General features: G+C 41.0%; 6 protein-coding genes across 8 annotated transcripts in view; 5 read left to right on the forward strand and 1 right to left on the reverse strand.

Moving 5' to 3' along the window:
- The first annotated feature begins 7,308 nt into the window (after positions 1–7,308).
- LOC141013239 (neuronal acetylcholine receptor subunit alpha-7-like) lies at positions 7,309–46,603 on the forward strand. The gene is made up of 9 exons (XM_073486886.1): positions 7,309–7,378; positions 24,928–25,067; positions 29,444–29,488; positions 30,474–30,583; positions 39,926–40,173; positions 41,563–41,757; positions 42,353–42,439; positions 45,278–45,387; positions 45,983–46,603. Exons 1-9 carry the CDS (start codon positions 7,309–7,311, stop codon positions 46,601–46,603), a joined length of 1,626 nt encoding a protein of 541 aa, XP_073342987.1.
- Positions 46,604–59,559: 12,956 nt separating this feature from the next.
- Positions 59,560–64,581, reverse strand: LOC141013313 (uncharacterized). The gene is made up of 5 exons (XM_073486989.1): positions 64,350–64,581; positions 64,086–64,259; positions 63,343–63,442; positions 60,829–60,959; positions 59,560–60,549 (listed from the first exon to the last, which is right to left on the reverse strand). The coding sequence occupies exons 1-5, from the start codon at positions 64,401–64,403 to the stop codon at positions 60,259–60,261; spliced, it is 750 nt and encodes a 249-aa protein (XP_073343090.1). The 5' UTR covers positions 64,404–64,581; the 3' UTR covers positions 59,560–60,258.
- A 339-nt stretch (positions 64,582–64,920) lies between these two features.
- On the forward strand, positions 64,921–68,251 carry polr2g (RNA polymerase II subunit G). The gene is made up of 8 exons (XM_073486990.1): positions 64,921–65,049; positions 65,321–65,430; positions 65,845–66,004; positions 66,425–66,475; positions 66,581–66,646; positions 66,998–67,069; positions 67,225–67,258; positions 67,866–68,251. Exons 1-8 carry the CDS (start codon positions 65,038–65,040, stop codon positions 67,877–67,879), a joined length of 519 nt encoding a protein of 172 aa, XP_073343091.1. The 5' UTR covers positions 64,921–65,037; the 3' UTR covers positions 67,880–68,251.
- Positions 68,252–68,465: 214 nt separating this feature from the next.
- Positions 68,466–76,207, forward strand: eef1g (eukaryotic translation elongation factor 1 gamma). 2 transcript variants are annotated; one of them, XM_073486390.1, is made up of 10 exons: positions 68,466–68,492; positions 69,401–69,559; positions 69,741–69,804; positions 70,720–70,862; positions 71,054–71,197; positions 71,341–71,470; positions 72,008–72,212; positions 73,162–73,334; positions 75,124–75,248; positions 75,836–76,207. In XM_073486390.1, the coding sequence occupies exons 1-10, from the start codon at positions 68,481–68,483 to the stop codon at positions 75,992–75,994; spliced, it is 1,314 nt and encodes a 437-aa protein (XP_073342491.1). In that variant the 5' UTR covers positions 68,466–68,480; the 3' UTR covers positions 75,995–76,207. The 2 variants fall into 2 exon arrangements, with proteins under 2 accessions (XP_073342491.1, XP_073342492.1); XM_073486391.1 differs by lacking the exon at positions 68,466–68,492 and adding an exon at positions 69,063–69,080.
- Positions 76,208–89,720: 13,513 nt separating this feature from the next.
- ahnak (AHNAK nucleoprotein) lies at positions 89,721–123,799 on the forward strand. The gene is made up of 6 exons (XM_073487651.1): positions 89,721–89,805; positions 97,199–97,250; positions 102,017–102,076; positions 102,190–102,346; positions 102,473–102,690; positions 102,806–123,799. Exons 4-6 carry the CDS (start codon positions 102,190–102,192, stop codon positions 122,843–122,845), a joined length of 20,415 nt encoding a protein of 6,804 aa, XP_073343752.1. The 5' UTR covers positions 89,721–89,805; positions 97,199–97,250; positions 102,017–102,076; the 3' UTR covers positions 122,846–123,799.
- A 4,544-nt stretch (positions 123,800–128,343) lies between these two features.
- klhl4 (kelch-like family member 4) overlaps positions 128,344–144,179 on the forward strand; it is a 33,440-nt gene continuing 17,604 nt past the window's right edge. Inside the window, exons 1-2 of one of the 2 annotated variants that reach the window (XM_073487693.1) lie at positions 128,521–128,576; positions 134,965–135,431. In XM_073487693.1, the coding sequence (XP_073343794.1) occupies positions 134,971–135,431 (461 nt within the window). In that variant the 5' untranslated portion in view covers positions 128,521–128,576; positions 134,965–134,970. Of the gene's footprint in view, positions 128,577–134,964; positions 135,432–144,179 lie in introns of both variants that reach the window. The other variant, XM_073487695.1, reaches the window with a different exon arrangement.

Here is a 144,179-nt window from a genome sequence, read left to right on the forward strand (position 1 = left end):
TAAATTAATGAAAATGTCTTGGCTTTTCGTGTTCACTGGCTGTGAATCAGGTTCACACCACAGTGCAGTTTTACCTGTTCCTGAATGGTGTAGCCCCACTGGTTCTGGGAGTGGTGTGGGTCCCAGTATCCTGACTGTCTCTTCAGTCGGATGAATCTCTTTGCCTCCTCTTCCTCCACGAAGGGGGCGGCAAAAACCCCTGAAAATAGAAAAGTATTTTAAAGACAAAACATTTTCAGTGTTTTTTAAAAATTTTTATCAGTGATAAAGCACGGCTTAAAAGAAAAAAAAACAAACATAAAACAGTTACAATGACATGTGATGGAGTAGAAATCATAAGAGATTAGATGGTGTTAGTATGCATGGTTGGATGTTTAGGTGAGAGATAGTGATTACAACCAAAGAAAAAAGGGACATAGTGTTATATGTTAGTTATTATCAATATGATGTAACAGTAATAATATTAAAATATTGATACAGGTAACAGAGTTTTCATTTCAAATAATCAAGTCATGTAAATTTCCTCAAATGAAAAAGTGTTTTTAGAAAAGATTTTTTATCTTTAATGGTTCATAATGTTTGTAAATAATGTAAATACAGGCTTAATCCACCTTTATTTAAGATAAACAAATTACATTGCTTAGTTGGAGAATTCAAGTTGATTCCCACAGCCTTAACTCTAAAATAGAGCTGCACAATTAATCGAAATATCAGAGTTGAAGTGTGACAAAGCAACATCATGATGAATTAATGCTGCAGAGATGCCCTAGCTGACAAATCTTGTTTTGTCTGTTTGGTACAGACCCCCCAAAAATGTCCCATCATCATGGTTTTAATAGTTTGAGTTATAATGAAAATCGCGATGCTAAAATTTAATGAATCATACCACATTCATAATATCTGTGATGATAATTGTGAAGCTCTAGTCAAAAAGCATCAACACATTTTAATTAAGCACAAGTAGATTCAAAAACATGTAGTCATTAATGAAGTTGTCTGACTTACCACACAAAAGAGCAAACAAGATCAAAAACCTCATGTCTATAAGAAGTCAAACAAATAATGTAAGTTTGAAGTTCTAATAAGAAAAGTCATGAATTATAAACATGCAACACAGAAATACACACACACATGCATGGGATTAAGTAAATGAAATAGCCTCTGCAGCCCTTTGCCACTTGTGTAAATCTTAACTGAATAAATAAGTATTGTCAATAGCCATAGAAAAGTTAGATGTACCTGCAGTGTGAGCAGTGAGCTGCTGATGAGCTGAACGTCTGAGTGTCTCTGACCTCAGAATCTCTCGACTCAACGTGAAAGTGAACAAGAGTTTCTTTCACAGACTGTTTTTTTTTCAAAAGAGGAATATGAATGGAGGCCAGCATCGGGCTCAAGGTAACCACTTCTCTCTGCGCTGGAGGTCTGACACACACACACACACACACACAAACACAGGAACAAGTCAACCTCTCAGAGTCGACATAAAGACGGGCCTGTCTGGACTTAAAGTCTGTCAGTAAGTAAATATATTGCAGAGCTCGAGGTTTAAGCATAATTCTCGTGTTAGTGGAGTTTAAGTCTTGACAGCAATAGATTATACTTAAAATTAATGCACAAAATGTTTACACAAATGCATATTTTTTAGAAGAATTATAATGCGTTTTAATACTTTATGTGCAATCATTTTGTGTACAGCAACATTTCTGCCACTGGATGGGGTCCTAACCACAGTTTTAGCTGGTAGACAGTTCATGTGTTTTTACTTCAGACATTTAAAGTGTGACATTAATGTGGAAAATCAGTTTTTGTCAGTATGAATGTATTGGAAGCTGTCAATGAATTAAAAAAAAAAAAAACACAGGGAGGAAGCAGGGCTGCTCAGAAATAGACTTTTACAAGTAAAGAAAATAATGTGAGCAGATCACGGTGCAGTAAATTGTGGACATTAAATCTGAAATAACGACAAAAACTAAACATATTAACTAAAACTGTGTTGTATTATTGTATTTATGTGATGCATCTAACTGGAGGAGACAATATAACTCAGGTAGGAGAATCTAAAGCCTGGTTTTTGAGTCAAAAAAGGCTCGCTAAGACCTCAAAAATTTCAAAGCAGCTCCCAGGAGTATTAATTTAGGTTTTTTAACTTCTCAAGGTGCTGCATTAAAAGCTCACATCCTTTATGAGCAGGAGGCTCCCTGCCTGTGAACTTCTTTGTGTGATGTAATATTTACACTCTCGCTCTCACACGAAGATGACCACCTAAAAGCTGAAATGAGGATGAGAGTTGATGCACCGACCGAGCCAATAACTAAAAGTCCAACTGAACGAAAATCATTAATGATTCAAACTCCTTCTATTTATGAACATAAGCACATTTAAGTATGTGTATATAAATGTGAGTATTCCTTCCTCTGCATGCATGAACTCGTCTTTGAGGATGTTAACCTTTCTGTGATCACGCACTGCTGTCCACCCACACGACTCTGTTTATCTGTTTTTTTGTTTGTGTTTTTCAGACTGTTTGACTCTCTCTGCCTCTCCCTTACCCCCGTGTGCACTGCTGACCTTTTCCACAATACACTCCTAAGTGTGTGTGAGAGGTCTGACCTTTCTCTGACATCCGATAATAAAGGGAGTCGCCACCTGTACGGTGTCGCAGAGACAAATGGCAGGAGGACAACAGCGGAGGAGCCGTTTCAAGGGGACCAGGATGCACTTCAGTCGCTGCTTTTCTAATTTCTCCCAACAAAATTGGCTAAAAACTTGTCACATGGGCACATATTTCTGAAAAGACCCCAAATGACAAGCACGAATGTGCACTTGTAGACACAGACAAGAAATTCAGATTCATAAATGCGTCCGCCCACATCGACACACACCTTTGGGTAGCTGTGGGACCCTTGTGCTCTCTGCCACGGCAAAGGCTTTGCGTCTTCCACACATCAAAGCTAGCGAGTGAGACAAAACTAAAACTCCTCTGACCCCATTCTATCACACACACACACATGCACACACATGCACCCTGCTGGGACAGGCGAATATTTCAAATATTTAATTTAGAAACAGGGAAAAGGGAGCGAGGGGGATGTTTAACAAAATACAGGCTTGAAAATTTCGCACAGACTTTTGTCATCGATGGAGATGAGAAGACAGCGCTTATCATCACTGTTTTAGCTTTTCGTTTCTTGTTGTGTTTCTGTCTGTTGTCTGCAATTATGTGTTCACTTGTTTGTTTTTTTTAAGTAGTAAAAGATGACAGGGGGGATGTGGAGGGAAAAGAGAGAAGAAGGAAAGAAGCAATAGTGACTCCACAGCATTTAAGTCCATTAGCTGAACACTTCTCATTTATAAAAGATAGAGAATTAACAGCTCCCTCTGGTCTTCCCACTCTTCTCTATGCTTAGTCCGTCACAGCAGACATAAACATGAGGCACAGGTGGAAGTTATGACATTAAAAATGGCTGCATTCCATTAAGGTGAGCTACTTCTAGAGCTCTGTTATTGTGCACGCTGACTCACTGACATGGCTTACAGGGTTGCTTAATAGAATGGAGCCATCTTTAACATTAAAGGTCACACTTGGTCTTTTCCTGCTTTGACAAGTCAAGATGTTTTCAGTGAAAAGGGTTTATTAGGAGAGGGGTTGAGAGGGAGAAAATCTTTGACAAAAATCTTCAAGTTTTCTACTTTCTCTCTGATCGTTGGTGTTTTAACAAGTATAGTTTGAAGTCAAACATCTGTGGTGCCTCTGAGAAGTGTTTGTCCTTTGTTGTTTAATCTGATGATTGAACGAATATGTGTTAAAAAGAAGTGAAGGCTCATATTAACGTCAGTGTTCCTGTCTGAAGTTTAGCCTGTGTCTCGGCAGTGAACAGTTTGCTGTTCTGCACTTTTTTGTGTGAGTTTGTGTGTTGTTTTCTCTCGTGTTTAACAGCGTGTGTTATCAAGCGTTTGCAACGGCCCCCCCCCCTCCCCAAAGGGGCAAAACAATGCTGATATCACAACACATGGAGAGAAAATGTATATTTATGGTGAAACAGATTCAGAGACACGCAGCGTGAACAAACAACAAAGATGTTTGCATACTGCATGCAGATGTAAATACTAATGGGGTTATAATACAACAAACCAGTGAATGTGATCCTTTTTCAGACAATTGTTGCAGCTCTTCATGTTTCATCCTGTCAACACAGCCTTTTTTACTGTCTCGAAACTGATCTGACAGTATTGTCTTGTTACATGCGATATTTTGTCATACATGGCAAAACAAATCTGACACTTCAAGCCTGACTTCATTGTTAACAAACAATAAGCTGATTTTTGACATGTATTGATGTGTGATTTCCATGTCAGTTTAAACTTCTGCAAGCAGCATTTTGCGTGTCCTCTGCTTGGATATATTAAGCTCTAAAGCAAATAAAAAGAATAAGTTTGGATCTGTTCACATTATTTCTCTTGTTTGATATTTTATTATATTTATATTATAATACATTTTCACATTAAGAGGATATCTATTATCCAAATATTTACTGGCCTGCCGCTTTAACTTCTGGGAACACCTGAGATGATACGCCAGTGAGTGAGGAAGGAAGTCGGGGAACATGACTAAATATGAAGTGACCAGATCTCTAAAAAATGAAATTTGAATTTCTGCCTGAGTCACGTAAGATAGATTTTCATTGGCAGTGGTGATTCTTTAATAATGAAGACAACAACTCCCACGAGCCCACACTACTCCACAACGTCATCAAACTACGTCGTTGTTGCTATTGTTATCTTTTACCATCCACTCCGACCTCCTCCCCGTGACGCCAGCGTGGTTCATAAATATAGTGTTTCATTCAGTCTAAGAAAAGGCGGTGCATGGTGACCAGGTACACCAATCCTGTAGATTGTATTTCATGACAGATTCATGAACTGATGTGACACTATGTTGCATATTGTACATTTAAATCTGTGACGTCGCTGGTGGTGATATCAGCACCTCGGACAGCTCTTTAGCTCAGCAAAAGTTGGTGCTCTCAACAAAACTTTTTTAGCTTTTAGTCCGCAGTTGGCTCAATATGGTTTCCTTGGTAAAAAAAGGGGATTAGTTTAATGTCACCGCCTCCTCACTGACTAGACGTGTGCCCAGTGAGAGCAAGTACGAGGATGAACTAGTTGGGATCAGAGGTTTCACTGAGCCCACTGTGGCTGTCGGCCCACCTACAGAAAAGACAGATATGGGATTCTGTACCAAATCACATCTAACAGCATAAATCTTCTCTGATGGAGCTCCAGACTTAGGAGACGCAGACATGTGGGGTATAAGAAGTAGCAGGAACTGGTCTAATACCACTGGCAGAGGACTGCTTCTTAGATGATACGGCCCTGTTCCGTTGAGAGGAAGAGAGGGAGAAAAATGGAGCCAGGCGGTGAGAACATTTGCAGAAATGTGCAGTGTTCCCTATCGGATCCTATTTGGGATTATTTATGGACTGGAATAAATAGGTCATTTGATTATGAGCCAGGCTTTGCACAAAAAGGTGACAAATACAACAAAATGCAGCTGATGAACCTCTTTGGAACATCGGGAAGTGGGAAATTGCAGCGTGACATACATCACTCTCATAAATGATGATGCACAGCTGTGGGAGAAGGAGGGTTGAGATCTGTGTCTGCTTCAGACATCAGGCCTGGTCAAGTCCAGCACTGAGAAGAAACAGTGAGATGAATTGTGTCTTTTTTCTTTGTAGCTATGACCCCATGACCTGTCTTTGATTTAAACCTGCATTAATAGATTTCTGGCCCTTCAGAAAGTTGACATTACAAATGTTTTAGCAAAACATTGCTTATTTACACAGCACATGAAAATTCATTTGGAGATGCGTCTCTGTCCACATGATGAATGTCCAATATATTCTCTCCTCTTGGTCTGTTTTTGTGTCACTACCTTTATCTGCCTCTTTGTGCTGAGCAGAACACACAGTAGGTTTTTAGAACTTTTGAGCTGATAACAAATCCCTGGACTTGAGGGAAGTCGTGCAGAGTCGGGTGACGATTCCCTGTGGTTTCATCACGAGAAAACCTTTTTACATCACAGGGTGGCTGTGGCTGAGGAGGCAGAGCAGCGGTCCACCAATCAGACTGTCATCGGTTCAACCCCCAGACCCTTGAGTCTACATGTTGAAGTGTCCTATTGTATTGTAAAGCACATTTTTTGCAACAATCCCTCAAATGTGATAATCAAAGACTTGATAAAATGGCAGAAATATGCAATGAAGGGAGGATATTTTAGCGCATAACAATACATTTTATTGTCTTAAATGACATCTATGCACTGAAACAGTAAACTTCAATATGAATTACCCTTAGCATCTTTTTCTGCATTACAATCTCTGAAAAAAAGTTTCTATATCGGCTCATATCAGACAACACATGCACCGATACAGATATGTGATGCCAGTAATATCGGCCAAGGCTCTAATAGACTGTCAATAAAAGATACAGTGTTGTTTGAGAACACCTAAACAAAGTTACAAACTCTCTCTCTCTCTCTCTCTCTCTCTCTCTCTCTCTCTCTCTCTCTCTCTCTCTCTCACACACACACACACACACACACTCACACACACACACACACACACACACACTCTCTGTTACGTCACACATATTATTAATGTAGGTGAACACAGCTTGGGAACAGGTGAGCGCAGGAGACAAACAACTCACTTTAAAGGGTTAGTAGAGCTTAATTAGGTTCAAAAGTCACCTGTTAAGGCATATAGAAGCCTAGGCTACAACTAAAAAGCTTTTAAAAATCGATTTAAACGGAAGTGTTGACAGGTTCAGGATTTAAATAGGCTGCCACATCAATATTAAGCTATGCGCAATCAGGGAGGGAATAAAAACGGTCTTAATACCGTCAATACAATGCTCCAGGGTGACACCGAAGTGACAGTCTCTAACGTTACATAAACTTTCCTGTAGTTCATGTCATCATAGACCAGCTGTGAAGCCATTTTTCAGCCCTCTCCAGCTCGCAGGCGCGTCCCCGTGCTGCTCCGTGTGCGGGAATGTGTCCATGACGCAGCGTGAACGCGCCAGTCTCAACTCCACACTCATTCTGGTCCGTCACTAGTTTTTTTTTATTTTTTTTATTATCTCACACACTCTTGTCTCCCTCCTCCTCCTCCTCCTCCTCCTGCTCCTGCTCGTCTCTCTCCAGTCTCATGTTCACACCACCGCCGAGCCGGAGCAGATTCCCTGTCTAGCCGACACAGAGAGCCCGCTGCCGGGGGCCGGCGGAGTCCACTGAGCGGTGCCAGGATGCGGTGCCACAAGTTTTGGGGACCGTGTTCGGTTGGATTTTATATTTGTGCCGCCATGCTTTTCAGAGGTAGGAAAGTCGCTCTTGAGGTCTGCGCTTACTTAAGTTTTTAGGCACTTTGTTTAGTGACTGAATGAGTCTGTTGAGACAAATTAAGACAATGAGAAATGGATGATTTTGACTGAAACACCCTTTAAATTTTTTAACAAAGGTCAAGCATGTGCTTTAGATAACCTAGACTAGAATCTAGATTCTCAAAGGGACTAATGAGCTTAGAAAAAAATAAAAATTAAAGGCCAGAAATTAACCTGAATTTGCTATCTGCTAGTAAAATTGTCTTTATAGATTCACCAGATGTTTAATTGAATAACACTGGCTCCTGAATCTTTCAATGAAGTCATGTGAATTTAAAGAAAATCCTCCTTTCTTCTGCACCCTTGACTGTACTTCTCAACAGTTTGGATACACGGATTATGTACCTTTGTTAAAGGGTGATTTATGACACTAAGAGTTATTTTTAATCACTGTGTGCGTGCATGCATGCATGCATTTGTGTGTGTGTGTGTGTATGTGTGTGTGTTAATGTTCGCTCAGTCGTGTGCAATAGGATGTACATACATGACTCTAATTCTCTCCTAAGCCCCATCCCATCTCCATCACCATCAGCATCATCATCTGTAACATCTGGGTTGTTGACTTACCCTTTTGTGACACAGCGGCTTTGCTTAAGATACGCTTTTGTTTATGTGTTTGCATACAATGTGTGTGTGTGTGTGTGTGTCCCATGTGTGAACATCAACCTTCCACCTTCAGCTGCTCTCACCTCTCCGGGTCCAGTCAGAGATCATCTCGTTGGGGAGTCGGGGCGAGGAATTACTTTAAAGACTGAAACAGAGATTGAAGGGAGGGATAAAGAGGTCGATTAAACGCTAACCCGTGACAGGGGACACGGACACTGTTGCTCTCTGTGAAGACACTGCAGAAGACACATATAGAGCTACACAAGTCATGTCATTTAGTGCTGAGTCTCATTGGTTTCTTCTTGTTGTCTTTTTAAAGGATAAGTACACCCTAAAATGAAAATTCAGTCATTATCTACTCATCCGTATCCCGGTGAAAAGTCAGGTGAAGATTCACAGTCTACAAAACATTTCTGGAGCTTCACAGCAAAACTGTGTTGTAGCATTCTCCTTAACCACTGAAGTTGATGGGGGCCTGTTTTGTAATGTTAAAAAACAAACAGAAAACAGCTCCTTACAGTAATCCAAGTCTCTGGAAGCCCCGAGATCCCAAATTGATTTGAAAAAAACGTTAGTGCATGGATTTGACCACGTTTCGAGGGTGTAAATAACATCTTTTCAAATCAGTTTGGGATCTCTGGCTTTCTGGAGACTTGAATTACGTCAGACCTTCTTTCTTTTGGGGGGGGGGGATGTTTTTTAAAACAAGTCCCCATCTACTTCAGTTATTTAGGCGAATGCTGCCACGCTGTTTTGCTGTGAAGGGTGAATCATGACAGAATTTTCATTTTTGGGTGAACTTATCCTTCAGTTTAATTCTTTTTAAGTTAATTTCCTTTTGAAGAATTTGCCGCCAAAAACTATAGATAGATAGATAGTTAGATGTTTTCTATGGATCTCTTCATAATTTAGTGTCATAGTGAGTCACGTTTGGCTCATGACTCTTTGGGCATGGGGATTAAAGACCCAGCTAGCCGTTTGTAGGCCTAGTATGTTCACATTCACTATAGCGTTGATAAGCGGCTTTGGTCTGTCAAGGGAAACACAAGACAATGGTCAAAACAGGCGAGCTAGGACAATTTAGTTTCCTTGAAATAGCTTGATTTTGTGTCAACTTGGGCTCTACAAAGCTCTGAAACTAGACAATGGAGTGAATTAGACTTACATAAAATACATGTACCCTTCAATAAATTTATTTTCCCGACCCCGACTCAGACGATCACAGACTGGTAAGAGTGAAGTTTCCTGGCACAGATGCTGTAATAATATCTGCATGATTTCAGTGCAACGCCTCATCTCCTCCAATATCTTCCTCTGTCTCTTTCATTTAGTCTCTTTCTCTCTCGCAGACTCTTCCAGTCTGCCTGCCTCTTATTTTTTCCATGCTCAGCAATACTTCCCACTTTGCCAGACTCTACGCTGTTTGATCATGAAGTTTATGTAAAATGGTCTTTCTTATGCCCTTGTTCAGCATTGCAGTCATGTGTTACGCTGGTGTATGTGCTGCTGTTCCTTCACTGACAATGCTAGAATGGTTACCTCAAAAGTTTAAACCTGTGGGACTGTAAACCAACATGTCAGACACTTCCTGCCAATGGTGCTTTCTTTAGTGTAAATTGTAGAAAGAAGACATGGTAGATTGTGTTCAGCATGGTGTAGAAGTATGGATGCTCTAGCCAAGCACTCAGTATTGCACCATGGCGAAGGTCTTAGCCCCAGGATTAGGATTAAACGTCCAGTGGTTTTAGGGCTCTGAGCCCTCGACCATAGATTATAAATCTCTCCTATATGAATCCATCCATCCATTAACACACAACACCATACGCTCTGATCCCTTCTCACCACTGTAGGTTGTCACATGATGCTGGAAATGATGTGTTAATGGATGGGTCCACGGCTCATCAATTGCTTTAAGCATGACACACATGCGGTGGTAATGAGCATGTGTACATGCACATTTAAACCCACATACTTACAGAGAAGTGCACAAAGCAGCGCAGTGGTCGAAAGAAGTGAAAAATATTACTCGACAGCTACAGGAAGTGAAGAGGGATGAAATCACTTATGTAGAAGTGATCTTATTACTTTTATCCCTGTGGTCTCCTTTACTGTTCCCCATCCCATCTGTCTCTGTTCCCTCTCCCTCCTGTCTGCTTGACGTCCCCTTTCCTCCTCATCATTACTGATTTTATATATCAAGGACACGCTGCCCTTTTCATGCCTTTTTGTCAATTTTACTGATTGCTCTCTTCTGCCCTTTTTATACCAATGATATTGCCAACTAGAGTTGGATTAAAGTCAAAGCAGCACAGAAAGAACAGCCAAAATTTAACTCTCGTTATATTAAAGGGCACAGAATCATTAAATAATGTGTTTAATGTTATGCTCTTGTGTTCTTACTTAACTTGTGCCTAAAATGTTACCAAGAACAAAGCGTAATTAGAAAGCTGTGTAACATAATTAAAGCTTTGTAGGCAGCATTTCCTCAGCATCCTTAGGCAGTAATTCCATTATAACCTTTCAGCATACAGTAATTCAAACTTGTCTGGGAGAAAATTAGACTTAAGTACCTACTCTACTCTGAGACTTTGGTCAATAAAAGGTCATTTCAGAGAGAAAAAACTCCTGTTGGCTGTAGGAGCACGGGTTGCTAAGGTTAATATCAGGCTATGGTGCACTGCTAATGCTTGTGGGCAGGTAGTTAAGCAGTGACTTGACTGATAGTGTGTAGTTGTGAACAAATTGCAAGCTTTGATGCTTTTCTATCTCCATCATATAAATAGCCAATGGCATTGTGATAATACCAATCACCACAGCACATTGGAAATGTCTGGTATGAGGGTTGTCCCTTTCCATATGGGGAGATTTCAACCACATCCCCTTGTAACTTCAATTTGAAATGAGATTGGACTCAAAACTAGTGCGTAGAGGCATGAGCCGTGCAGCTTTCACTTGTGTAAAGCTGAGAATGTTCGATTTCCTTTTCCGTGTTTTTCGAGGTCGGTGTGACAGTCTAATAATACGGTGCCCTCCTAGTGGAGAAATCAGGTCCTCTGCTGTCCCTTGCCCCTCGCTGCAGAAGCAGAGTGTTGCTGGGGCAGTCAAAAAGGATATCTGGACCATCCTCTCATCTTGCTGTTAGACACTGTCCCAGCCCCTGCTGAATCCTGGGGCACTCAGCCCCTGGGCATGAAGTACTGGAGGGGTGTCTTTGAGAAGACAAGTCGCGGCGAGAGGGACTGGGTTCTTGGCAGGGCTCACAGAGTGCGGAGTGGCTCCCATGAGGCATGATGTTTCACTGGGCAACTTCTTCTGTATGTGGGCCAGATCAAGGCCACGAAGATCTTTGCTATCTGGGCGTCGATAATTCTGCTCTCAGATTTATTGTTGGTGGTAGCTACGGTACTCAATATTGTGTATTGTACAAAAGGTCTTCGCTGGCAGAGAGGCATAATAATCGTCGGTATTTATTTATCTATAAAGCCCTCATTGGAAAGTTCCCACCATTCCTATCAATGATGCTGATTGGAGCTCACACAGGTGACTGGCTTATGTTTAAAGCCAGCTGAGTACGGTCTGAGTTTGGACAACCTGTGGACAATTTAAAACCCTAGTTACAAACCTCCCTTCAACATCCTCGTAAATGAGGGCAACCTAAATGGTTCTTCAAGTTTAAATAAAGGTTTGAAATGTAATGTCCTCTTACTCCTGTTTCCAAACTCCACATAACCCCATTTAATAGTGGATCCATGCTACGAGAACAAACCATAGTGTTGTAGCCATCTATTTGGCTATGCTGACTGGAAGAATTACTTCACATGGCTTTTCCTTGGGTGACGTATTGTAAATAATGCAACGTGAGTTATAGCTTGCGGCATGGCAGATAAGGAGCTTGTGCTGAAAAGGACTATCTTTAATGCATTATTGTGTTTTAATGGTGCTAATGGAGAAATTCAAAGGCAGTTTCAAGTCTAGCTATAGTCTCCTCTCTGCTCTTCCTTCACATTTACATTAATTTTTCTATCTCGTTTTTATGCCTCCTCTTATCACCTCCCCCTTTTTCTCTGACTCCCTCCCTTCTCTGTCTCTCTCTGTCTGGGTTTTTAAACAGGTTAGGCAATAAGCCACCTGGGTTAACATGTATGCTTAAAGCTGCTGAACATCTGGATACTTCACTGCTGACCTCCCCTGACTCAATCCCCAACCAAATGATTAATAGTGAAATAATGAGGTGCTAGACCATGACTGAAGAAGTGTCCTTAAATCAAATAAGTGCACACTTGGTTAGTTTTAGAGGCAGAGTGGTGTCTAAGCTACGCAAATGTGTGAATGCATACACATGCACAGTGACAGTGGAGCCAAAATAAGAATCCTCACAGGTTTCATGTCTTTTGAAGGATGATTGTTTGTCATGTGTATGTGTGAGTACAAGACAATGGATGACACACACTGGACACACACTTTGTTGCAGATGCTATAACGTGTGGGTCCCATTATTTCTTCGCCTTGGGGTGTTAAATGACAGTTTTCAAGGTCTTGGCCTTAATCTAAAGGGGAGATGGATTTCCTCTGTTAGCGTGGACACCGATTTACAGTCTTGAGAAAAGAGGTGTCACAATATACATTTGACAGCAGCTCATTGGCACACTAATGTGAGGTCGTCTACTTTATTCTAGAGCGGCTGCTGCTGGACTACCATCTGTATCAAACTTGAAGTGAAATTTTATCTGCTGCTTTTTTGGTGAAACATCCTGTGGAATGATGACCAGCGGAAATTGACAACTTTTTAACTTTCCCCTCCTCCTAGTGTTTCCCTGTGGTAAGAATGTTGGCTACCACTAGCAGCTTGGCTACTGTCCAAAAAACAAATGTAAGAATCCCAATTTGACCTAGAAAGTGGGCAGGTTTTGATACTTATTGATCAAGTAGAAAGGATGCCTGGTGAGGGGAAATTCATATCAAAGGGGGAACAGATTTTGATGCAACACTTGGAGCGCTCGCCAAGGTTTGAATGAGTTCTTAGCCTCCTCCACCAGCGGACTTCTTTTTCTTTGGCAGTGTAGAGTTTCCAGTTTTTCCAGTTCTTCCACCGTTATCTGGGGATAGAGACCGGGGAGGACACAAATCTATACACGGACAGCAAGCTAGCTTAGATAGTTCATTTGATTGCATAATATGAGGCAATATTGCACGACATGATTTAAAGGTGACAAGCTGTTTATTGTTTAGAAGCATATGTGGAGATTTTTATTCACAGGTCAACCCTTTTATGATACCATTCATTGTGAGTCATTTCTACAACTTAAAAGACTCAACCTGAGCACTCACACAACAGCAACAATATCAAGTTTGGATGCTACAATCACATGACACTTTGCTTTGCGTCAGTTTCTTTTACAGCTCTGAGCCCCATCTCTGTGTCTAGCAGAGGCAGGCCTACCGAATAGTAAATAGTAGTAAAGTAGTTTATGATGATGTGGTTATTTAGACGTACTACAAGGTTCTTTTAACTGGTTATGAAGCAGTCTCAGTTTAATACTCAATCCTAATTATGACCGACATAAGCAAAGACCATCAGCGAGAGGTTCTGCTATTTCTGCATATTTATTGTAGTTATTCTTAATGCCAGCCACCGGGTCAGATTCTGACTTATTCAGGTTGGAGATGTCATAAAAATAAAACTTTTTCTTTATGGCGGAGTGCTCAGGAAGAATTGAGGTGTCTCACAGCCTGAGGAAAGATTAGAGTACAGCACTAAAACAAATTTGTTTCACAATCATCATATTTTATCCAAAGGGGCAGCAAGAATCAACAAAAAACAGGAAGTTCCTTGTAGTAGCCTTAATTTGGCCTAGCTTTAGCAGTTATAGGCAACTTGTATTTATGCAGCGACAACAGATAAAAGCTATTATTTTTTCCCTCCAGAGGGGAAGCTCGAGGAAAGAAGGCAAATGAGCTGTTGCTTGGGCATCTTTGGCCTGCCTTTGTGCACATCCTTGTTGTGTATATGCACTCCTGTTACCCTTTCCATACAAACTGACACACAGAGTAACACAAGATATTTGAATCAGAATGGCTGTGGATGTGTAGCATTTGTCTTGGTGTCGACTGTCCAGGCCCTCAGGGAGCGGCGGTCTGTCAGCAGTTTCTTTGTGAAGCCCTTTCCCCCCTCCAGGTTCAGGACTCTGCTCCTTCCGTCCCAGAGATTTCTGGGATCAGAGCCCTGTTATGTTCCAGACCGGATAATAGACTTGGCTCTTTACATCCATTTTTGAGATTTAGCAAGCATGTTTACCACCGTATGAAAGAAGATTACTCCAAATAATGAGTTTTGGTTTTTCTTCACAATAGTGTGACTTCCATGTTGGCATTTTATGTATTTTTTCCTGGGTAAGCCTCAAAAGAAAGAACTGACTGTCAGCATGTAAATTAATGCTGAGCTTATCTGAATTGAAATAAAAATGAATGGCATGTCTTCTTTAAACCCTTTTTCTTTCATTCTTATCTTCCCGACTCTTCCATCAACACAGCTTTGTAGTCTTCTCGCTGATTATTCATCGGGAGTCATGTTACGTTATAGGGAACCTCAGGGGCCCCAGCTAACCTAGAGGCCCCATGTTCAGCTTTTGTGGAACGGAAAAAATACATTTTACATAGACTGAGGATTATGGATTTTGTCCTCTATTTTTAAAAGTGGATCCCTTCATGGCTGGTAAGGAAAAGTAATGATTAAAGTGACAAAGAACTCTTTTAACTTCCATATGGACATGTGATAGTTGTACCGGGTCAAAACCTTAGTATACGGCTGGACCGTCTCTGGTCAATGTGGCCAAAGTGTTACTGGGGTAGTCAGTGGTAGAGTTTACGATTTGAATTCCTGGATATTAATTACTCGTGCCAAAAATTGGTTGAATATCATCAGTGCACGACAAGTTAGGAATGAGTTGGGTTATAGTCACAGATTTCTTTTTTTTATTTTACTCATTTTCATGACTGCTGTAGCCTAAAACATATCTGCTGCTGAGATCTATTGATTAATTACCCTTGACTTAACTGATAATTGAGTTTAAGCTGAACTATTCCCCATCTTGAGTTTCACAATTTTGAGCATTTCCATTTCAGCTTTTGCATTTTAAATTTTTCCTTTCTTTCATTAACTAACCTTCGCCTACATTTTCAGATTATCATTGAACATTTTAAGTTTGCTTTAGAATTTACTTTTTCTTTCCAAGTTTATTTGAGACCTGATTATTCCCAGTTTTGTAGTAAAATAATAATCTTATTTATTTTACTTGTAATTTTCTATTTGGACTTTTAGTTTTAAGTATGGTCCAAAATACCTTCCATACAGAGGATGCTCTGAGCGCTTTGAAACTGGAACAGTGAATTTCTGAACTACTGTTTCTGACTGAATGTATGAACGCTAATTCTGTAACACACTCAAGTTGGATGAAGATGAGATATACTCTGAGCTCGACAGTCTCGATGCTAGATTTGCCAGATCTTGGGAAAGTTTGACGAGACTGTTGAAGATCATAGCAGGTCTCTGCCTGTGTCTGTGTCACTCACACAGCGCGCAGATGACAGCCTCGTCAGAAAGGACAAACAGACACGAACAAACACGTTTGTAGGGCTGGCCCCGCTGTTGCGCTTCAGCCAAAAGTGTGAACTTTTCCACCGGCCCGTTGGCGCAGTGGTTAGCACCGTTGCCTCACACAAGAAGGTCCTGGGTTCACATCACAGCTGGGGCAGGGCCTTTCTGTGTTTGCTTGTGCTCCCTGTTTTTGTGTGGGTTTCCCGGGGGGTACTCTGTGTTTTTGACCATCAAAAACATGCATATGAGGTCAATTCTCAGTCAGTGCCCTTGACCAAGGCACTGACTGAGAATCTGGAATTGTTCCCCGGGCGCTGTTGGCTGAATACTGCTCCCTTAAACACAGAGAATCAGTTTCACTACATTGTACAATGTATGTAATAAATAAAGACTCTTCTTCTAAAGCACATCCACATTAGACTCAACATTCAGCCGTTGTCTCTGCAGCTTTTCAGTACATGTTTAACTTTTCTTTACATGCTTTACTTTCAGCACATGTTTAACTTTTCTTTACATGCTTTACTTTCAGTACATGTTTAACTTTTCTTTACCATATTCAGTATGTTTTCAACATATCACTCCGAGCACATGTTGAACATCGAAATTGCCATCGATTCAATTTCCCTTCCAGTTTCCGTAATTCAGTGTTATTATTAGTTATTAGACGTTTGATGACATCATTTCTAGGTTTCCCAAAAGCTTAATAGTGATGAAATCTTGTTTAACATGGTAATTGATTACCTGATCTGCATAAGTATGGCAGAGGAGAGTAAGGAACAAAGCCATGATCATTCCTCTGCATGCTTTCATCCTACCACCTGAAAGCATGCGTGTGTGGCTCAGTCTGGATGGGTTTAGCTGGGCTCATCAGGGGCACTAAAACACCCTGATGTAAGAGGTGGTCATTTAGTGCTTTGCCTAAAAATAGCAATCCTGTTTGGTTTCCGTGTGTGTGTGTGTGTGTGTGTGTGTGAAAGCAAGAGGGAGAATGGGTCCCTCAGGCCATCTGTGTTTGGATAGCCTGTGTCTGATGAGCGTGTTTGGAAGCCTCATCTGAACGCATTGACCCAGTAAAAAATATTCTGATGGGACAGAATCGCCTAGCTGAATTTCTCGGTATATGTTAATGTGTGTGTGTGTGTGTGAGTGTGTGAATATGTGACAGAGAGAGAGACAGAATAATAATGTGCTTGAGTGTATTTGCACCCTGAACAGAAACCAACATTTTTGGCTTCACAGTTCACACACATCAGTAAACAACATAAAACAAAGTTCACCTTCTGCTTGTTTGTCTGGCCTCACCTGCCCTCCACCTTAAGGGACTTCCCGTGAAACCATTTGTTTGTAGCTGATGCTAACTAACTGGTGGCAGTGCTGATCGTGACCGTGTTTTTTTCCGGCTTTCTGTTTATTTTCCTCACGACGTAATCGGCTCTAGAATGTGCTCATTCGTTGCAAATAAGAAGTAGAAAAAAAGGAAAACAAGTGAATTCAGGACACGGCAGAAGAGACTGAAAAGGAGGAATAGAGGTAACAAGAGACAAGCATATATAGACAGACGGATCAAAAGAGGGGATCTCACAAGATTTGGAGAGGCTTGTAAAGGGATAAAGCCACTGACAGAGGTGCAGTCAAAACGGAGAAGAATGAACTGTATAATGGCACAGGAAGGGGGTTCTTCCCAAAATTGGAATGGCTTTTACACGAGAAGGAAAGAAGGTGTGAAGAATGGAGATTAGAGGGAAGCTTCAGAGGGAGTCAGGGAGGAAGGATGGGAAGAATGCGCTTCTGATTTTCTCATGTATAGCTTTTTGCATATTTGAAACTGTGTTGAATTCCACCATCTCACTGCATTTTGTATGTACGAATATATGCAAGACATACATCCTTCCATTCATTCATCATCTACCAATGTACAAAATCATGACATACTGTATCAGAAGACATTCAGCTCTATTATAATGAAAACAAGCTAGAAAATGTATAAAGCATTAGATCAGAAGTCAGAAGTCTTTGTTTCCCACAGGATTTCGTGAGACAATGGTGCGAGGACCTCAGACCTTCGAGGATGGTCCAGGGGTTAGCTCCCCTAAAAGAAAATCTTGCACATTTTTAAGTTAAATGCATCAATCTGGTGCATTCTGAGAGCAAAATTAAGAGGCTATATGATAAACAACATGAACATGAATAACTAATCGTAGAAAATAATAAGATATAACACTAAGATTTGGCCACAAGACCACACGTTTATCCGATAGCTGTTCTTGCAAGTCTTTCTCATGGTGTTTTTTTCTTTTCATGACCAGAAGGATAGTTCAGTCTCAATGGAGTTGAAAACATTGTCACCTGCTTTAATATGAGCGAGAGACGGGTTCATTTGTGAGGTCTTGGACCGGAGTATTCGTGTGTGAGAGAGAGCACGTGTGCATACAGCAAGGGATGGGGTAACTTGACTGACTGGGAGTGAACGATGACGGATGAAGTGAAACATTAGAGATCTTTATTGCAGTTATGAGAAGTAAAAAATGATTTTGGTTTGGTTATGAAACTGTGGCAGGACAAATTAGACCCTGACGGGTCACCACAGTCTAGGTGATTAATGGGAAACACTGGAATTATAACTTAAAGGATTTTAGAAGCTAAATACATATAAATACAATAAAAGATCTTGGCCTGTTAATTTAGGTTAATATCACAAAGTTTGTACATTTATGTTATAGCTATTGTTTTGTAAGCTGTACATTGTACATGTAGTTTTTACTGGATTAAGAATAAGAGACTTGATAAAGACTGAGATTTCAGTGGAGAGCTCTGGAAAAAGCTAGAACATTGACCTGGAGTTGATTGAAAATAAATTGAATTAACTTACATGCTGCCATGTGTCTGAAATTTGATTTTCGTCTTGCCGTGCACACACTATGGAAATGTTTGCTGATACTAAGCAAAATTATCAGATCCATGCCTGCAGCTGTCCCATGTTGACTTAGTATAGCAGTTGTTGACAATATCAATTTTTCAAACCATCCCTCTTTCCTGATGTTGTCAATTCTTAATTTGCTCCTTCTCATCCGATCCAAAATAGTGGCTGCCATTCCAAAAATAGAGAGCATAATTTATGTCCTTAGTATTTGAATGGCTCTGAGACGTTACATCAGGGGCTGGAGCCTCTCCTGGTACTCACTGATTGAAAGGCAGTATGACACATTGTTGGACAGGTTGTCTCACCACACAAAGCATGATGTGTAGACCAAATACAGACCAGATTTAAATCTCTTCGTCGCTCGCATTTTTCATTTCCTCTAGATCCTCTTTCACATGAATCTAGTTCTCTTTAGTTTGCTCTCTAGTCCAATATTCTTCCAATAAATGGAAAGTAATGTCGAGGAAAGACACACAAAGAGAAAATTGGCTTGGTCTCAGAGGAGACTTTGTGAATGCGAAAAATGTATTCATATTTTGTGGGGTTCTGCTGAGCTGAAATAAAAGGTCCCCCTGGGTGTCGATGCCCTGGGGGTCCCTGATGTGCCCAGAAGCAGTCTGGCTTATTAAAGTAGAACTATTTCTATTTGCAGACATCCTGGAGCCCCGGGGCGACCTCAGTGTGCTAGATCAGTGAGTTTAGGTTAGCATGTACATATAGCAGTGTATAGGGTTGAACACACGCAGAACAACGTGTTACCTGTTTCTGTGGGACGATTGATTCATTGGTGTCTGTGTGTGTGTGAATCCTGTGACACGTTGTGACCCTACCTGACCTTGTGACCTTATGAAATTAGGAGGCTTATCCTGCAATCAGAGTGGTTTTGAGTTATTGCGATTACCTACCTTAGCTTTTAAATTAAATTGAATTAAACTCTTGAAAGACATAACAAACACAAATTCCATTGAAAAACATAGACTTCATGTTACTCTTTATAGTTTATAACATTTGCAAAAGTATAGCAGCTGTGTCTGGTTCAGAAATGACTTTGTATCCAGCCCTTAAAGAAACATCTACATCATATAAATACAAAAATAAGATTTAATGTCACTTCTACTAAACTCTGACATGTTTTTCGTTGTTCAACATTTGCTTGTGTCTGGTTCTGATCCAAGAGCAAATACATTTGTTAAAGGGACATTTCAATCAAAAATAAAGTTAATCCACTGGGTCTGTCGATGTTGGTTCCTTCCTTTTTTTTATTCCTTCCACATGTTTGTGTTACTGAAGATGCCGTTAGCAAGGAAAACAGTAGTTACTGGATGTAACATTAGTTTTTTGAGTATGTGTCCAGCCCTTTAACTCCATGTAAATGCAGCCACAGTAAAGCACATTATTTTTAACACACGATATTGCACGTGGTCCCTGATAAATATGGTACCTGATGAACAAGTGTGAGATGACAAAATTTCTACCCAAACAAAAGAAATATAAAAAATATATAGTTTGATATTTATTTTGTTTGGCGAGTGGAATTCACTTTATAAACATTAGCAAAAAATGTTAATAAAATTCCTTAATGTAATTTTTTTTAAATTTTTGACGATAACTGTAAACTGTCAATGGCTTTAATATATATTGAATGTGACCTTCTCGCAGACCTGAGCAAGAGACCCCTGGCATTTCCTGTAATGACCACCATGGTTTTAGACTATTGATCTACTGTAGTTGCTTATCATTAGCGTGTTGTACCTTAACACACGCATGTACACACACACATACACAACAACAACAAAGGTTAATAGCGGCAAAGTTTGGTTGTGTTTGGATGTGTGGCAGACTCCAAAAGGTCAAACCAACTGCAGTTAAGTAGCATCTAATGAAGACTAAAGAGAGTGCTTTGGTTTTTGTTTAAAAAAGGTCACCAGGTTAAATATTTAATGCGTCATTAAATGCTCTTTTTACACTGCTGTAAAAAAGACCCAGACATTATGTCAGCTGCTTTTTTACACTAAACCAAACAACGCAGACATTATGCCACCCCAGTGTGTGGATTTGGATAGCATCCCGACTTTCTGGAAGCAAAAGAGGCATAATGTGTAACACAACAGCATCGCTGTGTAGCACGACATATAATTACGTATTATTATTATCAGTTATAACTACCTTTAAGATATAACCACAGAAGGGTTTTTCCGGTTGAACAAATGCTTTATTATAATTTAGCAACATATAAACTTGGAAGATGTTTTTAATAACACTAATACAGTTTAATTCAATACTGTAGATTAGCAAATATACATGGTATGGATATATAATACAAGGCATAACTTAAAACCAGTATATCGCTAACACTATTCAGGCAGCAACACTGCTGTTTAAACCATAACAATGACAAGTGCTGTGCTTTTGTGCACATTCTGCAAAAGCAAGCAAACAAAGTTGTGGTGCATCACATACAGACAGACAGGCGAGGTGGAAAACTATGTAACATTCTCACCTACAACACATTGTGTACAAGGGGCTTCGAGTTATTCCTTGGTAGTCATTTTTAAATCTTACATATCATGTAATTCTCTTTATCCTATGTTCATTCAAGACATTCTCACATGTCGTGGATCATATACACTTTATGTATGTGTTTAAACAAAAGAAAAAAGAATATGGCACATTGCTATGTTACTGGCCTAAATCATCTGAAACCACAGAAATATTTGACTAACAAAATAACATTAGAATAAATAAGGCTTCTTGACAGTTCCTGAGGAAAACCGCTCCAGAAGGTTCTCCATCATGCTCTTTGAATGAAAGGACAAAGGTGGAGGACGTGGAGCCGGAGAAAGAGTGATGAACAAACGATCCTCCAGCTTCTCTTGCTCCCTCCACCCCCACCTCTCAATTCCTCCCTCTGCTGGAGTTTGTTTGATGAGGCCTCTTGCTGTGTTAGGAAAATTATGTCTTCTTGCCAGCTTCTCATATCAGCTTCATTAGTGAGATAGTTAGAAAAAAAAAACTAATAGATGTAACCCATCATCCCTGGCGTGCGCTGCGCACGTTTGTTTGCGAATTAAAGTTGGCACAGTGGTTCATTTTATTAGATTATTTTAATTCCTTCCAAACACGGCTTTATGAGACGAGCAGCAACAGAGACTGAGCTTTCAATTCTTCTTCGCTGACTTTATTAGTTTGGTTATGTTTGTTTGGACCTCAGTTCACGATTCGCAGTAATAAAACACAGGAGAGACACAGGAGGGAGGTTGGCAGGATAGCAGCCGCAGACGAGGCTGTAGTTGAATTTGAACACACGTGTTTATGCAAATGACACTGCAGAGATGGATAGATTTATGACTTTGTCGTGCTGTGTATTGATTTATGAGATTGTTTCCAGAAGCCATGTGCCCAACAGCCTTTAGAGAGCTTACCAGGTTGTCCATTCGAGCATGTTTACATACAGATAGGCAGAAACACAACATTCAAAATGTGTCTGTATCCGTGTCTGTGGCTGTGACTGTGTTCATCCATCAATCCAACTTCCACATATGGTACAGGAAGTTGGATTAAAGGATAGACAGGATACAGTCTGATGTGATACAGTCTGTGTGGCTCCCTAGCAGCATTTAAAGGGATTCTGCAGTGCTGAGCAGCTTCTCGTAGCTCCTTCGTCTCTGACCTCAGGCTCAGTCCTGCCATAACGCTCCTCATTACAGCCTTAATGGGCCAATCAGCGCCGTGCGGGGCCAGAGGCACACTCCTCTAGTTTTCACAGCTTTACAGGGCTGTAGAGCTCGCTCCCCTCCTTCTCTGTAATCCTCTCACCTTATTCCTCAGCCCTGCATGTCTGTCTCTTATATTCTTTTCCTCTTTCTGTCACCTTCTAGCCACCATTTCCCAGCAGATTCTCCACTATATGCTCCTATGAGGGAGTCATTGTAATGTCTGAGTATGGGGGTGACTTCTTTGCACAGTGACAGTTTGTGGATGTGCTCTGTGATGGAGAGTGAATGATCTTTTCTTGTTTGTTATGTGCGTGCCTGTTCTCAGCTTGTATTATGTCCATGTGTCACAGTATGTGAGCATGGAAAGTGTAACAATGCATGATCTGTATGCTGTTGTGTAAGTGTGTGTATTCCTGGTTCATATTCATGCCATCTTTTAATTTCAGATTTGACATTAAACATTTTCCAACCTGTTGGCTACACGAAAACTCTTGGATGGTGTTAAAAAATATGTTGCCACTGAGCTCAGAAGAAGGCCTTTTTTCTCAATTTATGACAGTTTCTTTACCCCACAGGGAGGGTATGTATATGTAATAAACCGTTAACAGACTACATTCACAGTGTCGGCCTTAAACACTCAGTTCTACATCTGTTTACTTCTAAAATGTTATGTTTTTTTTATTGTGACCATTATCCAATACCAGTCTAAAAGCATATTCTCCGGTAGCTGCCTCTGGTCCCCTCACATTCAGACAGATTTCTATCCAATCTGGTCCATTACGGGCCAATCAGAACTGTTTGTAATACAAGGCAGATTTGAAGTGATAGCTACCTTTCTGGTAGTAGTAAAGCTCTTCTTCAATTCAGAAATATTGATACCTCCGATCTCAGACATTTCTCAGTAAAAACTTCTGGGGTTCATGTGTGGTTTATCACAGTAGAAAGTAACTACACTATAATGAGGATCTGGTTTAAATAATAAACGGTTTATCGGAACTACTTCTCCTTCAGCCGGTCATAGTCATATGAGAACTACAGCTCTATAAATACATAAGGCGCCACAGACAAGGAGTAGCTATGTCTGATGGCTCATGTGTAACAGTAACAACTCTGTATGTGATGCATGTGTGAGGACTGTGATGTACTGTTGCAACACCCCAAACAAGTTTTCAGAAACACAATTTAGAGTACTGTTAAGCTGTAATTTGACAAGGTTGTGACCGGGCTGCTATTTTTTTTCTTTTCTCTTTGAAAGCAGACAAAACACTGCCCGAACTTGCAGGCATCACTCTGTGCTACATCACGTTTCATTGCTCTGCTCTATCTAATTGCATCCAGAGGCCTTTTTGGTCTGCGCCCGGTGATAACGCAAATGAATTGAGAGAGAGCAGATTAATAAGCATTTACCATTCGGTGTTGCGATGCCGGGCTACTCCATGTGCATACACATGGGGTACTTGAGAGGTCCACAAAAAGAAATGGAGGTCGAGTCATTGTGCATGGTGTCATTACAGAGTCACTCTCCCAATCACTAAAAACAGATGTGTCACACACGGAGGGAATAAAACTATTAGCTTGATTTTACCTGCAGTGTGAAATCATTATGAGGAGTACAAACCAGTGAGCCCACAAGTATGTAAGGTTGAGACTACAACAAATGACTTGTTGATATGAATATGATTGTTTTATTGAGTTTTATGGTGAGACCAATGACTCCAACGGCCGTTAACAATGTGTGTGTGTGTGTGTGTGTGTGTGTGTGTGCATGGGGGTGTTTCTGTCTCCCTTTATTTTGGGACAAACGGATAGTGGTAAATATGTGTGGAAGGAGAGGTTGAGAGGATCAATAATGGTGATGAGAGTCGGGCCAACAAACACATCATTTTAATCACACTGGACCTGAGGACTACACCGACTCACAGTCCTGCCACTCTGAGTGTGTGTGTGTGTGTTACAGTCTGCGGATGTATATGCCGATGTCAGCACATGTGTTTATTTATACATTATTCATCAAAACTTTCAGCTGAACAGCAGACTTTCTCTCTTATACATTGTTCATACCAAAGGCACGTTCACAGGATGTACTGTCGGAGTAAAACAGGAACAGTTTGGAACAAACTGTGCCGACTCAATAGTTGCAGTATACGGCAGCGTGTTTGAAACTCCACCAGGTAAATAATAATCTGGCTGCCGGCTGGTGCCAGCTAAGGAAGGGCAAAAGGTTAGGGAGGCTATTAAAGCAACTTTTTGGATTAGAAATTCAGCCTCAGTACACAAGAATATGTTCCAAAGTACAATTTGCAGTAAAGGGATCGCCCACGCCAAAACACTGAGAGCAATTTCTTTTAAATCCTGCCCTGGAACATCATTCACCCAGCGCTAGATTTATGGTTAAAAATGCAGACAGAGAGACTGTGTCTATAAATCAAGGCGTGACCTTCAGAGACAATCTGTTGTGGCTGAAGGGTGGTACAATACCTTTAACTTTGAAATATGTGTTAACTGCTGCTGGTTATGTGTGACAGAATAATCTAAAAGAACCACTTCCCAGCTTTTTCTGAGTCAGGACCCTTTTTTAATTTGATTTTTAAAGCAGAGGATGCTTTGTATTACAAATAATCATCAAACAAACCATGTTTCCCCCACAGGTTCCCTGCAGGGAGAACACCAGAGGAGGCTGTACAAGGAGCTGCTGGCTAACTACAACCGACTGGAGAGACCTGTGGTCAATGACTCAGCCGCCATCCTGGTGGAGCTGGGCCTCACACTGCTGCAGATCATAGACGTGGTGAGGGAGACACTTCTGACACTTTTTGACCTTTATGTTTGTGTTTGGGAAGTGAAGGATGTAGGAAGTCTGGTATTTATCTGAGCACCACATTCAATTTTGTGTGTGGCTACTTTTGTATTATATTGTCCACTGATGGTGTGTGAAGTGTGTTTTCTGTGAGTGTGTTTCCGTCTGAGGTGTGCATGTTTGAAGCTGTGGGTATCCGTGGAATAAGCAGCATTACTAGGCTGCAGCTTTGTGTTTATGGCACATTGTTAAATGTTGGTGGAAGCAATGCACTTCTGCTGTTTGACTTTTATCACATAAAGACCCTCTGGACTGGGACACACAATTACAGCTGAGGACACGCTTGAAAGTGAACTGGCTGTGACCTCACCTTAACTCACGCACTCCTTTAACGCTGATGTTCCTTTCATTTGAATCTGTATTCATCGAGGGAAAGCTGGCTGAGCGTGCTTGTTTATTTGCAGAGATACGCCGTCATCTTGCTGCTCCACTGAAGCAGAGTGTTGGCTGCATTCAGACCCTCAGTGGACCCGCAAGAAATAACGTGGGGGGGTTGCCTGGCAAAAAAAAAGTTGAATCAAGCTCAACTTCTGCTGCAGATAAACAAATACATGCAAGCACTCATTCCTTGTCGTTTGAACGCCATATTTATACTGTTAAACTCGCAATCGTGACGAAAAGTAATTACTGCCATGATTCTAAAGTTGTAAAACTCGGTCTGTGTGTAGTGTGACCTGTTGTGTAGTGTTTTGGTGTCTAATAAACATTTGAACACATTAATATGTTACTCCAAAAGGACATGTTTCATGTCTCACAATATCTTTGCAGCCTCTTGCATCATTCAGTCTGTCTAAATGTCTTGCTCCTTTAAAGTTGTCGCTTAGGGATGGGTTTACATTGCCTGTTTATTTTCCTTATCCGTATTTTTTTGTAGATAAGAGGAGTCAAAACTTTTTTTTGTTTTACCATGCCTTCCTCTGTCCTCTTTCTCAGCCAGTGACCCAGAAATCAATCCAGGTCTACTATCTTTAATGACTCTTCAAATTGTAAAAATTCCTCAGCGTCTCATTAACCACCAGAGAGCCGAGAAAAACCCGTGAGACGGTTTGCATTCATCAGTCAGCCCGTCCACAGAGACGAGACAGTTTACAGAAATGTTAGTGTGTTAAATGCCTTGAAAAAAATGAGTTTCATACCAGCCAGATGTCTGCCCTCATTTGTCAGAACACACAGATATACCAGTGTTTTGTTCTTCCCACAGGGCCTCTTGCTTTTCAGTGGGGCAGTTTTAGGGTTGTTTGTCCTTGTTTTCTGGGAGTACTCATCCGTCTGAGAGAATGAGGAGAGGGATGAATGTTTGGGTCAGATTCTCTCGAGCTTCTAACAGAAACAAGTCAAATGGACAAGAAACCTAATTTACAAACTGTGGTTATGAGGCCAGTTTACTGTACGAGGAGAATCCAATGATTGGTTGGGAAAATGTTGTACAACTTATGTAACTTATGTAGCATTAGTTGATGTCTAGAGGCCCAAAGGGGTGCTTGTTTACTGTAAGTTCACTGCCATGAAGACACAGATGGTCATTCTCCTCATTTATTCATCAGCAAACAGCGTTGACTGACTGATGCTTGCATGTTTCTAGGTCAGGTTCCAGGTGTCTCTCGGTAAGCACACACAAACACGTTCATGTTGGAACAGAAGATCAAAGTTTAGAAAGTTTAGTGTTTGCTTTAATCGGAAGGAACAAAAGATGAAGAGTGGTCCAGCGAGACTGAGTGTTCGCCTGACAGCGCCATCAGCAGCCCCGCAGGAGAGACAATCTGTGTTGCACTAGGATTTTATAGCTCAGTTATGACCTGGAGGCACACGTTTACTTACTCAAGATGTGGAAATCTGATGTTTTCACAGTTTTCGCAGATGACAAACAAAGGCATTGAAACGTGAGACTAATGTAGGCAGATATAGAGGTGTAGAAATGTGAAATGCTGCTCTGCAATGGTGAAAGTAGTTAGATTATTAGTATAAGTACCATAACTTCAGCATAGAAACACTCTTTCAAGTAGAATTTATTTAAGTAGAATTACAAAAATGTACTTTAAGTATATGTAAAAGTAGGTAGAAATTATGCAGAAAATGGTTCCTGTCACTGTTTTACTGTGATGATTTTGGATTAATATTACTGTTGCAAACATGTGTATGAAGCATTTTACCGCACTTAACATTTACCAGTAACTTAACCCTTCAGTTCATCAGACCAAGTCAAGCAAGGAATACAGGAAGGTTAAAATTTATATTTCTCATAATTTAAGTTATATTGAAGAAAATATATCAGTAAAATCAACCCAATCATATAACCGTCACACATAAATGCATATGTAACTGTTACTGTTTAGTAGAAAGTTGTACTGGACCCAATAAAGGAGCAAGACAGGTAGAAGATATAAGGTAGTTTATTTAGCAACATGTAGTTGACAGTGAAGGAGGCACAGGCTCCGGCAGGCAGCTCCGCATGTGAGGTGGGGGAGACTCACACAGTGTTGCAGGCCGAGGGCTCAGGTGAATGTGACACAGAGGATCCACAGTGAGGTGTTGGCTGGTGACAGAGGTGCTGGAGGCTGGGTGGTAGAGTGGCAGTGGAGCTGGTCGCGGGGGTGGTCCGATCACTGAAGAAGTCGAGGAGAGTCGGAGTTAGACGAAACGCAGGAGTGATGCACAACTGACAAAAGTCAATCTCTAGAGACTGTCGAGAGACCATATATCTTCATCAGACGACAAAATCACCTGGCAGCGAGTGGAGTGAAGACCAGAGTACTTGAGCTGGCGCTGATTGAACAAATGCGCTGCAGGTGTGTGAAGGGAAGCAGCTCCAGCCCACAGAGAAAAACACACCCAGCCTCTGCAGAGCACCTCTGTAACACACAACAACCAACAAAACACAAAAAAAGGCCACAGAAAGTCCAAATCATGACAGTAACTGTGTTTTTCATACTATAGTGTTAATTTTCTTAACAGAGATGTTATCTCAGGACTACAGACAGGGACTGTCCCTGTCAAAAAAATACAAACAGTTGAATAAATAAATACAAATATAAAGATAAATAACTTTGTGTCCGAAGAAAATGTATGAACCAATGAACCACGAGCACAGTCTCAGTCAGTGTGTACAGTATATTTAATGTATGCTCAATAACCACTTTAGCTGCAGGCATTCTGGTTTTCTGACCTTGATAAAGGTGACTGAAGTTAATATTTTCAGGTTATGAGATTTATGCGACCCACAATTCTATTTTCATCATTCAAATAAATCACACACATTCTCTCTCACACACACACACACACACACACACACACACACACACACACACACACACACACACACACACACACACACACACACACACCACTGGGGGATCAGAAATGTCTGAAGAGACACACATTACAGTTATTACTTTCAGCTGTGACTTTTGCTCGCTTGCTCGATCATCTGGGTCATCTGCATTCACAAATGACATTACAGAAGGGTTTGCAATATCTGCAACAAAGTTTTTCAACACCAAGCTCAGAAAGAGGACAAAAAGAGAGCGAGAAAAACAGATAAATGGATTCAGTGCATTGAAAACAGGGAACCTCTTTGATCCTATTGAGCCTTCCCCTCCTCTGTGCGAGCGTCCCTGTTCTGACTTTTTCACTTGGAGCAGAAAGTCTGATGCTCACAGAAATGCTAATTTCACCTTGCAGCCAGAATATGAGAGACATCATTTCCCAAATGCTATATGGGCACTTTGAAAACACTTCTGAAGTTCATTCTTGGTAAAGACATAGGCTTCAATCTGCAAAATCTGTAGATTTATTATCTTTTTTTGAACAATCATAAATTATTTATACAAAGACATTTACAGTTATTGCTTTAAAACACATTTAAGTGAAATAAATAAACAGCCACACATAAACCTGTTAGGAATCTGTTCATTGTGCATTGGTGAGTGAAGATAAAAACACTCCGTAGAGCATCCTTTCCTATGAATATGGTTTGATTTGGCTCGTTGTGTTTTGTAAAGGAGCCAACATGACATTTTATAGTTCATCGCCATTGTTTAAATCCACCTGGGCATACAGTATTTTAGCTGTTTTAAATGGGTCGTGTGATTTGTTAGATGGCTCCACTGTGAGAACGTTCAACAGACGTATATTTGGTGACATAAAACACTTCTACACTTTTAAACACCGCCTGGTGTGATGTGGAGATGGAAAATAAATGCAGAGTTGCAGGTGACGGAGACAATTTTTTAAATATTTTAAATAAAGATCTACACTGCTGTTCTCTCTTATGCAAAACAAAGACTTACTTTTCCTTTTTTTGTTCTCAGGATGAGAAGAACCAAGTGCTGATGACGAACGCCTGGCTGCAGCTGGTGAGTCAGAGTTTGAGAAGGGCACGTTATTATCAACTTAATGTGCTTTAATTATATTTTGGATTTTATTACTCAATTATCCTTCATTATGACTGTGTTTCTCAAATTACTAGCGTCACTACATTAAGTGCTTGATGATGACACTGAATCTTAACTGTGCACATCCAGAGTTACAAGTTATTTCCCAGATTTGCTCATTTAAGCTATCTGCAATTAATTTATTTATTTTTTCTCACAGTTAAGTTCCATATTAAAACTCTCAAAACTGGACCTCAGCCAGTAGTTGTTGCTGACCGAGTGAGAGACACTGCTTGTGTGCGCTGCTATGTTCGATGCTGGCATCAGCACACTCAGGAAAACATCACTTCAGGCAGATTGTCAAGCAGAAAGTGCGACAAATGGGAGGAGGAGGAAGAGGGAGGAAGAGTGCAGCGTATTTAAGTGGCAGTCAACTTGATTGTTAATGGACTTAATGCCAACAGGAGAAAACAATCCACAGATGGATCCACAGCCTAGAGCCAAATTAGTCTGCGCAACATTTATAGTTACAGGGCATTATGCCTGTTGCTGGTTTTAAATTAAAACTCTATCTGTGCATTGGATCCACAGCCGCTGTGGCTTTATTATACTGAATGTAACTAGTTGGCTCAAAATCATTATAGACTGCTTAAAGCCATCGGGTATGCCTGCACAGTTAGAAATATGTTGACAGTAATAATCTATATCTTTCTTACTGGATAACCTTATTTCTGTTAGATTTTGAAAACAGCAATAGTGTGAGGATCATTTTATCCCTCCAATTTTTTTAAATTTCTTTCCTGGCAAGATATAGCCCATATCTTTTCCATCAAATGTGCCATTTTCTTTTAAAAGTCCAATTAGATTAGTTCAACTAGACATAGCAGAGCATGAGTTATTGAACCCTTTTTAAAAAATGTCAAAAAAAAAAAAGTCTAGTAAAAAAAACTCTCTTTCTCTGTCTCAGTACTGGACAGACATCTACCTGAGCTGGAATCCAGACAACTACCCTGGTGTCCAGAACCTGCGATTCCCTTCAGACCAGGTGTGGACCCCTGACATCCTCCTTTACAACAGGTAAGAGCTGCTTTTTCTACTCAATACTTTCTTGAAAGTGGCTGTAACTGATATTTTACACTAAGGATAAAGTGAAAATGTTGAGTTACAAGAAACCTATTATGCTTTTTTTCCCTCCTGTCCGTCAGTCTTTTATATAGGTTCTTGTGCATATAAAAGATATTGAAAGTTAAAAAGGACAACAGAAGCTCCTTTCTCCCACAGAAAACACTGCTCCTGAAACGCCTCGTCAATAGTCCCGCCTTTAATTCCGTGACTTTGTGACATCACACTACGTCACCATGTCACACATTTGCATAATGTTTACCTAGCGGCTAGTTTGGCACGTAAGAATTGATTCAGCACAGCTGCTCTGTTATTGTTAGCGGTGCTGGGTCAGGCATGTGTGAGCTGACCAATCAGAGGAGACTGGGGGGCCTTAAAGAGACAGGAGCTAATAAAGACTGTGTCTGTTTCAGACAGAGAGGGAATACAGAGCTGCAGCACTGGACAGTATGAGAAAACTGATGCATTTTTGAGCACTTAAGCATCTAAACCTATTGTAGTGGTAACCCAAAATGAAATTATAAACCTGAAAATTAGCACATTATGTCTCCTTTAAAGGAATCACTCACATATTTCCATCAGGACTTGGTAGAGACCAAAAACAGAGCTGTATGAGGAGTAAATAATGGACTAACATTCATCAAGTGGCTAAATTGAGACTCCAAATGTTGCTTAAGTTGCTCCGTAACAACTGGATGTATAAATATGCATCTTTTTGCTAACAATTTTGCAAGATCAACTCAAAATGTGATGATATGTTAATACTGTGCTCACAACTTCTGCTTTGCCCAAGGGATAAGAAAAGTTATAATAGGATAATCCTTTATCCATCTCCCAGAGGTCAAATTAAGATGTTACAGCAACACAAAGACAGAAAAAGTGTCCAAAAAAGTTCTATGTATAAGTTTGAGAAGTTGTTCTATATAAAAGTTGTCCTGTTTTTTTTTGTTGTTGTTGTTTAGTATAATTATTTTTTTTCTTGCTGCCAAAACGGTGTTATAATCCACCATTGTCACTTTTCTACAGCAGATAAACACAACTGTCAGAGACTGGATGTTTTTTTACAATTTTTTTTTTGGGAAGTGAGTTGGAGTGATTGACATATCAGTCTAATCCTCGAGATACACCGCTATTTTATTAAAGTCTCTCTTTAATCTACACAAACCAATACAGTGTGAGAGTTACTGTAAGCCTATGTGATGAACAATCACATCCAATCAAACACAAAACGCCAGTGACACCGGTACGGAAAGTAAAAAGTGAGTCATTCAAAAGACGTATACAGTAATTCTGCTTCATTTACTTACTGTAATTTCTCCACTGATGGAAAGAAGAGTTGCACTGAACTGACTTTACGCTCCCCAACTGCTTCAATCTAAAATCAGTCAGTCAGTGTTTTTATAATTCATTGTAGTGGCTGACAAAGGCTGCGGATGTCCTTGGTGAATTGATTTGGACTTGCCTGTTAACAGTAAAGGTGCTAATGTGATAAAATGCTAAATAGCTACAGCAAAAATGTGTTTTAAATATTATGGAGATAAAAGGGCTGAGGTCAAAGAAATGAATAAAAGATACGGTTGAGCGAGCTCTTTGCATTTTTTTGATTCAGGTCAGGCTGGTGCTGTTTGCTTATCCACTGTTCTTCACACTTCTCTGCGAGGCTTTCTCGAGTCAGTTAGAAATGTAGGCCAGTTCTTCTTCTCCAAAACAACTAATTGCGTTGTGGCTGCATGCCTGAGTGAGGGACGGATGGCCGGGTCTGAGACTGAGGGGAGAGGAAGATGAAGAGATGGATAGAGTCAGTCACAAAGAGGAAGAAAATGACACAGATACAATGTGTGAAGGACAGAAGATTTTGGTAGTTGGACAGCTGGTCTTCACTGATGTTCGCTGATGGAGATGTTTCTCCTCGTGCCCATATTTCTCCCCCGATTCACACACTGAAACAAGCACATGGCACATCGCGGGAACACAGGGACAAAACAAAGGTTTGGGGGTATTAACCCAAATTTTAAAAGCTCAGCTTTTAGACATGCCTGGATTACCCACCCTAATCTCCCTGCTCTCACCCCGTCTCTGCCATTTACCCTCTGCCTCCACTCCTCCCTCACTCCCTCCATCATCCACCCCGCCTTACCGTCTCTCTCCTCATCTCATTCTATTTGTGTCTCCCTCCATCTCTGTTTCATAACTCACTGTCTCACTATAATTCACTCTATTCAATCAACTCTTTCTCTCCATATTTTATCGTTCCCAGCCTTCACTGACTCCTCTTGATAAATCATCCCATCTACCTGTCTCTGTCTGTCAAGGTGTCAGCATGTTACTCTCCCCCCTCTTGTCACAGTCTGTTTATGTCTCGCTAGCTGCTCAGCCGACCTTATCTGGTGCTGTATGTTACTCTGCTACCTGCTCAAATCTGTTCACACATGAAAACGACTCGGTTTTAACAAAAAATAATTTTAGATATTACTGAATTGCTTTTCCAAATATGTATTGGAGCTAAAATAAATCCTGTCTGGATTATGTTTACTTGCAGTGTTTTATCTAATCCAGGAAAAATATGCTGCACTGGAGTCAAAGGAGGACAAAACACTGGACCTGAGACACGGGTTTGTGTCCAGTGTCTCACATGTTGTCATTGGCTTAGAAAGAAAAAAAACATTTTGTGCCAATCTATCGAGCAGATTCTGAGATATTTCACAGGATAAAGGGCCGTCCACACCAAGAACTATAATAATAATAATGTGAGCATCCACACTGATAAATAATCAAGTTTGGTAAACAGTCACGCATGACTGAACAAACAAAACCAACCACAAGGAAATTGAGAGGGGTTAGGAGAATTCAGTACTCTGCTATGAGAGTTGTTGTTTTTTGAAAACCAATTTAATTCATACTTTTGAATGCGATCAATTAGCTGACATAAAAGCGATAGGCTACAGTTATAAATATGGAAAAATGTCCCATTTGAAAACAAATCAAATGTAAATGAACATAATTTTTAAAAAAAACACGTATTCATCGTAAACTGTTGAGAGCAGCCATACATGTCTGATACAGTTGGGGAAATTGAAAACAACATTGCTGATGTTGCTGTTTTTCAGTCTAAGACTCTTGCTTACCTTGTTGAAGTTGGACACGATGAACGGTAAAGTGAAGCCAAGGGGCAAGATTCAGTTTGCAGCTGAGCCACAGGGTTTACATGTCCCCTGAGGAGACATTCAAATTTACAGTTTTCAGCAATAATATGGATCACTGCTGGAAACACACACACATGCGCGCACACACACACACACACACACACACACACACATGCACCTGACTAATTACACCACGCACCTCTAAGCTTTCGTCTCACTAACACACAGTAAATATCTGTGCACGCAGATGCACATATGTTACAAACAAATACACTCCTAAACACCAGCCCACCACACATACACACATCCCCTCTGTCACACAATTACAGACAGTAATGGCACAACATGCGCCATTACACAGTGGGCCATCAGTGTGCAGCCAATAACACGCTGGTGTTGAATAGCAGTCAGGCTTATTAGCATGCTGCTCAGACGGGAGCTCGTCGTAAATCCATTCACTCATTTCTGTTGTTTTAATACGAAGTTAATGACGTTAAGGAGAGCCGAGGTCAGATGCTAGTTCAGCATTTAATGTGTTCAAAGAAGAGTCTGTGATGAGTCACTCAGCTCGTATTATCTCAGTGCGAAACCTCTCGTATCTTTTGCATATTGCTTTTCTTACTTGTTCAGATCATTGTGCAAAATATTTTGTTATTCAACATATTTAAAAATGTTTTGTGCCGTGATTGACAGCTGACATCCTTCAATTCAAATTAAAGTTATTTGGCAGTTGTTTTTTTTAGGGAAATTTTGTTTCATGTAGCTTAATCTGGAGCTACAAACGGTTGATACTACTTTTTTCACATACAGTATAGCATTCTCCAAGAAAAACACACTTTAATGTGTAAAATTGTTGGTTACCCTTTCATTTAGAGAAATGTAATACTCTATTATGCAAAAGAAAAATATGACAAAAGGACAAAAGCACTTTTCCTCCATTAAAAGACAGAGATTCATGATTTCAATGAAGCTCTCTCTCTTCATGGATGAGAAACAGCTGTAAACCTTGTGTCGGCTCCTTCCTGTCTGCCTGTGACAGCCTGTGTGTGCGCGTCTGGCTGTTTTGAATGTGTGTGCCAGGCGAGCACGAACTGCTGTGATTGTGTTTGTATAAAGAATATCCAGATCTGAAACAGCTACGCGAGCCGTTGACCTCCTCTCTCATTAGAGGGAAAAGTCAATGGTCTCACTTGACTGGGGATCGATGAGGCACATGAAGGACGTCCAACTCAGGTAAACCACAGACAGAATCCTGATTCTGCCAGGAGGGAAGGGAGACGCACAACACAGACAGAGCATTGTGACAGGCCGTAAAGATGAAAGGGGAATTAATCGAACAAATGGATAGTTGGAGGGATGTTTTTTATTTTTTCTAGACGGATGGACGGTTGAATGAATGGACAGATGGGCAGATTTGATGACTTTTCTCTGATCACTTAAATGAAATGTAAAAATAAAGAAAATATACACAGTCTTTAGGACTGATGTACTCGTTTTGAAATGGTTGATGATGGTTTGTAATGAAGAAGATGTGACAGTTAAAAAAAAAGGTCATGTTCTACCTTTACTTAACTTTGTTATTGCTATTTTTATGCAAATGAAATGGCCTGAATTGGAAACAAATTAGGGAGCTGATAAAATTAGCAAGTGCCGGCACCATCTGTGTGTTTTTGTAAGGTGTACTATTATACTACTATGTGCAGTTTGAGGATATCAAGTACTGTCGGTACAGTCAGTACTGTCCTTTTGGTATTGTTGTCACTTGCGAAGGTGAGCACCCAGGAGCCGAAAAACAATCGAGTGCCTGATGACATCGAAAAGCCCATAAAAAAAACAGCACAAAAGCACACAATGACGCTCACATGGTGCTTTACTTCGCGACATAACCTCAATTTAAATGCTGAGGTGGTTCACAGATAAAAGGATAAGGATGTAAGAGTATTTACACTTCCAGCAAGTATATGTAACCCAACATAATGCTTACAAGCCTTCTGTTCCCTCTTGAAGATGACGATGAAGATGTTTATAAGAAATCCATCCATAGTTGGTGATGTATGTATATGCACTCTGCCTCTATAGGAAAAAAACATCCCACTGTAAACCGGGAAAAAAACTGTACATCATGCCTGCAGCTTCCTTCAACAACCACAAAGCCTTAAGGCTGTCAAACATACTGAGGCCCTGAGGCTGTTTAGCTGAATGCTATATTTCTGGGATCTGACTCAAAGTACATGGATGGATAGGCCTTTGCTTAATGCAGTCCTGTTAGGCACTTAGTGTGTGTATCTGTCATCTGTGCGTGGCTGAAGGGAAGGTGTTAGTTTCACAAACTCATTACCTCTCTTTTACTCTGATGTTTTTGATTTGACAAATAATTGGGAAAAAAATAATTGCTGTCCTTTAAAGATGCATCATGTTGTCATGCTTTCTACATATTTTTATCAGTACGTGACAATTTATTTCACCCTGCGTGGCTCTCTTTCTGCCTCCCTCTTTACTTGGCTTTCTTCTTTTCGGTCATTGGTGTGTGTGTGTGTGTGTGTGTGTGTGTGTGTGAGGACAGCAGCAGGTGTTGAATGAGTGAGAGGAAAGCTTGGTGACTCATGTCCCATGGTGCAGGAACCTGTCACTGCCGCCATTGTCATTGTCCATCAGTTTCTGTTTTCCACCTTGCCCCACTCTCACTTGTCTAAAGTACTCCAATGTGTGTGTGTGTGTGTGTGTGTGTGTGTGAGTATGCATTGTACAAACACAGCCACTTCCTGTTCTCCCAGGGCTATCACTTGTCCAGTTGTAAGCATATTTATTAATTAAAATGTGTACATTGAAAAAGGTCCATTATTCTAAAGTTTCAAAATCGTAACAGAATTTGTCTTAGCTTGATGAAAAATAAAACTTCAGATAAATATCAGTTCATTTTTTTCTTTTGAATACTTTGGAAAATAGTTTTTCTCACTCAACGTTAACATTTCAAAATAGTTTGTCTTTATGTGCTTAATCTAATCTCTCTTTTATAGCGAGGTGTGTTATATTTTTTTCTGCACATGCATAACTCGTACACTCTGTACTCTCCAATACACACACACACACACACACACACACACACACACACACACACACACACACACACACACACACACACACACACACACACACACACACACACTCCGGGGCATACCCTGCTGTGATGTATGTAAGCGCTGATTGCAGGAAAGCGCGCACCTTCAGATAAAGCGAGGGCAAAACTTGAATAATTCATCGAATAGCTCCGCCTTGGCCAACCCACACATCTCTGCCCCAGCACCCATAGCTACAGCTGATAGCAACACACACAAGCATACACACACACACACACACACACACACACACACACACACACACACACACACAGAAGAGAAAAAGTTACAACACTTAACCCCCCGAAAAAAAGGTAAAAAAAACCCCCAAAAAACAGGTCTGTCTACAAATTCTGTTAAGATGCGCGCCACGTTCCTTTGTCGGGGCTGACTGAGGCTCCGGGAGGTTTCAGACACACTGATGTTATCTCTCTTGCTGGGAATTGCATTGTGTGTGTGTTGATTTGTGTGTGTATGTATAGATGTATTGTGAATGCCTGTCTACTGTAAATGTATGTAGAGTTCAGTGTGTGGGTTGTGTGGATTGCAAAGTGAAAAGGACTGTCAGCTCTACAGTGGGCTTTTATGTGGCCTAAAATGCAGGACTGTGTGTGTGTGTGTGTGTTTGTGACAATTCATGTAATGAATAAAAACTCAGCCCTACTTTACATAAATATTTAAATATTTATTATCCTCTGTGACTGCTGAAAACTTTTTCTTCTTTTTGTAGCGTTTTCAAGCATATCAGTGGTTTCTTTTTGTCTTTACTGTTTGTGTGGAGCTGGCATTTTGATCTAGTGCAACATCTGATCTAGTACATATTGCACCTTTAATACCTGTGTAGCGTTGGGTTGAAAATCTGACAGTACATCTTTTCTTTAAAGCTTCGGTATCTTTGAAACTATCGAATGTGTAACTAAGAGAGATTGTATCATTTCAAACATGTGGCATTGAAAAGAGTATTGAAGTATACGATACTTTTGACAGCCGTACTATAGGTGATGTTTTGCAAACTTTAAGCTTTTTGCTTTTATTGCTTTTTGGTGAATCAAAAAGTAGGTTCTTGTTTAATTCAGAAAACTGAAAATAAGTGAAGATTTTATAAATGCTTGTGTTCCCTAAATGTTACAGAATTGTTTTTCTGACTCTCCTCTGGACGTTTTTATTCAGTTACATTCACGAAGGCTGTCAACAAGTGAGAAAAAAATACAATATGAGTAAAAATGTCAAATCTGAGTGAAACAACTGAGAGATATTTTTTTTTAAAAACTTACCATCTGGCTGATGATGAAAACAGATAAAGAGAAACCTGTTATGTAACTGTAAATGGAGCTACGTGAATTTTAACTAAGACACTCAAACAACATTAGTGTCTCGGTCAAAGGAAAAAGGATAATCCCAAATAAATATAGCACAATGACAAATCGTGTTGACTTACAATTTTTCATAGTTTCATAATACACACTGGCCTCAATACAGAACTTAAATTCCCTTCAGCTGTCGTATGTTATAATAAAAAGTAACAATGAAGAGGAGGAGAGACGATGTTTCCATCCAGTTGCTACAGATCATATTCAGTTTTTTAAGAGAACAGAATTCTGGCCACTTACTATACAAGGAGAAGAGAAGTGCTTAAATTCACTAAAAGTTCACACTTTGCCCTGAGCGCTTAATTTAACAGTTCACACTCTAAACGACACCAGAGGAGCTGCTCGTTAATACTTAATTAGAGTTCAACTGGAGGCTAGAGCTGAAGTGGATCTAGGGTTCGGTGGTCGAGGCAAGTATCTGTTCCCAAAGGTAGTGTTTGTTTCTTGAAGAGGGGATACAAACTCTACGGTTTCATTGACTTTTGTGGGATTTAAGATTCCGAGTGAAGCCAAATCCATCACAAAACTTTAAACATTTGAAACTTAACTTACACTAAACCTTTCCACGGCTGCCCTTATATCGTCTCAGCACCCTGTGAGTTGCAGAGCCTCGAAGGAGGCATCTGTGGTGTTTTCTCAAGTCACTGATTTTGGTTCCTGTTACTGCATATTTGGCATAGCAATGAAGGTGAATATTTAATTTCAACGCACCCTGGGATTCACCTCGTTTTTTAACTGTGCATGTGTGGGGGGGAAAAAAGACTGGAGCAGCAAGATGTCGCTCTACAGATGGCTCGGTATATGAATATCACTTCACTGCTTACTGCTGCGGCAGGCTGAGAGAGAAAAGCAACTGGCACACTTAAAAAACTGGCATATAAATATACACAAACACTAGAAACAGTGAAGATATGGCCTTATCTAACAGGCTGATTAATTCACTTTTTTCATTTTGGAAACAAAAATAAATGAGCATAAAGTGACTATAATACAATATTTTAGCAACAATGTCACTTCAGCTATACAGAGCTTTTATACTTTTCAGCTCATTGTTTAGCTGTCCACAACTTTACTGTTTTTGTTCACTTTCACTGCTCTCATTATGAGTTTTGGCCCACAGTAGGCTCTAAAAAAACGTGCACACAATCTTTTGTGTGCATAGTAGTGTCTTATAATTGCTGGATGTGTAAACAACATACTGATTGCCAACAAGTTTGCTGTACCACCTTAAAAGGTGATGATAATTGTTTCCGCTGCTCCCAAGTGGCCGAGAAAATCACTTACTGCAGGTTTCAACATGCAAATCGGTTGCTGTTCTTCAAATTAATGTCCTCTCCCTCTAACTAAATACTTTTTTTTATGCCCTAATTTGTCTTGTTGATTGGAGCAAACAAGCAAAGATAACAAAATTACCCTCCTGTGACTTCTTTCATCACAGTTTACATTCATTCACAAGGTTTATTATATTACGAGTCTTCATCTCTCTGTGATGGTACAAATTGACAAAACCCATTTCGAAGTAATTGCCAGCTTGTGGTTTCAGAGCATGATGTCAAAAACAATTAAAAAGGCAATTAAGAGATTTTAGCTTGCCAGAGCTTTGTCTCACAGCAAGAGGATGAAATGTTGTGAACACACAAACATGGCTCTCTGTTATTCTCTCCTCAGTGCGGACGAGCGGTTCGACGCCACCTTCCACACCAACGTTCTGGTGAATGCTTCAGGTTACTGCCAGTACATCCCCCCTGGCATCTTGAAGAGCACCTGCTACATCGACGTGCGCTGGTTCCCCTTCGACGTGCAAAAGTGTGACCTGAAGTTTGGCTCCTGGACGCACAACGGCTGGCTGCTGGACCTCCAGATGCTGGATGTGGACACATCCACCTACATACCCAACGGGGAGTGGGACCTTGTCGGTAAGCGAGACGCACTTTTATTCAGTGCAGAATCTACTGTAGTTGGATAATTCACTGAGTATATTCTAACATGAAACCAGTTTCTCTATTTGTCCCCTAAAATATCTCTATCTTAGTCCTGAGACTAAATGAAAACAAACTCGGCCAACAATATCTGTATCTGGATGCTCAATAAATAGATTCCTAAAGTCACAATTATCTGAGATTTTAAAATAGATGACAAAGCTGAAATATTCAGATGTAACTGAAGAAGATTCTACATTTGTGCTTCCCCCAAATGGATCAGGCCTTGCCAACTTCCTGTGTCCAAAATGGAGTCAAATATACATAACTTTTATATAAATGATTTCACAACATCATTTGGATGGTTGTAGCTTAATGAACTGGAAAGGGGAAGAATTTTTGGAAGACCTCCCAAGCGGCTTGCTTCCAGCTGGGACAGAGTAGCAGTGCCTGTGCCCCTGAGGTGACAGTTAGCTGGAAATGGGTGTCAGACAGCACCAGATGGCATGCAAGAGGAATGTCTGACACACTGGCAGGTGTGTAGCCAGGCCATATGTGAGAGAAGCACACCACATCCCCAGAGTTGGAGTTTAAGGTGGGACAGTTCAGCTATCAGAAATACTAAATGATTCTGCTGAGTTTTCCTTCTTTGCCAGCTTGCTAAACATTTTTACTTGTAATGCGAATATAACAATAAAGGCAGAGCAAGGTTCCCACTTTTCTAAATATTCGTACTATTCTAACTTTTTTCTATTCATTCAAATCTGATGAGTGTTTTAAACTTTTAAATCCCATTCATACAAATTAAACCCTTTACCCACTCTTAAAACTCTCCATACTCTTTCAGCTGCTTCTCCATACAAATTCAAGCCAGCTATGCAGTTAAGCTCCCTAAATTTCCCTAAAAAAAGGGATTGATAAAATATTTAATCTTCTTCTTCTCCTTCTTTTTCTTCTTCCCAGCCATCAGTTAAGCAATGCAGTTCAAGGCAATTAGAAAAGCAATGTGGTTTAGCTCCCAGCTTGTAATGTAGATCCATCAACCGCTTCCTACTTTTCCAGCTATTTATACTCCTTTAGCTGCTACTTTAAAAAAATTAAAGCCAGCAATTCAGTTTAGCTTCAGCAAACTTCAACAAACCTTTAAATATTCCACATCTTTTATAGGTGATGGGTAATTTTCGACTTATATAGCCAGCGATGCAGTTTAGCGTCAGCTTTTCAACATCCAGCATTCACAACGCAATTTCTTCAGGAATTGCCTCTCTAGTTAGTCTGGTGGTTTTCTTAGTTTACATGCATTGTTAATTATATTTAAATCATCAACTTGAATAATTCTTTTGTCTACAATTCCACCCGACCTGTATGTGTTTGCGTCTTTCTCAGGTGTGCCAGCCAAGCGCAATGAGCTGTATTATGACTGCTGTAAGGAGCCGTATCCTGACGTGACATTCACAGTCACCATGCGACGCAGGACGTTATATTATGGCCTCAATTTGCTCATTCCCTGTGTGCTGATCTCTGGCTTGGCCCTGCTGGTCTTCTTGTTACCTGCGGACTCTGGGGAAAAGATTTCTCTGGGTGAGGAGGGCTTAAACACACATCAACACACATATTGCTCTACAAAACATTAAAAAATTGTGTAGATTTCTGCACAGTTTTTAAGGAAAAGATAAGTAAAATAATCAAAACTATCAGGAATGGCAAATATTAGTTTGAAGGTGTTCAAGCTTACACTAATACATAAACACGTCAAAGCATATTTACATGTGTGTGCCTGCATATTTGTCTACAAACATGTCCTTATGAATCATACAGTGAGCCATGAATACATGCATGTCAAATCACCTTGGAAAAATTTAATTTCAAAATAAGAGTCTTGCCATGAATTCCATTTTGGAGCTCTATCAGTGCCGGTGAGTTTTGATGAATAGCCGTCTGTGGATGAGCAGTCACCAGTTACATAGTCAGAGAGTTTGAGGGATTTCTGGAGCTGTAACCTACCTTGGACACGTCAGAGGAGCCAGCAGCTGATAAATGGTTGCAGTCATGAGAACATAACTGATTACATACATAAGTAATTACTGGACTGATTTCATACACCAGTGACCCTGATCACATCATTATGTATAAGCTCATGTTCTCTCTCTCTCTCTCTCTCTCTCTCTGTCTCAAGGCATCACTGTGCTCCTTTCGCTAACTGTCTTCATGCTCCTGGTAGCAGAGATCATGCCTGCCACGTCCGACTCTGTTCCTCTCATCGGTGGGTTACACTCATGCGTGTTTGTGTTGACGTGTTATTTTAAATGTGCACGAGTGTAGAAGCGCCAGGACGGACACGTTTTTTTTTAACGGAAGCAACTTATCTCACCGCACAATCTGATATCGACCATTTGGTGTTGTTCCTTCAACACCAAAATTAAATGTTGCTCCAGGACGATCATTGTAACACGGTGATATCAGATAAGCCATAACGCCAGGAGCTTTATCTGATACTGTACTTTCCTCTTGTGCAAAGGAGAAGAGGTTCCTTATAAAACTAAGGTGACGATCGATTCCATCTATCAGCATTACTGACCACTCCACAGTTACAGCTTAACTGTCCCTCTGAGTATTTCTTGCACTTCCAGTAAACACCAGTAATGTAAAACAGGCATTACTTATTGAGCGTTTTTAGTGTAGGAACTGCTTGACCTCTCTATTTACTGTACAGTCTCCTGAAAAAATAATAAATAAATAAAAACCCACATCGCTGTGTGGCTGGACTTTGGCTTGAGTAGCCTGAGGGCGTCTATACATCATTCACGGTGCTCCTGGAGTAAATTTGGTGGCCAGAACTAAAGCTGTCAGCACCATTAATAGGCTGTGAAATGTCTGATTCTCCGCTGGGGAGGCGAGAAAGGAAAGGAGGATAGAAGAAGAAATAATGGATGAGGGGAGGGAGAGGCCAAGGGCTAAAGTTGTCAGAGAGAAAGACTTCAAAGGTTTTCTGGAGCAAGTGAAGAGGCGGACTTGTTAACAGGGTTAACACTTGTAATTCATCACTGAGAGCTCGCCAGGCCAAGAAGATATATGTCCTGTAAGTGTGTATTTGTGTGTTTACATGCTCTGAATTATAACTGCAATCCTGTGTGTACTGTGTGATATCAGTTTCACTCGCTCAAAGTGAAATATATTGTACATATCAGCCATACGTTACCTGTGTGTATCGATGTAAGTAATGTTTGGTCATCCTGAACGTGGCTGCCACTACATCAGTGCAATGATAACTGCCCTCGCGGAGAAAAGCTTGATAAATGCTTCATCAGTAGCATGATTAAACTGTTATTTTTTATTTCCCTTGACCTCAACACAAGGCCAACCGGGACACATTTAGTAGCCTTGTTAAAATGACTCATGTCCCTTTACAACACAGTGGCCGAATGCTGATATGAGTTATTGTAGCTGCTTGAACTCGACTGTAAATATATAAAACAAGGCCTGCCAGAATCAGGCCATATGTCTTTTATCATCAGCCCTTTATCACCAAATGAGAACTGCTCATTTCATTTGAGTTAATTTAGTTAGGCCTTTCTTATCTGGTTCGAGACCATTTGGCTCGGTTCATTTTAATTTTAATTCATTTTTAAATTAGTTCAGCCCTGATCATCAATGTGGTTCATGACTGAATGTCCCAGCATTATGTTTTGACATACTACGCATCAAATCTTTAGGCAGTTTTCTTGTGAAGAAGTTAGCAATGACCAACCATAAAGCAGTCAGGACTCTCTCAGTAACACATCCTTTGACACCATTTTCTGTTTCTTACCTCATCTCTCTCCTCAACTCTACATTTTATTATTTTCTGCTTCACCTCTCTTCTGATCCATCTCCTCTTGCATAAAGGATAAGTTCACCCAAAATGAAAATTCAATCATTAATATCTTCTCACCCCCAGGCCAGTGGAAAGTCAGGTGAAGTTTTGTACAGTAGTCCACAAAATATTTCATTGCTTTTCTTCACAGCAAAGCAGCACTCTCCTAGACAACTGAAGCAGACGAGGACCTGTTTTAAATGTAAAAGCGTAACGTCTTTTCAAATCAGTTTGGCATCTCAGGGCTTCCAGACATTTGGATTACGCCAGATGGGCAGTATGGAGCCATTTCATGTTTCTTTTCGGTTATTTTTTGATGTTTTAAAAAAAGTCCCCATCTACTTACGTTGTTCAGGAGAATGCTGTTTTGTTGTGAAGCTCCAAAAATGTTTTATGTGCTGTGAAACTTCACCTGACTTTCGGATGAACTGTTCCCTTAAACACATCCTTGAACACCATTTTCTGTTCTTATTTCTCACCTCATCTCTCTCCTCAACTCTACATTTTTATCATTTTCTGCTTCACCTCTTTTCTGATCCATCTCCTCTTGCTTAAGCACTCCCTCCCCATTTCCCTCCATCTTTTCTTTTATGATCCCAACAAATAAGGTTAGAACACCTGAATTCATGAGGTCACAAGAAGTTTGACTTTGCTGGCACTGCAGTAGCTGTAGTTGAGTTTAGCTTTTCTTTGTTCAAAGTCACTCGGAAGAAAGAGAAAGGAGGGCAGGCCCTCAGTTATACTTTATATATGCGTGTGTGTGTGTGTGTGTGTGTGTGTGTGTGTGTGTGTGTGTGTGTGTGAGTGTTTGAATAGTGTTCAGTTAATGCTCCCCTCCTCTCTTTACTGTTCCCCCTTGTGGGTGAAAACATCCCTCCTGAACCAGCACTAATCTCTCTCTCTCTATCCCCCACTGTTTTTTAGTTTGTTTACCCCTATTCTCTGTTTTATCACAATTTTTGCACAGATTTTATTTCTCCTGTTAGAGTGCAAGTGTACATCTTCTCCCCTTGGCAATTTAACCTCTTGCACAGACTGATCAGACTCGCTTTCCTTTCATGTTAGGGTGTGAAATCAACCCATTTTGGGTATTAATTTAAGCTGAATGTTTTTCACCTGTAAGTAGATGTTTATTAAATGCGACAATGGGGTAGTTAAAGAGGGGTTCAAAAGGTAAAAACATTCCAACAAGTCATAAAATGCAAAAAACTAAAAGCATGTTAACATTGTTTGTTGTGTTCTCTGCAGCCCAGTACTTCGCCAGCACCATGATGATTGTGGGAATGTCTGTGGTGGTGACAGTTATAGTCCTGCAGTTTCACCATCATGACCCTCATGGAGGCAAGATGCCCAAGTGGGTAAGTGACTGATTTAAGTTGATATGTTATGATAACATTTCCTTCCTGATAACAATTTTAGTACTTGTACATCAAGTATCAGCACATCAAAGACAACAGCGCTGCCAGCCTGGACCCTCACCAGTATGCATTCGCCATGAGCCAACAGATCTACAGATGATGCCATATCCACTGCCCTCCACTCAGTCTTCACACACCTTGAGAATAAGAACAGCGTTACCAGAATGCTGTTTGTTGACTACAGCTCAGCAACACAACACAATCTCACCAATGAAACTGATTGGAAAACTTAACAGTCTGGGCTCGAGTACCACACTCTTCAGACACTTTTTACAGAGCCAAATTCTGGTAAACTTTTACAGAAGGGCAATAGAAAGCATCTGGTGAAGTGAGATGTTTGCACAGAGCCCAAAGGAAACTAAAATACAGCACCCATCCCCAGCCACAGTCTGTTCACCCTGCTGCCATCTGGCAAAAGATATATAAGTATCTGCTGCCATGTGTCGCCATACATAACATTTAGCACAAATGCCTATGTTTGTATGAATGTGTTTTTGTGTGTGCTGCTCCACTGACACTACTTCTCTCCATTCAGGTTCGTGTGGTTCTGTTGAACTGGTGTGCCTGGTTTCTCCGTATGAAACAACCTGGCGATGACCGCAAGCGGCCCGGTTACAAGTACCGTCACACCACCCAGCACCACTCAAGCACCAGCTCCATAGAGATGGGCAACCTGCCAAGCCTCAGTGTTCCCCTCTCTCAGACTTCCTGTCCACCCTGCCCCACAGGCACCTCCAACGGTTCCATGAGCCTCTACTTCGGCAACTACCACCCCATAGAGAGCTCACACTGTCCACCTTCTAGCGACTCCGGGGTAGCACTAGGGGGACGTGCCCGCGGCTCCCTCAGTGATGAGGCTGAGCCTCCTGGAGGAGTTGGCAGTGTTGGAGGCCTGGGGATGGGAGTTGGAGGGGGTATGGGCATCAGCGTCCCCCCACCAGAGATCCAGCGCATCTTGGAGGAGGTGTCATACATAGCCCAGCGGTTCCGGGACCAGGACGAGGCTGAGGCCATCTGCAGCGAGTGGAAGTTTGCAGCAGCGGTCGTGGACCGGCTGTGCCTGGTGGCCTTCTCTCTCTTCTCCATCATTTGCACCTTCACCATCCTCATGTCAGCACCCAATTTCATAGAGGCTGTTTCAAAGGACTTCACATAGCTGGTTACAGCAGCAGGAGGGAGATTAGGGATAAAGAAGAGAAAGTGGATGGGGGGAAGGAAACAGTTAAGAGGGCAGTATGTGGTCCCCAACCTACAGTTTGGGCAACCTATTGGAAAGGAGGTGAGCCACTTAGTGTTTTATGAGACACATTGTAAATAAAGCCCTGCAGCTCTCCCAAGCTGTTGAATCATGTAGTCAATCATGAAACACAGTACTCATGGAAAAAAAAAAGTAATTTGAAAGACGCATCATTATGTTACATTAGAACATTCAAAATAAAACATACATTCATGTCCTGCTGTGTCTTGTCGTAAGACTGCAGACTGGGGAGAGAAAGGTTGGGACTCACTGGGGCAATAAAGAGAGCACTGCATAGGTTTTCTTTTTACATATCGAATAAGATATCAATAACAGGGAAATAATGTGGCTGCAAATGTCTCTTTACCCTGAAACAGTGTAAATATCATTGTATTATCTGCACTTTTCATTAAAAAACCAGCACCACGGTCCACCTCACTGCTTCTGTAGTTCATTTTAATCATCCTAACTATTGTTGTCCTGTAATGTATGTACAAACAAGTCAGTCTGGGCTCATACACCAACTGTTCACGTTCTGAACCGTTGATAAGGAAGTAAAATATTTTTTCTGATGATGTACCATCACTGTAATGATGTTTGGTTAGTGACTAGAATGAGATGTTTCACTGTGAATTCTATCATTTTTGCTTTTGTTTTAGATCAACAGAGCAATTGACACAAGTTTAGGATCACTTTTCACTTTGTCTTGACTGTTTCATTTTAGCTGAATCTGTAACATAAGTTTGGGACAGTGTAAATATGAAACATCAAGGATATTGTTTCAAAAAGCTCCGTGTTGACTTGTTTGTACTGGCGTCGGCCAGTTACAGAAAATGCACAGATGTTGTTGTAAGGTACAGTTAAACGCTGTATTTTGAAGTGTACAGTGTGTTGATTTAACTGTTGGAAATGTAAAAATCCAAATATTCATGTACCCCCCAAAAAATAGCAGGGATTTGTACTTGTTGGACTTCACTGTACATATGTGGTCACTGAAGAAAGATGAGGAGGGATGTGACTTTTGAACCTCTGACACCACAGACTTTGGTGGCTCGAGGCTCGACAGCAAGAGGAAAACTTCACAACCCCACCCCGCCCCCATATCACTGGAGAATATACTGTAGACTAATAAAAGGCCCCAGTGTCAGTACGTTTTGTCTGTGTTTTGTAGAAGGAGCCAAGTGACTGATTCACACGACAAAGTTGTTTAGTGTTGAGTTCCACTTCCACCTCCCAGCCACCTCTCTGTTATAGCTACAGTCATTGGTCTCTTTATCTGTTATTCCAAGTGTGAGTTTTTCGCTCTCTATGTCAATAAAAGTTTATTTATTCTCTGTATAACAGGCTCTGATACATCTGTGGGGAGAGAATGTGGAGGGAGGGAGCTACTTGAGTACAATAACGACTAAGCTTTGTGGGTGCACTCTGATGAATAGATTAAAAATAAAGTATGCTCTGTTGTGGTATTCACAGTATTATGCCAAATACAAAAAAGCTGCTACCTCTTCTTCGAATGTTCTCTGTGCAGCTGCAGGGTTTAAACAAATCAAGACTTTTACGTAACTTACCGGGCAAAACACCAACAAGTCTGTTAAACTCTGCAAGTTGCAAGTTCAGTCAGAGTTTATGCTGCTCTATGACAAAGATGCCAAATTGAAAAAAAAAAAAAATCTGCCAGTTGTCCTGAAGTGAAAAATTATAAGGATCACATGAAAGAAAATAGGATTAAATCATCTAACTGGTTGCGAAACAGTTGCAATAATAGCATGAATGTCAGCATCAGTGTCCTCGCCAATTATTAGGAGACTAATGAGACAATAAAGTGTCTGGTGTTTGTGTCACAGAGGACTCGAAATATCCAGCGTCGATCACAGTGATATATTCACAATGCCATCATGTTAATGAGACAGGATGCATTAACCTTGATAGGAAGACAAAAAAAGTCAAAATCAAGTAGAAGTCATCTGCCTGAGTTTCATTTCGGACAGGTCAAACAATGCAAGAATCTGGTCAGGTTGACACATATGATGCAGAAATTCCCCTCATTTCAGTAAAGTTCTAATTTTCTTAGATAGCGGTGGAAAAATGTCTTTGGTCTCAGATAAGGAAGGGCAATAAAATATTGAATGGGGAGAGGAAATCAAATAGAAATCTGAGCCGCAATATGCCAAAAATGCTTGCACGATGAAGAATGTGGGGCATGTTTTCCTTCTGTGGTCTCGGAAATATGCTCTGGTTTCTTTTTTTTTTTTTTGTGTGGCCAACAAAGGCTTTCTCTCAACTTCCTATTGTTTGATGTTTTGTGGATGAACTCCAACCAACAAGAGAGGGCCCACATTTGAGTGGTTGCTGCAATTATTCTTTTAAGAGACTTCGAGTTTTATTTCAATAAGACTGAAGAATCGAGGACAATCAAAAGCCTCCAAGCATCGGCTTTGTCATTGTGTATGCCTCTGAACTCAATTACTCAACATTTTACTGAAAACTACCAGCGGAATTAAACCATGACTTTGGCGTCATCTTGTGTCCCATAGTTACAGTAATTTGCACAGTTAAATGATAGTTAATGTCCGGTATCCAGGTTTGAGCGAGAAATGTGTAAGCAAATATCTCAGATACAATTAGACCGAGCAAGGACAACAGCTTTACTTTGCAATGGTGGAATTTATTTATAATCGACAAATACTAAATTAACATTCTGGTTAACATGCAAAGACTGAAAATACCAGCCAGACATCATAATACAATGATGACAATGATGTGATGATTCTGTTATATTATTTCAGATGAACATTGTGAAATCAGTCATTTTGAAACATTACTTGTGTATGGTCATACTGGTCTGTTTAAATCATAAGAGAGAGAGATGGACTGGATTTAATGGTAGCAACCAGTCAGTAGGCTATACGTAAAGGATGTTACATAACTGAGGATAAACAGAGAATCCCAGCTACAAGGATAGATTGTATGTTAATGACAGAAATGGGAAGTTCATGATGAAGACTGAGCCTTGCTGGTCCATATGTTCATGTATTTGTGTGTGCGTGTGTGTGTGTGTGTGTGGGTATACCTAGTGCCCAAAGGCTCTCAAGGCATTTTGGCTAAAAGACAAACAGCCTCTCTCTTTACACTGTGTTAAAGGTTAATCCCTCTCTCTCTGTGTTTCTGCAAGACAGCTCCTCCTCTGTTTTTTTTCTGCTTAACTTAGCTACACCCTTGAGGTTTTGGAGTGTGTGTGAGCATGTGTGTGTGTGTGTGTGTGCAGAACAACAGTAAGTGTAAGTGTCTATGCACTGAAGATTATATACTGGAGTAAAAAATGAGGGCTTTGTAAAAGGATGGACCGTACGAAACTTAAAAGAAGTTGAACGGTGAGATATGGACAAGCAGAATGCCATCAAATTTTGCAGGATTACCCAAAGTACAGATGTAAATTTGTTTTGTTGTAACTGCACTGTGTGTTCAGGATTTAAGGAAATGTGTTTCAAATAATGCATACACACAAGTATTTGGCAATAGTACAGTGCAGCTAAACATAAAGCATTTTCCAAATTACTGAGGCAGTACAGGCACCCAAAACTAATAACTCCATGAAACTTTATTAAAACATCCTTACTGAAAGAAATTACCTGTTCATAACAATAAATTAAGCTCAAAATGTTCATTACTTCTAAGACAGTTGCCTTCATTATTGTTGTTGGAACAAAACAAAGTGGAAGGACGTCAGCGTTGTCTCGGTACACGTAAAAAAATAACCATCACTGCAGGCAGGAGGAGTCATGGATGCCTAAAATGCCCAGCAGCCACAACCTAAAAGGAGCAGGAAGCACACCCAAACACAGTCAAACTCAACTCCCACTGGCAAAATCCTGACCTTGTGAACTGCTCCAACCTTTAACTCTCTTTAGACTGAATCATTGTGTATAACTGCACAAAGTCTGACCAAACTGGACGGACAATCATGTTTCATATCTGGATGTTTTCCAAAGACACTACATGCAGTCTTGTTCTTGTGACTGACCCAAAGGTTAGTGATACTTTACAGGCCTCAGAATTATGAAATGTTAAGCTGTAGTTGATACATTAAAAATGTGCTATGTCTGCACAGACATTGACAGTTTGTCTGGACCAGGACCTTGGATCACAGGGCGGTCACCATGGGCCTTAACTGGATTTGGCAGCCTGTCCTGAGAGTGAACATGGCTGGACCCTAAACTGGGACTGAACACAGCGTCCAAGATCGACAGAGGTCAGTTTGACAACAGAGGATATGGTGCAGAGGTGATTTACAGCAGCTCTGACAATGACTATGACTTTGGGGATGACAAGACATGGCAGGCGGGGATATTTTCACATCGTACTCACATTGATTTATTTAAACCAAACCAGAGGTGATGCAGAAAGACAAACCAAGACTTTTGGTGAGTTTTTATTCAGTTTATGTCGAATTTCAGGTCTGATTACTCAACAATATGCTGCGGCAACTGCTAGATTGTGTTTTTTTTTTTAAATGTAAAATCATGTATAACATTGACTCTGCATGACTGCAGCAAACCTGAACACAACAGTGTTTGTCACGGGGGAAAAGTCAAATATATTTAACCTTGTAATTATTGAGTAATGTGGGGAATACACAGTAGACACTCACCACATTATACACAGTTTAATTAGATACCTTTTCGTCCTTATTTTCCTCTGAGACATATGTGTGAATTTCATCAGGGATCAGAGCACAACAGTGGTGAGAAGGTAGAGGCTCAGTGACCACAGCACTAAAACGTAACATACATAGTCAAATACACACCACATGACACAAACATCACATCAATCTCCACATCATATGCAGTTTTATAAAATGGTAAAAGGTATTTTTATATTAATTATACAGTGCAGGACTTGGAAGGTACGGGTAAAATAATGAAACAAAGTACAGAACAATGCAGAAAATGATCTATCTTTGCTGTAAACAAATACAAGTAGATTCTTTTTCTCCAGAAAGGGTTTTCCCCTGGTCTTCAGAATTTGGGGACTTTTTGCCCTCCCCCACGTGCCACATGTCTTATATTATGTCTCACATTATGAAAATTAGATAACAGTCTTGGGGAAAACAAACCATCGGAACAGATGCGTGTACCCAAATCTCATCAACACCGCCTGGTATACATCCCAACCCCCCTGTGAGGAAGCACAGCTCAGCTGCCAGACTTGTGCTTGAAATATTCAGCCAGACCTCCCCAGTCAAGAAGCTCCTGAGATGACAACATGTAAACAAGTTTTGTTGTGGTTGCTGTTGTGTTTGTTATGTTGTTGTTGTTTTATGTCAGGCCAGCAACAGGAGGCTCTGATGTGTGGATTTGATGGCCTAGATCCAAAAAAAAGTCAATACAGATAGGTACCAACTGACTCCAAATGGCCTAAACACTTTCTGGAGGAACAATTTTGGCCCGACACTTTGTCAAATTTCACCATTGATCCATCCCATTCACTTTGCAAGCCTGCCTCTAACCTAACCCTAGCCCTAGAGCCTCCACGACTGAGAGTCTGAATATCTCACATACACACATGCAACATTGCAGCCGCACATAAACACAAATATGCCTGTACATAGCCAACATAACACACTCACACACACGGTGCACGGCGGGGGCCTGAGCGAGAGCAGATTGCATGTTCAGAGAGTGTCAAACGGTCGGACTGCTGAGCTCAGCGTGCAGCTGATGTATACTTCACAGGGAATCAAAAAGTTATGAACCAAAACAAAGATGCTTTCCTTTTCTTCCGGGAAAACGGATTACAATCTAATCTGTGAAGGTAAATTATTTTGAAATCCAAATCACAAACCGGTCAAGGGAGCTATAGGGTGAAGTGAGGAAAGGGAAAGTAATGAAATCTATGAAAAAGTTATGGGTTGAGGCTCAATCTTATTACCATCCAATATGCCACTGACCTCTGCCTGCTGAACTGCTGGCCCAGCATTATTAGTTAAAAGAAAAATGAAGCTCTCGCAGTGCGTTTATACGGGTGGCGGGAGGATTGTGGGTGTTTCGGTAGTCACGTGCTATTCCTTCTTTAACACAAACAGACACACGTCAGCTCCGCAGCAGAGAAACTTGATGTCACCCCAGAGCCTTTCCCTCCTCTCTTGCTTTCACTTCACGTCTTCTCATTCCAGTCCCCATTAATTCACCCCTCCCACAATCCCCTGGGGGTCGGAGTTGAGAAACAACCCTGCTGGACGCTGCTGCCACACCAGATGATCATCTTCCTGCTCCTTGCCCTCCAAGTTGCCCAGCCACCTGTCTGGTCCTCAGGTCCAAACAGTCTCTCACCTTCACACACTCCCACTCCAAACAGTGTCTTGGTTAGATCACTTCCTGTTCTTTTCTATTCTGTTGCTCATTTGCATGCTTTACTTTTTAGCCATGCTAGTGGCGTGGCTCTAGGGATGGCACTATCAGCCTGCCTCTTTGGTTCAGACTGAAATACTCAACTATTAGAGTAATTGGTGTGAAAATTGTACAGATTAAAAATCCAAAGAAAAACTCCAAGACACTCTTTGAAACTATTAAAAAGCCTTTATCGCACTACATGATGTTGACGCACCTGTTTCTGCATCATACCTTTGTCAGGGTCTATTGACGAAGGCTTGATGCCGGGACGCATTTCAAAGAGTTTAAAAGAGAGTTCGTCTTGTGATTTTTACGTCTATATCTTGCCCTATACAAAGAGCACGTCACACTTACATTATTTGATCCCCTGACTTTTAATCAAGCGCATCCATGACTTAAACTTTGTTGTTTTAGGTGAAGTATCTTGCCATGACGTTTGGTACACCCATGTCACAAACTGTCTTCCACAAAAAAGTTTGGCTTTGAGTTTGAGGCCCCCAAAACGACGTATGCTTATTTTAGAGCAATGCAGCCCTCTAGTGGCCATTGTGACTCATCCACCTGGCGCAAAGGAGGTAGTCAGGTGACGTTATTGATGATAGGTGATTGTACTGTATAACCATAAGTACATATTCATTGTAACCCTGACAACAAAGATCTTCTAATCTTAAAATTTAATTATTGTTTCGACCCAAGCCATGATATTTCCTAACCACAGTGGTGGACTCAGGATGTTTGAGGGGCAGGTGTGCAAAGTGCGCCAGCATGCAGAAAGTCATGATACATTTATAGTAAAGAGAGGGCACTTGTTGTAAGGGCATCCTAGAGGACAATTTATTATGTTTTATCTACCATAAGGGCATCCAATTTTTTTGAACATCCACCAGTGCATAACCAACTGAAGACTTTTGATCTTTAATTAACGCTCCAATCAGAAAATGTTTCTACGTGTCTTTCTAAATAGTAGTCACAAACAACTTTGTTGTTTCATTTGGACGACCTGTTGTCATGAGGATAAAATGTAATTATTTTGGTGATCCAATAAGTTTTCATCTACTGCTACCACTAAGTAAAAAAAGGGCTTATCCAATACAATACTAAGACAAAGACAAAGCTAACAGGTTGTTAGCATTGTCACTGTGAATATACTAGCAAGCTGATCTAAGTACTTAATTTTCTGTCTGGCTGTATTATCTTATCTGTCTCTATTTTCTTGTTCTTTTTTCCTGTCTTTGCTGTGCTATTCCGCTTCAGTAATTCATTAGGCCATTATTTAATCAGTTTTATCGTGACACTTTCATTACTGTAATAAGCTGTGATTCATTTCTGTGGGTGTGAAAAAAGGGACAGCCTGAATGCTAATGTGACGCATCGCCGAATGAGAGAGCAGCAGCAGCAGCAGCAGGGATGGCTGGACAGGGAGTCCTGTCATCCATCAGTCTCGTCCTCACTCACACCGTATAGAATTCCTGACAGAGCAGAGCTCCTCTCTTTGCGCCAGAGTTCTGGATAACTGTTTACTTGGCTCCGTCTACAGGCTTGAACCAAAACATTAGTTTTATATGTGAGACGTGTAAATCCCCCCCGAAGAGATATGGCGGCAATTAAGTGAGTCAAATCATATTCATATTCATGGCACAGACAAACAAATGAGCCCAGCATTTGCAAATACGCACAATAGAGTGCCAAGTGTTGTTCTTGCCAAGTTTCAAGGGCAACCACAGAGAAAGCAGACTCCTGAAATAGTTACGAGTATAACAACCTAGATTCAAGCATAATCCGAAACCTAAACATTGTGAAAACCTGGAAAAACAGAGCAAAATTAATCCTTTGAACTTTAGACAGGGAATGATGCCAAAACCAATCAGATCACAGCGATTAAACAACCTTCTATATTGTAGTTATTAGTTCCAGTGTGCTCAGGAGCTCAGGGGACAGGCTGCGGGTCGCGCTGTTTAATGGCCTGACAGGACAGGAACTGAAGTGCTTTTTGATGGTGAAATATAATATTCTTTAAAAAAGAAAGAAAAAACTGCAGGGAACATAATTCATCTTACAGACAGCCATAAATGCTGAAGCAAACATGACACACATATACTGCACAAATACCTACGAGAACACAAGGACACATAAACAAATGAAAACAGTACAAGCATGAATCTCTCTTTCAGCAGCAAAAATGAGATGATGCATGACCCATAATCCGCAGGCATGAAGTAATCTGAGTGAATGTGCATTTGGATTATCAGTCTGGAACAGTCTAATCTGAAACACTTCTCAAACTGGTTGATTGGGGGCTCATGAGAGAGCTTCAGCCATGTAGCCTCAGTGTTGTCGGGATGGTGAGCAGCAGAAGATGTCACTGAGCTGTGAGGGCCAGCTGGCAGGTGCGGGCGACTAGTTGCACAGATTCAGAAAGATATTTTTCGCTGTAGCTTTTAAGTTAACTTGGTGGGTTCTCAACCTGAGTTAACCTCTACTTTTGGCAGATATCAGCCATGAAACTTGTTCCTCTTCTCATTGGCTGCTATTTAGAGATCCTTTGAGCTTCCTCTGCGAGTCAGCGTCGCTGTTATCACCATGATGCACTGTGTGACAGCTGCTATGGCGGGTCTACCAGCACCCTGATCAGATTTAGGATGTGCAAATTGACTTTTCTGTTGTACCCTTGTACAGTATGTTTCCTCGTGTTGCATCATCAACTGCACTAAAACATATATTAGTATATATCAGTGAAATTATCATGGTTATCTAGGTGATGACATCTGTTTAGGGGTGGCAATATTGGTCTGTCTGTAGTTAAGACTGAAAATATTCAAGATACAGTAAGTACTGAAAAGATTGCCATGAAATGTAGTCGGTCAGTACATCTACAAACATCTAGTCTCATCGTACCAAATGGATTGGCACACAATTTTGTACAGACATAAATGGCTCCAAGGCAATGAATCCTAATTACCTCATATTTGATCCCCTGACCTTTTCTCTAGTGCCACCATGAGGCTGATATTTGTGTTTTTGAGTTAAATGCTTCAATAAGCATGAGAAAGATTGCTATGAACTTTGGAACTAACAGTCATGGTACCCTCAGAGTGGATTGTGATAAATTTGGTGATCCATTAAATTTTCATCTTACATCAGGTCGACATATGATCTTTAGATTATAGCCAGAGCTACTGCCATTCTTACCTTGGCTGCACTTTGTGTTCAGTCCTAATTAGTTAGACATTATACCTGCTTAGCATTGGCTTGTTAGCATTGCCATTGTGAACACCGAGCATGCCAATGTCAGCATTAACTCAAAACACTCTGATGTTATATACTTGATGTCATGTGGCATCTGCAACGTTTCTTCTTCATGCATTTTCATCAAAAATCGGTGAACTGTTTTCTAATGACGACCTATTTTCAGAGCTGTGTTGATTTTTGCCCCTTGTGCTCTCTGTGTCACAGCTGTGTGACTGACTGCATGTTCTGTCTCCGATGCTGAGTCTGTTGGGATTAGACTCCCAGGACAAGTAGCCGCTCTGTTACATGTGAAATTTCATCAAACTAAATGAACGCAAATGACCTCAGCTGCAAATGCTCACAGAGCATATTCAGTAGACACACACACACGCAGACTGTGACCGACTACACACATTATCATAACAGTATGTGCATATGCAGACTTGCACACGCGCATGCTCACTCACATTCTGAACAGGAGAAGATAATGGTCCCTTCCTTGTGTCTGTCCATTTGCTAATGTCCCATATGCGCTTGCTTGCTTTGAATTCAGCCCTCGTGTCTGTCTGCATTCTCTTCAATGAGCCACAAAGTGCGAGAGCATCCCTTGTGTGTAAATAGAGCGTCTCAGTTGAAGGAAAAAGCCATCCTAGAATAGAATTCCTCATATAATCAGTTTGTAACAGCCACTACACTTGACTTTATTTCTTAAGTCAGTGATTTTATTTCCCAGAATACATTTTCAGCTTCGGCTCGATGATCATGGTAGTTTCGTGACCTTTTTGTGATTTAAGAAAGAAGCCCTAAATCTTCCTTTTTTAGGGCTTCATGTTTACTGTTCATTGTTGCATCAGTTGTGCCTGTACTGAAAATACAAGTGTAACAAAAAGGGATCGTGACACAGTGTCTGAATTCATCTTCATGATATCAAAATTTTCCCAGATTCTGAAAGAACAGTAGCACCTTGTATAAAATCAACATCACTGCTTCTAATCTAGTCAAATACTCCTATAATCTGTTCCCTCTGCTTGCCATTCAGGTGCCTTCCTCGCCAACACACCTGGAATTCAAACTGTCAAAGTTGTCGCGTCTTATCTTGATTCCTCGATATCGCATCTCTGCTTACACCACACCATCAGTTTCGCACATTTTTCCCATTTAGCTCCCCTCCTCTGCGAGTGTGCAAGAATGGGAGATTTGTCTGACAACTTTCAAGGTTGTGTTGAATTAAAGTGGACAAGTTTGCCTGAACACCCGGCGGAGGCATAAAAGATGCATCTCTCCACGCTTCTTATATCTCTATGTGGCTTGCACTAGTTCTAACTGCGGGAAGTCTGGTGACTGTGCACAGACATAAAGATAAAATCAAGTGAGTGCTTAGCCAATTCCAGGAATAATGTCAAATTTCTGTCAAACTGGTCAATTTATGTGACGGCTGCTCAAGTCTGAAACCTGTTGCTGAGAGCCCAGATTCACACGGCGGCCATTTTCCCAGCTTGAATGTTGGGATAATGTAACGCCGCTGTGTTCCAGGTTGCTTACATTTAGTGTATCGATGTGTACTGATATTTCCGAATGAATTTAGGCTTTCCCATCGTATCTTGTTACACAATAGACATTACCGTTAGCTAGGATAGTGGCTGAATGCTAACGTTAGATGTCAACGTAAGCTAATGGGCTTCAACAAGTATGTTATTTTACTTTAAATACGACACGATGTCCCTCCAGATTTGCTCTATCTATTGTCTTTTCATTTGTTGATAAATCAGGAAGCAGCGAAATGATAGCAATTAGTCAGATTCCCTTTGTTTACAGGACTTGCACCAGGAACAAAGCAGTACCACATTTGAGCTTCCCACCCTGAACATGATGTTGGAGGAAAATGGCCGCTGTCAGTCCAATGTTTTTTCCACTTGACCTGTCACCTTACCTTTCTCATGTGTGCGTCATGACTTGTTTATCTGCCTCAGGAGAATGAAGACGTGAGCACCGAACCTCCCCAGAGTCCTCTTCCAGTTGTCAACAGGGATAAAATCTGATTGATTTGTCCATCATCGTACCGACAGACTACAATAAGAAACGGGTGAGAGCGTCCACCTGAATGCTGTTAACCTTATTTCATGTGATCTACAACCACAAGCAGAAGATGTCGAGAAATATTCAAGTTTATTTTATTCTGTTCTGTTCTATCCTTTGCCTGAAGAGTTACAAGATGAGTGACAGGGGCAGCCACAGACCATAAATTAGCCCTGTCTGGAGCCTGTGGTTACCTGTTAATACTAATAGGAGACATGGGGGTCAGAAGGTCTGGTGCTTAATGAGGAGCTGTAATACTACATGTGCAGGGCGCTGAGACATATGACCCTTCATCAGGGCGATGAGGACAGGACTGAACAGGACAAGCCCTGGGAGGAAATGACCTTTACTGATGTCAATAGATTCACTTTCAAATGATTAAATATTGCATCTCGAGCTCTGTCAGAGGAATTTCATGTGTGTGTGTGTGTGTGTGTGTGTCTGTCTGAGGAGTCCACTGAAGTAAATATCCAGTCCGGATGACTTTCAGACTCTGGCTGACTTTCACATTGTCACACATCGTGTTTAATTTGTGATTCTTTGGAATGAATTCAGTCATTCACATGGATCTCTGTTCACAGTCAAACAAGTTTTCTCAAGTGTGAAATTCTGCTAAATATTCATGCGAGCCAGGTAGTTTTTCGATGCACACGAGAAAGACAATTTGCATACGCGCTCTCGTTGCAACTCTAACATCAATCACACATGCAGAGCAAAGTAAATATTCTGGTGACGCCTGCAGTCATGTTTGACTTGTATCACTTTAGATAAAAGACAGTACGGGGACGTCAGCAGGAGAAAAAAAAAGTAGGTTGCCAGAAAAATAAACTTTGGGAGAAAATGTTGTGCAGCACACAGAGAATTCAGATCAGGAACAGTGATTCATCACATCTCCAGTCAAAGAAACTAGAAAATTATGACTATGATTTTTTTTTTTCCATGTATGACTCTAGTCATGTTGGTGGAGCTGTGCTAATTTCTATCACAAGTGCAGCTCTTATCACATTAATTTTTTACCTGCAGTCTAACATTAATTACGTCTAAGCCATTCCAATATGTGTATGTATGTGGTGCCATCTGGTGGTGATACACAGTATTTCACAATAATTATGTGGTTTCCTAAAGGGTAACTCCACCAATTTTACCTGGCACTTTAATCTGTAAAATTGAATAAGTAAAATATAAGTAAAATATTTATTTATTTAGAAGACGAATGGAAGGTTTAGAGAGACATATTTAAGAAACACATTAAACCATAACGCAATGGTGAGCAAAGAAATAACAAACCTTATTTACAGAAGTTTGAAGACAGCTGTGAAATTGTGACTACCACCTGAATATTCAAAATGTGAAGGTAAGACAGGCAGACAGAGTGACTGCAGTTAGACACAGTTGTAAATTAATTAGATTAGCTCATCAGTTAAAACCATATCTGGGCCAACAACAAACACACAGGAAGGCCTCGCAGGCTCAGATCTTCTCTCACACACTTATTCTGCATTTAAATGAACACATACACTGTACTGTACATATACAGACAAGGATTACAAAGGAAACATCAAAATCCTCAATTTTATGGTCAATGTTCAAACTGTAGAGTTTCAATTTCAAAGAACATCTCATTTTTAAATGCCTGTCATCTCCAGTACACAACCTCAGTTATAATCTCAGGACACTTGAACTAATTGCAGTGTTTATGTTTACATTTAATTGCTGTCAGTTTGTAAACCTGTAGATCTGATATTGCACCTCATTTCAATATTAAATTAGAAAACATCTGATTGTTCACATGATAAAGAGAAAAAAAACAAACAAAACCAACACACTCTCAGCTGCAGTGTTACACATGGCCTTTGACCTCTGATTATCTTGTCTGTAACCTTACTCCTTTTTCCCTTTCCCCCCATCCTTGCTCTTGTCCCGTGGTACACGTCCCATATTATAAAATTCTAAGTTTGGCCTCATGTCTGTGAGGTGGGCGAGCCGGTTGGACATGGCAAAGAAAGCAGCAATAGCAGCGATGTCCCAGGCATCCTCACGGTCAAAGCCCACTTCCTCCAAAGACTGGAAATGCTGTTCTGTGATGGTGTCGCTGCGACACACAGCCATCGCAAAGTCCAGCATGGCACGCTCCCGAGGCAACAGCTCTGCATTCTCATAGTTAACAACGACCTGGGTGAAAGAAGGGAGGGGAATTTCTGTGATTTAATATATCATTTTATCAAACAAAATTTGTTTTGCTCTGATTGTTTTTTAGTACTTCAGAAAGGAAGTAAATTCAACATTAAAAGCATGTTTAAAGAGTGCTTTTGGCAAGAAGCAACTTCCTGTCCACTCTCATCGCATACTGTTATTTACATGATTTCTGATAACTTAACCACATTTATGTTGTGACTACAGTTATTGTGTATTATAATCAGCAAAGTAGTGAAAATCAATTAATGCCGGTACCTGATCGGAAAGAGTGGGTTTCTTGGAGTAAATGCGGTGCAGTGCGCTGTGGGATACCACACAGTAGAGACACTTGTTGTGGATACTGGTAGCCACTACGATCAGCTCGCGATCTGCCTTGGTTAATCCACCTGGAAGACATTAGATACTCATTTAAAAATCGGTTAAAAAAAAAAAACACATTCACAACAACATCAATAATAAAATAAAAATTACATTGCATCAGAGGTGGGTGCGGCCAAAACACACACTGAAAGAAATCATGTGAGTTTCAATCCACGTTCCAGATTTTAGTTGGTTCTGGTCAAAGTTTTTATTTAACAACATTATACAGATAAACGAGTAAAGCTGCTTCTTAAAAACAGGCCCCTGATATTTAATCTCATGTCAAAAGAAGCTGATAATGTTGAGTGTCCTATAGATGATGTATTGTGGCAGTAAAATGCTTATAGGCCAGCCCGACCTACATAAAAATATAAACAAAAAACATGAAAATCTAAGGGAGAAAGCCCAATTTCTGCTACTTGGACAATAAATGACTCTTCCTGGTCTAATAAACAAATGTGCTCCTACAAGCCCCAGGGAAATAAAATGTCTAACTGAAGGTGTAAAGGGGTTCCCAAATAAACCCAGTTTCCTCACTAGAATGATGTGGGCAGCCAAGAAAACAGAAAAGGGCCTAAACAGACCAGAGTTTCTGGCTGGCAATCTAAGGGGAAAGAGGTTCTCAAAGGGTCAGGGACAGATTCCTGTGTGCCATTCCCCACCTCTTTTAAGCCTTCACAAACAGGGTGTCATCACACCATAATTGGCTGGGAGGGAAATGCCCCAAGCTGCTTCCACTCCTCAATCAGGAGTCAGTCTCCCCACCCTGTGCACAGGTGATCTGAATCACCTGCAATTATGCTTGAGGGATTTTGGAAAATCAGCCCAAAACAAAGAAAGACAGCAAGTCTCAAACAATGGGACTGCTACAGTATGAAAGGGTTTAATTTAATTCTATGAGAAGAAGTTGAACTGAATGTTCAGAGGTGGAATGACTAACACCTACTAAACACATGTAATCAAAAGCCAGCTTGTGGTTATTCAGTAACAACACCCAGACTGAACAGTTGAGTTTAACGCCATTTGGTTTAGTGAAGTCAAATATTAGCTAAAAAGGAGTGGGCCACCTCGAGGCTAGCTTCTGTTCCACATCGCATGGTAATGTCTTCTCATTAAGATGCCTTTATCAGTCATTTCTAAAGAGCTTGATAATGGGCTGCTCTGTCCATATTCCAAACCACTGGATCTTAAGTGGTCTAGCCTCAGGGGCCACATTTCTCCTCACTCAATATGTCACGGTTCACATCGAGGCTAACTGAGCACCCGTGCCGTTTTATTTCACCATTGAAAACAAAGTGCAATTGAGGTAACCTAATGAAATAAAAGACTCAACAACACAAAATCCTAATACCTAATGTGTTCCACAGATCTTTTTTTGCAATGCCTAATCCGTTTAACCACGGCCCTCTCACTATGATGACGAGATCAGAAAACAGCACATGCTGCTCATGCCTACCTGATATTTACCTGTTCCAACCAGACCCTATTTATCACAGCGTCTACCACACTACCAGCAACTGTTTGATCATCAGCTGAAACAGATTCAACATCACACGTGCCTCCTCATGTACCACCTGCACTCCAAAAGGGGCCTGCTGCCACTGAAATGCAACACACCAGCCTATCACAGCCCTGAAAAAGAGTCTCGGCTACTTCAAGTGGTGGATGATGTGTCGTCTGAGCTTGTAGCCAGCGACCAGGGGTGCTGAATGACGGGTGTGAATGATTCACTGCGTTGTTACTTGCCAAGACTCTCAATTTTCCCGGGAGACTCACATTTTTCATTGTCCTCTCCCGGGGTCACAATTCTCCCATATTGCTCTCGATTTATGACACATTTTCACACTTTAGTTATCATAACGTGTGCAGTGTGTAATCTGCTGTACTGTTACGCCTCATCCTCCTCAGTGAGTGAGCGGTGCATAGAGGAATGGAGAGGAGAAAGAATATTTAAACAAATTCTAGATGCCTGGGAGAAAAAAACGTCCACTTCTTACGTATAGTTTTTAATGGAAAGGGGCTGTAAGATCTACCATGTCGATTTTTTCTGTCAAGCACAAGGGTCGCACCCAACGATCCCCATCGAAGGGTGGACAAACAGGGCAGTGGTGTGCACGGGCTCTCTAAAGGGCATGGGCAAAAAAATTAATGAATGAATGAAGAGTGATAAATTAACTTTATGCCACAGATTCACACAAGTCTGCATTGTTTTCTGATGCAGTTGCACTTTACTTGTTATTTGTACATTCCTTGAATCTCAAATTCTTCAAGGACTGGACCCCAAGAACTCCACGTTGGATACAAAATCCTCAAGGTTAGCAAGTATGCATGCCAAGAATTTCTGGCACAGCCCCTGAGAAAAGCCACTTGCACTTACTGCCAATAAAGAGGAAAAGAACAAACACACACCTGTCTCTTTGTTCATGAGTTCATTGTAGTAAGCGAAGAAGGCTCTGAACTCTGCTGGTCTGTGAGAGAGGACTTTGAAGACATTGGGTAAAAAGCCTCCCTGTAGGAAACAGGTGGTTAAATCAGACTCGTAAATATATTAAGGTGCAGTAGAGTTAAATACCTCATAGCAGGGCTGTAGCTACCAGTGAGGACACTGAGGTCATGTCCTCTGTATGTTTTCTGGGTCTTTAATATCTTAATATATATGTACACATTTGGTAACACTTTATTATATCTAACATATTTTTAAAATAAACATTTATGTGTTGTACATGTTAAAAATGGCAAATTTATAGTTAATTAAGTTAATAGTTGGTTTAGTTATTTTAACAAGCGATTAAATGCTTTACAAACTATTTATTAGCACTTGTTCATTATAACGTTGCAGTTGATGTGGATAATACTGTACATGGTTCATAAATACTGTGTAGTTCATGTATAAACATTATTTAGACGGCCATCAGAGAGTTGAACTGATGTTTTTAACCTTTAATAAAGTTTTTATGAACCATTTAATTGTTTCTTAACAGTGAAAGAACTCAAGTTAATCTAATTAACTATACATTTACCATTTATTACTGATGTTTTTCATAAAGTGTAAAAAGAAGCTACACAATTCAAGATGTTATCTGTGGAGGGTGGCGGGCGTGACCTCAGTATTTCTAAAATCCTGGCTACGGCCCTGCCTCAGTGTCTTTTACCTTTGACTCAACTTCCTCCATGAGCTCCACTATATCATAAGGAAGATCTTTCTTGTAAGGGACCGGATAGCGACTGATTTTCTCCGGCGGCTGGTCGCTAGAGAGGAGCCTGCTCCCCGCCACCACCGCTGCTGCTGCCTTCCCCTGAAACAGGCAGCCCGGCCGGAGAGACGCCTGGACGGAGGACAGGAGAGTCACACGCTGTTTCTGTCACACACGCACACAAAAACAGGAGAAAAAGTAGAAAAGCACTCGACAACTTACGAGCTGTGTGAACACAGGCGGACGAAACAACTTGGAGACGAGGTTGCACGCCATGTCAGAGCTCGGGAGAGTTTCCAGTCACACAGAACGAACAAGGAAGTCAATAACAATAGCGACGCTTGCTTCTGCTGCTGCTAATGTAGTTGAATTATGTTATCGGTTGTCCCAGCTATCATTCGCCCGTCATTGTCGTGTAATTAAACTACAATCTTCTTCAGACTATCGTTAAGTTGTTGTGTCTGTTGTCGTGTTGTTGATATATCACAACGGACCAATCACAGCGCAGTATTCAGTCCCGCCTGCTGTCTGTCCCCGCCCCCCTGCACCGGTCCTCCTCGCCGCCAGGGGTCAGGCTGCGTGTGGAGGGGGGGCAGTGTATTTGCCTGTATTTTATGCAGTTTACATCCATCAAGCCCAGATAAATTGTCCGATTAGAATATTTTAAATTAAAATATGATTTAATTCAGTGTAAAAGGGTTACACCTGTGTTTTTTGAAGTTTGTGCCTGCGTCTTATCTCCCTGAAAGACGTCACCCAGGGCAACAAAAACACTCAACCACCCTGTGACCCGGAAGGGAAATCGCGGCGAACGAGCGACTGGCTTCCATCCATTAGGTGGATGAACATTTTGGATATTTCATCAAAACAAAGAAAAATAATCAAGTACTGGTAGAACATTATAACAGCAATGTTTTACCATGTAAGTATGTGTATTAGTCTCCGTGTGTGAGCCGGCTGATAGTAGTGTATGAATGTTTTCTCAGTCAAAGAGTGCTTAGCATGAGTGGGTTATGTTAGCATAGCTAGCTAATGTAGCTGGAGAAAACTTTTCAAAACCCCTCCGCATTGTTTATTCAGCGTTGTTCCATACCCAGGAAACACCCGCAGCATCACCTTCTGAATCATTTAAAATGATAAATTACCTGTTTTACCCTGGTCGTACAATGCACGGATTTTTTCTCTGTTCACAGATTTCTTTGGAGCATGAAATCTTGCTACACCCGAGGTATTTTGGTCCTAACCTCCTCAACACTGTGAAGCAAAAGCTTTTCACAGAAGTGGAGGGTACCTGCACTGGCAAGTGAGTGGCTGCAAGACTCAGCTATGTGTACTTACGTTCAATAACTTGTTTTTTCTTTTGAGCTTATTAGTTAAATGGTACAGAGGCTGTGGCAGTGATACATTTTAGGTCGGATCAGTTGTTGCTTAAGTCCAAAATAAACAAATGGACACTTCCCTTTCTGTCATCTAGTTTGACACATGTGGCAGAAACATTCTGGTTTTATTTGTAAAAGGTGCTATGCTATGTTTAGTGATTTTTAAATCTTTGACTTTGGAAAATGATGCTCAAAAGTGTGAGTTTTAGCTTGGCAATATAAAAAAAACCAAAGGCACTACTTAAAGCCATCATGACAGTATCAACATGCATACTAAAATGACTAGTTTTGCATTCATATTCCTGCATGTTGTTCATATATTTATGTTTCCCCTTCAGGTATGGTTTTGTCATCGCAGTCACCACCATTGACAACATCGGGGCAGGTGTAATCCAGCCGGGGAGAGGGTTTGTCCTCTACCCAGTCAAGTACAAGGCCATTGTGTTCCGCCCATTCAAAGGGGAAGTGGTGGACGCCGTGGTCACTCAGGTCAACAAGGTGAGGGTTGTATGATGAGGATGCATGAAATCTGATATTTATTGATGCCACCAGCAGCCTTTCCTTCAGTCCTCTGGATGATACTATGATACATCATCTTATTGACATTGCACTGTACATTTACATCTATTTAAGAACAATTTTTATTATAACAAATATTAAAAACTGGTTATTTTAATGGCCAAAACAAGATATAGATTTTATTAATTGTAAAGATAAAATGTGGCCAAGATATTCATACAAAACATACCTGTATTTTGTATTGTCTCAAGTATAATTAAAATGTAAACTGTTGAAGTGAACATCTTGTAAACTTTTTACAGTAATTGTGCTTTCTGAGAAGTGTTTGTGCCTCTGTAGTGGTTGATGTGTTGACTATGAAGTGATGACTGATGATGGAACATTTCTTGTTTCTTGCAGGTTGGATTGTTCACAGAAATTGGGCCCATGTCTTGCTTCATCTCTCGCCATGTGAGTCACTTTACCATGTATAGTTGGTGCATGAATTGGTTGGCTTTCATATGCTTTTGAAATTATATTATCTTTATCTTATGAGTGTAATCTTTCTTTCTGCAGTCCATCCCCTCAGAAATGGAGTTTGACCCCAACTCTAATCCTCCCTGTTATAAGACAGTTGATGAGGTGAGAAAATGTGATGTTATTTCTTATTACCAGCCAAAGGTTTAGAAAAATAATCACAATATTACCGAATAGTGTTTAATGAAATATACGTTCACCAAATAATGTCTTTGCTGTGCCTTTGATAACTTTTAAAAATAATGATTATATGTACAAATCCAGGTAATTATAGTTACACTGGTGTAAAAGAAGGTACTTTTCAGGAAATGTAAGAAAAGCAATGGTGGAACATAAAGTATGATGTTATACATTCAGTATACAAAGTAGTTGGGGTGCTGCTGACTGCTCTTCTCCTGTCGTTTTACTCTTGTGGAGTCTTGAATTTAAGGTTGTGTTTCTTCTCTTCTTTTCAAGGACATTGTAATCCAGCAAGATGATGAGATCAGGCTGAAGATTGTGGGGACAAGAGTGGACAAGAATGACATTGTAAGTGTTTTCTTCGTTGTTTTTTAAAGATAGGCCCTTTATTTCACCCAGATACAGGCAAAAATAACAAGAGAATGTGTGCCACTATTTCTAAGATGGTACACAGTAGCTTATAGAAGTGATGTTTTGTAACACACTTTTCCCTTGCTTTTCAGTTCGCCATTGGGTCTCTCATGGATGATTACCTGGGTGAGTACTACATAGAAAATTGCTAATACAGATGGTAGTAGGACTCTGTGACAAAATGAAAAATAATATTTTTGACCAAACACCTCTATCAATATTGCTACAAAATTGTAGGGTATTGGTGAGTTCACAAAATATTAATACAATGAGATTTTTGATACATAAAAAATAATATAATGACTATGTAGGCAAAGACACATTTTAGAACAGCTACAACAGTCTTTTAAGAAAATTTCAGAAAATCCCATCACTTTACTGTAATTCAGCCTCTACAACTAGGAAAAGACAACACATAACAATATACCAAATTTCTGACGATACCTAGTCTCATATCACAACATCAATATAATATTGATATATTTCCCAGCCCTAGGTGGTAGATATGTTCGTTAGACAGGCATGAATTGATAAAATGCCGTACATAGATTTAATTAATGTCTTTCTGTCTATTCTGCACAATAAAGAAAAGCGTTTATTGCTTCGATTTATTGTTGTGGTTGCACTGGATCAATTCTAGCTGTGCTGTCTATGACCTGAGTTATAAAAATGTTTTGTTTATTTTCTGTTTTGGGATTGATCATTAAACTTTCCCTCTGTATTTCATTCCCAGGTCTTGTGAGCTGATTTGCTGCAGGGGGAACACATTTCACATAGGACATTTTATGTAATAGTCTAGTTAATCTTTTGTTAAAATGAATATTTTTGTACACTGATTGATAACTGTGGTGAAAAAGTGGTGACGCCCTCATAGCTTCATCATTTTAATGCTGTAAAGCCTACATTTCTTGGTTGTTATTGGAGCTGGTGTAAGAGTAAAACAAAATGTAGCAAACAAAATGCTTGCTAAATTGACAGCAACATTGCATATGATGCCCATATTATTAATTTGCAGTTTCTTTCATGTATAATTCATAATTTCCATTTCATCTATATATTGTTGTTGTTTTCTGTTTGTTTTTGTACCGGACTGTAATAAAGTATTTTTATTTGGTCTTATATATTTGTATCTTTTACTATATTATAATATCTCAATATGTTAATATCTTGTTTTTATCTGAAATAGTCATTTTTAAATCCAATCAGATGTTTTGAGGTGTGGTAAAGCCTCACCCCGTCCTTACAAAAGATGAGGCCGAACGTGAACGCGGAAATGCAAAGGGCGCGCACGTCTTGTGGGCGTAAATACGTCAGCGCGCCCTCGTTCTTTCTTTCTCTCGTCCTGAAGATGGCGGCAGGGGTGAGTAAGATGGAGAGATGGCTCAAAATGCGTTTTCCTGTACATTCCCGGCACAATCCGCCGAAAATCAGGCCCATCTGCCCTCGTGCTGACCAGCTTTGCTCGCAAACCCGTCCCTCGACCTGTTCTGTAGCTGCTGCGGGGTTTATTTACAAACAGTTTAATTCAGTGTTCATTGTAGCTGATGTTAGCTCTTGCTATCCTGACGTAGCATTCGCTGAATGACGCCCCTCTGCTGGCCCAGGCTTGTGCCACGTTACCTTTGCTATTTCAAGCTGTGGAAACTTATTGTCTCAATTATGAAAGTTTTCGTTAAGCGGTGGTACCTGTATCCTGTTTACGTAGTGCTAAGTGTAACCAGTGTTTGGCATAACAGTCTAAAACGATGTCCATGAAGACTATGTGGTTGTAGTGCCGGTAGTGTTAGCTAGCGTTAGCATTTAAAGCAAGTAAAAAGCCACGTGAATATAACTGAATTTGCCTTTACTTGGCGTACAAAGCACAGCTAGACTTGATTTTTGGCATATGGTTTATCGAACAACCCTCCAGCTTCGTTGTAGTCTCATTCGTGTACAATCCATGTAAATGGTAGAGCATCCTGAATTGGAAAGCATCATTTTTATGATACTGCAAAACTGAGTTTAACTCGTGCTAGCTGGATTTGTGGCTTTAATTGCTGAAACTGTCTTTCCCTAGATGGGTTGCTGTATTTATAGGAAGACAACTGTTTTACAGAGTCAGTTGTATGATTTTGTTTAACAGTGGTGAGCTATTGCCACAAGCTCATCCCATTTAGATGTTGAGTTTTTGCTCACGTGCTTGCTAAAAATGTCTCACATGTGTTAAAATGAGATGTTTCCTGTTTGATGGTTGAATAATTTGGTCTTTTTCGTTTCCCCTCTTTCCAGACTCTGTACACGTATCCAGAGAACTGGCGGGCCTTCAAGGCCCAGATTGCAGCCCAGTACAGTGGTGCTCGCCTGAAAGTCGCCAGCAACCCCCCTGCCTTCACCTTCGGGCAGACAAACCGTACTCCTGCCTTCCTCAACAACTTCCCTCTGGGCAAGGTGAGTGCAAATGGTTCGGACTGTAGGTCTTGTTTCTGTGTCATCAATGTAGGTAATCGGTTACTGCAAGTAAAATGTAGAGTAGAAGAGCTCTTTGACCACGGCAACATATTTCATCATGCACTGCATAATAAAAGCATGCTAAATGTGATGAAATCTTAAAATCTGCCATCTTCTTCAGGTACCCGCCTATCAGGGAGATGACGGCCTCTGTCTGTTTGAGAGTAATGCCATTGCTTACTACCGTAAGTTTAATATTTACTAACTAAATGATTACTTAAGTTTTTATGCACGGTCAATTTGGTTAGTCATTGAAAAGGTCAATATTTATAGTTTTACCTTAAGTCTTAAAGGAAGTAGAGTAAATCTCACTAGGTTTAACAGTTTTCCATGAACACTTGTGGTGGTGTCAATCAGGAATCCTTCCCTCCCTCCCTCTGTGGAAAATGAGTGGTCCCCTGTCATTGGGCAAGGCAGTGTCCAATCATGGCACCAAGTCTTAATCTGACAGGGGAAGAGGAATTTGAGACCATATTCATCCCAGTCGTCTCTGTTTTAGTGAGTAAAAGGCTGGTTCATGCTGTGGGCACAGTATTAAAAAAATGCTGACTTTACTGTACTGATGTTAATAAGAACTACAGTACAGCTGTTAGTTTGGGATTTTTTTCTTGTCACTGGTAAATCATTATCAAATTGGTACACTTGCAGGTCACTATCTAATGTCTGTCTTTGTCAATTTTCAAAGCAGAAATTTTGATTCTTCACAGTGGAGAGGGGCTATAAGGCTATATTTCATTTGGGTGTGCTGGTTGGCCAAACGTGAGCATGTGCAGCACATGGGTCCCTGCACACCTAAATGGTATGCGCATTATTGGTTCTACCTGATTGACAAGTTAAATGTTTGAAGTGTCTGTTGCACTGAAGGCAGTATTGCATCAGACAGTTACAAGTCTGCACTTGTAACTGTCAGCATGCTTTTTGAAAAGGGCGTACAGTAATACTGAAATACAGTTGTTAATGCCACAAAAAAACTACTTTATTGGCTATACAATATTGTCAAATCATATTGTGAGGCGTATTGGTGATATAATTTTTTAGCATTTATGACTGGAGATCTTATTGATTGCTTAAAAGAAATACTTTCCATCTTTCCACTACAGTGAGCAATGATGCCCTGCGTGGAGCCACTCCCCAGGCTGCAGCCCAGGTGCTGCAGTGGGTGAGCTTCGCTGACTCAGAGATCATCCCTCCTGCCAGCGCATGGGTCTTCCCCACTCTGGGAATCATGCAGTTCAACAAGCAGGTTTGCATCTCGGCATTTTCCCGTCAAGCTAAAGACTTAAAAGTATTATTTGGTAGCTGTGGTGGAAGGTTGCTGCCAGTTTCAGTTAGCCAGAGTGCAGCACCCTGTACATGAGACCTGGCACTTGACCATGCATTGAAGTATATATTGTGTAATACTGCATAGTCATTCTTCTGTTTGTGTCTGTCCAGGCCACAGAGCAGGCCAAGGAGGACGTGAAGAGGGCCCTTACAGTACTAAACCAACACCTGACCACCCGTACCTTCCTGGTGGGGGAGAGGCTCAGCCTTGCTGACATCAGCGTAGCCTGCTCCATGATCTGGCTCTACAAACAGGTTCGATCGACTGTCTCACACAGCTTAAATAAATCATACATGCATAAAGCTCTGTTTTTCTTGGAACAACACTTGATCTCTGTCATGATATTTGAGTCAAGTTGCTCTCCACAAAGCCCTTAACAACTTTCTGTCCTCTGTAGGTCCTTGAGCCTTCTTTCCGTCAGCCTTACCCCAACGTGACTCGCTGGTTTGTTACCTGTGTCAACCAGCCCCAGTTCAAGACTGTCCTTGGGGAGGTTAAGCTGTGTGAAAAGATGGCCCAGTTTGATGGTGAGTCCCCAGCAAAGAGACCAGAAGACATGCATACTGAGCGCACCGCTGGTTGCTGGAGGATATCATTTTTAAGGATGAAATTAGACACTTCTTTATTATTTTGAATTTGTTCTTTTTAAGTGTCTAAAACAACATGCAATTGAATAGCTATGCTAAGTTATTGCCAATTCCCCATTGGCATTGGGCCTGTACAACAATCATGAAACGCCCCTGTTTGGGAAGACACAGGCAGTCCCCTGTCTTTGGGCAAGGCAGTGTCCAATTATGGCACTAAGTCTTAATCTGACAGGGGAAGAGAAACTTGAGACCATATTCATCCCAGTCATCTCTGTTTTAGTGAGTAAAAGGCTGGTTCATGCTGTGGGCACATTAAAATTCAAACTATTTATTATGGGTACGAATGTCAAATTTCTTGCAATATTTCACAATTGTCTCCAAAATCCTTGCCAGAGATTGGTTCCAGAGTGGAAAACCAAAGTTGGATCATTGAACATTTAACAGAAAACATGTTTTTGTTTTGTTCTGTTCCTCCAGCCAAGAAGTTTGCCGAGATGCAGCCCAAGAAAGAGGCCCCTCCTAAGAAGGAGAAGGGAGGAAAGGAGGCAGCCAAGCCCCAGGAGAAGAAAGAAAAGAAGAAGGAAGAGAAGAAGCCCGCCCCAGAAGAAGAGATGGACGACTGTGATGCTGCTTTGGCTGCTGAGCCCAAAGCCAAGGACCCCTTTGCACATCTGCCAAAGAGGTAGAAAGATGGTGTACTTTTTTTTTTTTTCCACAAATTTTAGCTGACAATTTTTAGGTTTTTAAATCCACATTGACCAAGGATGGCCATTAAGTAGTTGCAAGTTTTTATTGGAGCCAATTACTTCAGCTGATTATTTCCCTGAGTACATGCCCTCTACTTGAAAGGGGTGCTAATTAGTGGGTGGAGACGATTGAATTTCCATGGAGCACTTGAAGAATTCAATGGTGTATTGACCATTTAATCACTCACAGTAAAGGCTGTGTCGTCTGCAGACCATGGGCACGCTAAGCCCCTAACAAAACAAAATATTTGTTTAAATGGAAATGGTGGTGCGTTGAACACCCTGTTGTCCATTATGTGCACCTCCCTTATAATACAGTGAGGTTTATATATGTAATATCTGTGGTGTTAACACCTGACACACCCACCTAATGAGCCCGTTCCACATCCTTGTGAGGAGACGTAGAGACACAGTGCATGTAGTCCTCAGATTGAACATGTATCGTGCATTTGGCATTGGGCCTTTACAAAATCATGAAGCTCCCCTGTTTGGGAAGACACAGGCAGTCCCCTGTCTTTGGGCAAGGCAGTGTCCAATTATGGCACTAAGTCTTAATCTGACGGGGGAAGAAAAACTTGAGACCATATTCATCCCAGTCATCTCTGTTTTAGTGAGTACAAGGCTGGTTCATGCTGTGGGCACATTGAAAATAACTATGAAACTAAATATTATGGGTATGAAAACCCATCTCTGTAAGCTGGGCTAGGTTCTGTATGTTTTCTGTAGCATGTAGAGTGTTTTTTTTTTACTTTGTCACTCCTATAATGTGGGCTTTAAGGTGGCAGACTGCAATTGTTCACGGTCACTTGCCTATTTTTCCATACCTCGTCTTTGTCTGTACTGACAGATCTATATGACTTAATATTTCTCCCTTTTTCTCTTTAGTACATTTGTCATGGACGAGTTCAAGAGAAAGTATTCCAACGAGGACACCTTGACAGTAGCCATTCCCCACTTCTGGGAGCACTTTGACCGTGAGGGGTACTCAATCTGGTACTGCCAGTACAAATACCCAGAGGAGCTCGAACAGACCTTCAAGAGCTGCAACCTGATCACAGGTGAGACTCAGCAACTGCCACTTTACCCAGCACCTTGATCTGTGAAAGAATAACTTGAGGGGTTGTAACGTATATTTAAATAAATCGTGTAGGCACATGTCATTTTTTTGTCAGTCCTACCAATTTGTTATCTACAACAATATGGGGACTCTGTGGTTGGAAAGAAAGTGATTGTGATTCTGGCCTTGGTCCTTCACGTATGGCAATTTTCTGGTTAATTTGATGGCACAAGTTTTGTACAGGTTGGTTCACATGGTCTGACGATGCTAGTTTGTCCCTATATTTGAAAGCTGTGATCACAAGAGTTTGTAGGCCTTTAGGAAAAACAATCACGTGGCCTTGAAAGTAGATTAGAGGAGCCAAGTGATTGAGTACACTGAAAAGCCCTTCTATTTTTTTTTAATAGTCGTGTACATCATGTACCTCCATTTTAAATAATGCATTATGTGTTAGACTTGGTAGACCTCTCCCATAGGTCTAGTGTGTGATTGTTTCGTGTCAAACTTTTCTCTTTTAATCAGCTGAAGTGGCTCTGGCCCATATTTCAGTGTAGAGCAGTCGAAAAAGATCACTACAGGATTGTAGCCCTGATTTTCTTCTCACCAAAAGTTTTTGAATAGCAGGAAAAAAAAGCCCCCAGATCAGAGACAAAGCGGTGTCATCGGCACTCAATTCACTAAGTGTGAACTGTTCAAAGACGTGATCTAAGAGCTCAGCGACGTATCGCAGACGTCTGAAAGATATCAAGCAGACTAAATATCTGGATGCATGAGGGAGAGCTGTTCAACGAGCAGCCACTTCTCTGCTGCCATGTGCAGTAGTTTTCTGAACCCATTCTTTATGCATCTATTTGTGTGGAGGGGGCAGTATACTGTAGTTTCTATCAGAATATATTGCCATACGCACAAGCTTTTCAGTATTCTTAACCATGTCCTCCTTGCTGAACCACAATAACGAGCGGACAGCTATGTTTCATTGCTAATAAATTTACTTCAAACTCTTGCTGCAGAACAATGGTTACTGATGAGGCATATCCCTATCCTTTCACTCACTCACTTTTCTTTGTGTGCCGATTTGCAGCGAAATAAGCAAAAAACTTTGAATACCCATTTCTCTTATCTCATCACATGAGTTTTTGTGACTAAACATAGTTCGGAGGCCTGACGGACTCGCCTGGAATTCCTCCTGGTGAAAGACCTTGTAATTTGACCCCCTGACGCTATTTAGTGTGCAATCATAATGACTCATAATGACTGAACCAATTTACAAGACAGAAGCTTTTGTGAACTATACAGCAATCTAGCGACTTTTGAAAGTCACGTTGTGTGACTAGCGTGCAAGTGAATATGATTTGGTTCCCCTCAAGCCAGTGCTTGTCTGAGGTGTTTATTTTAAACACCTCAGCAGCTGCTTCTCCAAAGTTGTTAAGCAGAAACTAGACAGTACTTAAATTGGTAATCACCCCTCTTTAGAGAAAACAGAAGTCCCCTGTCTTTGGGCAAGGCAGTGTCCAATTATGGCACCAAGTCTTAATCTGACAGGGGAAGAGAAACTTGAGACCATATTCATCCCAGTCATCTCGGTGTCAGTGAGAAAAAGGCTGGTTCATGCTGTGGGCACATAAAAAAAAAGAAAAAAAAAATCGAATCATGAAGTTTTTTGGTTTTTTTTTAAACAATAGTGATAAACGTATGACAGCACTGGTTAGTGTGTCTGAAACAATTGATGTTACATTCTGTTGGGACTTCTTGTTTCTATTGATTGATAAAATGATGTCTGCTCTTCACAGGTATGTTCCAGCGCCTGGACAAACTCAGAAAGAATGCCTTTGCCAGTGTCCTCTTGTTTGGCGGCAACAACGACGGCAGCATCTCTGGCATCTGGGTCTTCAGAGGACAGGATCTGGCCTTCACTGTAAGTATTCAAGGGGTTAACACATTTTCCTTAAATGTTCAGAATTGACAACACCCCCACACTCAAGCATTTACTGCCTATTTTTTGACAAAGTGGTCAGGGCAGTCATTCATGTCTTTATGAAACAAAGGGAACCAAAGTTTTAGTTTTCATCTCGATTTAGTGGACAGTCCCCTGTCATTTGGCAAGGCAGTGTCCAATCATGGCACAAAGTCTTAATCTCACAGGGGTAGAGAAACCTGAGACCATATTCATCCCAGTCATCTCGGTGTCAGTGAGGAAAAGGCTGGTTCATGCTGTGGGCACAAACGATATGCAAGGTCTAGAATTTAAGAATTGGATGTTGTAGGTTGATGGGTGTCAGTGCTGCTGTACTTGGATGGTGTTTGAGTAAATGTTTCTTAAAACATTCGTCATACACAGCACAACTTTAATTGTCTGCATTTCAGTGCACACTGTGATGGTCCAAGTATTCTCTATAGGATAATCTTTCATCTGATAATCAGTTGCGGTAGTTATCAGTTCATCAAACCTTGAAGGTAAATCACTCGCATCTAAATAACGTATTGTGTTTACTCCGGTCCTAGCTGTGTCCCGACTGGCAGATCGACTACGAATCATACGACTGGCGCAAACTGGATCCAGACAGCGAGGAGTGCAAGACCATGGTAAAGGAGTACTTCGCCTGGGAAGGAGAATTCAAGCATGTGGGTAAAGCTGTGAACCAGGGCAAGGTCTTCAAGTGAGAGGACACTGGGGCAGTGAACAAAGCACTCTGCGCTTCTGCTTTCCAGCACTTAAAACCTATGGACTTTCAGCCACCACGTGCTTACTTTACTGCAAGAATGACTCAAAAATGACAGTGTTTGAAGACGAGTGAATTTTCTCAGTGGCCCCAAACTGGGTTTTGTTGTTTTGACCTGCGAAATAAAGCATTTTCCACAATGCCATCTATGGGATTTGATGTGTTTGGTCTGACTTTAATTTGTTTGGTTACCACTCAAAACAAATGTTTTAACACCATCTATAATGGTATTTTATTTCCAACATCTTTTCCTGGAGTGTCACCCAGAACAGAGACAAAATGAAGACTTTAAGTTGGGCAGCTCTGTGATCAATAAACATATTTGCAGAGAAATGTAATGGCAGTTGAAATTCTTGCTTTTTTTTTTTACCTCTAGTCAAAAGTAGAAGTGAAAACTTTGCCACAAAGATATGGACATGTTTACGTGACACTCGGAGTACAACAATGCACACTTTTGACCACACCCAATAGTGATGCTGGGTGTGGTTAGATGTCTTAAGTTCACATTTTCAACCAGAAGAGGTCAGAGAAACTGCTTCTCAGCTTGGTATCAAGTTACTGTAAGGTATCCTAGGCTTGGTGTTCCATTTTTATTTTGTGTGACTGGGTTAATAAATTTAGCATGTGTCCCCACTGGGAACACTTGAGTATACAACACTTAAATTAGTTCCCAAAGGAGCAGCTGTTTATTACTTACAAATAGCTCTGTGTTTAACATAGGGTGCAGTGTTCCTTTATCCCTGCAGAGGGCAGGCAAAGACCTGACATTTAACAGCTGTTGGGCTTTTTGAATGGAGAGCATCCAACAGAGAGAAAATGACTCTGTGGTTTTCTCAAACTTAGATGAGAATTATGTCTGTTTTAAACTACGGGTTTCTTTGAGGATACTGCTTTTGCTTCCACAATAAGAGGAAGCCTGAAACAAAACCTGTAAAAGAAAATCCATAATGCCACGAGTCATTAAAAAAAAACCTTTTCATTTCGTTCCACTGAGTGAAGTCAGACAACTGTAGTTTATCTTGTATGTAACCAAAAGCCTTTAAGTTTAAATCCACTTACATGTTCATTTTATAAATGCACATAAAATCCAAACTGATGAAATGAGAGAAGCCTGACAAACTTCAAACTGCAAAATATTTAGACTTTGTTGAAATGCTCATTTAGTTACAATTTAATTTTATAAATGCATGTTCATACATAAAGTGAATTGTGAGTGTATTTCTTCTGAATGACTCATCTATGTGTCACACTGATATAAATACCCGTTGTATGGTTTGACCACACCCCACTCAAATGCAGAAATGGCATGTTTCGTGGGGCACTTCTGCAAGTTTGTATCATTTAAGAAGAAATGATTTCGAATTAGGGGAATAACATTTATGGATTCAGTCGTTATTACATCAGACTGATTGTGTGAAGCTAAAAACTTAAATTTTCTTTCTTTCCTAATGATTGAGGACAATTTCCTGAAGATTTACATGACTCTTTCAGTGCCAGGTAGAATTAATGTTTGACTTTAACGACAAAGCATTTTTTAAATTTATCTTTTTATCGGACACACCCAGCAACACTTTTTATTGTTGACTGTTCCCACACCTGCAGCCTGACTTATCCTTTCACTTCTGCTGTAACTGATTTCTTTGTTTGGTGCTTCATTGTGTGTTTTGTGTCTATATACAGCAGCTGTAGGTAAAATAGCACACCTGGACCTGCCCATATAATGAATTCATGCCACCTGTGGATGTCACTTTTGAGGTTTCAGCAATGTTTTTTGCAAAATCAACCCCAGTTTAATGACTGAACCTGCTCAATAAAAGTTGAGCAGATCTCGGGCGGATCTCTTTTTCTCTCTGACACACACACACACTCACAAGACATGCGCAAGGAAGGATTCTCATCCGGAGTGAGTCAGATCTGTCATATTTTCCACCTTACTAAGTGTGATTCAGGATCATTCTGCCGCAACCTTCTTCCACCATAGTGTTGAATTGAATCAGGGAGGCCATTTTAGTTTGTTCTGTGGTCTCATGGAAATCAGAAAATGGAAATGTTCCCACAACAGTGAAGCGCCCAAGTCCTTGAACGCATGACTCACCCATCCTGTGGATCGTGGTGGAAGAGGGCCGTAACTTGAGCAAATAAGTCCGAGTCCACCCGCAGCATCACAGCACTAACCCTTCGACTGCTGAAGGAGTGGTGTTAAAAAGACTTCTCATCATGCAATCAAAGATGAAATTAATATGATGAGGCAACAGGCTGTTTTAAGGCTTTTGAGGCAAGCTTCCCATGCAGAGGCTGTAATATCACGTCCTTACAATATCCTGCTACTTATTTGTGTTGAGTAATTTCAGAGTTAAAAAGCTGGACTAAAGCGAGCCACAAGAACAATACGCAGATTTATGCCAACAGCAACATTTTCTCTCGCAGCCCTGCCAACCTTCCTCCCCCCTTGGTCTTTATTTCTCTCTTGGCCACACACTCACTACTTCTTTTTTCCTTCCTCTCTCCCTGTCCTTGCTTGCTTTCTGGACATTTTTCTATGTTCATGCACGAGGAAGTGAGGGGAGGAGGTGGTGGTGGTGGGGGATTCTTAAAAGTAGTCGCAGCAGTGAGGAGTGCTTGCTGTCGAGGGAGGAACACAGAGAGAGAGGCTGTATTGTTTCCCCGCACAAGGTCCCTGTGTGGCTGTCAGCCCCCCTGTAGGAGCTTAAGGCATGGTATGCATGTGCTGAGCATCTGGTGGTGCGAGACACACATCTGGAAAAGAGCGAGGTGGTCGGTGGGGGGCTCGGAACAGCGAGTTGAAGAGCTGGGGGAGTCCGAGGCTGAAGTGCAACACAGCTTAGAGAAGTTCTTCTATGGCTTTAGTGTTTTGAGGCCTAGAATGAGACAGTTATAATTAGACGGTAGAATGTGCAGATTTTTTTCGGATGCAGCAGTGGCCGCAAAGTCCTTAAATAGATATTTTCTTCCCCGTTAGACATGTTTACAGCCCTGCTTCACTGTCTGGGCTTAAAAGCTAATGCAAGCGTGTGCAGGCATTGTCAGTCGTTCGTAGGGGCGTCTCTAGGCGGACAGTAACAACACCAAGTCACCACGCATATACAGTCCCACCCTCAAAGTTTTATGGAGTTTTCCTTAGACTCTAGACTGGGGTTGGGCTTGGTTGAATTCCCACTTACACACACACACACGCTAAACTTGGGCAAAAGGAAGGGGGGCAGGAAAATGGATCCTTAGTCAGCACTTGAGGTCTACTTCACCTTGAGCGTCTCCTCTTTGCATTTGCGTTACAGTCAGGGACATGTGAATGAAGGAGTAAGGACTCACACGGATCAAGGATGGACTAACACATGTAACAAAGGAGGAACGATGAAAAGTGTGCAGAAATGCATACATCCTCATATATCCTCATTCTACAGTGACCTTAGTATCTTAACCTCAGTTCCGGAGCGAGGGGCGTTTGTTCCAATTCGTGCACTTAAATGGGTGTGAGCTGCACATTTTTCTCCGGCACTAAAACGCAGTATTGTAATTTAGTACTGGAATGGAATGAGGGAGGTCAAAGGTGAGTCCGCTGCGGGGAAATAGCTAAAGAAGGCTGGGAGAGACTAGATGATCATATCAGTCGTATATAGTAACCAAACAACGCCCGCGAATGCCATCCAAAAGCTGAAGTGTGACAGCCATTGTTTACAGAAGTGATTCTTAATCAGTTCTTTCTCTGTGAGCTGGTGTCGCCCTTTGACGGAGGTTGCCAGAGTGAGAGTGGAGAGGAAAGTGCGTGACACGAGGGAAGAGAGGAGAGGTACGGCAGAGGGAAAACAGACAGCCCCTGCACTTTTGGACATGAAACCCCATACTTGCCTCTGGCTCATATTACCAGAATCTGGAGGTGGGGCAGGAGGAGTGATGTTGTCAAACTAAAGGAAAACTATAATACGCACTACCATGACTACCAAGTGAAGAAATATTGATCACTGTCCTGGAAAAACAAACCTAAAAAATTAAATATATAATAATATTAATTGATTTCCTTCGTCATCCTTGTAGTTGATGCCCTACTTACCAGTGATATTCAGCAGTGAGAATCGGAATTATTAGTCATAACAGCTGCGTAACCACTGTCTGGTTTGGGTGTGTACTGAACATTCAATCTTCAAGTTGGCCCAAGGCTATCCATTATCTTCTAATGAAACACAGTTGCAACAGTTCCTTGTTACGAATAGGCACTTTGTGGGTATGAGAACTTAAATCAGCACAATTTAGAGTAACTTAAAACATAAAAATATATTGTAACTTACATTACTTATCGTTTCAGTTCTTTTAAAGGTATTTAACAGACTTTTTCTTGCAATGTCCAGTTGAGAAAGAGGCAGTTTAGACCTGCATGAGCTGTCTGAACAACCAGGTACCCCAACCCCTTGATTGTGAAAGGATTGATTGCCGTTTCATGTATTGACTTGCTGTTGCAGGCGGTTAACGGCTTACATCCCACCCAAAGAAAGGGTTGGAGTGTTGGAACGTTTCCAGCTATGACTGGAATGTGCAGCTCAGGAAGGTATCTGCATGTGTTGAAGCAACAACAGATGGGTTGTGAGACACAGGGAGGAGAATCTCTTGCAAAACTCCTTATCACTCCCTTGGATCAATAATTCGGGGCAGTTAACAGTGAGTGATTGTTGGAGCGTGGAGAAATTGATGAAACAGTAGGCTAATCAGATGCAAACACAGGTGTTACTGTGTCTCCATGAATGTGTCACATCTTTGATGTTGCTTAACACTCTGGTGACTGACGTTTTGAAGCGATTGGGCGTCGGTTACACACCTCATGTGAGTCTTCTCCATGAATGCGTCAAATCTGTGGAGTTAAATCACTCCTGGAGGCTTATATGTTGAAACAATTAGTAAAACACCTAATGTGAGTTTTCAGTAACCAACCTTTATGACTGCATAGTGACCGCATAGGCGTGACTGAACCTGCCAAAGGTGTAGCAGCCATCAGTCTGTTTAGATGTGTCTAGTGCGCAGACAGAGAAAGGCCGCGGGGCTGTATTGAAGCAACAGGAAGGGTGGAGGATCATCTTCCCTTAGAAACAATTCTAAACCTTGTGCGACAAAGTAGAGCAGAGTTCCTCACTACGTCACAAACTGCTTTGCGGCATGTGATATTTATCCATACACACACAGGGCACTGCTATGGAAACATCCCTGCAAGTACCTGCCCCCTTGCTTATTATGTTGCTATGGCAGCCATCCCAGAATAGTCTCTTTTTTTCTCCCTCTCCGTCCCTCCCTCGTGTTCATGACTCACAACTCGCAGTGGAAACCACAATTCAGTCTGTCTCTCATTCCCCTTTTTCCCTTTACATTCTTCTCTGAACCAAAGGAACAGCTCGCCTTTCTGAATCATCACTGTGTGTTGTGTGTTGTGTGTTGCGTGTGTGTGTCAGGGAGCACGCGCTGCGGGGGAATTCCAAACAGATTACCAATGATGAGTTACTATGGTGATGGCAAATATCAGGCGGGGTGACCTGTGTGTTGTCAGATAGTGTATCTTGAGTACTGCACACTGTCATTAGCTGACTGTGATTTCTTTGGAGTTGTAATCTCTCCATGGACACACTCTGCTCTCAGTGGTTACTTTAGGTCCACTTTGTTTTGAGAAGTCCCAGCTTGCGGTGCGCCTACTCACAGGGCTCGAGGGGCAGGAGAGCACAAAATCACATGTATGGTAACACGTTGCACACAACGTAACAAATGATGCACGTGGTAATTAAGTTCGGGATAAACCTCTGGATGGCTTGGTGAACAGGGACATGATCTCTTGTTTTGTTTTAGTTCCATGGTCCAACTCATTTGCCAAGAAGATGAGGAAAATCCAATTATAAGTGATGATTAAATCAAGTTAAATTGGATTCACATACTGGATATGAGGCCCTTGCCTTAACTTTTGCAGCAATTTTACAAGTCAGGAATTTTCCAATTAAAGCCGATGCTTCGCCCGCCTCAGTTTGAGCAAAATGAGGAACGGGAAGACAAACCGTTGATTTTCACTCAGTTGAAGAATATTAAAGATTTTTTGAGGTTAACATTTTGGATTATAATTCAAATATGTCTGAAAACTGTTTAAAAAATTTAATCAAAGTAACTAAAAGTAATCAGAAGACTGCCCCTTTCTGTATTATAGTCACAACATATGTTCTCCTACCACCAAAATTCCTGATTATTATTCAGTCACATTTCAAATAATAATCCCATTTTTAAATCCCGTTTATAATAATTGGACGAGTTCCCACTTTTGCAACTCTTCACAACCCTTCAACTACTTCTCCACACAAATTAAAGCCAGCAATTCAGTTTAGGGTTCGCTTTTAAACATTCAACATGCTAACTCATTCACACCGCAATTCCTTTAGAGATTGCTTCTCTTGCATTATAGATTATTTTATTGGATTATGACAGTGATTGAAGAAGTATTAAGATCATTTTTAAATGTACCACAATGAACTTTAACTTGTTATGAAACTATCTTAATTTAATAATATTGCCAATGTATGACTTCAATAACCAAATGAGACCATCAGCAAGGAGATATTTCTAGATATTCTTAATGTTTGCCAGCGGGTTGACTTCTCAAAATTGAAACAATTTTTCATGGCGGAATGCTGAGGTTCAATCGAGGACTCTCTCACAGCCTGGGGAAAGAAGCTGCTCTGCCTTGTGATAATAGAAAGTAACTAGTAACTATTTGCAAAATGACTGCAGTGGAGTAAAACATGCAATATGTTCCTCCTAAATCTAGTGGAGGATAGAAGTAAAGAATAGCAGTAGTAGTTTAGATGACACAGTTTGCTGAAAACATACTAAACATTCAAATTCAGTAACTGTATGCCTATTGTAATTGTAATCTTTTATTTTCTTATTCATATATTATTGCATTTGATTACATTAAAATAAAAAAATACTATGTCAATTTGAGGGGACTTAACAGCAACCTGTGGGATCAATTATTTCATTTCATTAATATTTTTATCTCCACAATGCAGATGAGAAACAGTTGTTTCAAAAATTGAACTACTGTCCAACTCACCGTGTTTGCATTAAAGCTACTGTAAGTGTTGTTGCCGTCAGCAATCTCCTCCCTTCTCTCTAAGTCACCACATGAATGCACAGCGGTAATCACCAGACATAGCAGCAAACTGGAGGATCCTGCTCGCTTCAGACAGGATCGCCTTTTTATGGACGTCTCTGTCCAGATTGGATAAAGTGGGCAGGGATACCAGACGATGTATTTTCTCTTTTACTGCATGAGCAGGAGGAGGAGAGACATGGGTTACTGACCATCACGCTATAATAGTCATTACTGTAGAAATACAGAGCTATTTAACACTCATTTCAATAAAAATATATCACTGACAGCAGCTTTATTATTACACAACCCAGAAGTAAAAGATGACTGTTTGTTTTGCTGTAACTACTGAACTCTCTGTCATCGTCCTGATTAAGGAATGGGCGGCTGACAGATCAGATGCTGCGTGTGATCACACAAAACTTACAGTCATCACTGTCATTATAGAGGAGGAAGTGTGCTTCTATTTTTATTTTGTCTTTACAACCTCCGTATTGCAGATCCACTATTTGGTTGCCTTGTTTTTCTTAGTTTTGTTATGTTTTCCTGCACAATGAAAAGGAGATCTTGATCTCAATGTGACTAAGGATAACGAAATCTAATTCATGAACAGTAACAAGACCAAGAGATATCAATGAAATTAAATAGAAGACATGGCATTCTGTATTAATAAACCAGAAACAGCAGGAACATATCATAGGTCTCTGATTTCACTGCTTAATTTTGCAGTGTTTTGGACTCATCATCAACAGTAGTGCATTCATTCACCTCTGAAGAACACAAACTGAATCTGTAACACATTTCCTTTCACATTCTCCGACACTGACAATGCCTCTTTGACAATGTTTATCTAACTGTGTCTTCAGCATCAGCTGGTGAGACACTTGTCACAGTATTGACAATGTTACATTGTGTAAAAAATCTAATGAAGTCGGTACACAAAGATCTCTTCTATTTGCACACAACGTGGTATGTGTAGTGAGCGTCTGCTTTTAACAATGATCTCCCCAGATGCAAACTGGACTGCTAAAAGAATTTTAAGTGTATTGACATTTTCAAGCGACCACAAACGCAGCAAACAAGATCACTTTGAGTGAAAGACGACACTTTGAATAGGCTCGCTGTTTTTGTAAATAACCATTTGTTTCGGATTACTGACAATGAAAGTCTTGACACTGCTGTCATTTCAGAACAAGGTGATAAATAAATCCCACAGTCAACAGCATTTTGAATATGTGTCATGTGCAATTACAGAATTGTTTAAGTTATTGGTTACAACTTACAATAGTTAAATTTAGTAGTGGTTGCCTATTGTAAACTACGGAAGAGGATTAGGGCCACTGGAGCCTCACTCCCAACTCGTCAAAAACTGATATTTTGGGATGGCGGCCGACCTGTCCTGCAATCACAAAGTGTCATTTTTTGACGAGTTGGAAATGAGACTCAAAAATCAACTTTTCTTACAAATAGGACCTTTAAACTTAGAATTCTGAAAAATATCTATCTATCTATCTATCTATCTATCTATCTATCTATCTATCTATCTATCTATCTATCTATCTATCTATCTATCTATATAAATATAACAAACATAAGGGAGATGTCCCAAATAATTTATAACATCCAGTGCATCATGTTTTTTACACAATCAATCTTGTCTTGACTGTCACCAAAAAATAAAAATAACTTTTTTTCTCTGAACTCCCAGGGGAAAAACAACAACAGAAGGCTTCTGTAGTAAACATGCAAAAAAAGAAAAAAACAAAAGATAAGAAATCACTGAGTTATGTTCTCAAATATGTTTTGGAATAAAACTCCTCTATTGTATCCCATGTTCTCATAAATTATCCTGATGACTCATAGAAACAAGCCTCTTACCAAGCACACTGCCTGCATTGTCTGAATTTAGGAAAGAATTTCAGTTAATAATCATGACATTCTGCACAATACAAGAATTTTCACTCTTTTGACCAGATCCTAACCTTTATCAGCTAATTTCAAAACTAATGTGAATTCCTTTGGGTTAAAAAACTCCACTGAACTCTTTTGTCATACTCCTTTGTGTCTAATTAAACTTTCGTTACGCAATCAAATGTGCAACCTCTGCTCATCTGGCTCTCATGCCTGTAATGCGCAGAGCCAAGCGGTTGCACAAGGAAATCTGATTTTCAGAAATCATTAGGTCCAGGTGTGGCGTCACTTTTATTAAGTTGTATCACAAGTTACAGTTTTGCTCAGAACAGTGCCGTGTGACTTCCCTTATGCAGGAGACACTAATCACGCATGCACACTCACACGTACGCACACAAGCATAATATGCGGGCAAATACACACAAACACACACACACACATTCAACCGTCCAACCCCATCTAATCCTCTGATTTTCCTCTCCTTTACAGTCTGAGCTTCCCTGTTTTCATTGTAGTCATGGACTGTGAGTCACTGTGCGCCTGAGCCAAGCTATTTGCGCTGGTTCACACTGGCTGACACACCTAGGACCAGGAAACACACCCATTCCCACATATCCTTGTATTCATCAAGAGTGACCTGCCACAAAGTGGTGACAGTCAGACGGGATTCATTTTGTAAAAACATGCACTGGATGTTTCAAAATGATTTGAGACATCTCTCTCATGTTTAGTTTTATCTTTGTTGCGCAATCGGCATTTTAGCTGTCTCTTCTACTTATCTTTGCTTACTTAGGCTATCTACTTATATTGAACTACAACTCCTGCTGTCGATTGATTTAGATTCAATACGGGCGAATCAATGAGTAATAAAGCCTTTTATCTGGGTTGACCCCATCAGTGGAAGAATGAGCTGTTGAATAACAGTGAAAGGGCATAAACACGTAGTACAGAACAAGCAGTAGTGCTAGTCTTAATTGTGGGGTTTGTCAGGTGGCCAAAAACATTTAAAACCTGCAGCAAAGATGTTGAGCAGCACAATGTCTGGACAGACATCTTGCTACGTACATGCTCAAACATCATAGGAGTCGTACGTCTGGAAGCAGCAATTGCTCTAAGCAGAAAGTGTTCTTCAAAGGCAACAAGGCCACACCTCAGAGGCAAGAAGGCAAACATGTAGGGAGCTGAGCATACAGGTGCAGCAGCAGGACACTTTTGTGAAGAAGATAATGATCCTTTCTACTGATTAAGCAACACAGTTCTGTGGCTAAAACATATAATTCTGTAGACACGCATGCAAGGGTTACTTTAAAAATACAACATGTGGGCAATATAAATGATCTCTGCCTTCAATAAAATGACGTAATACAATCAACCGACTCATTCACAGAATGTCTTCAGAAGTTTCTGAGCCCTACAGTAACGTGTTTTTTTTATTGTCAGGAATTGTTTGACTGTCCTTCAGTGCTGTTTATTTAAAACACTGCTGCAGTCCAAAGAGTAAAGCAATACCACACTTCATGCAGAGTTTTTTAGGGTTTTCTGCTTATCTTGCACATGTTTGGGATTACTCCTTCACTTTTATCTCAGCATGCACACAATTACAGATAAATACATGCACACACGCGCACATACACACACACACAAGCACTAAGTGGGTCTTCTTTTTGTTGGAGAGCTGCACCCTGTTTTTAAGAGAAAATAAAATCAGAGCTCTCTTGACTCAGGGTGGTGTAATGTGGCAATATTAAAGTAGTAATGTGCACATATACGTCTGTGTGCCACGCCCTGTTCGATCCTGACAAAGCCACGCAGTAACTTCCTCTGTGTTTGTTCTGCTTCTTGTATGTTTGCTGTTTCACCTCACCGGCCATGGGTGTGACATGCTGGTAGTGGGGTGTTTCAAGGACGTTCGACATTGCTGTGAGAGGTGAAGAACACACATTAACACATGCCTGCACATACATCTGTCCTGTTGCACACACATAACCTAAATAGGTCATTCCCAGCCAGGGGGACTTGTTCTCCAAGGGTTTCTTCTGCCATTAAGACTATAGAGGCCGAGCACACATAATGGATAAATGGTCGAAATAGCTACAAGTAGGCTAATGGATAAATGACTGGAAAATCTAGCTAAGATAAAATTTGAAAAAAAGGGTGAAATAGATAGCTAACATAAGGGATGAATGGTCGACATAGCTTAACGTAGGCTAATGGACAAATGACTGGAACATCTGGCTAAAGTAAAAAAATGCTAATGTAACAGATAAATGGCTGAAATGTTTAGCTTCTGCTATTCCATGTAGTAGTACTATGAATGCCACCTTAAACAAACCAACCTAAACATTTTATACTTCAATTATAAAAAACTATACATGATATCTTGTTAAACAACATTTAAAATCAGTTAATATGGGCACATTTGGAACATGGCAGGCAGTGTTGATGAGGGGGTACTTGTGCTTATCCGACAGGGGTGTTGGGGTACAAATACCAAACAAGTCTGGGAATCACTTTTCTGAACTATTCTTTCCAGTCATGCAACGTTTTCATCTATAAGCCTGTAATGTCTCTCCAAAATAATCCATAATCCCAGGCTGAATTAGTCTGAGGCACCACCCTATGACTGTGCCTCAACAGCTCATGTAATTTCTTCTATTCTTTCTCCTCTTCACTGAAACAAATGCACAAATTCAACTTTACCATGCATGTATAACTCTTGTTGTTTTGAGTTTTCCAAAACAAAAGTCAGAGTGGAAAAAATATTGTTTTTTTTAGGCACAGCCCTGTTTGATTTGGCTGACTCTGCCATAGAGCTTGTAGCGACAAAGCCTGTGTCTCAGCGCTGACTGAAACGTGTGCAGCAACAGTGCTGCGAAAGAGGAAACCCCGACACATCATTCAGAAGATCGGGGCTTTAATGTATACTTGAAATACTTGAAAATAACAGTGGGCTGAAAGAGAAACAGTACCTGTGACAATAAGAGTTTCACTGAAAATGTGACAAAGGTAAATCACAGAATCATGCGGGGAGGAGAGTTGGTCTTCCTGCTGATAATTACTGACATTACTGTTGCAACTGCTATTTTCTGAAATGGTGCCTCGAGATAAAAAAAACACAACAAAACAATAAATATGTGAAGTATGCTTTCAAAATCTAAAACATCTTAAAACACATTTTAAAACTGGAAACAGAAACAGAATTATGCAACATAAAACATACAGCTGTTACAATTTAGTAGGACTTGGTTCAGGGTGGTCATTGTTAAAAAAAAAAAAGTCTCGTAAATACACTTTGCCTTTTGTGTGTAAGTAAAGGACTCACTCCTGAGTCATTTTGTTAATGATCACTTTGTGTCACTTTGTGTGCAGAAGTTTAAATGCTGTAATAACATGTTTATGTCATTGTCCATCATATGATACTCATTTCGTGGTGTGTTGCTCTGTGTACTTCAGTCCTATTCTGAAATTTGAAACGAGAGCTGATGAAAAGCAGTTTTATTTTACTAAAATTAGAATCCCAACAAGTTAAAGGCATACTCTCCTTCTTAGGTTATCAAATACTAACGCTTCGGGTTGGTGGCCTGCCAACCGATTGCGTCTGTAGTTATAAATATCTTGGGAACAAAGCTCAACAATCAGCTATCATTCTTGATATAACCTGGGAATAAAACTTTCTCCAGAATCACTGACACTTACAAACGCTCCGAAAAAATATAAGAAAACAATAAATTACAGGCCGAGGACAGGATACAGACACTGCCTAGTGGATCATACAAGATGACTGAGAGGGTTTACTTAAGTCTATAAATATTTTTTAAGGAAAATCCTGCACGCTAAGGCCAAGAATACATTTTGATTGCTGCTCTTATCATTGTGTAAACTTTTATGCAAGGAAGTTAAAGGCTGCCTCTTGTGCATGGCTGTCAGCTGAGTATAGTGAGGCGTGTCACTTGCTTTGAATAAGCTTTAAACGGTCAAAATGTTTTCTCCCAGTTTAAAAATGATTATTGGCAGCACATACGAAGCAAAAAAATCTCCAAAGCGTCAAAACTGTCTCGTTAGTATCTGTTTTTCTGCTTGAGTGACATACTATATGGCTCAAAAGAGATCTTCTCAGTCACTGCTCTCCGCTCACATTGACAGTACAAGTACTTCGGATTAAAGCGGTGTCAAAAGCGCTGACTGCTGCATAAATCTTTATGATAAATGTAGGTAGGTAGATAGATAGATAGATGATATAGCTATTTCATATGTCAATTAACATTTATTTGTATTTTTTGAAGCAGCAGTTAGTTCTCATGTTTCATATCATTGGAGCCCTCTGTGTGAAGCAGTGGGTGGTCCCACGGCTGCTGAGAACCACTCCCTCGCACCGGTCCCCTCCCCAGCATTCTCCTCCCTCTGCAAACCAGGAGCCCTACCCAGCTCTCTATCCAACCACTCTGCTCAGCCCAGAGGAGCAGCCACACAGAAAAAAAGAAGTTTAAATCAACTCAGAGACGAGGAGGGAGGGAGAGAGAGAGGGGGAGAAAACGCCCTGGAAACTTGGTTGAACGAGAAAAAGGAAAAAGAGTGACAGAGTCCTACCAGACTTGCAAAGTTGTGAGTGGAAGAAGTGCTTTTCTTGGGCTGGGGAGACGGGGCGAGGGCAAGTTTTCAAGGATGCTCAGGCTGGAGTGAGGCTTCGTGGGCGCACAGACTGCGCACAGGTAAAGATGCACTTTTTTTTTTCTCAGACTGAAGTGAATGCTCTTTTTGTAAACTGCGTTTTGAACTTTGTTGCCAGTTGTGCTTTGCTTAAAACTTTAACTGTGCTGAAAAGTCACTTATAAAAACTGTGCCAAAGTTGAAAGAACTAAGTTGAAAAAGTGTCTGTCCAGCATTCCTGTAATATTCCAAACGGCTTGAGTAGAGAGTGTGTGTATCAGTGGGGAGATTACAGTGGCTCTTTGTTTTAATTTTATTGCATGTCTCCTGTGGTATCCTACGTTTTTTTCCTGGACGTTTTACTGTAGAGAAGCTTTGTATGAAGAAAAAATGTGTATAATTACCTCAGAGTTTTCCTGTGAAGCTATGGCAATGATTCTGTGATGATTCTGTGTGAGTATTGTCATAAGTTTTATAACTGATTTAATATAGCGCAGAGCATGAGAAGTGGGTGTGTACCCACAGCCACCACATGAATGCAGAGGACTTGACTGCGCACTTCACTTTTCCTTTAACTGCACACAAAGGTTGTTATCTGAGGTGCATTTAAGTGCTAAACCCAGAACATAGGGTATGTTTTGGTGATTTTAGGGCTTTTAGAAATAAGAGGTAACACCCAGAGTCACTCTATTTGTATATTGAGCTGACTATTGTGCAACGTGGATCTTCTTTGCATACACATAATCCCTAGTCTTTGGGATGGCAAACTTTTTTTACAGCACTAGACTATCTCACAATGGTGGAAGCGCAGGGAAAGATAAAAGTCATGTTCGCCTTGATGTTATCGTTCAGGTGTTTTTTCTTAGCTGTCCAACGCCCTTTGCCGAGCCTTAAAAAGTAAAGGTACTTCCCTATGAGAGCCTGCAGCAACAGGCTTGGGTGTGGATTCCTCTCTTTCACGTCCCTCCACCCCGTCCCTTTTTTTCCCCTCCCTTCCTTCTTGCTTTGCTGTCTCCTCGCAGAGGCACACCCTTTACTGCCAAAAAAAAAGAGAAAAAAAACCCATACATGCTGCGGACGGTCCCTACTAAGGCATCCAAAAGTCCTTCATCGGGTACCTAGGGAGCTCCAGCAACATAAAAAGTACTGATAAGAACTTTTTTTTCTGTGTTAGCATACTGTGTAATTATCAGTCATGTGGAACAATGAACACATCTTATAAGGGCCTTTTAAATGCGGTCTGCTTTTGTGGAATGCGGTGAATCCGTCTGACGTTTCTTGATATGATATGAATCAGCTTCTGGACACCTCGAAAAAGTTGGAAATTGTCACTGCTGCTTTGTATTAAGGGATGTATGTTTTCTTATGACTGACTTTTTTATTTTTATTTTTAAAGTTGTGAGCAGATAGAGAGAGATTTCTGTTTCTTTCTTTTACCTTGGGTTTCTTAACCTGGGCTCCCGGCCAGGGTGTGCAGAGGAGGGAGAGGGAGAGGAGAAGGAGGAAGAGGAGGAGGAGGACGAGGAGGAGGGGAAGACGGAGAGAGAGAGAGAGTCAGGGAGTGAGTTAGTGAGGGGGGATGGGCGGGGGGCGAGGAGGGGAGTAATGGAATGTAGTGGTTTGGAAAGACAAGCTAATTGAAACCAGGTTTGAGGCAAAGAGGAGGGAGCTCAGACTTCGCACATTTTAGAGAACGAGAGAAACGTATTTCATCCGCCCCAAAAGTTGAGATGTTTATTTTCCTGCCCGACTTACACCAAAGCGTACATGGCATCTTTCCAGGTGTTGTCACATCTAGTTTGGTCTGCGTTTGACACGTGTTTGTTGAAGCTGAGAAAAAAAAAAAGCGGATACAAGATCCAAAGCAGACGTGATCCTTTGTTGAATCTCGGTTTGAAAGTCTCTGTGTGTAAGTTGCCTGTCCTCCGCTGCTCCCTCCTGCCACACCCAAAATCACTCCAGTGCCGTGTGAGGGAGAGCTGCTTTTTGCTCTACTCTGCACAATCTTCTCTACAACGCGCATGTTTAACGCCTTACAGCTGTAGATGCCCGGCATCTCTCAAATTGCTCTTGTCAAGGTGATTGATTGTGACACAGGCTGCTTAAAGAAGGTGAAGAGGTCTTTGGGTAGTAGGTTGTCATTTAAGCTAGACCATGTTTAGAGTTCTTAGCGTTTCAGAAATTCATGTTTTACTTGGCGATGATGTGGCACGGAGCATTGAGTTGTGTTCCTACAGGAGCAGAGTTTAGCTGCAAGCAAGGGGACAAGTTAACACAAACATTAATATATGGAACAAATACTTCAACCGCCAAAACAGAACTGGTTCTTGACTGCCTTCAGCTAAAGCGCATGTCGGTTAACAGGGCCTCATCTCGGCCTGGGGCAGATTCTATTAGTCTAAATACCTCTCCTCAAGTGTGACAGCACAGGGGCTTCGTTATATTAAATCCTGAAGTAATGTAAGGCGGTTGGAATTCCTAAGAAGAAGCTTTTAACGGCCATCACAGCTGCTGACGTTGACAGTGCACAGTGCCCGTCACGCAGATTTTGTTGCACTTGCCACCCATGTGACAAACAGCATCTTTACTCGCCTGAAGAACAGGACATGCCTCATGACTGTTACTTGTCTTAGCTTGACCGTGTTAAGTTATTTATCACAGCGCTCTACCAGAGCCGCCATATATTCTCACCCTGTTGACTGGCAGCACACATGAGAGGAGTGGTGTTACTCAGTCGTGCCACTGTGAAACGGAAAGAAACTGGTCTCTAGCACACTTCCTCTGCCATTTCCTCATGGGCTTGTTGAGTGGGTGGTTGGAAGGACGGACAGCGTGGAGAGGCGAAAAGAGGGAGGTGGATGTATTGAATAAGCTGAATGAAAGAAGGGAGGGTGATTGCAATCATACTGCAGTTTATTTTCTTTCACACTTGGCATTCTTCAAAGCCCTCCTGAAGTTCCAGCAGATTCAGTGAACTCCCACCGCACAGATTGGTTCGATAAAACAATAGCAAATTTGTAGATACACAACTGTTCCCGCGGGGGAAGTTTAGTATTCCTTTTACTTCAAATAAACCTCTAACTGGAGTGTGTGATTTTCGAGAGTCTTTCGAGGCAATCCACCCAACAGCCACTCCCTTCTCACCCATGCAGTGCTGGTTTGGAATGTTTCAGTCTGTCCTCAGCATGCTCCGGGAAGCACCTATCATTAGCATTTCTTGCCTTGTTGTCGCGAAATAGTGATTTGAGAAGTATGATGAGGCAGTCATCACCTCCTTCAGTCCCGCCCATGCTCATGCATGCAATTGAGACTTGTTTATTGTAACTTCAAGCCCGGTGGGACTTTGGCAAGCAATGGATTTTTTTTAAAAAGGGTGTGAATCATACTTCTGATAAGCCAATAACTACTGCTGCCCTGCCAGACATCTGCAGCACGACACAGTCCAAAAACAGTAAATCTTACACAAGTGTTGCCATACCTGCCCCACTAACTGTCTGACCTGCACCCCAACCCCCACAAATGCTGTCACGTTGCCCCGCGAAAAAGGAATGACACGCAGCATCTGTTACAAAAACTCCAGGCAGCCAAAATGTCAGGGCAGCAGGGCTTGGAATGTAAATTTAGAAATACATTCAGCTTTGTTTAGGTTTTCTTTATCTGGCACAAGATACTCAAGGATGGCACTCGTCACAATCCAGCACTCTCTCTTGCTCTAAACAACTCTGCACTGCTCTGGTGTGGTCTAAATACTGTGTGAAGTGTGAAGTAAATACTAAGTGTGAATACATATCCTAACGCTGGGGTTATGCTTCAAGTTCTAAAGCTACAGAAGTATCACGTCTCCACATAGAGCATTCTTTTACTATGGTTGCCACACAGCCCTTCTGCTCATTGAACAAATATTTGCATTTATTCTTGTTCAAACAACAGCTGTAGAAGACCGAAACAAACGCTAATGAAGCCAAACTAAATTGGGTTGAAGGCAGTTACATGACTATGTTATGATGGTATGGATATATGTAAAAGTCTTGTGATCTCTTATTTGTATGACAGAGCTGTTTAAACTTCACACACTCTCTCTGGTGTAACTAGTTATGCCAGTTTAAAACATTTGCATCCTCAACTTGGATTTACTGCAGCTGCGCTTCTCTTTATCCTTTACCTTACTTCATTAGTTGCTCAATATTCTTGGCACTGAATCTGCCCATGGGCACCACCCCGGGATCACTTCTCATTTCAGAACCTCAGCTACAGCCAAAATGTTTTGTTTTATTTCTGCAAAAATGGCACTGCTGTCTTTTTTTTGGCATAGCCCAATATTACGTAAAATGTGTCAGAGGGATTTACTGGCACGCAACTGCAACAGTTTGTGATGAAGCCTAAGTCCCTAGGAAGACAATGAAAAACTCCCCTGAAAAACTTAGAGCATAAGGAAAAAATGGAAGAAACCCCAGGAGAGGAAACTCAAAGTGAGATCCTCCCTTCTTGGATGTCATGGGGTGTAATAGAGAACAATGAGTAATGACAGGAGCCGTGAGTTATCTGGTACTTAACACCTCACACAGCATAGATCCTTTTACTTGTCCTTATATGTGACCATGAGGCTTTAATATTATTTACATGAAAATCAAGACAAAGTTGAAATGTGCTCTCAACACAACCCCTGCTCTTGTTTGTGATACAGACTTTTCTTCAGTTTTTCCATTTTGTGCATGACTCCTGCCAAAGTCACAATGGTTTAATCAACAGCAGGCCAAGTTGGCGTCAGTGGGCAGGCTTTGGTCTTATGCAGGAATTGTGGTTTGGTTTAGGGCTATGTGGACCCAAGTGCAGAAAAGAACCAGTTATTTTGACGTGCATTCCTTTTATATGCGTCACACATGCATGTCCTATCTGCGTTTTTTGAGGGAAGAGTGAGCCTACGCTGGGGCCTGCTGTGTCTCTTGTTGTATTTGTTGTACTAGCTGCGTCAAACTACAATGGAGAGAGAGGAACAGGGAGTCTATTCTGTTGTGACAACATGACTGATTTGTTCACTGCTCCTCTCTCCTTCTTTCCGTCTCTGCACTGAGGCCTTTTTATTTGTTCGTAATCAAATCTTATCACTCACCGGCACTGCTGTGCCTGATTCACTTACAATTGAGCTTTAATCTTTGTCACACTGCTCCTGTTTACTGTTGACTAAATTGATTGGATTTGGCAATCAACCTGATGGATTGACCAAAGTCACTTTGATCAGTTTCCAGCATCTGTTGTGACCTAGTTAAGTACAATCTATGACAAACAGATATGTGCCCTCAGGCATGGAAGGGTGTGGTAGAAATGTATAGCGGTGAGGTGTAGAGTGCTGTTTGTGCATCTACCTGGTGTACAGGTGGTGATGACAACGGTGATATCGAGGATGTAAACAGGATCTGTTCTGCTGATCCTGTGCTGCTTCTTAGTGTTCATTTGGGAGTGTGTGTCTCAGAGTGTGAATACCTGACTGAATGTGGTGTTCTTGTTTATTTGAGCAGAACCTGGAGGCTGGGGTGGGTGGTGGGCTGACTGCAGGGGGGTGGGTGCTCAGGCAGGGTGCAGGGTGGGCAGCATAGAATGGAGCTGAACTCAGAGAGAAAGAGGACATTTCTTTGGAGTTAGTCACTGCGGGGAGAGGCCGGGCTGCCTTCCAGCTGGCCTGACGGCTCTATCAAGGAATGTGTGTGACTGGAGGCCTGGGTGGGGCTGTGCACTGAGTTACTCCCTCTGCAAGCACTGCACAGAGGCGAAGCGACGTGATCCGCCTCGTGGACTGTGGCGCGGTATTTCTTCCTTCCACACCGGCATGTGTTTTTGTTTACTTTCTGTGCTGTTGGTAACCACATTTCACCACCCAGTGTTTATGGGTGTAGTCTCACCAAGGTACCAGTGACAGAAGATTAGGCAACCTGTCGCTTATCTTTTGCGTTTGTGTACTCAGATAAGGGCATTGTGAAAAGTTTTGCTTGCATGAGATAATTTTTGTTTTTTACAAAATCACATCATCTCTTTCAGTCAGAGGTCACACGTACACTTTATCTATATTTATTTATTTTTGCATTAGTGATCCAGACAAATTCTACTTTACATTCCCTTAAGATTTATACTAAAAATGTACCACTGTCACTCAGCCAGCCCTTAACCTGAATGAATCCTGACGCGGCAGAGTCTGATTAATACGTCTCTGTAACAAGAGTATGCGCTAGAGAGTGTACACAGCTGCTGCGGTGCAAGTCTCCCTACACAAATACAATGACAACCACGTGCTGGCAGATATTTATCTCAACTATGTCCCATCTATTTTAGTATAAGACTCGTTCAAAACAGCACTCAACAATAGCGCATTCTCAGGCAAAACCTTAAAGCGTTTCACAAGCTTTGCACCAAGGTCGCTGGTTTTAAGTTTACTCACCTTCTGTTGTATTTAGTGTTAAACATAGGTATTTAAAATCACAGAGTTAAGAAAAGCTTTCAGGGTCTCACAAACACAGTCATTTGGCAGACCTTTCACCGAAGTAACGAGCAATTTAGTTTATTGAACGTAGGGGACTGGGGAGGGGGAGGTTAATGATGGGGTAGGAGAGCCTGTCTCAGAAGAATTTTTCAGGGGACATGTTCCCACCGGTAGATGCCTGTCTGTACACACATCAGATCTGGTTCTGTTTGTGCTCGGACTGACAAAGAGAAGGCTTTGTTTCACAATATGCCCGTGGGTTGAAGCAATGATCCTAGTAAGTCCTGCAGTGTTTTGGGCTAGTCACAGCGGGTAAAAGTAAGATTGACTTGGAATGTGGAATGACACTCTAATGACGAAGACAGTTGCAACAACGATAACGTATTGCTAAATTTACTGATGTGATTGCACATATCTGCTGTGATACTACAAATGTTTTATAGTTTAAAGCTTGGCAGTGCAGCCTTGTCAATTCAGATCTTTCAAATCTTGGTGGATAATGTGTTAGTGTATCTGTCTTATCTTCTCATTTGCAGAAGTGAGCGCTCGCTAAACAAGTAGCTGGATTTATTTACCCAAAGGGAGTCTTTGCATGACTACTTCCCAGGGTCAATACTGCTACCATAGGTTGGTTAATTATTAAATACACTGAAGGCTCTGATTGGTCATGGAAGGTCCATTGAGCATGTGCACTAAAATGCCATGAGTAAATCCTGACTGTCAACACAGAATGTGCGGCTTTGTGAGTCATGTTGGGACACACCTCTTAATGCAACGGTGACTCTGCATGTAAGGAATATGATGTGTTACCTGTCAATCACCAACTGAAACATGGTGTGATGTTGCATAAGAGAGCAGCATGATACATGTGGTATAGGTGTCTTTGGCACCACCCGTGATAACAGTAGAACTTCTTGACAGGATCCTTAAATTACTTCTTCTCCTTGTCATTTAGGTAATACTTTATCTTTTTCTGTCAACAGAAGTCAAGAACCACAGCATCTGAAGCCCTTGGCCTTGCTTGAGCAATCTGAGGTAAGTGTCCTGAGACATAATCCAAGATATCCACATCTGTTATTGGTTATGTAAAGGAAAGAAAACTATATTTCTTATGACCCATCACTCCACTCCAAGGCCATCTAGTCAGTGTCACCTTAGAACAGCGTTTTATTATGTGGCTAGACGCCAAACCTCTGTTGGAATGTTTGTTGCAAAGCCTCCTTTGAACCTGGAAGGTCATGCCACTGCCATTCAGCTGTGAAAGGCCTGCCTTGTGGAAACCAGACACTCGGCTACTTCTGCTCCCTGTGCCTCCTCTTTGCACCCCTCCTTCCTCCCCCCAGGCACCACCTGTTCCGCTCGAACCCCTTTCCCCTTCTTATGAAGCAACCCTGTCAAAAGCCTGCCAAGCTCGCGCCGTTTTAACTGTTTGCAGTCGGCAGCTGTGGTCGGTTGTATTCCTGAGGAGTTGGAGGGAAAGCTTGCAAAAGAAACAACACCAAACCCAAAGCGTATGCAGGCCAATGGCAGGCCACCAGAGAGGCGTATCCAGAAATGATCTGTGGTTGCACTCTAGTTAACAGACACTTTTGTCTGGCTGGCTGTCCTCACATTCCCCCTTTCACATACCAGACCGTAATAAAACATGATAGATAAACAAGCTCATCTGTCTCCTTTTGCCTCATCCGCTCCCTTTAACTCCTCCTCTAAATAAACAAATTTTGCGTGTTCTTCGAATATACTTTTGATGATGTCACAAAGCAAATCTAACGTGACATCAGGGATGTCACTCTCGGACATTTCGGAAAAATGAAAGGGAAAGAATAGAGAAGTGGTTGATTGTCAGGTTGCCTGATCGCTTTGAGTCACAGAGTGCCTTCCTGTCTTATGATCCCAAGAACAGAGGCTCACTTATTTAGCATCTGTTTACAACAAAAGTCCATATCCAATCATATGATCTGATCAAGTTAATTGTACTTCTGTGCTCTATTTCCAAAGAAGGTTATACTGTTAGGGCACATTCTAAAGTAGGGGGAGTTATATTCAAGACTGAATTTCATCAACTATGAGGACAGAGTCAGAGCTGCTGCTGAGGAGAGTATTCTTTGATAGCTCCGTATTTTCATTTCTACTGGTCTGTTTTCTTCCCCCTCTTTCTGTTACCTCATAGGCTAACATTCCACAGAGCAGTTTCACAACCATTCCTCTCCCTTTCTCACTGACTATCTCGCTCACTTTAGTTTTCTTTTTTTTTACCATTTCCTCTTCTCTCCATCTCCCTCCCTCTCTCTCTCAGTTCCTTCCTTCCCTCCTATATTGCTGTGAGCCTCAGCTCCTCCCTGCAGCTTGCTGCCCGAAATATGTCAAAGCTGTGAGAACAAGGACAGCTCCAATAGTTCACTCTCCATCATGGAGAGCCCCAGAGCGAGTGTAAAATGTGGGAGGAGGAAATAAGTTTGAATATGAAAGGTAATTATGTATGAAAATAGATAGATGCATAGGGAAGGAAAGAAAGAAAGACAGTAGAGTTCTGAGGTTGTCTGTTTGATTGAGAGATAGAGAAATGAATAAGAAAATAATTTAATTTTTCTGAATCTGAATCCAGCCAACAATAATATGTGCTTTGCTTGAGATTTAAAATGCTTTTTATTCCCTGTCCCTCTCTCAAACATTGTTTCTACGCGCAAGTTTGTCAGCTATTTTTGTCTGTATTCATAAACTAAATGAAAAGGGGAGATGGATTTGTAAAATGAGCCGCATTCTGGCCGTGGGGAAAAATTAGAAATTCTTATGTTGTTCTCTCAGGCTGGGATCAGAGGGATCCGTTTGAGAAATTGTAACTGGTGGTGTCAGTTGACCTTTGTGGTATTTGATCTACATGAGTTAATTGGGTAAACTGCCTTGTTTGACCCCTCCATACTCACACATTTCAACTGTGTTTGATACATATAATGTTGCTGATACTGTGAGGCTTGAGGTCTTGATAGATTCATGTTACTTGCTTCAGTAAAGTCACACTGACAGAGACAATAAGATAGAAAGGCAGGGAGGAAAGAGAGAGAGCGGGGTATCAGGTTGTAGATTCCTGCGAGTGGTTGGCGTCATCTTTGGCATAAACACCATCTGTAGCTCTGGTATTATCACTCTCAGTGGCCCTGGCCCTTGTTATTTAGTTCTGAGAGTCTGCGAAAGGCTATTTTAGAGAGAGAGCTTTATATTACCTCAAAGCATTGCAAGCATTTTCCTGTATTCCCAATCAAGCAGGACCAGTCTATTTATTGACTTGCGTTAATTGGTATATGGCCTCCAGTGTGCCCTTGGACCGGGTCCAGCAAACTAGGAAGACCAGTTTGCAAAAACACTCTTGCATTCCAAACTCTCTGTTTATTGCGTCTTCTTCTAAACTTCTCATTTGTTCAAAATACTGTATTTTGGCAGTGTGGCAAGAGTGGCAGATGGCCGTTGACCGAGTGATGCTTGTTAACAGACCCCGTTGAAACAGCTGTTTCTTTATCTTTGCCCCAGCAGCTTGTTATCTTGGAGAACAGTGGGGCAGCTTCAGTGAATGGGGAATGGGTCTGTTATATACTGGTGTAATTATGTTATTTACAGTGGTGCAAAATAGTATGGAAAAATGTGTAAGTGTGATTTTTAGTGATTATTTCTCAGATTGACCATATTCTGTCTGATAATTAAAAAAAATGTGAGAATGTACAGCCAGGATAATTAATCATAAGATGTTTTTTTTCTCATAGTTTTTCTTACAAGAGAAACTCTTTATTCAGTCCTTAGACTAATGTTTTCTGATCCAGCTTTACAATTACAATCCTAACAATGCATTCTTCCTCCCAAAAAATTTGTTAGCGGCTAGCTGGGTCAAATTCTTATGAGCTGTCATATCTTATTATATTTTCAAGTATATGTGCATTAAATGGTCACGCACAGCTTGTTTTGCATCATCCCAGCAATCTGATTACATGACATTACCTCAAATAATGGTCCTGGTCTACCTATCTCAGTGTCAAGAGAGACCCCCCACCTCACCTCCAACGTCTTAGCTGACAAACATGTAGTTGTATCTTGTAATGCTCTGAACAGGTATACAGCAGTGATGCTACCAGTGAAAATCCTCCAAGCTTCCTTTCCAAGCTGGTCTCTGGTCCACCCCATAAAAACACAGGCAACCAGTCACCACTATGACTCATATCCTGTTTCTTTGTGCCATCCCGTAGATAAGCTTTTGCCATTTATACTGGCTGATTACAGACAAATAGACAATTTGCTGAAACCTACCGAATGACTGCACAGTTTGATGTGGTAAGCTGAACCAGGCAACAGCAGAATGGTTTTCATTGAAATGACTGTGCTCATACAGCTTTGTCACGGTGCAATATCTATCAAAAAAGAAAGAAAAATAAATGCTGTACTATCAAATATTGACTGGTTGCACTTGGTCTTTGATCAAGTCAAATGCTCAAGCAGTGGATGAAAATGCAGCACACAGAATGACCCTGCCTTTTTAAAGGAAACGATTTACAAAAGCAATTTGTGCTGTTTTGGATAGCATACTGAATGTCTAGATTCTCTATAGTCAGTGGGACCTCTGGAAACTGAATTGTTGATTAATGAAATTAACTATTAAATGGCTGGATGGCTGTAGTTTAGGTGGTAGAAATCGTCTGTTAATGTTAAGGCTGATGTTTTGGTCCATGTGTCGTCAAGTACATGCAAAGTATCTTTGAGCAAGACTTTGAACACAACATTGCTCCTTACGTGTGTGTATTTAAGGGAAACATGTCACTTTGACACATGGCTCAGACTGTGTTGTGTAATTGCGTGTGTGGGTTGTAGAGAGTTTGGGATTAATGCAACAATGGGTTGTCTGTTTCAAAGAGGAGAGTGGGTAGGACAAGTCAGCATATTTGAAGAGGCAGGTCTGAGAATGATGTAAACAAACCTTATTATCTTTGCGAAAGTTGCAAATGAATAGAAAAAAGCTATGCCTGCCTGTAAATTGGCCCGATATGCACTGATAGAAAAATATAGTGAATTGTTGCATCATTGTTTTCTTACTGAAAGCGATCGTGCATTATGGCCAGCAATATCTAGTAAAGTCTAATGGTCACAGCCAATAAATTACATGATATGTGCTTTTGTATTGCTGAGTGCACCTTATAGGTGATCAGTTTTGTGAGGCAACGATGGTCATGGATACGATTACAACAAATACTGTGTATGGTAAACCTAGATCGAAACTGATATATAGCTACCATGAATAAACCAAATAAGAAGTTTGATGTGCATTGTGTGTATGAGCATCTACAAATGTGTACTTGTTTCAGTACTACTGTTTGTGGGTATGAATTTGTGTTATAAAGAGAGGGCCTGTGCTAACGTTTTGATTTATGTGTTACTGTGCATTTTCTGCAGCTCTGTGTGTGTTTTCATAAGGCAAGGCCTTACAAAGCTTTAACCATCATTGTTCTCTCTATTGACTTTGGAGCTCGGGTGTACACACAGGATTGGGCTTCTTGCCTCAAGGCAGGGTGTGGTCTGACTGCAACCAAATTTCCAAAACACGGATCACCCAGGAGGGAGTTGTTTTGGGGGGTTAGAGGCTGTGTTGTCTGAAAGGGTTTAACACCACCTAGTGTTCACCATTGGGTCTACAAGCCAGACCCACTTACTGAGAGGGGTCGGTACATGTTTACTAAATGAAAAAACATTTTGTCTAGAATAAAGGGATGCATCGTTGATAATGATTATGTCTCAATAGTGATAATTAACTTTTCTTTATGCAGGAAAACCAAGACAGAGTTTCCATCACACCAGGGCTTTAATAGAGGACAGCGAAAAACAAGGTATTTTAAAGTTAAAGTCACAATAAATCCCTTGCACATTCTCGCATATAAGTTCTTGCGGAGTGCCTTTTTTCTTTATCTTATACCCATTATTTGTATGGTTATGTTTACAGATGGCTGAAGAGGAAGAAACTAGGGAGGTGCTCTTTCCAGACTGGGAGGGTCCAGACAAAACTGGCCTGACCATTGAGCAGACAACTGGAGGAGAGATCTTTGTTAAGGAGGTGAAAGGAGAGTCACCTGCAGCACGGTCTGGAAAAGTATATGAAGGTATCAAGTTGGATTTTTTCCACAAATCATCCAGTATGAAATATGATTGGTTTCACCTACATGTTGACTAATCTCATGTATTCTTAACATACTTTTTTTGTGCTGCTGTCTCTACTTAATTCTTAGGTGACCAGATAGTAGGCGCCACTGTCTACTTTGACAACATGACCTCAGAAGAGACAGCTGAGCTACTGAAGACATTGAACCGCCACAAGGTTGGACTGAAACTACAAAACAAATCCCCTTGCTGCTCACCCTTGAGCACACCATGTCGTTCACCAATAGGGACCCTGACGTGGGAAGGGAAGACCCGGTTTGGAGGTTCCAGTCCAGACATTATCCTTGTAAGTTTTTAAAATTATACAATCACTGATTTGTTTGTGGGTAAGCTACTGAAAAAAACACATGGCATAATATAATTTCCATGTTCTATGCCCTCCTGTGTTTTTCTATCAACAGAGTGGAGATGATGAGGACTACAAGAGAATATACACGAAAAAGATTAAACCAAGGCTGAAGTCTGAAGACCTTGCAGAGGGAGTAGATGTTCGCACAGAGCGGCATAGCAGCACAAGCAGCGATGGCAGCACGATTACTACCATCACCCGCCGCATCACTACTTACACTGTGGATATGCCAGGTGGCATAAGTGAGCAACTTGAACTTTCGAGCCCAGAATTCAAGGGGCTAAGGCACGAATCTGGAGATGGCTCTTCTCATATCAGAATCTCACATGGCAGCCCATCAGGTAAAGTGGGAGCAGAAGAGGGAGTATTTGAGTCAAGCAATGTCTCTTACACTGGGCCCCAAGTTAGCTCAACAGAGACACGCTGGGCCAGTGGGGGAGTTCAGACTACAACATTTACAAGAGAGGGGGATAGAGAAAGAGTTACAGGTCTCAAATTCAAAGGGCCTAACTTTGGGGGTACAGACCAGGGTGGCTTTCAGATCTCAGGAGGGAGTGGAGAGCAAGGAGACAGAAGCATTCAGGTGTCAGGAAAAACCATGACACTAAGTGACAGCACAAACACTGGTAGTAGACATATTACAATAGGAGGGTTGCGCGCTGCAGAAGTAACTTCAGCTGATGAGAACGGAGGGTCAATTAGTCTGTCTTTACCAGGAAAAAGCATGCAGATTTCCACTCCATCTGTGGAGGGAGGTGTTGACACCAGTTTAGGTGAGAGGACAAAGGTGAAGGTATCTGAAAGTGACATCAGTCTCCCGCAGGGAAAGGGATCAGGCAGTATTGATATTCAGAATGTCAGATTTAGTGGAGGTTCCAGAGATATTGATACAGAATTGAGAGGCAGCAGGATAGAAGGATCCGCAATAACAATAGGCAATGTTACCTCAGGATATTCCTCAGCAGCAGGGAAGATTTCAATGGCAGATGCGGATGTCAATCTTACAGGTTCAAAGTTGAAGGGTGAGGTTGATGTCAACCTGCGAAGCACAAAGGGAGGAATAAAAGCATCTGGAACACACAGTGAAGTTCCAGGCTATGAAACTGAGGGCACTGTGAGTGGCATAAAAATGTCAACAATCAAGATGCCTGTGAGTGGAATGAAAGGAATCAAGAAAGAGGGAACTAGTGTTGAAGTTAAACTCATTGGTGATGCAGATATGTCAGTACCTGTAACACATAAGGAGGTGCAAAAACCAGAGCTAGACATCAAAGGGACAGCTATACAGATCAGAGGTCCTAATGCTAACACTGAAGGGCCTGTGCCCAATGTTATACTTCCAGAAGCTGCCAGTGACTTCACAGCACCTGCAATCAACTCTAGCATTAAAATCAAAGCACCTAAGAGTGAAAGCAAATACAAAATGGAGGTGTCTCATGTTAAAATGGGGCCAGACACAGATGTAAGCCTGGAGAGTTCTAAGGTAGAGGGAGATCTTGATGTAACAGTGCCAAAGATTGAGGGAAAAATGAAAGCACCCAAAATAGACATTAAAGGCCCAGCTATAAACATTGCGGGGAAAGAAGGGGATTTCAAAATGCCCTTGATAAAGACAACACCATTTGGGGCCAAAGGAGCAAAAGTTGACGTAAAAGGTCCTGGGGTTGACATTGAAGCACCAGAAGCTGATAGAGGGGGGTCTGATCTAAAAATTGAAGGACTGAAAGGGAATATCAGTCTGAAAGGAAAAGCAGTAAAGGGAGACGTGGATGTGTCAGTTCCAAAGATTGAGGGGCACACAACAAAATCAGGAGTTGAAATCAAAGGACCAGAAGTTGACACTGAAGGTGGATTTAAAATGCCTAAAATCACAGTGCCATCATTTGACATCAAAGGTCCAAAACTGGAAGGTCCTGATGGTAATGTTCGCCTTCAAAAAGGTAATATTGACGTGAAAGCACCTGGTGTTAAAATAACTCCAGAGATTGACATTGAAGGCCCTGATACAAACAATCAGGGACCCAAAGTCAAGATACCAACCATAAAAGGACAAAAGATACCAAATGTAGACTTTAAACTTAAAGGTCCTAAAGTGGAGGGAGATGTGGATGCTTCACTTCCAAAGATTGCAGGAGATGTGAAAGCTCTTGATGTGAATATTGAAGGACCAGATGTTGACATTGAGGGCCACAAAGGAGGATTTAAAATGCCAAAAATGAAAATGCCAACATTTGGCTTCAAAGGCCCAAAACTGGAAGGTCCAGATGTTGACGTAAACCTTCCAGAAGCTACCATTGATGTCAAAGCACCTGACGTTGACATTAAAGGTCCAGAGATTGGCATTGAAGGACCAGATGCAAAGCTCAAAGGAACCAAAATGAGCATGCCAACAATTTCTGGACCAAAGGTCTCCATTCCGACTGTGGACTTAAATCTGAGAGGTCCCAAACTCAAAGGAGATGTGGATGTATCAGCACCAACGATTGAAGGAGACATCACACCACCTGAACTTGACATTAAAGGGCATAAGGGTGGATTTGCAATGCCTAAAATTCAAATGCCGTCACTGAACATTAAAAGTCCAAAGTTGGAGGGTGCTGATATTGATGTAAACCTTCCCAAAGCAAACATTGATGTGAAAGCACCTAAGACTGACATTAAATCTCCAGATATCAACATTGAAGGCCCAGATGCAAAAATCAAAGGACCCGAATTGAAGATGCCAACCATTAAAGGACCAAAGATGCCAGATTTAGACATCAAACTCAAAGGTCCTAAAGTGGAGGGAGATGTGAATGTTTCACTTCAGAAGATTGAAGGAGATATTAAAGCTCCTGGTATGGATATTGAAGGACCAGATGTTGACATTGAGGGCCACAAAGGATTTAAAATGCCAAAAATGAAAATGCCAACATTTGGCTTCAAGGGTCCTAAACTGGAAGGCGATGTGGATGCGTCAGTTCCAAAGATCGAAACAGACATTAAAGCACCTGATGTTGACATCAAAGGTCCAGAGATTGACATTGAGGGTCCAAGTGGTAAAATCAAAGGACCAAAATTCAAGATGCCAACTATCACAGCACCAAACATTTCCATGCCAGACATGGATTTCAATCTGAAAGGTCCCAAAGTTAAAGGTGATGTGGATGCTTCACTTCCAAAGATTGAAGGAGATGTGAAAGGTCTTGATGTGGATATTGAAGGACCAGATGTTGACATTGAGGGCCACAAAGGAGGATTTAAAATGCCAAAAATGAAAATGCCAACATTTGGATTCAAAGGCCCAAAACTGGAAGGTCCAGATGTTGATGTAAACCTTACCAAAGCTGACATTGATGTGAAAGTACCTGATGTTGACATTAAGGGTCCAGAGATTGATATTGAAGGGCCAAAGGGTGTATTTGAAATGCCAAAAATGAAAATGCCATCACTTGGATTCAAAGGTCCAAAAGTGGAAGGTCCAGATGTTGATGTAAACCTTCCCAAAGCAAACATTGATATTAAAGCACCTGATGTTGACTTCAAAGGACCAGAGATTGACATTGAGGGTCCAAGTGGTAAAATCAAAGGACCAAAATTCAAGATGCCAACTATCACAGCACCAAACATTTCCATGCCAGACATGGATTTCAAGCTGAAAGGTCCCAAAGTTAAAGGTGATGTGGATGCTTCACTTCCAAAGATTGAAGGAGATGTGAAAGGTCTTGATGTGGATATTGAAGGACCAGATGTTGACATTGAGGGCCACAAAGGAGGATTTAAAATGCCCAAAATGAAAATGCCAACATTTGGATTCAAAGGCCCAAAACTGGAAGGTCCAGATGTTGATGTAAACCTTCCCAAAGCTGACATTGATGTGAAAGTACCTGATGTTGACATTAAGGGTCCAGAGATTGATATTGAAGGGCCAAAAGGTGGATTTGAAATGCCAAAAATGAAAATGCCATCACTTGGATTCAAAGGTCCAAAAGTGGAAGGTCCAGATGTTGATGTAAACCTTCCCAAAGCAAACATTGATATTAAAGCACCTGATGTTGACATCAAAGGACCAGAGATTGACATTGAGGGTCCAAGTGGTAAAATCAAAGGATCAAAATTCAAGATGCCAACTATCACAGCACCAAACATTTCCATGCCAGACATGGATTTCAATCTGAAAGGTCCCAAAGTTAAAGGTGATGTGGATGCTTCACTTCCAAAGATTGAAGGAGATGTGAAAGGTCTTGATGTGGATATTGAAGGACCAGATGTTGACATTGAGGGCCACAAAGGAGGATTTAAAATGCCAAAAATGAAAATGCCAACATTTGGATTCAAAGGCCCAAAACTGGAAGGTCCAGATGTTGATGTAAACCTTCCCAAAGCTGACATTGATGTGAAAGTACCTGATGTTGACATTAAGGGTCCAGAGATTGATATTGAAGGGCCAAAGGGTGGATTTGAAATGCCAAAAATGAAAATGCCATCACTTGGATTCAAAGGTCCAAAAGTGGAAGGTCCAGATGTTGATGTAAACCTTCCCAAAGCAAACATTGATATTAAAGCACCTGATGTTGACATCAAAGGACCAGAGATTGACATTGAGGGTCCAAGTGGTAAAATCAAAGGACCAAAATTCAAGATGCCAACTATCACAGCACCAAACATTTCCATGCCAGACATGGATTTCAAGCTGAAAGGCCCCAAAGTAAAAGGTGATGTGGATGCTTCACTTCCAAAGATTGAAGGAGATGTGAAAGGTCTTGATGTGAATATTGAAGGACCAGATGTTGATATTGAGGGCCACAAAGGAGGATTTAAAATGCCAAAAATGAAAATGCCAACATTTGGCTTCAAAGGCCCAAAACTGGAAGGTCCAGATGTTGATGTAAACCTTCCCAAAGCTGACATTGATGTGAAAGTACCTGATGTTGACATTAAAGGTCCAGAGATTGATATTGAAGGGCCAAAGGGTGGATTTGAAATGCCAAAAATGAAAATGCCATCACTTGGATTCAAAGGTCCAAAAGTGGAAGGTCCAGATGTTGATGTAAACCTTCCCAAAGCAAACATTGATATTAAAGCACCTGATGTTGACATCAAAGGACCAGAGATTGACGTTGAGGGTCCAAGTGGTAAAATCAAAGGACCAAAATTCAAGATGCCAACTATCACAGCACCAAACATTTCCATGCCAGACATGGATTTCAAGCTGAAAGGTCCCAAAGTAAAAGGTGATGTGGATGCTTCACTTCCAAAGATTGAAGGAGATGTGAAAGGTCTTGATGTGGATATTGAAGGACCAGATGTTGACATTGATGGCCACAAAGGAGGATTTAAAATGCCAAAAATGAAAATGCCAACATTTGGCTTCAAAGGCCCAAAACTGGAAGGTCCAGATGTTGACGTAAACCTTCCCAAAGCTGACATTGATGTGAAAGTACCTGATGTTGACATTAAAGGTCCAGAGATTGATTTTGAAGGGCCAAAGGGTGGATTTGAAATGCCAAAAATGAAAATGCCATCACTTGGATTCAAAGGTCCAAAAGTGGAAGGTCCAGATGTTGATGTAAACCTTCCCAAAGCAAACATTGATATTAAAGCACCTGATGTTGACATCAAAGGACCAGAGATTGACGTTGAGGGTCCAAGTGGTAAAATCAAAGGACCAAAATTCAAGATGCCAACTATCACGGCACCAAACATTTCCATGCCAGACATGGATTTCAAGCTGAAAGGTCCCAAAGTAAAAGGTGATGTGGATGCTTCACTTCCAAAGATTGAAGGAGATGTGAAAGGTCTTGATGTGGATATTGAAGGACCAGATGTTGACATTGAGGGCCACAAAGGAGGATTTAAAATGCCAAAAATGAAAATGCCAACATTTGGCTTCAAAGGCCCAAAACTGGAAGGTCCAGATGTTGATGTAAACCTTCCCAAAGCTGACATTGATGTGAAAGTACCTGATGTTGACATTAAAGGTCCAGAGATTGATATTGAAGGGCCAAAGGGTGGATTTGAAATGCCAAAAATGAAAATGCCATCGCTTGGATTCAAAAGTCCAAAAGTGGAAGGTCCAGATGTTGATGTAAACCTTCCCAAAGCAAACATTGATATTAAAGCACCTGATGTTGACATCAAAGGACCAGAGATTGACATTGAGGGTCCAAGTGGTAAAATCAAAGGACCAAAATTCAAGATGCCAACTATCACAGCACCAAACATTTCCATGCCAGACATGGATTTCAAGCTGAAAGGTCCCAAAGTAAAAGGTGATGTGGATGCTTCACTTCCAAAAATTGAAGGAGATGTGAAAGGTCTTGATGTGGATATTGAAGGACCAGATGTTGACATTGAGGGCCACAAAGGAGGATTTAAAATGCCAAAAATGAAAATGCCAACATTTGGCTTCAAAGGCCCAAAACTGGAAGGTCCAGATGTTGATGTAAACCTTCCCAAAGCTGACATTGATGTGAAAGTACCTGATGTTGACATTAAAGGTCCAGAGATTGATTTTGAAGGGCCAAAGGGTGGATTTGAAATGCCAAAAATGAAAATGCCATCACTTGGATTCAAAGGTCCAAAAGTGGAAGGTCCAGATGTTGATGTGAGCCTTCCCAAAGCAAACATTGATATTAAAGCACCTGATGTTGACATCAAAGGACCAGAGATTGACGTTGAGGGTCCAAGTGGTAAAATCAAAGGACCAAAATTCAAGATGCCAACTATCACGGCACCAAACATTTCCATGCCAGACATGGATTTCAAGCTGAAAGGTCCCAAAGTAAAAGGTGATGTGGATGCTTCACTTCCAAAGATTGAAGGAGATGTGAAAGGTCTTGATGTGGATATTGAAGGACCAGATGTTGACATTGAGGGCCACAAAGGAGGATTTAAAATGCCTAAAATGAAAATGCCATCATTTGGCTTCAGAGGCCCAAAAATGGAAGGTCCAGATGTTGATGTAAACCTTCCCAAAGCTGACATTGATGTGAAAGTACCTGACGTTGACATCAAAGGACCAGGGATAGACATTGAGAGTCCAAGTGGTAAAATCAAAGGACCAAAATTCAAGATGCCATCTATCACAGGGCCAAAAATCTCCATGCCAGACGTTGATTTCAATCTGAAGGGTCCCAAGCTTGAAGGAGATGTGGATGTGTCAGTTCCAAAGATTGAAGGAGACATCAAAGCACCTGAAGTTAACATCGAAGGTCCAGAGTTTGATATCAAAGGGCCTAAGGGTGGATTTGACATGCCAAAAATCAAAATGCCGACATTTGGCTTCAAAGGTCCAAAAGTGGAAGGCCCAGATGTTGATGTAAACCTTCCCAAAGCTGACATTGATGTGAAAGTACCTGACGTTGACATCAAAGGACCGGGGATAGACATCGAGAGTCCAAGTGGTAAAATCAAAGGACCAAAATTCAAGATGCCATCTATCACAGGGCCAAAAATTTCCATGCCAGACGTTGATTTCAATCTGAAAGGTCCCAAAGTGGAAGGAGATGTGGATGTGTCAGTTCCAAAGATTGAAGGAGACATAAAAGCACCTAAAGTTGATATCGAAGGTCCAGAGTTTGATATCAAAGGGCCAAAGGGTGGATTTGAAATGCCTAAATTCAAATTGCCATCATTTGGCTTCAGAGGCCCAAAAGTGGAAGGTCCAGATGTTGACATAAACGTTCCCAAAGCTGACATTGATGTGAAAGCACCTGATGTTGACATTAAAGGTCCAGAGATTGATATTGAAGGTCCAAAGGGTGGATTTGAAATGCCTAAAATTAAAATGCCAACATTTGGCTTCAAAGGTCCAAAAGTGGAAGGTCCAGATGTTGATGTAAGCCTTCCCAAAGCTGACATTGATGTGAAAGTACCTGATGTTGACGTCAAAGGACCGGAGATAGACATTGAGAGTCCAAGTGGTAAAATCAAAGGACCAAAATTCAAGATGCCAACTATCACAGGACCAAACATTTCCATGCCAGACATGGATTTCAAGCTGAAAGGCCCCAAACTAAAAGGTGATGTGGATGCTTCACTTCCAAAGATTGAAGGGGATATAAAAGCACCAGAAGTTGACATCGAAGGTCCAGAGTTTGATATCAAAGGGCCTAAGGGTGGATTTGAAATGCCTAAATTCAAATTGCCATCATTTGGCTTCAGAGGCCCAAAAGTGGAAGGTCCAGATGTTGACATAAACGTTCCCAAAGCTGACATTGATGTGAAAGCACCTGATGTTGACATTAAAGGTCCAGAGATTGATATCGAAGGGCCAAAGGGTGGATTTGAAATGCCTAAAATTAAAATGCCAACATTTGGCTTCAAAGGTCCAAAAGTGGATGGTCCAGATGTTGATGTAACCCTTCCCAAAGCTGACATTGATGTGAAAGTACCTGACGTTGACATCAAAGGACCAGGGATAGACATCGAAAGTCCAAGTGGTAAAATCAAAGGACCAAAATTCAAGATGCCAACTATCACAGGACCAAAAATTTCCATGCCGGACGTTGATTTCAATCTGAAAGGTCCCAAACTGGATGGAGATGTGGATGTGTCAGTTCCAAAGATTAAAGGAGACATAAAAGCGCCTAAAGTTGACATTGAAGGTCCAGACTTTGATATCAAAGGGCCTAAGGGTGGATTTGAAATGCCAAAAATGAAAATGCCAACATTTGGCTTCAGAGGCCCAAAAGTGGAAGGTCCAGATGTTGATGTAAGCCTTCCCAAAGCTGACATTGATGTGAAAGTACCTGACGTTGACATCAAAGGACCCGAGATAGACATTGAGAGTCCAAGTGGTAAAATCAAAGGACCAAAATTCAAGATGCCAACTATCACAGGACCAAACATTTCCATGCCAGACATGGATTTCAAACTGAAAGGCCCCAAACTAAAAGGTGATGTGGATGCTTCACTGCCAAAGATTGAAGGGGATATAAAAGGACCTGAAGTTGACATTGAAGGTCCAGATTTTGACATCAAAGGGCCAAAGGGTGGATTTGAAATGCCTAAAATCAAAATGCCATCATTTGGCTTCAAAGGCCCTAAAGTGGAAGGTCCAGATGTTGATGTAAGTCTTCCCAAAGCTGACATTGATATGAAAGTACCTGATGTTGACATCAAAGGACCGGGAATAGACATTGAGAGTCCAAGTGGTAAAATCAAAGGACCAAAATTCAAGATGCCAACTATCACAGGGCCAAAAATTTCAATGCCAGACGTTGATTTCAACCTGAAAGGTCCCAAACTGGAAGGAGATGTGGATGTGTCAGTTCCAAAGATTAAAGGAGACATAAAAGCACCTAAAGTTGACATTGAAGGTCCAGAGTTTGATATCAAAGGGCCTAAGGGTGGATTTGAAATGCCAAAAATGAAAATGCCAACATTTGGCTTCAAAGGCCCAAAAGTGGAAGGTCCAGATGTTGATGTAAGCCTTCCCAAAGCTGACATTGATGTGAAAGTACCTGACCTTGATGTCAAAGGACCGGAGATAGACTTTGAGAGTCCAAGTGGTAAAATCAAAGGACCAAAATTCAAGATGCCAACTATCACAGGACCAAACATTTCCATGCCAGACATGGATTTCAAACTGAAAGGCCCCAAACTAAAAGGTGATGTGGATGCTTCACTTCCAAAGATTGAAGGGGATATAAAAGGACCTGAAGTTGACATCGAAGGTCCAGATTTTGACATCAAAGGGCCTAAGGGTGGATTTGACATGCCTAAAATCAAAATGCCGACATTTGGCTTCAAAGGTCCAAAAGTGGAAGGCCCAGATGTTGATGTAAACCTTCCCAAAGCTGACATTGATGTGAAAGTACCTGACGTTGACATCAAAGGACCGGGGATAGACATCGAGAGTCCAAGTGGTAAAATCAAAGGACCAAAATTCAAGATGCCATCTATCACAGGGCCAAAAATTTCCATGCCAGATGTTGATTTCAATCTGAAAGGTCCCAAACTGGATGGCGATGTGGATGTCTCAGTCCCAAAGATTAAAGGAGACATAAAAGCCCCTAAAGTTGACATTGAAGGTCCAGAGTTTGATATCAAGGGGCCTAAGGGTGGATTTGAAATGCCAAAAATGAAAATGCCAACATTTGGCTTCAGAGGCCCAAAAGTGGAAGGTCCAGATGTTGATGTAAACCTTCCCAAAGCTGACATTGATGTGAAAGTACCTGACGTTGACATCAAAGGACCCGAGATAGACATTGAGAGTCCAAGTGGTAAAATCAAAGGACCAAAATTCAAGATGCCAACTATCACAGGACCAAACATTTCCATGCCAGACATGGATTTCAAACTGAAAGGCCCCAAACTAAAAGGTGATGTGGATGCTTCACTTCCAAAGATTGAAGGGGATATAAAAGGACCTGAAGTTGACATCGAAGGTCCAGATTTTGACATCAAAGGGCCAAAGGGTGGATTTGAAATGCCTAAAATCAAAATGCCATCATTTGGCTTCAAAGGTCCAAAAGTGGAAGGCCCGGATGTTGATGTAAACCTTCCCAAAGCTGACATTGATGTGAAAGTACCTGACGTTGACATCAAAGGACCCGAGATAGACATTGAGAGTCCAAGTGGTAAAATCAAAGGACCAAAATTCAAGATGCCAACTATCACAGGACCAAACATTTCCATGCCAGACATGGATTTCAAACTGAAAGGCCCCAAACTAAAAGGTGATGTGGATGTGTCAGTTCCAAAGATTGAAGGAGACATCAAAGCACCTGAAGTTGACATCGAAGGTCCAGAGTTTGATATCAAAGGGCCTAAGGGTGGATTTGACATGCCTAAAATCAAAATGCCGACATTTGGCTTCAAAGGTCCAAAAGTGGAAGGCCCAGATGTTGATGTAAACCTTCCCAAAGCAAATCTTGATGTAAAAGCACCCGATGTTGACATTAAAGTGCCTGATATTGATGTTGAAGGGCCAGATGCAAAAATCAAAGGACCAAAAATCAAGATGCCATCAATATCAGGACCAAAAATATCATTGCCAGATGTTGACATCAATCTGAAGGGGCCAAGAGTGAAGGGTGATTTGAAAGGGGATGTTCAATTACCAAAAGCTGACCTAGAGGGCCCAGATGTTACAATTGATGCTCCAGAAATTGGCACAAAGAAAACGAAATTTAAAATGCCAAAGTTTGGATTTAAGGGTCCAAAGGTAAAGGCTCCAGAAGTTGATGTGAAAACAGGAAAAGGGGATGTCAACATCAAAGGGATGACCGGTAGCACTGAAGGTCTTGATCTTGACCTGGGATTGACTGGTCCAAAAGTCAAGGGATCCAAATTCAAGATGCCAAAATTTGGTTTCAAAGGCCCAAAGGTTGAAATGCCAGACGTTGATATAAACCTTCCCAAAGCAAACATGGATATAAAAGCACCTGATATTGACATCAAGGGACCAGAGGTTGATATTGAGAGTCCAAGTGGTAAAATCAAAGGACCAAAACTCAAAATGCCAACTATCTCTGGACCAAAGATTTCCATGCCAGACGTTGATTTCAAGCTTAAAGGTCCCAAACTGGAAGGAGATGTGGATGTGTCAGTTCCAAAGATCGAAGGAGACATAAAGGCACCTGAAGTTGACTTTGAAGGTCCAGAGTTTGATATCAAAGGGCCTAAGGGTGGATTTGAAATGCCTAAAATTAAAATGCCAACATTTGGCTTCAAAGGTCCAAAAGTGGATGGTCCAGATGTTGATGTAAGCCTTCCCAAGGCTGACATTGATGTGAAAGTACCTGATGTTGACATCAAAGGACCAGAGATTGACATTGAGGGTCCAAGTGGTAAAATCAAAGGACCAAAATTCAAGATGCCAACTATCACAGGACCAAACATTTCCATGCCAGACATGGATTTCAAACTGAAAGGCCCCAAACTCAAGGGTGATGTGGATGTGTCAGTTCCAAAGATTGAAGGAGACATAAAAGCACCTGAAGTTGACATCGAAGGTCCAGAGTTTGATATCAAAGGGCCTAAGGGTGGATTTGACATGCCTAAAATCAAAATGCCGACATTTGGCTTCAAAGGTCCAAAAGTGGAAGGTCCAGATGTTGATGTCAACCTTCCCAAAGCTGACATTGATGTAAAAGTGCCTGACGTTGACATTGAAGGACCAGGAATAGACATTGAGAGTCCAAGTGGTAAAATCAAAGGACCAAAATTCAAGATGCCAACTATCACAGGACCAAAAATCTCCATGCCAGACGTTGATTTCAATCTGAAAGGTCCTAAACTGGAAGGAGATATGGATTTGTCAGTTCCAAAGATTAAAGGAGACATAAATGCACCTGAAGTTGACATCGAAGGTCCAGAGTTTGATATCAAAGGGCCTAAAGGTGGATTTGAAATGCCTAAATTCAAAATGCCTACATTTGGCTTCAAAGGTCCAAAAGTGGAAGGTCCAGATGTTGATGTAAGCCTTCCCAAAGCTGACATTGATGTGAAAGTACCTGATGTTGACATCGAAGGTCCAGAGTTTGATATCAAAGGGCCTAAGGGTGGATTTGAAATGCCTAAAATGAAAATGCCAACATTTGGCTTCAGAGGCCCAAAAATGGAAGGTCCAGATGTTGATGTAAGCCTTCCCAAAGCTGACATTGATGTGAAAGTACCTGACGTTGACATCAAAGGACCAGGGATAGACATTGAGAGTCCAAGTGGTAAAATCAAAGGACCAAAATTCAAGATGCCAACTATCACAGGACCAAACATTTCCATGCCAGACATGGACTTCAAACTGAAAGGCCCCAAACTGAAAGGTGATGTGGATGTGTCAGTTCCAAAGATTGAAGGAGACATAAAAGCACCTGAAGTTGACATTGAAGGTCCAGAGTTTGATATCAAAGGTCCTAAGGGTGGATTTGACATGCCTAAAATCAAAATGCCGACATTTGGCTTCAAAGGTCCAAAACTGGAAGGTCCAGATGTTGATGTCAACCTTCCCAAAGCTGACATTGATGTGAAAGTACCTGAAGTTGACATCGAAGGACCAGGGATAGACATTGAGAGTCCAAGTGGTAAAATCAAAGGACCAAAATTCAAGATGCCATCTATCACAGGACCAAAAATCTCCATGCCAGACGTTGATTTCAATCTGAAAGGTCCTAAACTGGAAGGAGATGTGGATTTGTCAATTCCAAAGATTAAAGGAGACATAAATGCACCTGAAGTTGACATTGAAGGTCCAGAATTTGATATCAAAGGGCCTAAGGGTGGATTTGAAATGCCTAAATTCAAAATGCCGACATTTGGCTTCAAAGGTCCAAAACTTGAAGGTCCAGATGTTGATGTAAATCTTCCCAAAGCTGACATTGATGTGAAAGTACCTGATGTTGACATCGAAGGTCCAGAGTTTGATATCAAAGGGCCAAAGGGTGGATTTGAAATGCCTAAAATGAAGATGCCATCATTTGGCTTCAGAGGCCCAAAACTGGAAGGTCCCGATGTTGATGTAAGCCTACCCAAAGCTGACATTGACGTGAAAGTACCTGACGTTGACATCAAAGGACCGGGGATAGACATTGAGAGTCCAAGTGGTAAAATCAAAGGCCCAAAATTCAAGATGCCAACTATCACAGGACCTAACATTTCCATGCCAGACATGGATTTCAAACTGAAAGGCCCCAAACTAAAAGGTGATGTGGATGCTTCACTTCCAAAGATTGAAGGGGATATAAAAGGACCTGAAGTTGACATCGAAGGTCCAGATTTTGACATCAAAGGGCCAAAGGGTGGATTTGAAATGCCTAAAATCAAAATGCCATCATTTGGCTTCAAAGGTCCAAAAGTGGAAGGCCCGGATGTTGATGTAAACCTTCCCAAAGCTGACATTGATGTGAAAGTACCTGACATTGACATCAAAGGACCCGAGATAGACATTGAGAGTCCAAGTGGTAAAATCAAAGGACCAAAATTCAAGATGCCAACTATCACAGGACCAAACATTTCCATGCCAGACATGGATTTCAAACTGAAAGGTCCCAAACTAAAAGGTGATGTGGATGTGTCAGTTCCAAAGATTGAGGGGGAAATGACAGGACCTGAAGTTGACATCGAAGGTCCAGATTTTGACATCAAAGGGCCTAAGGGTGGATTTGAAATGCCTAAATTCAAAATGCCATCATTTGGCTTCAAAGGCCCTAAAGTGGAAGGTCCAGATGTTGATGTAAGTCTTCCCAAAGCTGACATTGATGTGAAAGTACCTGATGTTGACATCAAAGGACCAGGGATAGACATTGAGAGTCCAAGTGGTAAAATCAAAGGACCAAAATTCAAGATGCCCTCTATCACAGGGCCAAAAATTTCCATGCCAGATGTTGATTTCAATCTGAAGGGTCCCAAACTCGAAGGAGATGTGGATGTGTCAGTTCCAAATATTGAAGGAGACATAAAAGCACCTGCAGTTGACATTGAAGGTCCAGAGTTTGACATCAAAGGGCCTAAGGGTGGATTCGAGATGCCTAAAATGAAAATGCCATCATTTGGCTTCAGAGGCCCAAAAGTGGACGGTCCAGATGTTGATGTAAGCCTTCCCAAGGCTGACATTGATGTGAAAGTACCTGACGTTGACATCAAAGGACGCGAGATAGACATTGAGAGTCCAAGTGGTAAAATCAAAGGACCAAAATTCAAGATGCCAACTATCACAGGGCCAAACATTTCCATGCCAGACATGGATTTCAAACTGAAAGGCCCCAAACTAAAAGGTGATGTGGATGCTTCACTTCCAAAGATTGAAGGGGATATGAAAGGACCTGAAGTTGACATCGAAGGTCCAGAGTTTGATATCAAGGGGCCTAAGGGTGGATTTGAAATGCCTAAAATCAAAATGCCATCATTTGGCTTCAAAGGTCCAAAACTGGAAGGTCCAGATGTTGATGTAAACCTTCCCAAAGCAAACACTGATGTTAAAGCACCAGATGTTGACATCAAAGGACCAGAGGTTGACATTGAGAGTCCAAGTGGTAAAATCAAAGGACCAAAATTCAAGATGCCAACTATCTCGGGACCAAAAATTTCCATGCCAGACGTTGATTTCAAGCTTAAAGGTCCCAAACTGGAAGGAGATGTGGATGTGTCAGTTCCAAAGATCGAAGGAGACATAAAGGCACCTGAAGTTGACTTTGAAGGTCCAGAGTTTGATATCAAAGGGCCTAAGGGTGGATTTGAAATGCCTAAAATGAAAATGCCATCATTTGGTTTCAGAGGCCCTAAAGTGGAAGGTCCAGATGTTGATGTAAACCTCCCCAAAGCTGACATTGATGTGAAAGCACCTGATGTTGACATCAAAGGACCAGAGGTTGACATTGAGGGACCAGGTGGTAAAATCAAAGGACCAAAATTCAAGATGCCAACCATCTCAGGACCAAAAATGTCCATGCCAGACCTTGATTTCAAGCTTAAAGGTCCCAAACTTGAAGGAGATGTGGATGTGTCAGTTCCAAAGATTCAGGGTGGCATAAAGGCTCCCACGGTCGATATTGAAGGACCAGATGTTGACATTGATGGGCTTAGAGGAGGAATTAAAATGCCTAAATTCAAAATGCCATCCTTTGGAGTGAAAGGTCCAAATGTTGAAGGGCCAGAAGTTGATGTAAGCCTCCCAAAAGCTGAAATTGATATTAATGCCCCTGAAGTTGAAATGAAAGGAGCAGGCATTGACATTGAGAGTCCAAGTGGTAAAATCAAAGGACCGAAATTCAAGATGCCAACTATATCAGGACCAAATCTTTCCATGCCTGATGTGGATTTCAATCTCAGAGGTCCTCAGCTTAAAGGGGATGTGGATGTGTCAACGCCGAGGATTGAAGGAGATATAAAAACACCTGAGTTTGACATTAAGGGTCCAAAGGTTGATATTGAAGGTCCAAGAGGTGGCTTTGAACTTCCCAAAATGCCAAAAATGAAAATGCCATCCTTTGGCTTCAAAGGTAGAAAAGTAGAAGGTCCAGATGTTGACATAAACCTTCCCAAAACAAACATTGATGTGAAAGCACCTGACGTTGAACTTCAAAGACCCGAGATTGACATTGAAGGACCGGATGCAAAACTGAAGGGTCCCAAATTAAAGATGCCAGATTGGGATGTGAGTTTGAAAGGGCCCAAATTAAAGGGAGATATTGATGTGTCAGCTCCAAAGATTGAGGGTGACATAAAAGCTCCAAAGGTTGATATTAAAGGACCAGATGTTGATATCGAGGGCCACAGAGGCGGATTTAAGATGCCTAAGTTTAAAATGCCATCCTTTGGGATGAAAGGTCCAAAAATTGAAGGGCCAGAACTTGATGTCAGCCTTCCTAAAGCCGACATTGATATCAGAGAACCGAAAATGGATATCAAAGGACCGCAAGTAGACTTTGAGAGTCCAAGTGGTAAAATCAAAGGACCCAAATTCAACATGCCAACTATCACAGGACCAAAAATCTCCATGCCAGACATTGATTTCAATCTGAAAGGTCCCAAATTGGAAGGAGACGTGGATGTGTCAGTTCCAAAGATTGAAGGAGACATAAAAGCACCTGAAGTTGACATTGAAGGTCCAGAGTTTGATATCAAAGGGCCTAAGGGTGGATTTGAAATGCCTAAAATCAAAATGCCATCATTTGGCTTCAAAGGTCCAAAAGTGGAAGGTCCAGATGTTGATGTAAACCTTCCTAAGGCTGACATTGATGTGAAAGTACCTGACGTTGACATCAAAGGACCAGGGATAGACATTGAGAGTCCAAGTGGTAAAATCAAAGGACCCAAATTCAAGATGCCCTCTATCACAGGGCCAAAAATGTCCATGCCAGACATTGACTTCAATCTGAAAGGTCCTAAACTGGAAGGAGATGTGGATGTGTCAGTTCCAAAGATTGAAGGGGATATGAAAGGACCTGAAGTTGACATCAAAGGTCCAGAGTTTGATATCAAAGGGCCTAAGGGTGGATTCGAAATGCCTAAAATGAAAATGCCATCATTTGGCTTCAGAGGCCCTAAAGTGGAAGGTCCAGACGTTGATGTAAACCTTCCCAAAGCTGACATTGATGTGAAAGCACCTGACGTTGATATGAAAGGACCAGAGATAGACATTGAGAGTCCAAGTGGTAAAATCAAAGGACCAAAATTCAAGATGCCAACTATCACAGGGCCAAACGTTTCCATGCCAGATATTGATTTCAATTTGAAAGGTCCCAAACTGAAAGGAGATGTGGATATGTCAGTTCCAAAGATTGAAGGTGACATAAAAGCGCCTGCAGTTGACATCGAAGGTCCAGAGTTTGATATCAAAGGGCCTAAGGGTGGATTTGAAATGCCTAAAATGAAAATGCCATCATTTGGCTTCAGAGGCCCTAAAGTGGAAGGTCCAGATGTTGATGTAAGCCTTCCCAAAGCTGACATTGATGTGAAAGTACCTGATGTTGACATTAAAGGTCCAGAGATTGATATTGAGGGGTCAAAGGGTGGCTTTGAAATGCCTAAAATGAAAATGCCAACATTTGGCTTCAAAGGTCCAAAAGTCGAAGGTCCAGATGTTGATGTAAACCTTCCCAAAGCTGACATTGATGTGAAAGTACCTGACGTTGACATCAAAGGACCAGGGATAGACATTGAGAGTCCAAGTGGTAAAATCAAAGGACCCAAATTCAAGATGCCCTCTATCACAGGACCAAAAATCTCCATGCCAGACGTTGATTTCAACCTGAAAGGTCCCAAACTGGAAGGAGATGTGGATGTGTCAGTTCCAAAGATTAAAGGAGAAGTAAAAGCACCTAAAGTTGACATCGAAGGTCCCGAGTTTGATATCAAAGGGCCTAAGGGTGGATTTGAAATGCCTAAAATGAAAATGCCAACATTTGGCTTCAGAGGCCCAAAAATGGAAGGTCCAGATGTTGATGTAAACCTTCCCAAAGCTGACATTGATGTGAAAGTACCTGACGTTGACATCAAAGGACCAGGGATAGACATTGAGAGTCCAAGTGGTAAAATCAAAGGACCAAAATTCAAGATGCCAACTATCACAGGGCCAAACATTTCCATGCCAGACATTGATTTCAATTTGAAAGGTCCCAAACTGGAAGGAGATGTGGATGTGTCAGTTCCAAAGATTGGAGGTGACATAAAAGCACCTGCAGTTGACATCGAAGGTCCAGAGTTTGATATCAAAGGGCCTAAGGGTGGATTTGAAATGCCTAAAATGAAAATGCCATCACTTGGCTTCAGAGGCCCAAATATAGAAGGGCCAGGAGTTGATGCAAGCCTTCCTAAAGCTGACATTGACATCAAAGTCCCAGAATTGGATGTTGACATTAAGAGTCCTAGTGGCAACGTCAAGGGCCCAAAAATCAAGATGCCAACCATCTCAGGACCGAAAATATCCATGCCAAATGTGGACTTCAACCTTAAAAGTCCTGAACTCAAAGGTGACATGGATGTATCAGCTCCAAACATAAAGGGAGACATAACAACACCTAATGTTGACATCAAAGGTCCAGGAGTTGACATCAAAGGGTCTAAGGGTGGTTTTGAAATGCCTAAAATTGGCATAAACCTTCCCAAATCTAATACTGACTTCAAAGCACCTGATCTCGGCATCAACGTAAAAGGGCCCAAAGTCAAAGGAGATATTAAAGGTACAGATGTTAACATTGCAGTACCCACTGTCACTATGGAAGGTGCGTCTATTGATCCTGTAAAGACAGGTGTTACATTTCCCAAGTTCAAAGGGCCTAAGTTTGGAATGAAAGCCCCTGAAGTGGAGGGTCCTGAATCAACAGTTAAGACACCCACGTTCAGTGTGGGATCAAAAGGTTTGAAAACAGACATTAGTCTCCCAGAAACTGAAGCAAGTCTTGATGCCCCTGATATTGATATACATGTAAAGGGGAAAAAGGGGAAATTTAAACTTCCGAAAGTAAAAGGAAAGGCAAAGAAACCTGAAATTGACATTGAAACACCAGCTATGAACATGGATGTAGACACACCCAATATCCATGTCAAAGGAACAAAGGTAAAAAAGCCTCTTTTTGGTAAGCTTCATTTCCCTGATGTGGAATTAGATATCAAATCACCAAAAGTCAAAGGTGATGGATTTGATGTAGATTTGCCATCTGCTGGCTTGAACACCTCTATTGACAGTCCAAATGTTAATTTGGAAGGGCCAGATGTCAAATTAAAGACTCCAAATGTGAACGTATCTGCTCCTGATATTGATGCAAATCTAAACAGGCAAGGAGAAGCAACCATGTCTGCAGGTTTTAAAGCCCCCAAAATAAATGTGAAAGGTGGTGCAGAGTTTGACACTGGTGTTTCAGGGGGCAGTGCAAGTGGTGGTCTTCATTACCCAGAGGGTACTGTAACATTTCCCAAAATGAAGATACCAAAATTTGGCATTGCTCTGCCTCAATTGGAAGGGCAGCAAGGTGGAGGGAATGTTGATTCAGAACTTGCAGCTAGTGGAGGTATAAACATACAGTCTCCATCTGTAAGTTGCCAAGTCAGTTCACAAAATGTTGAGGTTCCGAGTCCAGAACTTAGGCACAGTGAAGGCAAAGTAAGGGTGAAGATGCCAAAATTGTTTGGCAAATCAAAAGGAAAGGGCGGTAGTGCAGGTGACCTTCGGGGACCAGAGGTAGAAATGAGTGCTAGTGGAAAAGGTGGTAAGGTCTCTAAAGACCAAAGTGTACATAGTGGTAAATTAGGATTAGAGGGTGATGGTGGACTCAGTGTGTCAGCTAAGGGCAAGTCAGCCTCACTGGATCTATTTAAGAAATCAAGACATCGGTCTTCTTCTCCGAGTGATGAGGGGGAGCTTGCAGTTAGTTCTCCTTCAACTCACTTAGAAGCCGAGGGTGGTGACATTTCACTAGACCTAGGAGGAAGCAAGGTCAAAGGAAAGAAAGGCAAGTTGAAGTTTGGAACCTTTGGAGGTTTTGGTTCAAAGTCAAAGGGCTCATATGAAGTGACACTTGGTGAGGACAGTGGAGCAGGAGTGGAGGGAAGTGCAGGTGTTTCCCTCTCTAAAAAATCAAGGTTGTCTTCATCGTCCAGCAGTGACAGTGGTTCAAGAGGTGGTTTTAGGTTCCCAAGACTTGAACTATCCGTTTCACCAAAGAAATGATTAACTATGGGGCAAATTAAACTCTCTCATGTACAACCAAATTCCCTCACTTAATAAGGCAAATTCCTCAAACGTTCTTTGAAACCTAAAACGACAGTCATCTCAATGTTGTTAACTACTAGTAATTCTTTTTTTTTCAGTAATCAGACAGGAGTGCATGAGATTGTTTAAAATCCCTTCACACTGTAAATAAGATTCATTTGTATTGTAATAATAAATATTGTTTTATGTACATAGTCCAGATTTATTGAACATAGGCCACCTCACAAAATTTTCACCAATAGTTTATTACAGGGTTTGTCATTTTGTCCTATTTCATCCTATTAAGTGAATGTTGTTAATGAACGGGTGTGGTATATTTGTATCCAGGGGTCTATTGCACAGAACAGATAGTTACAATAGTTGTTTTGAAGGAAAATGTTGTTTATACACCCAGGCAAAATCACAGTTACCATTTTTTTATGTATGAAATTATTTTACTTTCAAGCTTTGAAATTATATATTAAATGCAGAAGCATATTTACACACCATAGAGCTGGCCCTTTATAACACATTCTAAAGAGTGATGGTGTTGTATATACCATAATTGCAAAGACAATCACTGTTTGGAAACATCAACTCTCTAAAGTGCTGTCAGTATTTTTTATTCATTTTTCAGAAAATTGTTCACCCTTAAATTCTGTCATTTACAAAAAAATATGTATTTGCTTTATTTGTTGTAAAAATGTTTTGCTTCCTAATCCTGTGTCATTTTCATCTGTTTTTATGATCCTCTGTATTTTATTTCACTACATAACAATGTCACAAATAAGCAGTCACTTTTTTGATTTAATTTGTTTGCAAAAAAAATCTGTGTTGATAAAGAGTTAATGGAGACACAGCATGATTATTTGGGTCTATTCTTTTGTGTGAATTCTGCCAAATAAAAGTAAATAAAAAGATTTATAGAATTTATGAGGCTTCTTAAATCATTATTTATCAGTCCCTTAATCTTGTGATATGATATGCCATGATATGAGCAACAATTAATTGGGGTTGTCTATATTGTGTTCCACATTACAGTAATTCTATTATGACTTATTTGTATTATAATACTCATGAGGAATTATTCTCCAATTAATCCAACTTGAATTATCATTTGTATTTTTATGTAAAATATACTTTAACACTGTACACTGTTCTCCAGAGATATAACTCTGCTAACATTGGATACAGGGATACATCCATTGCATCGAACAGTTCATTGCACCAAACACACAACAAACAGTGGACTGTATCTCTCCACAAAATAATATATAAAGAGAGCTATATTCTTTCACAATGTACATATACAATGCATTCATACAGCATGGCATTCGGTGGGGTTGCAACTATGTGAAAGAGAAATGGTAAATTCCTTACCAAACAGGTGAAGTCAGGTAATAGGACCACTATCTAGATGGCCAATTAAACAAATTAGCTAACTGCTGCTACAGTTGGCAGTAGTTAGCGGTTACTCTGGTGATATGCTTCCCCCTGTTTGTTTAGAGTATGAATTTGACAGGTGGCCAATTCTTACATATTGCAAATCATAGATTCAAAAAGGTAAAGAAAAAAAAGAGAGAGAGAGAAAGAAAGAAAGAAAGAAACTTCACCTCCTTCACTCTTCTTCCTATTCAGTCTTCCTCCTCTCCACTCTACCTGGCTTGAAAGACGTTTGTGTGCTGTGGGTTGACTTGACACATGCTAGCTTCTGGCCCAGTTTTCCACAGCAGTCTTCTCTGAAACTACCGCGAGTTACGTAGAAGAAGTGATACACAGCTGCTAAAGCGAGCAGCCCCCTCTGCTGGCTAAGAAGAGCACAACACGATGGGAACGTGAATCAGTAGGCTCTTCTCTGGTGGCTGGTCATATTTCTGCCCAGTAAAAGAGTATCTTCTGCTTTGTTATTGATCCACCGTGGTTAAGAAATATGGCAACCACAAGAATAGTAAGTATGTCAAATTCAAGCCACATTAAATTAGCTTCATTTGCAAACAAAGACCAGGGCTTTGCTGCCCAGTTTAAAAATACTCTAGCCGGCTAGTCTTCCTACCAGCTATGGCCCAAAGCTGCAAGGTGGATGGCGGAGCTCTCCTGTCCAGTTGCTCATGAGGACCTGGAACTTCTCAGAGATGGGGAATGCTTCACTTCACCAACTAGCTAAGTATTTAGTTGTAGCATCCAGGGAATTTGCAGCTGTACTGACACAGGGCGCTTAAGTAGCGTTTGTAGTAAGTTTGCCTTATATTCTTATTGTTCTTCACACTACTCAACATCTAATCAGCTGAGGTCATGCCCTCAGAGGTGGAAGAACTACTCGGATCGTGTATTACATTAAGGCCTATCACATTGTGGAAATACTTACAAGTGAAAGTCATGCAAAATACCAAAATACCCAAAAGTAAAAGTAAAAGTAATGATTATTCAGAATAGTCATGGGACAATAAATTTCATCCTGTCCCTCATGAATGCCATTGTAGAATAAATTTTTTTAATTTTGATATAAAATTGCACTAAAACATACTGAAATCACATGAAACTTACTTTTTAAAAACATTTTTAGGCAATGAATACTTTTATACATCACAGATAGGACACACGTCTATTTTTAGTGAAAAAACAAACAATTGAAGAATCTTAAATAAGTAAACATAAATCATAAGGTCTTCTTGCACCAATGGAGGATAAATAAATGTCCCCGTCGTTTTGTATGTCGTAATGTGCAAGCTGAGCCTTCAGCAATGGCGACAGGCAATTCACATTAAAACAGGAAAACAATAAAGGACTGTACGTCAGTGAGCTGGACAGCTTTTTCAAGTCATTTATGTGAGGATATTCATGATTATCTCAATTCAAGATTAGCCTGATAATGAAAATTGTGATAGTTTTTTTATAGTTTTATAAAATATTTTATTGTCTTATCCCTAATTCAGAATGCCCCAGCTTCTCATACTAAAGTTAAAGTTTTATCTTGTTGTAGAATTTTACGTCTTTTTTTTTTTTGGTTGATTATGTTTTGTATCATCAGTGTGAATATGCAAAGAAACAAGAAGGCTAACTACATTTTTCTAATAACTGTAAAGGAGTAAACAGTACAATATTTGCTTCTGAAATGTGATAAAGTAGATAAAGTAGTTCAAAATGAAAATGCTCAAGTAAAGTAAAAGTGCCTCAAAATTGTACTTATGTATACAGTACATGAGTAAATCTACTTTACTTTTACTGTACCACCACTTCATGTTCTTCAGTTTATGTATCTATTTCATGAGCCATTGTCACTGCCAGGTGAAGCTCATATATGAACTGATGGTCATCCACGCACAATATTAATAATAAAGAAAACCTTCACAAGAAAATACTAAATCTATCTAAACTTCGTGCCAAAGGTCAAAGCCTAGATGACAAATATCAACTCATTATGATTTTCTCGTACATGGATTATCTACACTACTCAAAATTACTTAGATATTTGGATATGTTTTTTTTTGGTCCTCAAAAATAATGCAGCATGTTTCATTTGACTTTTATTGCATATCCATGAACATGCATATATGCACCCATATCCCAATATCCCTAAATAGTTTTGAGGAGTGTATTTCATGTGAGTTGACTGAGCTGCTATTAAGCTATAGCTGATTTTAGGCAGCTAAAACCCAACTTGCAATAACTGATTTTTTTTAGCCACTCAGGGCAAGGAGAAAACAAGGTGTGAATACAACATGATTAATCATCACCTTTTAAGTTCATATGGTGATCCTGTTTCCAAACGGGTGTGTTCCATATTTACACAGCTGTTATGGGGCAACAAAGGCATTCAGTTGCATTTTCTAGCAACTGGTGAATGTAAATCCAGTACTTATTCTGCTGTGAACTCTGTTTTTTTGTCCTTAACAACCCAGAAATATCCAGCTTGTTAGCTGCTAAATGCTTCACTGTGTTCACCAGTCACTAACTGTGTCTGCTGTTCAGTGCTGAGCACATACAGCGGGTTTTAGACCTTTTTCACAGAAAACAGTTGCCTGCTGTGGCTAAAAACAACACGATGAGAGTAGTGAGCGTGAACCAAAACAGTGAAGTTGCAGCCCGACAGATTACACATGAGGTAAAACTCATTATGAATCTGTAAAGCTGCAGATTCCGGTGATAGTCTCTGTAGTTTTTCATTCTCGCATTGTTTTTACATTGTAACTTGACACACTGTTAGTACAAAATTATCGATTCGAGACGTTTTACATAACAGTTAGGTAGGGCTGCACAGTTAAAATAATCAAAACGGCAATATGGTGCATTATCCAATCATAAGAAGCTGTAATATTTTGATCAAGGTAAAATGTGTGACAAAACAGCATTATAATCAATTACTGTGGAGCTCCAGAGATGCCCTGTGCTACAAATTCTGTTCAAACATGTTTGTTTGGTGCAGATCAAAACAAATGTCCCGTCATCATGATTTGAATGACCATCCCCACTAATCATGAATCACATTCCAATCGCAATATTTGTAAAATAAATGTAATATGCTTTTTTGACCAGGTCGTGCAGCCCTACAATTAGGGAAAGATCATCTAATGGTTACAAGTAACCAACACTGAGTGTAGGTTGTAGACTGGATATGAAACCACACGATGCCATCCTCCCCCTCCCACATCCTCCCTAACTGTGGTGTAACGGCAAATTTCTTCTACTTTTGTAAAGAGGCGGGTCATTATTCTTCACAGAATCGCAAGTGGTCGCTTGTCAGGAAAACACAGACAATAGTTGTGATGTGGTCAGACAATTACAGTTTATTGTACAGTTTTATTTTACAAATAGGATATAAAATTATTGCACAGAAGAGACAAAACACCTCATTGATATAAATCGATCACGTTCTGTTCATTAGCATTGTTAAAGGTGGATTAATTGACATGTCTCGCAAAATATCAGCAGTCTGTTGACAAAATTTGGGAGTGTATATAGGTTGGCAAAATAAAAATATTTTATGGCACGCTGAAATGCCTGACCTAAGCAACTAAACCTCTGTGACAACTACACAGAAGATTGAAATAGGTCACCTTATAAGGAATGTTAAATACGCCACCCAGTGGTTAAATTATAATAAACCACCACTGTTTCAAGAACTTGATAAATAGTCTTCAAAACACTTCTGTGATTATTTAACTCTGCGCTATATATTTCATTAGGCCTGAGATTCATATAATGTTGCATCATCACATGCAGTATCAAAACGTTTGTTTATTATTGACTTCTCTTTATTTGACATTATAAATACTTATTTGTACTTGTAAAAAAACAGATATGGACTCATGTCAGTAATAATGGTTTTCATCAAGCAGCAGTGAGCGATCTTGTTCACCTAAAAACGAATCAACACAAGTGTTTGCAGGGTAAGGCTTTGTGAAAGCGGTGTTTTGCCTCAGTGACAGGATGTGATCCCAGTGTTCCTGGTTGCTTGAATGCAATTGTTGTTGTAGAGCAGAGGAAGGAACTTCTCTGGAGTTTCCTTTACAAGAGGAAAGTGCTGCCTTCCTTTCTGGCGAGGCAGACATTTTTGTGCTGAAAGAGGGACACGGGTGAAGAAAAAGTTGGAACAGTCCTGCACAATTGTGAGTTATTGGATTACAGGCAGGTCGACTTCACTTGCCATCCATTTCAGAAGGTAATTCCACCGTTTGAATGGTGAGGAGTAACTGTAGAGTCAATTTCTCAGGTAAGAAGAACTATTACTAGTTGTAAGAAATTTTGTTATTAATTACCACAGATGCCAGTATTGACAGAGAGATTTGAATTTAACCAGTAGCACAAATGCATTCTGGTTATGATATGTCTTTGGTTGTGTTCAGATGTGCCTAAAGCGGTGTATGTTGTCGATTCAGGAAGTACATTAACCTCGTCTGCCTGTTCGGCCATAAATGGAACGTTAAATGTCAGTTTCTCGTAAATTTTCAACTCGTGTCTTCTGACCTCCACAGTGAGTGAAAGGCTGCATCTCATTACTGCATCCTGGTTGTGTTCACATGAGGTCAGGGATGTAACGGCAAAGAATCAAACGTTCTTACATTTAAAAGTAGTATTTTACATCATGCGTCATCACAAGTCACCACTTATGTGTATATAGGTGAATATGATACGTGAGCACGTGTTAGTGTGTGTGGTTGTGTTTGTCATTGCATTTTATATGCTGAGCTGTATCCTCTTGTCCATCTCATGAATATGGACAGTGGTCAATAATGTTTGAAAGATCACCGCTCAACGCGGCATAAAATTTAACATGCAAGGCCGTTCCATCATCTATCCTTGGAGCATTTAGTTGATATTTGCGAGGATCTCACAGTTGTAGCTCGGGGTGGGGGTGGGTTCCCATTTATCTGAGTATCCCGTATTTTTCCTGGATACTCCATAGTATAACCCTGTGAATAAAATGTAAAATATACACATATATTTCATGCTTCTAGACAGTTAGCGAGGCCTGAATGTAGTGAATGCACCTCAGTTTGCTTTTCATTGATTTACATTCCATAATATATAACAGTCCCCTTCTCATAATCCGTACCATTTACAGGTTGACAACAGACACTTGAGGTATTTAGCTGACAGCTCGATAGCAAGTGCAAACGGAGAAAATCTTCCCATCTTCCACACTGAAAGAATAGCCGCCTAGGCACGTAGGTATGTTCACTGGGGAGGCAGATGTTGGATGATAATGTGGTTTACCACACCAGTCTGACATCTGACATCTCATGTGTCATGCGGAGTGCAGCCAGATGGTGTCCTTGACTCCTGCAAGAATAAAAGAGGTTGCCTAGTGTGATGGCTTGTTACTATACATTAGATCGTATCTCACTCTAATGGGCCTGAATTATTATGATACACCTAGACTTTGGAGATAGTGGCCTCAAAATACCCCATTCATTCTATGTAATAATTCATTCATTGAGAATCCATTATCATGTAATGGTAGATAATGCATTGAAGCTAAAAAGGAAAAAACTGTAGTCAGTATGTGCATGTTTTCACTGATAAGATGAATTTGAGGGAAATTACATTCTTTGCTCCCTTTTATTTTTCACACAAGTGTTTTGGCTGCAATGCAGCACATATAGAGCTTTATTTGAAGAGCATATTGTGAAAAGCGGCTTTCATATCGTGTTGGATTTAAAAAGACGTCAAGTGCAAAGAAGTACTGAGCGCCTCCTGGACTGAAATAAATGCATGTGGAGAATTTTGTGCAATAACAAACAGGGAGGGGATATTACAGTCTCGTTGAGTGCTGTTGTCATCAGATTACGCATGCAGCTATTGACATTTAGTTATTGATGATTGTGCCAAAATAGAACCTACACAATTAGATTGTTTAATCATAAAAGGTCAGTCATATGGGCGATAACATTCCTTATCAACCCTTTGTTCAGCTCAGTGAAATTATTATTTACATTTTTATGACTGTAGTAAAGAGTTGAGGTTAGTAACACCACAAATTTATGTACAATGTAAACGTAATGTATTGCATGTTATTACGGCACTAAATTAGACCGGTTACAGCATCACTTAATAAACCGCCATAAAAAATGTGTGGAACATACTCACACTTATGATCAATAAATGCAGCGCATGAAGGTCTTGCTGCTTTTAATGAATGAAAATCATTCATGTAGTTAAATGTCAAAAGGTGAAGGTCTAAGGTACAGCAAACCAAGATGGCTTCCTTTTCAGAACAACTGAACCTGTGCTGCACACAAACTCAAAGCATGTGTATAAACCCTTTCATTTACAATTTTATTTGTAATGTAAATTTTTTATTACACTACGTTGGCTGTTTTGGGCTCCAAAATAACATTAAACAATGTAAAAATATTTTTATACATGGATAAAGCTCCCATTAATAATTCAGTGTTTTGCCTCTTCACAGTGAAAAGAATGTTTGCAGCTTATCCATTCTTATTGTATCATTAGCATAAACACTTGGATATAAACAAAGGATGATCCACACACTTCATGCAGTCTTTCAGCCTCCTGCAGTTTGTACCATACAGTTGGTTTTGAATAATGCATTTCACAACACGTATTTCTTGATCTTACAGTAGTTGTGGGAAAATCCTTGTCTCCCGAGTCATCATAATCTCTGTCTCTTCTGTGTTGGTGTTTGGCATGTGTGAAGAACAAGAAGACTTAATGTAAAAGCGATATTCTCATCTAATTTTAGTAAGTGGGATTTAGCTGTAACTCACTCACAAATGGTTCTGTCAATGAGGCACGAGCATTTGTGACAGAAAGCGTCATCCTCGGCTTTATTTATAATCAGAGAATAGAGGCGATGTGCAGTCTGAGTGGAAGATATTTCGACGTCTTTCATAGGTCAGATCAATGCCTGTCCCCGTTAAATAACACCGACAGTTATGGTTAATGTAGATACTTGTGGACACAATAGCTGGTCGCCTCCACTCCTCCAAACCTGCAGTGGGAGGTGGTGGAGGCGGATGAGAGATTGTACAATACTGAATTCCAGCAGTTTGAGTGCAGGTTTCTCCTCTCAGCCTTTTTTTCATGGAAGTGGAAAGGAGGAACGAGCAGCGTTCATCTATTTCACAAGTATAAAATGTCATGATGTCAGTGTGTGAGCTTGTAATGATAAAAACCACGAAACCACAGTGTTAACAGGGCGCTCCGGTGCAGAACATTAACATTGATCGATTCATTCCGATGTCAAAATCCGTAAATCCTGACCAGATGCTACGCAGTATCAAACAGGTACGATAAGGCTTGTTGTGTTACGCAATCTTTCATGGTTCACAATCCATTTCTAAATCTAATTACCTCCTGCCACATGGGAGTATACAGTTTCCTTCCACAAGTGGATGATAATAAAGTATCTAAAACACCCAGATCTAGGATGCATTTGATTTATGCTGATATTTTCCAACTTATTTTGGCTGCTTGCCAATGCTGATTGCTATATATACACATATTCTTTACCTCCGAATTGCAGAGAACATCAGGTCAAAGGCCTTATTGACTAGGCCCTTATCTAAGGGATTAGGGATGGAGTCATAACTGCATTTTCTGTGGTAACCAGGACATAAACACTGCATGTATAGAATCAGTGGTCAAATCTAATAAAAATAAAATAAAAAGGAAGTTAGATGACTTTACCTCAAAATAAGGTTTTAAATGCGTTCATTCCACAGGCTATACTTCCACTACACATGCACAAGGTTGTGTAGTGACATCAAGGTTGTGATGTCCTTTTTTCTTTTTTCAAAAGTCCTTTTCATTATCGCAATATCCTCCTCTTCCATGCTTATTTGAAGCCGCTCTGCACCCACTTCTTCTTGCCACCAAATCGGTTGAAAATGTTGTGACTCTCAACTGTGTCAGTGCAACAACACAATTGGCTCGATATGTTTCCAGGCTTGGCTGTTATAATGCAGACAATTGGCTTTTGGGGGAAGGGGATGGGATATGTGTCAAATAACCGCCATCTTGGCGTTACAGGCTTTTCTATGCAAAATGCTTTAGGTGGTTTCTCTGTTCTCTTGTGACGTCTCTGATCAGACATGTAATACAATGCTTTTCTGTAAAACACGTTAACTTGGCAAAATAACAAAACTATGGTACTTGGTCAGTGGTTCTCGTCATGTGTTCACGATGAAAGCATAATTTTACTGATCTCTGCAGAAATTTAAATTTTGGGCTGATGTCAGTACTTCACTTTAAAGTCTATTGTCCAAAACTGGTGGCGTGCTAATATCATTGTGCATCCCTACCCATCCAGTAGTGTTGACAGAGCAACCCACAGCAGGGAGTCTTTGCTGGCAAAGACCAGTCTTTTGTGGGTTCCTTGTCATTCAAAAATCCAGAATCTATGAATATAAAGATGTGCTGGACATAAAAAACACTCACGATAAGTTAATAGTGATGAAATCCATTATCGTAATAATCATGAATAAGGATAATCGTGAATATCCTCACATGATTGATTTAAAAAGGCTGTCTGGCTTGCTAACATACAGTCTTATATAGATTCCCAGTTTATTTTTAATCGCCACAAGGGTGGAGCCCTCGTCTTTCCATTCTATCCAATAACCTTAGCCTGTCAACACAGCTGACTGCACGGCTTGCTCATGGTATCCTCCACAAAAAAAAGCTACATTGGATGTGTGGAAATGTGTTCAACACCTCCAGTTTGCGCTCCCATCTCTGTAAGAACAATATTCTTTCAAAGCAAAATGTAAGGTCAAGTGATTCAAAGCTGCTGGAAGTGATATTTTTTATTCGAATAAGTGTTAGTTAGCTCTACATTCCAACAGTAATCACTGTTTTAGAGTGTTTGGTCAGTAGCCCATGTCTCTCTCCCCCTGTCATGCAGTAAAAGAGAAAATACATTTTCTTGTATCCCTGCCCACTTTATCCAATCAGGAGAGAGATGTCCATAAAGAGGCGTGAACGTAAACGTGTAGAGAGCAGACGCCTCCATTCTGCTGCCACGTCTAGTGATTACCGCTGCGTGTTCATGTGATGACGTAGAGAGTTAGCTAAAACATCAACAGCGCTAACAGCAGCTTTAACTTAGTATGTTTTAGTGCCATTTCAAGAGTTGTAAGCATATTTTGATGATAATCGGGATAATGTTGCGAATTGCAAATATTTTTTGCCAGGATAACTGTTACCTGAAATGTTCAATTTGTCCGATGCCTACCTCAAATTTCCACTTCGCACTTGTCTGAATTGCAGAGATTTAAGTTTTTGTTTCAAGATTTAAGAGCAGATGAAGGTGAAAACAAACTGTGCACACCATTCTGCAAACTGAATGAGGGATGATCAGTGCTCCACAGTGTACCACCACCGCACGACTCGTTTCCTATGCTGGTGATGCTGTCAGCATTGATCAAAATGTCCCCAAATTACCTTGTGCGATGTTCCACTGTCCCCTTGCCTTTGAAGTGTGAGTTGTGGTAGCTCAATTACCTGCGACGGTGCAGCACTAAGCTTATGCAGAAGCAGGATCTATTTTTTGAAATGTAAAAGAGTGTATTCCTGAAGCTCGGACTGGGGAAGAGGCGGCTCACTGACCTTGAAGGTTCATCAGTATGTAGTTTTCCACCTATAATCACAGGGGGGTTTCAAGACAGTGACTGAAGGGGAATATTTTTTCCGCATGGCTACGTATGTTGAGCCTTTCCCCCGTGGGATTCTGCTTGATGTGAGAATAGCAGATGTGTGTATTAGCTTGAGATAAATTTCACTTGCCTTTAAGAGTGATGCATGTTGGTTATTTATGAGCGTTATTAACGTCTCCCTGCTTTTCTGCTTATGGATTAGCATGCATGTGCATCCACATACGTTATAATGTATTACACACTCCTGCTAATAATCCCGATAGTACACTGTAGTTAGTAGTCTTCCTCGCTCCCTCCTTGAGCAAGCAGTGATTTACTTTGTGAAGGTGTGACCTCATCATCCTGCCTCCATGATACCCCACCTCCCCCTCACAGCAAGAGCAGGCAGCCCTGTTATCACACACACACACACACACAAACATACAGATGCTCACACAGGGACACACAGAACAGCAGCAGAGGGGACTGGGCAGGGCTTGGGAGATTTTCTCATTTTATTTCCAGAGTATACATGTCTATCTCCCAGAGTGTGTGTGTGTGTGTGTGCAGAGAGGGAGAGAGAGAGAAAGCGAAACAGGGGAGGCGAAGGGGAGGGAGTGTGGATCATGCATGTGCATTAACTCAGCTCCAGTGGCACAGCAGCAGCAGCAGCAGCAGCAGCAGCAGCAGCAGCAGCAGCAAACAGAAACAGCAGCAGCACAGGAGGGAAAGAGAGAGAGAAAGACAGAGAGGGAGAGTTGGAGGGAGGGTAGTAGTCTCAGGCACAGGAACAAAAGCTGCAGAGAACTGCTTTCCATCTCCACCAAAAGAACAACGGAGGAGTAATAGAAGGAGGAGGGGGTGGTCATGATAGTAGTGAGACAATAACGGAAGAGAAGAGGCACATTGTAGTCAGTGAGGACTGAAACCAAGGCTCTTCTCTCCTCTGCTCTCCATGTTTTTGGGGACTCCACGTACCATTGCCTTCGTCTCCAAACCCAGAGGAGGATGTCTGTGTCGGGGAAGAAGGAATTTGACGTGAAGCAGATCCTCAGGCTCCGCTGGCGCTGGTTCAGCCATTCATCCCAAGGTTCGGCTGGCAGTGGAGGTGGCGGCGTCGGAGGGGTGGGAGGCTACATCCAACAGGATGGCCTGGACCACAGAGTGACGCCAGTCCAGGGCCGGCTGAAGAGTCACTCACGGGAAAGAGGTGTCGGAGGACTCCGGAAGACAAACAGCCCAGTCCACAGCATCTTGGCACCAACGCCAGGGCCCACACCTGTCTATGTCAGAGCAGGTCATCAATCATGGAACCATCAGCAGAACACCATCCAGGGTCTCCAGGTCAGCGAGGAATCTTCAAAGAGCCGCTCGTCGCCCAGCACCACGAGGAAAGAGGATGCCAACACCGGCCAGGAAGACGTGAAAAGCAGCACAGAGGAACCTGCAGAGGTGGAGGCCAGAGAGAGGTATGACTGTTATGAGGTGTTAGACACTTAGGAGACACAGATTTATTATGTGGCGCCACATCAGTCACTTTGCATATCATACACTCACTCAGCGGGAGCCAGATTATGGGATGCTATTTTGGGAACGCTCGCTTCCCTGACGTTTCATGGTGAAAGTATAGCTGCTAAATGAAATCTGCATCTAATTGAGGAAGTCTGACGCCTTAGGCAGCACCACAGGATTAAAAAGTAAGCATGGTTGTGATCTGGAAAGATGAGCACAACCCCAGTGTTTCTTACTTAGCACAGAACATTCATGCTTGAAATCTGTTTCCAGCATTTCTAAGACTAGATACACGTTGCATATCTGCAGCGTTTTAACTTGGTTTAAATATTTGCACTGCCATCCAGCATCTAGATCCTTTAATTAAGGTTGGATTAAATTATCTGCCCAGCTATCATTTTCCAATTTACACAAGCTCTGCAGCTGCCACTGTGGCTCACCTGGGGGACAGCTCACTCTCATTGTCCACAGCATGTTAGGCAGGATAAACCAATAAAGCATCCTTTTAATTATTCAGTGGGCCGAAAGCCGGGGCTTTTTCTGCTCCCTCGCCTGTGTTGTGGTCCAGGTGACATGCACTGTATGACTTTGGCTGATTCCTCAGAGTATTCAGTTTTTTACACATCGCGCTAATACGTTTTTCCAGAGTTAAAAGTGGATAGCGGGAAGGAGCCATTACATCACATAACACGTACTGGACCTATAAAAAGAGGAAGCGGTGCAATCACATGAATTATCTAGACTGCCACTACAACCACTTTATAAGCCAAAAGCTATTATAGCTAGTGGCTGGCGCAGGTTATTTAATTTATGTTCCACCAAAATCTGTTTACATACCCTGATGCCAAACTCTCAACGTCATAGATGGTTTTTTTTCCAGCTATAAATCCCTCCCCCTGCATTTCCAGCTTGTGTTTTTCCCTCCTCTGTCTTCCGTGTGATCCTACATCTTCTTTCAGGAAGTAAACAGGTTAGAGGTGTGTGGGTGTGTGTGTGTGTGTGCTGTCTGGCAGAACACTAAAAGCACCTGACATCAAGGATGAAAAGACCAACTCTCCTTTTATCTTGTCTGTGACATTCTAAGGTGATTGGTCCTTAAGCTTAGCTGATTCCTGCCTCGCTTTTGTTCCGTGCACCTGGTGATGAAATGAACAATGAAAGTGAACCCGTCCCTTTGTTTTCTGAAAAGCTCACCGCAATTGAGCAGATCATCCTCAATACATACTCTCAATCTGCAGCCCAAAAATTGTGCTGTTATGGATTAAATGAACGGCACGAGCTGTGGACGCTCGAGTACCCCGAAGTGAGCATGAATTATTCTGAGTTAAGATACAGTTTGGACGATCGGCTCTTCGTGTTGGCATAATTGGCAGATGTTCGTGTTTTGGGGCCCCTGTGTGTAAAAAGTGCATGCATAAAAGATGTGCCTCACAGTGAAAATGTGTAACTCTCCGGCTCTCAGGAGGACCTTGAGTTCACGCTGGCCATGTAAAATATAGCAGAGCCGTCATATTTTGACAATGATACTGAAATATTCAAATGGTTCGCGCTCTTGGACCATAAAATATATCCTTGGCTCAGCTGTGCTTGATTGCAGTGATATCCATTCATGAATTTAATAATCAGCGATGGAATCTTGACTTTAAAAGTCTTTTTTATGAGTTTTATGAATTTTTCCAGCCAGAATTACACAGAAAATGAGTCAGAAAATGAGACAGCAAAAATATGCCTGACACGAGTAGTTAATAGGAAAATACATGATGACACTTTTCAATCAAGGTTCAATCAAAGGTTGTGTTTAATGGAACCGCACTCACTCGGAAACTGTAGGGACTATATTCTGTAAATAATGTTTGGGCAAGCAGTGCATCGGTAGATGGATGTTCAGTGAATTAGGCCAGTGACTGTGCGACACACCGCGGCTTGCATGTTCATCGGCGGCTAAGCAGATGTGGATGTGGATGTCACTGAGATATGCACATTCATTTACTCCACCAGCTGGGTGGCCCTATTACGTCTCACATCATAAATCCTTGACACATAATTTGTCACAATCCCTCAGGCTGAATGTAGAAATGAGATCCACCGGCTGTGAAAAATACAAAAGTTTTAGCCGTTCCTCTGTAGTTGGAAAATATGTGTCAGTCATTTTGCAGAACATGCCCCTCGGTGATTAGTTTCATTCACACAATGTCTTCAAGGAAAACATGCCTTCAGTTTCTGCCATTCTCTCATTGATTTGGTTTCTCACTTTTGGTATTAATATTTAAGATTGTTTTCGAACTGAACTAACTGACAAAATCAATAAAAACAGCTCTTCCTAACTCAGGGCTGTACCCTTTTGAAATAAACATCGTGGTAAAAGCAGACTTATACTTTTGGCTCGACTTGATGTGTTGATGTTAGATATTAATATTGTTAAAGGGGCTCTGTGAAGTTTCTGTGTTGTGCTAGAAGCCGGTCGTTTGTTCGTGTTAGTGTTGGCAGAGAGTTGGCCGTCGAGAACTTGCATAAAGTCACATCCATCGGACTGTCCAACCCGAGTCTTCCCCAAAGAAATCCAAAGTCCAGCAGCATTAAACAAATCGTGCACATGCTTGTATAGGCAACCGACAGAGACAGAGAAGGTCTAATTTTTCTTCGTCACATTACATCCCGCTCATATATGGACAATAAAAAAGTGATTAATACATCTCCATTTCGACCTCTCTCATCCGACTGACTGACATGTAGCTGCAGAGTTGTTAAATCAAATGTAGTTGAATGAGTGGGACATGATGCCTTGTTGTTTCCCACCCTTGCTCCTAACCCCTCTACATATCTATATACTGTATATTTGTTCTATCCTCATGACTCTCATCGAAATAACTGCTCCGCACCTTTGGCAGAGAATATACGACAGAAGTTAACCTGAATGGAATGGAAACCCTGACCTCTCCCACATAAACACTAACAGAGGCTCCAGTCAGCAGGCTTTTAGTTTGAATGATATCTCAATTCCCTCTCCACCGCCTTGGAAAAAGAAATACCACCTCCTCTCCCGCTGTCAACAGCAGTAATTCAGATATTTGTTGGATGCCTCATAACACCACAAGGCTTATAGGGTCTCGATCTGTGTGTGACACATCCAGCGGAGGCGTCCTCAGGATGCCGTAAATTGCAAAATACAGTATATCTGTTTTAATCTCCGAGCGACATCCTCAGGGGTTGGGAGATTTTGTGATCGCACATAATTGATTCTGAATGTTCTTTAACTTCGCCAAATCAGCATTCTGTTCGCAGCAAGGCCATCTCAGATGGAAGCTAAAGATCAAGCCAGAGTTTTCAGTATTACCTCTTTTAGCTTTTGCAGAAAGCTTTGAACAGTTGTGAGAAGCGATACAGCAGCATTATACTGCATGCTGGACACATTCCCTCATTTCTGTTCAAGTGCGGATCAGTCATTTTCTCCTCCAAATGGAACTAATTCAAAGAAAATAACCCCTGACACAGCTTTCTATGAATTTTACATGGGCACTATTAGTCAGGGCCATGACTGAGTTCAACAGCATCCTGAGGCACTCTCATCTGGTAATTTGCATTGAAAAAGAATCCTAGAGGCATGGACAACTGTGATCAAGCTGAAAATGTGATAGTATAGACATTGTCATATATTCAGCTGCAGAGAGGTGTTATATCCATACAATTTTAAAAAAAGATCTGTGGAAGGATTTTGTAAAAATGCTTGTTTGTTTAGTTTGTTTCCCCTTTCTCTTCTGATAAAAAATTTCTTCCCCAAAACGACATACTGCACCTTTAAGATTTTTAAGTCTCAAGAAGTCTACCGAGCTAGATCGGTTGCAAATGCAAAGAGATCTACCTATATCTAAATATCCAATATATACAGTAGACCACATGTGATGCAGGACCCACCTCTTAAATAATGTGGATTCACTATCATCAGATGTAAATAAATTATCATGATGACAGTTTCATACACTATGCGAGTTAGAGTCACAGAGGCATAGACAACTGTGATCAAGCTGAAATGATAATATAGACACACTCGTATATTCAGCTATGGAAAGGTGTTTTTGAATATATCCTTAGATTTAAAAAAAAGAAGGTCTGTGGAAGGATTATGGGAAAATGCAAAATTATTGAATTACTGGTGAAATAACTCACTAGTTGTAGTGTTCTCCAAATAAACATTAACATATCAAGACAAGCTTTAAAGCCCACAAAGCCAGATTGGTTACAAGTGCATATAGGATCTAGATCTACCTAGATCTGTAAATATCGCCTACAGTAGACCACATGCGACCCATCGCTTTAATAATGTGGATTAATTTGTTTACCCACCACCATCGGATGTAAGTAGATTATAGTCAGTCCAACAATGATGACAGTCTTCTACACTATGTGAGTTAACCTGCCATCAGCAAAGCAGTGAGGAGCTTTTCTGCTAAGATCTGCACAATTTTCACTTACACGACGCCCCCAACCCCTAACAGACACACACGCACACACACACAATTTTACAATTTGCAACAAATTCCTCTGCATTAGAACGCAGAGCTCAGCATTGTGATCACAGGTAATCTACCGCCTGCACCTTCTCAAGGTAGTTCCGGTATTAATATGCTGCGCTTAACAACATAAAAAATTGAACTTTAATCATGAAATATATTCATCCCATGACATATTATTCCTCAGTGGCTTCAAACAGATATCCAATTTATGTGTGCAGAATTTCATCATTAAACTAACAGATACTTTGACTGATGATATATCATTTCCTCTGAGATTAATCTCCTCCTGACGTAGTTCCTTAATATTCAAAACAGGAATCGGTATCCCACCTGAGATGTTAATTATGTGATCACAGACATTGTGCTGACATGACTTCTCCGCCACACTTTCTTTTTTTTTTTTACAGCATATGCCATTTTGGTTGACGCTAAGGGGAAAAGCTATAATAAGGCAGTATTTTATTTCTGTTAACGGCTGTGGCAATTTCCCTCTGCACTCTGTAACATAAAGGGCCCGCTGGCCACATTCGGAGCAGATTTCAAAAGAACATTCTTTCTGTCTGCGGCTACATTTCCTCCATCATTATCAATATTAAGCAGGTATGTCCGGTGTAACAATGGTATCAGAGGAGTCTCTTGCAAGCCTCGGTAAGATAGGAAAAATGCAGGGAGAAAAAAATCTATTTCTGCACAGTTATCGTCTCAGCCTCAGTGCCGGGATCAAGCGATTACAGTCAGTGTATATATTTTTCCCTACACAAAGCCGAATGGCAGTACACCGACTGTCGAAGTACAGAGGCATAAAGATCTCATGGAATATATAGACTTGGCACATGCTGCACAAGGCTTTGTTAGATTCTCAACCCAGCTACCCAAGCTACTCAGCAGCCTTCAGGGGCAAATGGCTGTTCTAATCCATTTTGAAAGAGACATTTTCCCACTTGGCCCAGGCAGGCACGACTTTCCCTCTTGTAGAGGGATGGAGTTGACACTAGTTGGAATAAGACTGAGAATCTCAGCAACATGTCTGACTCACAACCTTTACAGCTAGGGGCTGACGAAAGCACATCTTGAATCGTCTGACGATTCATCTAGGAGGGCAGTTTGAGTGCAGAGAGGAGCCAGACGGAAGACAGGAAGAAGGGAAATTAAACATGATATTTTAATAACTCCACCGTGCTATTATTACTGCAACTCTTTGTGTTTTTCTTGATAAATTGTTTCCATTGTACAGCCTTTAAATAGGCAACACAAGTAAGATCCACATGACCTCTGCCTCACCTCTGTAGCAGAGATTTTTGAATTTGTAATGCTTTTTTTTGTAGATCCAATTATCCACATTTTTGGTGTGATATCTTTGGGAAGGTGTGAGGAGCAAATGACAAGACTTCAGCTGATGCGTGCTCACTGAAGATAATGCCATGTGTATACTGTAGGGTAAGGTGCGATGAGAAATAAAAGCTTGCCATTCTGTTCTGTTCTTTTAATACAGCCTGATTTACTTTCTCATTATTCCAGGAATGCAAGTTGGCACATTAAAGTAGTTTGTAGAGCACAAAATAAATCTATAGGCTCTGTTCTCCTCAAAATGCTTAGTAATATGCAATATACAGCAATGTCCCTACAGCAGTTTCTCGGGAGTAAGGTGTTCTGGGGCTTTAGTGCCCCAATAAAATTGGGCTACACCTCTGATGCTCCAACCCTCTACTGAAAGCGAAATATACACCTCAGAGAAATTTACTGCTCCCTAGAACGTGATACCAAAGCAATTAGTGTCGGAGAGATTGGTAGGCATGAAAAATCCTTATAGCATGCCTTGGAGCCAATACAAAGGCAATGCATCTCAGTTTTACGGCCCCATTGCTTATTCAGTCTTGTTTGGTGTTCCTCTCCAGGACTCCAGGAGTCAGTGGGGAATTATCGTGACAGGGCAATAAATTACGGTTGCATTTAGTAGAAAGTCTCCCAATAAAGATTAGACTATAGGATAGTGCAGCGACCGGAGGGCAATATAAACAATTCCCTGAGGGGAAAATGTTGTTGCTTTTGGTAATCAAAGAGGAGAAAGTCACACACTCGGCTAAAAACTTTGTAATAGTGTGTTAATCAGGACATCAATAACAGCCACAACCCCCTCCATCCTTCCTGAGTTATCAATCTTCATGTGTGCCAATACAGAGCGCTGCCAAGCATTACAGGGTTTTCAGTTCATTTGTATTGACAGATCGGTAATTTTACTAGTTTGTGCAGCTCTCATATCAGCGTACGAGTGGTAATGAGTGGGGACATAAAGTGTCGCTTTAAATAGCATTGACATTTTTTCTCGAGCTTAACACAGCAGAAGAACCATGAGATGACGGTAAATTCCCTCAGAGTGGCAGCTTGGGTCTGTTTATGTAGCGTAACAAACAACCCTAAATGTCAATGAGTGGACTTGCTCTGTGAAGGACACCGAGCGGCCGGGCTGCATTATTTGCCATGAGTCTGAGGGATTACTTGGATTCCTGTAAAACAGCATGTAATCTAGCAGCCTGTGGGGACATGGACTCAGCCTGGTCACAATGCTGCAAGGAACAGGCTTGCTCACTTGTTAAGTCCCTGTCTTTTTGGAAAAACACACGTGCGCACACAGATATGCAGACGCACGCAGGAACAGACACAAAGGCATGTGCGCACACAGACACAGGGAAATTCTGTCTGGGAAGCTGTTGCATAGATTGCGGTGCTTGTTCGTCCCATTGGGCTGCAGCGCTTAGTTATCCACTTATGTACGGAGTTTAGTCTGTAACAGTTTTAATTTCAGCTTGGAGCGCCAAGAAAGATGCAGATACACCGCAGGGAATGGGGGATTCAGGAGTGCCATGTGTCCAAATAAGCCCTTTGTGTCTGCAGTCATTTGTTGCTTATCTTGCTGTGTTCAGCTTTTGAATTTTAATTTTTTTTATTCCTTACTTATGATAATAAAACGAAACAGTGAGTGAAATTAATTAATGTGTTTATTAATTTGTCTCGTTAACTTGAATTGTCCTTGTTTATTTCACCTGAAGTGTTTTAAGTGTTGAGTGATTATTGTTTACTTGCTTACTATTTCTTACATGCAATATGTCTGTGTTAGCGATGCATAACAAGAAAGAATGTGAAGGAGAATTGCCTAAAAAACCCTCCAGGGGCTTGAATAGTGGCACTCTGCAGGCAGCGATTACACGAAATAGTACCAGTAATATGTATCAATTAGATTTATAGCGTAGTAAAAGATATTACTTGACAACAGTTGAGCTCATAAAACACTCGTCCATCGCACAAGTATAATGAATTAGACAAGGTCACACTCACACACATGAATTCTTTCATGGAGTATGAACAAACAGTATTGTTAACAGTCTAAGAACGCACTCTCATGTGATAGAAAAGTATAAGAGAAAAAAAACAAACAAATAATTACATAAAAAGGAAAACAAGCAATATTCATAAAGGGCCTTTAGACTTGAGGGTGAGAGAGACTGGATCCAATTTATGTTGGCAAACCATGTGGAAGGCACTGGCTCGATAGAAGAAGTGATTTTAGGGCTTTTCTGAGCCGTTAAGACAAATTTACAAAATGTGTCGGCAGAGAATTCCAAATTTTGCTCCCTTGGCAGATTATACTAAACTGGGATTCGGAAGTACGGGAAAGATTTGCTCCAAGGAGACAAGAGCTCCATGTGGATCAATACATATGCTGCAAGGGTTCAGAGAGGAGGGAAAACAGCAAATCTTATTTGAGCTATGGAATAATAAACAGTCTTTTCTCACTAGATCTCAGTCTCTCTTACCTTGAGGCTTGCATAAACTACAGGTTAGTAACTTCTCTTTAAAATGCAAAAATGTGAAATTATTGGCTGAAGAAAATACATGTTGTGTTTTCCTGGTGTTCCCCAGCTTATTTCAACACAACCTTGATTATTATTCTGGTAACTTACTGCGAAGGAAATTTTAAGTTTATTCTGCCGGCCAATTTGGATAAAAGATGACGAGAGTGAAACAAAGTAAACTTTGTTTAAGTGCTGTGCTGTATCACCAGACTACATAGCAGCCTCTTTCCACAGGCTGTGAGACCCCTAAATTCATCCTCATCACACAAAAAGAAAGGTTTCACCTCGGAATCCAACATGGTGATTAGGCATTAAAAATAACTATAATGATCATACTGAAATA

The sequence above is a fragment of the Pagrus major genome, chromosome 18 (genome assembly GCF_040436345.1).
Source record: "Pagrus major chromosome 18, Pma_NU_1.0".
Classification (NCBI taxonomy): domain Eukaryota; kingdom Metazoa; phylum Chordata; class Actinopteri; order Spariformes; family Sparidae; genus Pagrus; species Pagrus major.

Excerpts from the sequence above, each read along its gene's own strand:
- ahnak (XM_073487651.1), top strand. The coding sequence starts at position 102,190 with ATGGCTGAAGAGGAAGAAACTAGGGAGGTGCTCTTTCCAGACTGGGAG. Across the intron at positions 102,347-102,472 it reads GTCTGGAAAAGTATATGAAG|GTGACCAGATAGTAGGCGCC; the intron begins GTATCAAGTTGG and ends CTTAATTCTTAG. Across the intron at positions 102,691-102,805 it reads CCAGTCCAGACATTATCCTT|AGTGGAGATGATGAGGACTA; the intron begins GTAAGTTTTTAA and ends TTCTATCAACAG.
- LOC141013313 (XM_073486989.1), bottom strand. The coding sequence starts at position 64,403 with ATGGCGTGCAACCTCGTCTCCAAGTTGTTTCGTCCGCCTGTGTTCACA. Across the intron at positions 60,960-63,342 it reads ACTCATGAACAAAGAGACAG|GTGGATTAACCAAGGCAGAT; the intron begins GTGTGTGTTTGT and ends AATGTCTTCCAG. Across the intron at positions 60,550-60,828 it reads AACCCACTCTTTCCGATCAG|GTCGTTGTTAACTATGAGAA; the intron begins GTACCGGCATTA and ends TCTTTCACCCAG.
- polr2g (XM_073486990.1), top strand. Across the intron at positions 65,431-65,844 it reads GAGGGTACCTGCACTGGCAA|GTATGGTTTTGTCATCGCAG; the intron begins GTGAGTGGCTGC and ends TTTCCCCTTCAG. Across the intron at positions 66,647-66,997 it reads GTTATAAGACAGTTGATGAG|GACATTGTAATCCAGCAAGA; the intron begins GTGAGAAAATGT and ends CTTCTTTTCAAG.
- LOC141013239 (XM_073486886.1), top strand. The coding sequence starts at position 7,309 with ATGCGGTGCCACAAGTTTTGGGGACCGTGTTCGGTTGGATTTTATATT. Across the intron at positions 40,174-41,562 it reads CGGGGAGTGGGACCTTGTCG|GTGTGCCAGCCAAGCGCAAT; the intron begins GTAAGCGAGACG and ends CGTCTTTCTCAG. Across the intron at positions 41,758-42,352 it reads TGGGGAAAAGATTTCTCTGG|GCATCACTGTGCTCCTTTCG; the intron begins GTGAGGAGGGCT and ends CTCTGTCTCAAG.
- eef1g (XM_073486390.1), top strand. Across the intron at positions 69,560-69,740 it reads ACAACTTCCCTCTGGGCAAG|GTACCCGCCTATCAGGGAGA; the intron begins GTGAGTGCAAAT and ends CATCTTCTTCAG. Across the intron at positions 72,213-73,161 it reads TTTGCACATCTGCCAAAGAG|TACATTTGTCATGGACGAGT; the intron begins GTAGAAAGATGG and ends TTTTCTCTTTAG.